At 39.5% G+C, this 144,179-nt stretch overlaps 1 protein-coding gene across 1 annotated transcript; it reads left to right on the top strand.

Annotated features, from left to right (window-relative positions):
• Window positions 1–24,995: 24,995 nt before the first annotated feature.
• CPS1 (carbamoyl-phosphate synthase 1) lies at window positions 24,996–136,653 on the top strand. Its single transcript, XM_084778981.1, has 38 exons — window positions 24,996–25,239; window positions 40,924–41,033; window positions 44,155–44,299; window positions 45,211–45,300; window positions 47,201–47,257; window positions 50,170–50,262; window positions 53,505–53,594; window positions 56,845–56,973; window positions 57,509–57,615; window positions 58,442–58,580; window positions 59,516–59,593; window positions 61,387–61,485; window positions 63,026–63,121; window positions 63,482–63,671; window positions 64,294–64,451; window positions 66,116–66,244; window positions 68,768–68,912; window positions 70,708–70,918; window positions 72,354–72,552; window positions 74,477–74,653; window positions 77,656–77,774; window positions 96,029–96,170; window positions 97,428–97,493; window positions 97,906–97,969; window positions 99,558–99,739; window positions 107,873–108,067; window positions 108,697–108,764; window positions 110,429–110,504; window positions 113,972–114,049; window positions 117,122–117,229; window positions 118,765–118,854; window positions 120,101–120,271; window positions 122,476–122,550; window positions 125,128–125,226; window positions 131,548–131,607; window positions 132,883–132,995; window positions 134,477–134,606; window positions 135,322–136,653. Exons 1-38 carry the CDS (start codon window positions 25,114–25,116, stop codon window positions 135,418–135,420), a joined length of 4,503 nt encoding a protein of 1,500 aa, XP_084635107.1. The 5' UTR covers window positions 24,996–25,113; the 3' UTR covers window positions 135,421–136,653.
• The last annotated feature ends 7,526 nt before the right edge of the window (window positions 136,654–144,179 follow it).

The raw sequence follows: 144,179 nt of genomic DNA, 5'->3' as shown, positions 1-144,179 counted from the left end.
CGCGTGCGTGCATGTGGAGTCCGGATATTAATGTCAAATATCTTTGTCAATGCCTTAGCTAGGGTTATTATTGCTGTGATGAAACATGATGAGCAAAGCTACTTGGGGAGGAAACAGTTTACTTGGCTTATGCATCCACACTAGTGTTCATCATGGAAGGCATTCAGGACAGGAACTCAAGAAGGGAAGGAGCAGCCGGGCGCACGCTTTTAATCCCGGCACTTGGGAGGCAGGGGCAGGCGGACTGAGTTCTAGGCCAGCCTGAGCTACAAAGCGAGTCAGGACAGCCAAGGCTTCATGGAGAAACCCTGTCTTGAAAAGCCAAAAAAAAAAAAAAAAAAAAAAAAAAAAAAGCAGGAGCCTAGGGGTAGCAGCTGACACAGAGGCCACACATGAGTGGGTGCTGCTTACTGGCTTGCTCACCATGGCTTGCTTAGTCTGCTTTCTTATAGAACCCAGGACCATCCACTCCGCAGTGGCCCTACCCTCGACGGCCCGAGTCCTCTTGCATCGATCACTAATTAAGAAAGTGTCTTATAGGCTTGCATACAGCCCAATCCAATGAAGGCCATTTCTCAATTGAGGATCACTCTTTCCCGATGACTCTAGCTTGTGTCAAGTTAACATAAAACTGGCCAGCACACTCCAATACCCTTCCCCAACACTTCCCTTTTTAGTGTTTCTCACTGACCCTGGAGCTTGCTGATTTAGCTAGACTGGCTAGCCAGCAATCCTCAGGGGTCCTCCTGTTTCTACCTCCTCAGCACTGAGATTACAGGCTTGTGCCCAGTTTTTGTATGGCGATTCAAATTTCGGGACCAGCTCCTGCTCCTACCGCAAACACTTTCCTGACCATCACCTCCCCAGATCAAGTTTCTTAAGAAGTGTATGGATCAATTAAATTTTAGCATGTCTACATTCATAGTAGTGACATGGTAGAACAGATTTAGGGCTAATTCCCGATAAATTAAGTGCTGATTTTTTTTTTTTTGTAAATGAATGACTTTATTTTCTAGCTTTCAACGTGGGGGGCTTCTTAGTTGTGCTCTACACATCCGCTTCTAGAAGAAAGCCCACCTTGCAACAGATAAAGGCTTGGTAAGAGAGCTTCATAGAATATATGTTAATAAACACAGGGAACTATCTCATTTCTGGAAGCAACCATCCAACCTTCTTGTTCTTTGAGGAGAGCTATTGAAGAACAGGTAACCCGCCTTTAGCACTTGCTCCCCCTTGGTTTGATCAGATGGTGAACTGTTCAATTAAGTCTGTGCCCTTTGCTGTCTTTTCCTAGCTGCTCCTTGATTAGTCACAGCGTAATTTGAGTGGTAGAGCCGTGTAGGATGTTCCTGCCACATGTTCTGATGAGTTAGCATGCTGCTGTTGTCATACTGCCTCTTAAAAGGAGCATCATGGTATCCTGTGGGGAAATAAGCCATGTTTTGATTGCAAATAGACTGCTCATGGAGGGGCTGCCTGTGGTTACACATGTTGTGTAGGCACGCAGCCAGCCTGGGGGTGATTGATGGGTACTCTGCTCCCTCCAGGTGTACTTTCCCTCGTGCTGGGAAAGGAATGAAGGGCACCTTTGGAAGAGGTGGGAATGTGGTAATCATTTCATTTCTCTTCTGAAGCATCATGGAAGCCCACTCTTACAGCAGCTATCAAAGACTGTCATTCCATATGGCAGACTGAACTTGTACATTTTTAGTACTGTTTAACAGTGACAATTATTGATTCTGTATATGGTTTGGTTGCATGCTTTTTTAAAAAATGTAACTTGGCAGTACTTAAGAAGGATCAGATAGTAAGATTTTTGTGGGTGGTTTACCTGGAAATACTGAGAGGACATCATACTGGCTTTTGAGCTTAAGTTGTAACTCATGGGTATGGAAAAGAAAGTGTACTTTTTTTTTTTTTGTAATCATTGAAATTCTCTCATTTCCTTCTTTGTTTGGTTGCCTAAAAATAGTCACTCTTGCCACTGTGACTTGATTTACTGATTTTCAATTTGTCCAGTCACATGCTAAGGTCTCTTTTTTTGTCTCCTGACAACCTTTAGAGTAGACACACATTGCCAGGTAGCTTGCTGGCCACACTGGCATTAGGGAAAGTGTGCTGTTCTTTTGACTTCCTCTGCATTTTTCTGACTTTATTGACTTATAGAACTTCTCTTGCATCCTCCGAGCTTCATAGGCAGCATCCGGTGGTGGGATTTTTTTTTTTTTTTTTTTTTGTGCCAGTAAACTTGGCTAGGTCTCTGGGCTAGAGATCACACTTCATGCCCAAACTCTGTCTTTTGTGGACACATCCTGTGCATTCTCTCTTGTTTTTTCTTAAGGAGATTTGGGAATATGTGGTTGCTTTTGGTGGAGAAAGTGAACTCTGGACCTCCAAGAAGCGTTCCCCAGCTCATGTGTTCGGGGCCTTCTTAACTCTTGCGGTGGCTTTCATGCTACAGTGCTCTGAAGCCACGCTGAATGGGCAGTTTCCCCAGGAGCCTGCAGTACCCTCTGCCTGCACTTTGAGAAACAAAGCACTAGAGCCCTTTTCTAAGTGTTTGACATGTCTTCAAATCTGGGAGGGGCAAATGTGTGCACAGTAGCCAATATCTGCCACATTAGCATGCTCCAATATACCCAACCTCTTTAGCAGAGCCCAGGTCCTTAGTGCCTCTCTCTGTAAAGGCTTTTATGCAATTGTTTAGTGTGTTGGACCAAACTCCCTTTTCTTTTTGCTTCAAGTTTAATGCTAAAAATACCATACTGAGTCATTTGAATTCTGGCCAATTGGAATTTCCAAGCCCATTTCTTGTAAAAATACTTGAAAGCCTTGCTTTCTATACTTTTAAAATCTTAGTTAAAGAGTGAGATTTTAATGTCAAAGCTATGACAGGACACAGCTTTATTTACTGCTTTAGTTACTCTCTTCAGGAAAAGAGTATTGTTGCTACTTCACTCATTGGGTAGATTAGGAAAGATGACACTTGCTGGGGCTAAAGCACATTTGTTACTATGTCAAAAATAGCACTGGAGCTAGTGCGATGGCTCAGCAGTTAAGAGCATTGTCTGCTCTTCCAGAGGTCCTGAGTTCAATTCCCAGCAACCACATGGTGGCTCACAACTATCTGTAATGTTATCTGATGCTCTCTTCTGGCATGCAGGTGTGCATGCAGATAGAGCACCATACAAAATAATAAATGAATGAATCTAAAAAAAAATAGCATCCAGCTATAAAGAACATTTTTTAAAACTGCATACAGTTAATAAAAAGAGTTGAGTCTCTTTTCCCTTTTCCGTGTGTGTGTGTGTGTGTGTGTGTGTGTGTGTGTGTGTGTGTGTGTGTCCAGAGGAGATCATGGCTATCTTCTTCTATAACTTTCATCTTATTCCCTTGAGACAGAGTTCCTCCATGAATCTGGAGCCCACAGGTTTTTGATTAGATTGGCAGTCAGGAAGTCCTAGCAACTCTCCTTCCCTTGCACCCCAAGCACTGGGGTTACAGGCATGCCCACAGACTCTCCCAAGTTTTGTTTTTAACATGGAGACTGAGGACAAAATTCATCTCTTCATGCTTGAGCTAGCTCTTGCCCACTGAACCCCAGGCCTGTCTTTTATTTCTTGATCACACTGGAACTTCTTCATTATTGGCTTAACTCTTTCCTAAGTCAGATCTCTACCCCGCTGTAGACTATCCAGGGTGGGCTGTTATGATCTTTATTTTTTTCAACTGAGAAACTGATTCAGCTGAGTTTCACTTACCTAGGGCCAACCTGTGTCTGCTGAAGCGACATTGCCACCTCCAGTGTAAATCTGTGCCCATCCTGAATGAAGTTACCCAGACACATCTTGAATGTATCCCATGAAAGGCAGTTCGCACAAAGAGTTTTGTGTGCACATAACTTTCATATTTGAAAGAAAATTTATTCTTTAGTGCTACGAACCTCAATTAAAAAGACAAAGTAAATGAACACAAGAAGAGAAGTGTTTACAAGGCAAGCTCTCTGCGTCATCATTTCATGGTAGAAAAGGTGGTAGTTGAAAGTCTGTGATAAATCTAAGGCATATTGATGAGCACACCAGAAACCCAGAAAACCCAGCATTCACTGCTCTCACTAGTGATACCAGGAGCATTTTGGTGGGAATTTCTTCAGCTTCTGACCTTTGAAACGCTGATAAGGTGCCAAGGTGTATTATCTGTTATCTAAAGGTGAATTATCAGTTTTGGATTTTTATTTCCTCAAGTCACCAAAAGGTTCAATTATAGTACTTTGCTAAGGGGTTAATTTTCAAACCAATGAGCGGTAAAAAGGGCTAGTGTTAAAAGAGAGAGAGAGAGAAAAAAAGAAACAATTATAACTAGTAAAAATCTTTCTATGTGAGTGCTTTTCTTTTATATTTTCTATGTATTCTGGAGGAATGGAAATTTCCTAGTTCAGTCTGGGTGGAATGATAGGCAAAGCCTGGATGTCCAGGCTGGTGAGCCTCTTGTAATAGGATTTGCCTGTCATATCCCACCATGCTGTCTGCCACACATAAACAGCACAAATAACACCTGCCGAAGCAGCACTCTGAAGCCCTGAGTGTTGGCACATCCCAATATTCTCTGTGTCACAGCATCATCGCTGTTCAATTGCAATCTTAATCACATATGATACCTTGATTCAAAGGTGGTGTCTATGTCACCAATTTGTGGTAAGCTGCCACGCTTCCATAAACACTGTGACATTTTATATGGAAATTATTAAACAGCTGTGATTGTTTTCGAATCAGAAGTGATATGATTCACCAGCTACTGTTTGCTGATGAGTCTGGCCTTGCATGGAGACTAAAGCAACTCACCTGTCTATCAAACATCTGCTGTTTTTCTTCCACATTTCTCTACAGAACAACTCATCTTTTCTGGCTGGAAGAAAAATACTCATCTATCTATCTGTCTATCTATCTATCTATCTATCTATCTATCTATCTATTCATCTATATAATCTACCATCAATCTATTCACCATTTATCTACCTTATCTATCTTCTACCTATCTTATCTTATCTTTCTGTCTATCTTCATCATCAATTTATATAACATCACTTATCTATTCCATCTCTCATCTATCTATGATCTACCTATCTATCATCTATCTATCTATCTATCTATCTATCTATCTATCTATCTATCTATCTATGTATCTATCTGTCTATCTATCTATCAATCTATCTATCATCTCTCTTCTGTATCTCCTTGCAATACAGACCAGGCACACTGTTAAAATGTAAATATATAACCCTTAAGAGATCTTTTTTTCCACAATGAAAAATGTATTTTTTTCCCATTTGCTACGAATTCTTTGGTCTTTCTGGTCTGAGAGATGGTGCTGTTATTCATTATCTTTCATCCATTAGCATTTTTCTTTGTTTGTGGTAGGACTTAAAACAGAAATAAAGTTGATATAATTATGCAATAAAACTAGTTTTGCAATTAGTAAGGTGACATTTTTAAATTTTCTTTCTTGTTCTAATATATCATTCATATTTTAAAAGACATGAATTTAGTAAGAAATTTAATTTTATAGTAAAGATTTATCTTTATTTCCTTCCATTTTGTGAATAAATTCACAATTGTATCATAGAGCCCATATAGAATGAGGGCTCAATTTCTCTCTATGAGAAATCAGAACTTCCGTTTTGAGACACAGTCGCTGTGAAGTTCAGGCTAGCTTCAAACTCATGATCCTCTTGATGTAACTTCCCAAGCACTGAGATTGCATACATGTACCATTCTTCCTCATGAGAAATTAGGAAAATGTAATTTTATAAGAACAAAATGTATTCGATACACTACAGTGAGTTATATTTCTGAATTATTTATAATAATTGACTTTCTATTATTTTATTTTTCAATAGAAATTATTGTGTCTGTAATAACTACGTTGTGTTAGTGTTCTTGAGACTGACAGTGGTTCCTATTTAGATATTATTCTATAATTAGACATCAGTTCTTTGACAACCACTGGGAATGTTAGGGCAATTAGTGTGGCACTATTTTTCAATAGCATCCAATATACTTCCCCTTGTTTACTTATATTGCTGTAATATAAACATATTCCAAATAAAGTAGAAAATAGTACTAAGATCACCATACTCTTGGGTGTCATTATTTTAGCATCATTTATTTTTTTTCCAATTTTAGTCAAATGATTAGTACATTGCTATATTCTCAATGTGGAATAATTATCAGGGCTAAGGTTACCAAAAAATCTGCCTATGAAACAATGATATTTCCAAGTACAGAGGAAAGCATCATGATTAACCCTATAACATCTTTTTAGATTTTTGTCCTAGTCATTTATAGATGAACATAAAATGCGGGCATGTGTCTGCATGTCTTACTAACGTTATACTACACACATTGCTCTGTATAATTGATGTTTTTTTTTTCTTTAATTCATCAATGTGCTTTAGAGCTTGTTCCATTCAAGCCCCATGATAAACACTTAGGAAAACCTCAAGAAGACAACTTAACTCAGTCTTTGCTTCAGTTCCCTCACGTATATGTTATGAGAATAAGAACAGTTAATGTCTGAGAAACCCTCAGAACAGAGATGTCATTCAGTAATGCTGTGCCAGTGTTTAAGCCCACTCTGATTTTGTGAGATGCTGCAGCGGGGGTCTCTCTCTCTCTATGTATATTGCCTAGAAATATCTCTATTGATTACTTCGAAGCAAGGTTTGGAATTCCCAGCAGTCAGCTCAGACGTGCAAAGAAGTTGGAGGTCTTTTCAATAATTAATCTGGTCTATTCCATCGACTAGACACACATCTTTTATTTACTGTGCTAAATCGCCTTCTTAGATGCAGCGCTGCAGTCAAGTGCTCCTCTTAGGTGAGTGGCTCCCGACTCCCGCTCAACAGAGCTGTTAGCTCATGAGACTGGGTGGCAGAGAAGGGAAAGGTGCTGGGGACCATGGCCATCCATGATTCCCATAGAGAGATGAGCTGTTGAGGGCCCTGTGTTGGTCCTCAACGTGTTGTCTGTTGTTCAGCCTGTTCTTTGGGGGACAGTACTGGGACCTGGTTTGGCCGTGTGTTACTCGTGTGTGTTTGAAGTGATCTGCTCCAGGAGCCCAGCTTTTTATATCTGGATTCCAGGCCTCTTATTTCTTCTTATTCTTTCAGAAGCTCTTTGCTGTGACACCGAGGATGGTGTCCGGCTGTTGTTATGGTAATCCTGCACTTCACTGAAGAGGGGTCCCTGTTTGGGGGCCTGGGCTCAGGAGTGTATATAAAGGAACTGATCTGACACTTGTGTTTCCATCTTCATCTCCCCTCACTGCCTACACGCGGTGAATTTGCACCATTGGTTCCTTTATGTCACATCTCCTCCTATCTTCTAGTCTATTGCTTTGCAATGGTGATGGGACAAAAGTAGCTGAGAGTCTTAGTGATATGAGAGAATGCGATATCATCTGAATTTTCTAGGCTGCATCATAAGAAGTTAATAACATTTTAAAGTACAAAAAGTCCTCTCTCCTTGGATGTGTCTGATTATTTAGAACTATTGTCTTCTTGGTGAAATGCCATTGGTAAACTAGAAGAGAAACACAAACAGTTTTAATCTTGTTTTTCAATGATAACTATTCTTAGTTGGTTCAAATAAATGAGCATGTAGGTTGATGGGCCAGTTAGACTAATTTCAAAACAGAGAAGAACAGCAATACATTTAAACATTATCTTCATAGTTTCATTGACAGCACAGTGCATATATATTTATACTCCATATACATCTATAATTTTGTGTACACATTTTTGTATCTCTTTAAGTTACATATTGGGAAGTATAATTACCATAGGATATGCATATTTGACATTTTACTATATAATGAAAAATTACACTAGGCCATTTTTATTACATTTTATTTTATTTTATTTTATTTTATTTTATTTTTTGTGTGTGTGTTACACATATGGAGGTTAGATGACAACTGTGACCTTTGTGGGTCCTGGGGATCAAATCCAGGTCTTAAGCCTTGGTGACAGGAGCTCACCCCACTGAGCCAGCTCACTGGCTATGCTAGACAACTTTGGTACTCTTACTACAGGTCACAGGGCTCCTTGCTGGTTTTGGACATTTCATACAGTTGCTCCACCGGAAGTCTCTGGGCAACCCTCCCTGGCTGTGGCCATCATTCCAATTCTACATGTAAAGAGAGGTCTGAAGAGTTAAGGCAGCTAAAGCAGCTTGCTGAAGGTGGCCAGTTTGGGGACCTTTTTAAGCCAAGCATAAGAATTATATTAATTCGTGTACGAGCTCGAAACACATTTTCATCTTGAGCAAATCCCTATAATGTTGACTCACATCTTAATGATTTAGGATAGAAGTAGAAGAGTATATTGTAAATAATGGACAAATGATGCTATGTCCTCCATCAGCTCGGTTTAAATAGCTATTTAATGGTCAAGGGCAAACTGTTGGCTGCGTGTGTTTTTGGCCCACAGCCATTAAGTACACAGGGAAGCGGCACAAAACTCAGTGGAGCTGGGTGTGAGATCAGTTTCAGCACTAGGGACTGTGCCGCCTCAGGCATTGCCCTGAGACTTGAGTCATCAGGGTTACACTCGGTCCAGAGGGGCCCATGTTGTTCGAAGCCAGCCTCATGTGCTACTGTAGACATTTTCATTGAGACTGACATGAGTCAATTCTTCAAGTCAGAAACAGAGGAAAAACTCTTTGAGCTGGGCCGAGATATTTAAAAAAAAAAAAAATCTCTCTTTTGGAATCTGTTGCCTGGCCAATCAAGCTTCTCCTGGAGAAAACTGTCGACTAATGAGATGCATGTACTGCAGCCCAGAGTGTGTCCCATTTGCAGCGCTGGCTCCAGCCCCAGGCACATCTCTGGCTGCTCTGTTCTATCTATAAGTTACAGCCGTGGCCTCTGCAGGCGGTACACCCTGTTCAGCAGCTGTAGCTCGTTATCGGCTTTATCCAGAATAACAAACAGAGCAAACACGTTTTGCAAGGGTTTCTCCCCTCTTATGTGGAGAAGCAGGGGTGGAGCAATCAGTGAAATGCTGATTGATCAGTTGTGCTGGCTTAGAGAAGTCCAAGGCCACATTCGTACTATTAACCCTGTAAAACAAGCCAAAAAAAAAAAAAATCCAAAATTGCTCTTAGAGTTTTACTGAAACTAATATTTCTATGAAGTTCAAGAAAAAAACCCTGCCTTATTTATTATAAATTACTCATGTAGATTGCCTTGTAATATCATAGTGGTTCTTTTTTATAAATAGAATTCATAGTATTTGGCTAGTTATTTGTTGACCACAGACAGGTGAGAGAAACTATACATTGAAAAGAGATTGTCAGCAAACCAGCTTAATTAAGTGTCAGAAACTTCCACAGCTACACTCAAATGTATCCTTACCAGGAACTGAGCCATCTTTAAATTCCAAACATCTTTATTTTCTTATCCCTTTCCCTATTTTTTTTATTTTTAAAAATATTTTATTCATATTACATCTCAATGGAAAAGTATTATTTTGTTTTGTTATTTTTGTTTGTTTGTTTTGAATCAGGATTTCTCTGTGTAATAGCCCTGACTGTCCTGGACTTACTTGCCTTGTAGACCAGGCTGGCCTCGAACCCTGACTGTCCTGGACTTACTTGCCTTGTAGACCAGGCTGGCCTCGAACCCACAGAGATCCGCCTGCCTCTACCTCCCATGTGTTGGGATTAAAGGAGTGCGCCACCACCGCCTGGCCCCCTTTCCCTATTTTTTGAACTCATGTACTCACTGTATGAATCTTTCAGAATCTGCCTCAATAGTTCTTTGACCATCTTTTTGTGTGTTGGGGTTATGTGTGTGTGTGTGTGTGTGTATGTGTGGTGGGTGGTGTATTTGTGCATGTGTTTGTATGTGTGTGTGCCAATGTGTATGGTATGGTATATGATATGGTGTGTGGTGTTTGTGTATGCATTTACTCTTCTGTCTACTTGCATATGACTTCTACATCCCTCACTTAACCTAGGCATGTGACTGGTCACAAGGTTAAGCCTGGGTACTGACACAGAGATGGATCTTGAGTACAGACCGCAGGGAACAGCTGCCATATGATGGAGGCGCTCAGCCTTTCTTGCCTTTGGGACGGAAGAAGGAAACAGTTTTCTAGGGAAAAGGTGCCATGGGTTCAGCAGCCACTATTCACAGCGGCTTGGAGAGGAGCTCACTGGCAAAGTAAGGAGACCTGTGTAGGGCGCCCAGACAGCTCTACCACAGCTGTCCTTTTACAGGAACTCACCTTGTGGCAGGCACTGTGCCACTACACAGCCATCATTACTTTCTTCTAAAATGTTATAATATAAATAAAACAATTTTACATTCCAAGTTAAAACCCTTTAGTACCTTCTTACCAACTCTGAATGATGTGTCAAAGTCCTAATTGTATCCCATCAGCCCCTCTAGGATCTGGGGCCTGACTCCTCTCAGATATGTCCTGATAATATCCCCCGCCTTGTTTGACATCTCTCTGTCCTACCAAACAGTTCCTGGACGGTGCCATCAATTTTCAGTTCAAACCCTTCACACAGGAGTCTCCTTTCCTCTCCATAGTTAATATGTTAATGTCTCTAGCCCATTTCAGCTGCCTCCAGCTGTTCATACGACGTTTGTTCCCACTACCATTTTTCTACCAAAACACCCCACTTTTCCCAGCAGTGTTTATAATCACATATGATATAGGGTGTAATTTACTACTAAACTCCCTTGATACACTAAAATCCCATATGATACTGTTTTCTGTTACTGTAACAAAATATCAGAGGTAAGCCGGGCGTGGTGGCCCACACTTGCAATCCCAGCACTCGGGAGGCAGAGGCAGGTGGATCTCTGTGAGTTCGAGGCCATCCTGGTCTACAAAGCAAGTCCAGGACAGCCAAGGCAACACAGAGAGACCCTGTCTCAAAACCAAAACCAAAACCAAAACCAAAACCAAAACCAAAACCAAAACCAAAACCAAAATATCAGAAGTAGTTTATAACGAGAAGAAATCATTTCCCCGATGGTTAAGGAGGTTCAAGAGCATGGCCTCAATGTTTATTCTGTTGAGGAGCCCATGTCAGACATCATAGTGGGCATGCAGATGAAAGGACCACACATGGTGAGTCAAGAATCAGGGATGAGGGGAGGGGGTAGCAACAACACTCTTAGCCTCTTAAAGGCTAAGCTAAGACTGAAACATTGCACACCAAGTTTCTAAATTATGAAATGGAGAAACTTAAATAGTATCATTTTCTGATTCCGGCCCCCAGAACTTATGTTCTTACAGAGTAAAATGCGTTTTTTTTTTCATCTCCCATAGTCATTAAAGTCTTAGTATATCTGCACATCACTCAGACCCACAAGTTTAATGTCTCATGTGAGGCTCAAGGAAAACGATGTTAGCCACAACCCTTTGTAAAATGCAAACTCAAGTTACATACTTCCAAGAGGTAATAATGTGACGGGGACAGGAACAGCAACAGGAATTCCTGTCCCAAAAGTGAGATGCAGGCAAAGGGAAAGGGATAAAATTGCCAAAAATGTAAGAGTGAAACCCAACAGAGCAGACATTAAATCCTGAAGGTTCAAGTCTGTAACTGCGAGCACTCTGGTGAAGGGAGTGCCACCAGGGCCTTGGGAAACTCTGCCTCTTATGGCTTTGCTGGTTGCAGTGTTCATGACTGGAGCCTGTAGTAGGCTGCAGATGGTTCTCTCACTCTAGGGTCCCCACAGCCATGGCTCACTGGGGATCCTCTGCAGGGCATTTGGCCCCATGGTAAACCTTCTACCTGGCCACCCAGACTGTCCTCTGAAGTTAAAATGCGAACTGTCCGGTCCTCATGGTTCTTGCTTTCATCATCCTGTAAAGTCAGCACTATGTGGACTGCACCCTGAGTGCCTGGTACTGTTGGAAGTGTGGATACGCGGAACAGTTTGTTGAAAAACCAGGAGATGTATCTTGACATAGCTCTGGGGCTATGAGCCTATAGAGGATGCTTAAAGGCTTTTTCTAGACACAACTATGCCCTGGGCCTAGGATTTGAGTGGAACCCTTGAACATTTTTGAGATGCAGTTGATGCCTTTTACAGTGATCCTGAAGGTTAAAGATCCCCTTTTATTCTGTGCTAATTTCTTTATCACACAGGTTGCTCAGATGACCAAGGTTTCATTCTCCAGATAATGTCACCCCCCCCCTTCCCTAGTTAGGCTGTGACATTGTCAAATGTTTCTCCTGTTTTCTCTCACTCGTGGAGCTTACTACCAGTCTACCAAAGCATGGTCAACAATACCCAGGTTGATATCCAAGAGATTTGTTGCCCACTCTGTTGGAAAAAGTACTCGACTGCTTTTAAGTTTGGCCTTCCACAGAGTCTTTGGGCATGGGTACGATGCAGACAAGTTATTTTACAGTGGGGCTAATAAGCGTAGCCTTATTCTCAATTTTCAATAGGATACTCATTTTATGCGTTGTCCCAGATCTCTAGCTTCTGAGTGGTCCACTGAGAATCTCTGTATTGCCTTTTCTAGTCCTCTCTTCTAGACCCTTCCATCTACTGCCCAGCATATAGCTCCACAGCTGATTCCAGAGTTTTCAGGTGTAGTAAGAGCCATGACTTTACCGCTCGAGCACCCATTTTCCACAGAACTTGGTTTTGTTACTACAATGAAATGCCCAAGATTGAATACTTTATTATAAAAGAGGTTTTTATTTTGTTTTTTGTTTTGTTTAGCTCATGGTTTTAGTGGTTGATGGACATGGCACTGGCATTGGCTCTGGTGATATTCCCACATTGATAGATATTATGGAGGGATCCAGAGTGGGAATGTGTGATAAGACAGGAAACCTGAGCTGAGATGGGCCTGAAGTGCCTCTTGTCAGTGTCACTTGTTACAGGCCTCAATGCCTCCTAGCATTGCCCTGTCAGGGACAAGCTTAGAGCACGTGAACCTTTGGGGGATGTACTCGAGCCATGTCCAAGCTTAGCATCCTCATTTACTTATACTTGTTAATTCTCATGAGGTGAGAGGCGAGAGAGTGTGCCAATGTGTTTCCCCTTTGAATAATGGAATATCTGGTCTATGCTAAAGGCTACTCAAATTCCTGAGTGAATAAGTCAACGAGCGAGTGGGAGACGAGAATGAGTGAGTTAGACAAACAAAATAAAGGATCAAAAATGTTAATCTTCACTGATAATTCCTTAGCAAGTCTATGAAGGAATTCAATATAGATTGTACCAGTTGAGGTCTGATCGAATTGGTTTTTCTTGGGATGGGGACACAGCTTAGTGGTTAGGCACTGGCCTAGAATGTACGAGGTACAGGGTTCAATTCCTAGCAACTCAGAAAGTTGGTGTTTCTTTGGTATTTTCTCTGGAGGCCACGGGCTGTGATGGCCGTTGTCTCTGCAGTCTATGTTCCTCTGCTGTTTTTGTGTCATTGGCTTGTTCAGATTTTAGGGAAGCTCAGCTCTATGCTGACGAGCTGGCTTGGCTAAGAGTAGGATGATGTTAGGAGACACCAGGGTTAGAGCTGATCTCTATGTTTGGACCAGCATAGTATGCACGCTTCCTAAGTATTAGTCAAAGAAAGCATCTAGGGACTGACTTTATATTAGATTTGTGACACTGCCAGCTCCATTCTGAAATGTGCAACTATAGTCATTCCTTCTCTGCACACCCAGATGTGCTGAGATCACTGTTAGGTCACAGCCTCTCCTCCATAATCATTGATCTTTCTCAGTTTTCTTAGAAGGTAATATCTATCTATCTATCTATCTATCTATCTATCTATCTATCACCTATTTATCATTTATTTATCTATAATCTGTCTATCTATCATCTATCTATATATAAAATACCCCTACCACACAAAAACACATATATATGTTACATAACACATGCACAGACATATATATGTTAAATAACTCAGCCACTGTAAGGGAATGAAAGCTCAGGTTTAGGATGTATGGTTGATCTGTATAAGTACATGGTTGTGCTTTTATCCCTCATTTTAAACATTTACTATTAAAACCTCATAACTACTGATCACTAAGATTTAAAGATAGCAAAGAGAGATTAATAGAAACCAGGATTCTTTGCTTCCTAGAAGAGAAACTTTTATGCAACATTTTACTTAACTATATAGCACATATACATGTAAATATTACTTAAAACGGTTTTAGGACCATAAATTATTTTCAACTACAGTTAACTAGAATTCTTATATTAGTATGAGACTGTAGACAGTCCTTAGGTGAAAAATTTTTATCAGGTTTGAGATAAAATTGCAAGTTGTAGCATACTTCTGCTAGCTAAATCATACTTAATGTGGAAGCATACTTAGTGTGGAAGCAATAGTTGCCATTTAACAGTGACATTCTGTGAGACATTTGTGACCATTTTTACTAAAGAAATATGCTAATTTTGAATTTTTAGTTGAATTTAAGTGTTCAGCATATTCCTTCCTATAGTAATTCTAAGTCAGGTGATCCATCAAGGCCTCTGATCCTATTGGCACTGCAATGTGGCTTGTCTCCTGGACTTTGAAGCCATTTATTTTCCTCAGAGGAGATAAGGAAAGGTGTCTTATCTTAGGTCTGGAAGAACCACGGAGTCCAGTACCAAGGTAGTGGAGTAGTTATTTTCCCAGACATTGCACAGAATTTTCAAGCCTGAAGAAACTGATTAATCTGCTATTTGAAAGGACGGTCCTGACTTGGGCCTGGACATGGCAGTCTTGTTTCCAGCCATCCTGAGCCTAAGCTTTAACGATCAAAAATTTGCTTGCTTTGATTTTGATGTGGCTCATCTTTTCTTAGCTGCTCACAGTCAAGATTTGGAAAAGAAGGAACAGTGCTGAACTGAGTAATTCGTTGGATTCTGATGACGAGTTCTGGAGAAAACTGATTATTCCTGAACTCATACATCCTTACAAATTGAATATAATTTTGGTATGAACCTTTGCTTTTCTCTCTGCCATTTAGTAATTACACTGTAGTGTGTCTGTTGGGTGTGATAGGAGCTGATGATTTGTTGTTTCATGAGCATTTGGGGTTTCATTTAAAGATTTGTTGTTGTTGTTGTTGTTGTTGTTGTTGTTATTTTTAGTGTTTTGACTCATATGTTTTTAGCATTGACTCTTAACCTAAATTCTTGCTGAAATACATTTTTCATAGACTTATCTTTCAAATATCTTTAGAAAACACCTGTTCTTTAAAATTACTCATATGAGATTTCATTTTGTACATTATCTTTTAGTCCTGCATGTGATAAAAGTTTAAATTGCTCAGTAATAATAATCAAAGCTTTCAGCTACAGTTGTCTGCTTTAAGAAAATCTGATTCTTTGTTGTCTGAGAAGTTGAGGGATCTGAGGGGCTTCCTAGGGTGTGGGTCATGAAAGATGACATGGGGGCTTTTTATTTTGTGTGAAGTGTGCACACATGTGCTCACACTTCATTGTCGCAGGGCCGCCGGAGAGAAACATTGATTTGGTCCGTTGTACTTGGGTCTTGGGGGTCTTGAGCTTCTTAGGTTTACACTTTCCTTTGTCTTTCTTTAGTGTTCAGTCTTGAGACTCGAAAAGATGCGTCTGTTTCTAAGAATAAACTGTCAGGGTTCTGTGAGAGTGAGCTTTTGCAGTGGCAAGCCTGTCCTCCATTCTGATTTTTCTTTTCAGGATTTTTAGCACCACGGTTGGCATGTAAAAGACTTCTAGCCAACACTGAAGGTGGGAGGGATTAAAGATCCCCCCCCCCCCCCCCGTTGGCTTGTAAGAAGTAGTGCTTGCTACTATTTCCTATCTGTTGATACTAAACAGAGGCAAGGAAGAGATTAATTTAGGATCATACAAGCAAACTGTGGGAGAAATGAGACTAAAGCTTCGGAAAGCTGAACATACTACATTTCTAAGCCTTGCACTGCAGTTAAAAAGCAGCATGGAGATGCTTATTGATTTCATTCAGGATGGGGACAGTTATTGATTTGATTCAGGGTGGTAGTGTTAGTGTAGGAAACAATGTGACAATGTGGTGACTGACAGAAGCAAGATGTTCACAAAGAAAGCATCTCAGAAACAGAGAAGAGAGCGTTGCAGGAATGGGAAGATTTGATGGGACACAGGCAAACAAGTTTATCATCGTTTAGCTTCGGATTTCCTCACAGGGCAAAGCATTGCATTCATTTATGTTGGCCAAGGGAACTATGCTCCGCTTTATTTATTTTCCCTCTGTCAACTCCATTTTGTACAGAGGAAACTTTAGTAAACACAAGTTGGATGGTTTTTTGACACAGCTAGTGTCAAGCCACTGTGAAGAAGAGTCAGTTATATATTTTAGCCATAGTAGTTTATAATCATGTGCATTTCCTTGGGCTTTTTTGTTTCTTCTTTGCCCCTGCTCTTCCACACCCTAAGTATTTTCTCTGGTGAAATTTGTATGGCAAGAGGAGAAAAATACCATCCTGGATCTTGAGCCCTCAGGCAGGTTGGAGTCCAGCCATTTGCCCTAGTGAGGTGGGTGAAAGAATTTACAGAACTGGACTCTCCCCTGCCCTAGTCTCTGCCAGGAATCTGTCTTAACAGCTATGCTCAAGAGTCGTTTTGGTCTGTCACCATCCCTGCCCATACCTAGAGTATGAGCCCAAATGCTACTCACAAACTCTGAGGGCTGGAACATAAACATAGAAACGATGCTAAATTAATTTATTTGCTACTTTAAAAATATCATATTATATTAGCATTTATTTCAATGTAAACATTATTTAGGAAAATTCTTCCTCTTTAAATTATAGACGTTCATGGTACTTATTCTGGCCTCAAAGTGAAGCAGCCACAAAGGCAGTTTGTACAGGTAGACAATTCACAACTTAATTTTGAGATATTAAATGTTCTTATTTCCGTATCTGCACCCTTATTTCTCAGATCACCATAACATTTTAGTTTTCTCTTATCAAGACAAGTTGGGCTGCAGCTTCCCAATAAGCCAATGTATTTCCCTTACTTTGGATACTACAAAGGAAATGAAAATGGACTTAAAAAAAAATAAAAACAACCTAAGAAACAACAAATCTTTTGTGTTATATTCAAAGAGCACTTGGGGTGTTTAGATTCACTTGTGAATCAAAATCCCAGTCCTGGAAACTGCCTGGGCAGTGTTCTAGCCTTACCCTCTGGAGAGGAAAACCAGAAAACGATTAAGTGTCAACAAAAGACTTTATTTAAAGTATTTTTGTTTCCTATAAAGGTTTGTCTGGGTCAATCTGTCTGCAGGATGTACAGTTGTATGTGTTGAGGATTTGGAGATGAACTGGATTCATTTCTTACAGAGTCCTCCGTTTCTCTGAGAGTGACAACATTGTAACCCTGGGCCTCTGCATTCTTGTATAACAAGTCCATTCCCCTAAAGGCCCTTCACTCACCTTTAAATGTATATGGATTGTAACAAGAGAAATGTTGCCGAGTCAATCAACTAAAAGTAAGTTGATTAGGCAGCAGCAGAAAACCAGACATAGGCAAGTGACTTGTTGAGCCAGAATATTTAATGATTTGGAGAATGCACTCACCATCGTTAGTACAATTGTCACTCACATTTGAAAAGCTTTTCTTTTTCCAAGTGACACATTAATGTGCCTTCTAGACTAACACAATACTAGTTAGACTTTGACCATATCATGTCTCCTGCTCTTTAAGACATGTCTAACCAATCCTAGAATAGTCGTTCAACCTCAGCATCTCACCACAATGAATTAAATTTATTTTTCTTTTTTGAGAAAAAGTCCAATACAGCCCAGGCTAGCCTTAAACTTCTTAGGTAGCAGAGACTGGCCTTGAAGCCGTGGCCTTCCCATCTCCCAAGTGTTGAGAGTTTATAGGCATATCCCCAAATGCTTAGTTAGTCAGTTAACTTTCAAACACAATGTTTTCAAATCTTTTCATAGTTTTTAACTTTTAAAAAATGATTCATTTGCTTTTGAATTTCCTGAAATTCAAACATTCTTTATTTTCTAATTCATGAGCAATTGAAGGGAATATATATTTCCTTCTTGAGATGTGAATGAGCTTAATGAAGACAAGCACAGGTTAAGGTTGAACGACATTGAAAAGACAACGCCAGAAAAGCACACTGAATCTTCCAACCCTCGAAGCCATATCAGGAATTTGAGACCCAAGGGGGTTGGTTCTTTGACCAATTGTTAGCAGTTAGAATTCAAAAATCAGCATGTTGGCTTCTCTTTCCGTTTCCTTTTGCTGTCCTTCCTCTCTGTCTTGTTTTCTTTTTCCTTTCGGAGAATCTATTTCCTCAAAAAAGAAAAGTTAGTCCTTATAAACAGCAGTAGCACCACTACCACCACCGCCACCACCGCCACCACCGCCACCACCACCACCATCACCTCTACCACAGCCACAACCACCACCACCTCCACAACAGCAATAGCAACACTCATGCCTTATAATAATGCCATCCACAACCTACAAGACTGGAGGGAGAAATAATTGTGCGTTCCTTTGCTGGTGAGTTGCAATAACATTTTAGAACAGTGGAACTTAAAGTTTGTGTGAAAGCATTCATCCAGTTTCCGAGAAGCTGAAACACATCTTCCTAGAGCAAATTCCCCTGAAAGTAGGAGGCCACAGATGGTGTCAGATTTAATTTATCAAATGTCCCGTTGAAGGGAGTGGATTAGAAATCTGCGTAGATGACCTGTTTTAAAAAAAAGTCCTCAACGTCATTCTAAAGTAAATGTCCCTCTCTTGCTTCACTGGGTCGGCGCCTTCAAGGCCATTACACAACAAACTTCTAAACTGTGATCATCACACATGTTTAATTTAAAAGGGTCCAGTACTGTCCTGGCACATGACCCGAGTTACCACCTCTTCTCCTGGTGAAGGTTGCTCTTTCGAGTCTTGCAAAATCATTTGTGTTTACTCTTGACAAGTTGAAAAAACAAGTTCATCAGAGCAGTTTGTTCTGTTCAGCACATTATAAGATGGGAGGTTTTTGGCAATAATAATCTTTGTGCAAAGAAGGCTGCTGATGAATTCGTTTTTCTTTTTTTCTTTTTTTTACATTTTCGTAGAAATATTTTACTAGTTAGAATGAGCACATACCCAGTGATTTAGTCATTGTACTCTGTGAAATTTACACTGTAAGCATGTTTAGGTCAAGTTTTAAAAAAATGCTTTGACCAAGCTTAACTTGACTGACGTAGTTATTAGCATTTAGTCTAATTGCTTTATCATTCACAAAATTATTTTTGTTTAAAATGTGGCAATTATTTGGAACTCTTAAAAACTAAACTAAATGCTTTTACTAAAGCCTTATTCAGTACTAAGTAACTCACGAATAATGAGATGACTATATATTTACCTAGATGCCAGTTTTTTTATATACATAAACCAACAAAAAATCAGAGAAATGATTTTAAAGTTTTTTTTAATAGCTATTTAAAACTATATAATTTAGACTTTTTGCCTTCTAAGAATGTAGCTGAAGCCCTTATATATTTTCACCTTCCTTGGAATCATTTATAGATAAAACTAATCCTGTTTTCTCATATATGTTGTTTGATATACTGGCCTTTCTTTTTTTTAAAAAAATCTAAGTAATTTATTTTTATTAAATTTCATTTGTTGATATACTGGCATTTCTTAATAAATACTTTCTGAGTTATTCTAGATCTTATTTCCAAACAATTATGAAGAGCCAATGACGTCAAGCTACTCTGATTGAGTGGCTCTGGAATGAGGAATCACAAGCAGTAATGCATATGATAGAAACTGTGAAAACATGATTTGCTATTTCAGATAAGTCTGGCCAAGTCTCAGTCTGACTTACCTGATCTGAATTAAAAAAAAGAAGATTGCTAGGATAATTCTACTACTATTTTCATATCTTTTTAAAATTTAAATTTAAATGTACTACCAGAAGTAAAGTCACAATTCCTTCACTCCCTCACTGGTGTGAATGCCTCCGAGCTCTGAAATCTGTTCTCTGCACCTCCACTCTCAGGCATGCCTCTGTCACTGGATCTTGCCCAGCCCACTCATTCTCTCTAACTCACTCTACCCTGTCACACCTGCTGTTCCCAAGTATGACCAACATGCAGGAAGAGGATGGACGCTGGCTAGGAGCTGAGTTCTGGTCCTAGCTTCCTCATTTGTCAGGGTGCTGTTAGACAAACCCCTTACAATGCCAAGACACACTGTTAGCCAGGAGACAGGAACAGCAGTTGATAACCAGGAACTGCTTCTAAGCTGGACGGAGAAGTCATGCAGGTGCCTAACGAGGAGAATAAATGGCAAATTGCTCAACATTATTCACGACTGGAAGTATTAAAATGAGTTTACTTGAATATGTATTTATACATATATATATCTTTATATGAATGTATGTAATCTGCTAAAATATTGTAATCATAAACCAGTGCCTTAGCTTCTTATGTGAGATCTTTTAAATTTGTTACTGAATACTTTCCTTTTGTATTTGATCATCAATACTACATGTCATGATTTAAAATTTTAATAGTCACTATCAAAGTAGTACTTTTTACATTTTTATTCAAAATTTAATTTTCTAATATAGGTTCAGTTTCTTTTCTGTTTCTATGCTAGCTTCTGTTCTCTAAGGATGCTTTATGTAAGCATAGTCAGCTATGACTAACTTAGGACCTCTTGCTATTCAGTATTAACAGTATATATGCCTTCTTTCAAAAAAAAAAAAATCAATCCTCCACAGCTTTTCTTTGCAGAATTTTTCTCCAGCTTTTGGACTGACTTACATCTGACCCCACTTGGGTTTTCACTTCACTGTGTTTATGTTTGACTGTGTCTTCATTTTTCCAAGGTCACTTGGATTCTGAATCAACTTTCTAAGCAATTGTCTACTCTCTTTTCAATTCACTTGTCCTCGACATACTTGGCTAACTCACTGGCAACAGCCTACTTCTGTACGTTCTCTGCAAATTGTATGTGCGCCCAACGTCAGCCTAGAATATATGTGATACGCTTGTATTAAGGTAGATTGCAGCTGATCTTTTTATTTCAACTAGCAACAATGTTTGAACACAACTCACTGTTGTTGATTAAAAATATATGCTGTGCATACTCGTGAACTTATTCTCTTTAAAGGTGTTTTCCAATAGTTGGGGGTTTATAAGTGACTGCTTTTTTTTTTTTATTATCATAGGCTATAAATCACATGTACCTTGGGATTTTATTGAGTGAAACCAGTTTTACAAGGTCTCTTCTCCTGGTTCATTTTTCAACTTCTTTTATATAACTTCAACATTTAAGTTATCAAATGTTAAATTGATGAACACATTAATCATAATCGGTTCCTTACTTTCTAGCCCTCAAAATGTCAATGGGATCTTAATGGACATGTCTTACTTGATTGAGTTTCCAAAGACACTGGTTATCATAAAAAATCTTTCCTCAAATCACTTAATATCTGTCCATTGTCATTACCAACATCTGACATGTTAGTAAGCTATCAAGACAGTTGAAACCTTCCTATTCAAACTTGAGGAAAGCTTCTATCAGTGTGCTCTCACTTTGGAGCATAGGAAATATGTGCTGCTATGTGGGGATATGCCTCATCTTCTTTCAAAGTGTAGCCTGCCTTGTCCACATCCTCAGCGTGACAGTGTTCCTGTTATGTTCTTTGGCTAATAAAACCCCGGACTTGAACTTCATCACGTCACACTTGCATACATCCCCCCTTAGCACAGAATGGGGCTTTCTTCAGGGAGTTTTTGCACTTCCTTTACTCTGAGTTCTTTTTGCCTTCTGGCCATGTCTTGCTTCTAACTTAAATTGTTTTCTTTTCTAAAGATAGTACTTCCCCCCCCCCCCCCCCCCCGATTCCTAGGCATCTTTATTTCCTCCTGGATTTGTTGACAAAACTTAGTTGGCTACGGCTTAAATAATCATCACAGATCACCCAGGAACTCAGTATATATAACTTCATTCATTCATTCATTCATTCATTCATTTCCCCCAAGCTTCTATTGCATGCTTGCTGTGTAGGTTGGTTGTTCACTTTCTTAGAATTGTTTCTGATCCTTACCTGGCCAGCCATGCTTCAAGAATTCACATTTGGTAGTTTCTGCACCCTTGAAGAGGGACTGCAATACCATTATTTATTCTAAACCTTTGGCCTTTGTTTTCCACAATGAATAGTTCTCAACTTTTCCAGTTGGTAGGAGCCCTCCTCTTTTGACAGACAAAGAAACTACACACTCAATGTATATACAGTGGCAGTCAGGGTTGTTCTATGTGGCCTCGTTTTGAAATGTTTACCATGACTGGATTAATGGAAATAAAGGTTGTGTGAAGAGCTGTGCTCAGTCTCAGTGATAACCTACATGTTAAGTGATACCAAGTCCTCTTTACTACATTGAAGGAAAGATGGGGACGATTGCAGTGAGGGTAGTGGTCACGTGCATTGGGACACTTCAGTTGTAATTGGTAGGTAGATGGACACATTCTTTTGGAATGAAACTTAGCAATGTTGATCAAAATGGCAATGTTAATATGCAGTGCAACAGTAATAAGAAACAATAAAAGTGGAAGCATTGCAGCCTTTTCAAGTTAAGGCTTATAAAGGATTTTATAACAATAATAAACATGGTTTTGATATGATTTTACTTCAGAAAACACTATTCAAGTTCACTGAGGTTTTTACAGTTTGAAGCTATGAAATTTACATAGACAGAAAGAGATATAAGAAGAAAATATACAAAACCATTGGCTGCGGTTATATTTTGGGGTAAAACATTTATTTTTCAAATTTTTTAAAATATAAAAATTAAACAAAATTTATCATAGTATTCATTATAATACTATTACAATAACAGATACCTCAATTGCAAATTTCTAAACTGAAATACTTTGGAAGACTGAATGCTGCTATTTTTTTTTTAAAGAAAGAGATGATAAGTTTTTGTATTAGTCAATGTATATATTACACATATACTCTTATTTGTTTGTATGTGTGTGTTCCTGTGTATGAGTACAGGTATGTGTATGCCACAGTGCATTAACAGAGGTCAGAAGATGATCTCACGCACTCACCTCCACCTAATCTGAGACAGGCTTTCTTGCTGTTTTCACCATGTATGCCAACGTAGCTGATCCATGAGCTTCCTAGGACTCTCACGGCTCTGCCTTCCATCTCACCTTCGGAACAGTGGGATTGCAGATGGAAGCTGTCCTGCCCTGCTTTAGATGTGTTTTGGGGATCTGAACCTAGGTGTGCACAGCAAACACTTTATCCATTGAGCCATCCCCCCCAGTCAGGAAGGTCAAGACTTTCCATTTCAATTTATGGGAAAGAATAAAATGCCTTTTAAACATTTAATTCAGAGATACTAGAATGTTTCTAATGATTACCCCAAACGTGAGAAGTGTCTTGATTTTATTTCTCTGCGTGGGATTATATGAAGAAAATAGCGAAGCTGTAGACAGCTATGGTAAGTGATGAATAAAGGAGGGCAAGTCTGTATAAAAATAGTTTTACTTTTCCAGACAAATGGCCCCACTCATAAGGAACAACTTTCCTAAGACAATTCCCATAATCTGTGTCCATGATGGATTCTGCACACCCCTTCAGCAGAATGTAGGCAGCTGAGGTGAGGAAAGGATCACAGCAATGCAATAAAAATATTCAAAATATCTTGAAGACTGTCTTTGATGAGCGTGTACTATTCTTTTAAAATCTTGTTGCCCGACTTTCCTGTTCCCTACCTATCATGTCCTAAGCCCCACCCCTTTGACCTGCCCAAATGTAAGTTCCCTCCCTCATGCCATGATGTTTGGTAGTTCTAGTCTACTTAAGCACTACATCCCAAAGGCACTCAGCATTTTATCCATTTTTTCAATCTTGAAGGTAGTTATGGAGTCCTAATGTATGGATTTTTCCACCTTGAGTTTAGAATATGTAATCATTTCCCCCCCAAAATTTGACCCCAGAGGATGTTTACACATAAAGACAGGATTTAAACTCTGTTTTGATACTTATTTATTTACGGACTCACATTCCCCATTCCAGCATTGATACCATGTCGGTGAAATTACCATGTCATTGTGTCATCACCTTCATTGTGGAAATCCCAATGAATAAGTCTTGACTGCTTTCGTTTCTTGGCCTTCAAGGCTGTCTGAGCATGATGCTGTGGCCCTTTCTGCTCTTTGTAGACCTCGGCTTAAGTGAGGCACCCTGCCAGCCAAAGGGACCCTGTGACTCCCTGTTTTTACTTGTGGCTAAAGGATGAACTGAGTGATTTTTACTTAGGTCAAAACATGACTGCCCAAGTCTTGGATGATCTTAGGTGAATACTTAAGATTAATGTTTATAATGGATTGTCTCCCAGTGTTCCATCCACATTTTACAGGCTTGAGAGAATTAGAGGCACTTAGCAGGGCACTTCGCTCCAGTTGTGTTTCGATTAGTGTCGTTGACAGCTTTAAGATCTGGAAGGTGGAATGATGTTACAATAAGTAGGGCAATCATGGCACATGACTTCATTAGTGACCCTCTTCCCAAGTAATTCCATCATCTTTTTCCAAGCAGAAAGCTTCCAGGTTTCTGCTTTCTTGAAATCCAAATATCTTCTGAGTCGAATCTAGCATCACTCACAACACAGGAAAGGGTTTGATCTTTTTTTGCATTATTAGAAAGGTACTGGGCTTTGAGGAAGGAGTACACCTAAGGCTGTTTACCACGCCTTGGTCATCTTATCCAGCTGTATAAGCAGCTCCTTTGATGCCTGGCTTGCTACAGCAGTAACATTATTTCCACAGGAGAAGGCGGCGTTTGTGGTGTTGCAATTTGTACTACTTGTCCATTGGAACATCTCAGGACATCAGCTTGGGAGGAGGGGCTAAGAAGGGGAGGGGCTAGAATGGGGAGGGGCTGCAGAGAGGACATTTAATGGCAGAATGAATGGGAAGTCAAAGATCGCTGTGCAGTCAGCCTTCAGCCTGTCTCCCACGCAGCTTTCTTCCACATTAATTACAAACCAACAGGATAACAAAAATCTCATGAGATATTTGTGATTTAATTTTAGTCACAAAGCATCTTCAAAAATGACGAGGATTTTGACAGCTTGCAAAGTGGTGAAGACACTGAAGAGTGGCTTTGGTTTTGCCAATGTGACTGCGAAGCGACAATGGGACTTTTCCAGACCTGGCATAAGGCTCCTTTCTGTGAAGGTAACACCCCTGTTTCTTGTTTCTGATGACAACGTACAGGGCACAGGTTAGCAGTGAAGCCAAGGGTCACTGACAGAACATACACCACTTCACAGACAGTTCCAGAGTGTTGTTTACTAAAAATTGCTTTACCACAGAATCCACTAGTTTTCTCTGAGTAAAATGACAGTGATCTTTACCCAATATAAAGAATAACCTCAGTGCCTATAAGCAAATAAAATTTCAGTGTGCTATTAGAAAAAAAAAAACACTTTAAAGAGTTATCATAGTCCAGTTTGTGCCTTGATTTTATTGCTAATAGTGTGAGTCAAAAGAATGGGGCAGGATCTATGTACGTAAGGTATGCCCCACACATAGCGTGCTAAGCCTTTGTTATATAATCGCCTAATTGAAAAAGATTTCTCTTTTGAAATAATAAGATTTTAAAAGCTTAGAAGGAAAAGGTCTATGAATTTAAAAAAAATTGGAAGTCATTGTACAGAAAGAAATGTACCATGTTCATGCTCTCTCTTAACCTTATCAGAGGAAAAATTTATGATCTTCATTTTTGCAGAATCAGATTTTGAGGCAAGCTGCAGCTGACAATCTGTCTGTCCAGGCATATCTATAGCTGAGGGGACAAGTCCAGAGTGGAACAGTAAATAGTTTCTCTTCTACCCCAACCTCTGGTTATGAAATCTCTGTAGGAGCCTCTACCCTTTCCTATCACGTACAAGATATTTATTCCTGGAGAAGTCTGCATTACATCATGGGAACTTGGCCAGTGAAGCTCTTCTTTACTGAATACAAAGCTTAAGGACTCACAGTAGCCTCAATATACTGCTTCTTTAGAGTAAAGAGCTATAAAAAAAAAAATAAAAGAAGAGGAAAAATCTCCTCATTAACTGTTGTGTATAAAGAGGTCAGCGCAGCATTGGGCATTCTGTTTGCACTGTGTAGGCACAGTGGGCTGATTAAAGAGTGTCCTGGTGCTTCTTAGATTCTCTTGCTTATGTTGTTTTGGTCAGGATCCCAGGGGCTTTGGTTCTGGCACCTCCCTGTGGCGACAAGCAATTTCCATAGCTTCTTATAGTTTCCAAGGGTAGGAGATGGGTAGGAAAAGAAGGAAAATTAAAGAGAAGGGGGAGATAAAAAGATAGGTGGGAGAGAAGGAAGGAAGGAAGGAAGGAAGGAGAAAGAAAAAGGAGAGAGAGAGAGAGAGAGAGAGAGAGAGAGAGAGAGAGAGAGAGACCTGTAGTTAAATCAATGCTATGTTAACAACTTGAGCCTGCCACACTGACAAATTTTTACAAAGCCTAAGAAATTAGCATTTTGGATTCACTTTGATTACAACATGGAAGCTAGCAAGGAGAGTGGATACTCTAAGCAGTCAACAAAGACACAGTAACTATTTCAAGGATGTATAGACTGGAAGTGATGATTTGGTTTTAGTTAAGTGTTTTCAGTGCCTCGAAGACAGCCACATGTCATCTTGAAGAGAAGAAACTGTAGTGACAACATTATTATCTATAGTTTAATTGCTTTATCATGTCTTAATATTGGGTCAACTGGAGCATTTTTTTTTCTTCTCACAGAAGTGCACATCTAAGGATGAGCACGTCCCTGCTAAATTCCAGAAACAGCAGTGAAGTGACTAGTTAAAACAGTGGACACAACAATGATTAGTAATCAGTTCCCCAGACCCAGAAAGCACTCCTTACAGCAAACCCCACACAACAACAGGAGCTAATTATGTAGACAGACCCTTGGGAAAGCAGTTCTAGCTCATGGCCGTAGATCTGTTTCAAGGGTCTCCCATAGTTCATAACTAAGAATGACAAATTTTCAGGAGGAATAAGCCATCATTTCAAGGTGTACAAGCCATTACTCACATATAGTCATTACTGGTCAGAATTTTGGAGGAATGCCAGGCATGAAAAATGGAAGTTCTTAAGCTTCACGGTAGTGAATTAAAATCCCACAGAGTCCAAGGAGGATATGTGTTATTATTCACTTATTTTGAAATAGTCCTCTATATATGTTTTTTGTCTTCTCTTAAAAACTTAGTTCTCTTAGATATACATCTCCAAATTAATTCTTTTAAGGTGGGCACAATACTTTAAAGCTAGTTAAAAATCATTAGAACATATTTACATAATTGTCACTGAAGGGCATGGGAGCAGTTTTTAAAGGTTAGTAACACTACAGCCAGTTACAGACAGTAAATGGATTGTGAAAGACACTCATATCTGAAAGCATTGCTTTGTAAGCCAGGTTGCTTTTCCAATGTCAGTGGAGGTCACTTTTTTCCTCTCTGTGGTGAGAGAGGGAGGTGGGTAAGCAGTGACACACTGTGCTTTTCAGTGACACTTCCTTGCCTATTTGCTTGTGGCTAATATTTACAGAGAGTGTGTTGCCACTGGACATGATTTCATTTCAGTCACAGAAAAGAAGAAAGAACTTCAAGGTGTTCCTTGTTTTAAAAGAAGTCAGTATCAAGGGTATAAATGATCAACAACCATAACATATGAAAGTTTCAGAGACCATAATCTTTTTTTCTATTAGTATTGAAAATGCCCAGTGCGCATTATTATAGGCAGCCAGTTGTAACAGTATTGTAGAAGACACTGAGACTGGGAAATAAAATAAAATATGGATTCTAGCTCTAGTTATACATTCCGTATACTTCTGACCTTGGCAATTCACACACTCTCTGAACTTAGATTTTGTCATGGGTAGTGCATAGAGAGAATGCATAATCACCATACAACACTAAGCTTATAAGACACTTTAAAATGAAAGATGGATATCTAAAAAATTATGCTCCATTATTCGTAGTAGAAAGACTTCATACAGGGTTAGATTGTGCCCTCATGTTTTCACAAGCTACAATGGCAAGATACCTGATAAGAACTCTTACACATTTATGATGATTATTTCACTTTTGCTTAAATATTAAACATACCTCTAAGAAAATGTTTCTTTTTTTAACAAATATGACCCAAGGACAAAAGGAGAGTTATGTAGTTGTTCATTATTGGACAGATCAGCACATTGTGGAAGAATATAAAAGAGGAACAGGCAAAATCAGGTGGTAATGAGTGTATGGTCTCTGACTTCAATAAGCTTGAAGGTTTTCCCCCCTGAGACAGGGTTTCTCTGTGTAGCCTTGGTTATCCCACACTTGCTTTCTAGACCAGGCTGGCCTCAGACTCACAGAGACCTGCCTGTCTGCCTCCCAAAGAGCTGGGATTAAAGGTGTGCACCACTGTGCCTGGGTGCTTGAAGATTTAAGAATTCCAAATTTACAAGTCTTAAAGATACCAAGACTGAATGGTTTTCCTTGTACTTATAAATCAGTTTGAAAATTGATTTCAATTGAGGTGTTCAATTGAAGAGGCTGAGTCCCTTGTGAATGGGAAAAGGTCCACTATCTATCACTTCTAGCATGATCCATCTACCCTTAGAAACAGGGACCTGTGCTCAATTAAGCCAGGCACTTAACATCCAACTATCCTTTCTGGTGATCTTGAGGTGACAGAGCCCTATGAAGAGTTTTGTTTTCTAAGCTCATTCTGATTCCTTCAGAGAAGCATCTTTAGCTCAGTCTGGAGGAGCTACTGCCTTTTCAGTAGGAACTGATAACCACTAAAGTCCTACAAACAGAATCATTCATTTTAGCTATAGTGTAGTTGCCTTAAGAATCATTCACGAAAAATAAAATTCATCAGTATATTGGAGTCTTTTTGTACAATATTTGGGGTTAGGATTAAGATAGGGGTAAGCTTCTCATACGTATTCAAGGTTTGCTGTTTTATTAGACCTTTACTGCATACCTGTTGGGGACGGATTTCATTCACGGTAATGCAAATTTTTCAATAAAAAGTTATGCCAGTTACTGTCTAATTACTTCAGAAGACAGGTAACTTTCTGTGTTTTTGATGCACAGTTTTTCTGCAGTTGGGAGGTGGCTTCTCTTTTACAATCCTGTGTATGTTAGTCACACGTTGTTTCTCTTTTCTCGGAGCACAGACCCTTTTGCCGTCCACTGACAGTGCTTTGACCATTTGAGCATCTTTGCATACAACCTTTGTAAAAGGTACAAGAGAGTGTAGTGAGTGAGACTCCAGGAAGCAGAATTTCTGGAATCAGGGGCCTCTCTGCTAGGATCATGGTGTGCTGTCCCCACTGCTGAGCCCTAGGTATCTCCTTCTCTTACCATAGTTCAGGTCTAGATCAGAAACTCTTAATTCTGATTAAGAAGAGTCTGAGTGTCTAGCCTGGTCTTGAGCTATGTTTCCTTAGATTCCCCCTCAAGGCTTCCTTTGCCCATGCTCCAGAAGGCCTTTTAATGGTTTATAGGTGAAACGAGGTTTAGCTGCTGTGGGATTGGGGATTGCTCCTTTGCCCTTTCGTCTCTATGAGAGTGTCTCTATATTTCTGCCTTGTGAATGCGGAGAGCTGCAGTAGGGCTGTCAGTGTCCCTTTTGCAATGAGATGAAGCTGGAACCCTCTGTCATCCTCCAGGAGGAGATGAACAGATCCCGATGTGACTAGTATTTCCTAATGTCTTTACAATGACTCGGTCTCAAAGAAGGCAACATGGGCGCCCCGTCTAACCTGCTGTGACTTTGCAGGACAGAAATCCCTAGCCTATGCTTGCTTGTTTTCATGTGCACAGACAAGTTCAAAACATGGACATACTTTTGAGTATTCTCCTTTCTTTACTGTTTTCAACTTATTAAATAGCACCTGGGAAGTTCTTAAATTTCTTAAGGAAGTTGTGGATGGTGAAACTGTCATTAGCTTATCTATAGGGTTCGTAATGGGTACAGAATTTTACTATGTTTCACCTATGCCATAGAACTAAATACCAGGCCATACAATTTATAAACATATTTTAGATCTTCCCAAATTCAGAACTATTTGTCCTCCAGCATATGCTTAGCCAGAGCATGTTAAAAACATATACTTATGAAGATTTGTAATGGAATCTTCATAAATATTATACTTTATTCATGAGAAATATAAATAGAGCAAGATTATTCATGAATCTGGCTTTTGTTCATCAATGCCCAGAACATGGGGCTGTTCTAAATTAACCTTGTGAATTTTTATTTTATCTCCGACATTAGCTTATGTTTAACCCAAACCAGAGGACTTGATGATGTAAGGCTTAATTGTCTGCTACAGTTACATTGTTTAGACATCCTGAAATGTTAAGCACTCATAAATACAGAGAAGGACATCAAATATTTGAAAGGTGGCAAATTGTGCTGTAACTATGAATTTAAATATCCATATTTTGAAAGCATAGCTCCCCAAATGAAAAGATAAGATTCATTTACCCAACACAAAACTTTGGGTTTTTCAGTTTTTACTGTACTATTTACATAATAATTATCTGAAAAAATCTGGCTTGAGGCTTCCTACTTTCCATAGTTTAGTTCAAATATGTGTTCTTAGAGGCAGATTTCTGAACTAGTAGCTATGAAACATCAGGTAAGCCAGAAATCAAATGTATTATATAGCTTGAGGCTGTGATGAAAATGAAAATAAACACGTAGGGCCTCTACTTTCTCTGATATGCAAATAGCCTACTTAGATAAATGGCTCAACAATATAGTCAGATTCCCAGAGTAAATCATTTTTATTTCTCCTACTGGCTTAAGGGGATTATTATCTTTACAATGCTTTATATCCAAATCTTTTGTGAACTGTATTGCTCAGTTAGCTTAAAGCTTTACATAGAAAACGTTTTATTTGCAAATACTAATATGTAGAGGCAAAAGCTTCATTTCTCCTCCCATTTCACAGATGTGTAAGTATCAGAATTAACAGGAACATTTTTGTTCACAGACTGAACAGAGAATGTGGTTAGAACTTTAAGCAGACCCCAATTATCAGATTTTTCTTTTTTTTTTATTAGTCCTTTTATTTTTTTATTATAATATAATTACCCAACTCTCTCTCCCATTCAGAAATGGGCCGGCCTCTCAGGGATATCAACCAAACACGGCATGTCAAGTTGCAATAAGACTAGGCATCTCCTCTTATATTAAGTCTGGATGGAAAAACCTGTAGGAAGAAAAGGGTCCCCCAAAGCAGGCAATAGCGTCTGAGACAGCCTTTGCTCTCACTGTTAGGAGTCCGACAGGAAGACCAAGGTACCTAAACAAAACATACATGTGAAGGGTCTAGGTCAGACGCCTGCGGGCACCCTAATCGTTGGTGCAGTCGCTGTGAGCCCCTATGAGTCCAGGTTAGTGGATTCTGTGGGCAGGTTCTCCTGGTGTCCTTGACCCCTCTGGCTCCTACAGTTCTTCCTCCTCCTCTTCCATAGGATCCCTTGAGCTCCGTCTAATGTCTGGCTGTGGGTGTCTGCACGAGATAGATATTTTTAACCTGACATTTGGTTATGTCCTGGAGCTGCAGCTGTTGAAGGCATCACTAGACTCTGCCGAATCAGTTTCATCACTGAGATTGTATTGTTTATGTCAGAGCCCATATCTATCTGAGTTTTATCCCATTGAAGTTTCCTTTCTTGTATTTTGTTGCACTTTCAGAAGGGGCTTAGATCCAAGAGTCGATAAAGATACCCGCTCTACACGGTGTCACAAAGTATACAAATAGGATGTTTCAGGACAATGCTGGTTAGATATTTCTCTTCCCCTTCAATGAAATCATTGCTGTGTGGCTTTAACAGTAAGTGCTGCTTTTCAGTTTTTCCTCATCTGATGTGCTCTCATATACAAAAATCCAAGGCTATTTTCGAATACAAGATTCATTCCACTCGTTTCCTGAGTCTTGAAATAAAGGATTCAAAACACCAACAAACACACAAAATACCTGATTCAAAGTAATCAAATCATCCAAGTCAATAGAATGGGACTGGGATGTAGGACCTTGAATGAGCATCAATGGATGATTACAAACAACATTATAGTGAATGCAAAGAAATTCCCAGCAGTAATAAACATGAGGCTGATATGAAATTTTATAGGCTAATTATAAATTCTGTTTCAATTTCGAATACACTTCCTAGGTCTAAACTCTCTAAGGTAGCTTAGTATAGCCCCAGGGACACCCTTGAAGAGCTTCTTGAAGGGGAATTTAGCTGTGTGACTTCCATTATTAGTTGCCACATTGTTCTTACTCTGGAAAATTATTTGAAGCATTGACTCTTTTAAGTGTGATCTCAAACTGAGAGTCTTAAACAGGAAAGAACTCTGGCCATTTGTAGCGCTCTAAAGGCAATCAGTCACCTCACGCAAAAAATGAAAATTACACCTGTAAATGCAGCTTTAAAATTAATTTTAATTTTGATAGCAAATTAAAAGACTTAAAGAGAGGTGTGGTTTGGGAGTAGGGTGATAATATTTCCATAATCGTGTTTTAGAAAATGTCATAATGAAGTTAAAATATTTTATGATGTGGTAGAACCACAATCCTGAGATTCATATAGGCAAACCAAAAAATCACACCAAAATTTTATTGGAGTTACCTGCTACAGATAAATCATTTGTACAAACTTGTGTTTTTGCAAAACTTACTTCTAATTGGTGAAAGGTTTCCAAATTTCACAATATTAAAGGACACATTATTAGGCTTAGTTGAGAATGTTTATCCTAAAGGTAATGTAAGAATAACATTACATAGATATTGAAATAATACAGTTTAATAGAGAGGGGTATTACATAAAGCAGAGGATTAAAATGATGTAAAGTTTTAAATGTTGTGTGTAGAAAAACATCTATAACTTCCTGGACAGTCCTATAAAAGGTTGTAGTTAAACCTAGTGTTTAGAATTACTAGGTCATAGAGAATTCTGTATTTTTTTTCTTTAGCCTTTAAATTCACATCAAGTAACAACAGAATCATGAAAATTATCTCTGTGTGTGGCATATAAATTTTAAGGAGTGGCACACTCCACTTGTGCTTAGTGATATAAACAAAACAGATGCCTGCATATTACCTCCACTCTTTTTATTATTATTATTATTATTATTATTATTATTATTATTATTATTATTACTACTACTATTACTTTTCTTCTCCTTTTTGTATTGGAAGATCAAATCTCTCTCTATTGTCCAGGCTGGTCTTAAACTCATCATCCTCTGGCATCTGTCTCTCAGAATCTATGATTTTATGTGTGCATCACCACATACGGCTGCATGCTGATTGTGCCCAGCTGTGTGTCCACACTTAACTATAGGGCAACTTGGGAGTTAAATGAGCTTGGATGGGTCAATGATAAAATGCCTCTTGGGAGTTAGGATCACTTGGGAAGGCACTGGGGTAATACAGGAAGGCTGATGTTGACTTGGAATTGCTTCAAGTTTCCAGTACTAGCATTGTCAGAGACGTACTGGTAGACAGTTTAGACCAGACCGTAGTCAACTCAACTGGAAGTGGAGACCTGTCAGTTTCCCTCACCGAGCCTGCTCCTTGGTCCCCTGCCTGGCTCAGTCCCCAGATATAAAAATCTTCAGGAAGGTTATGAGTTTCTGACAGCCAGATGTGATCTCCTTGCATGGTTTCTCACAGCAGGGCAACAAATCCTTACTGGAAGAAAGGAGGAATGGAAACAAATCTGATGTAGCTTGGTATCTGTGGGCCTAGCTGTCCTCAGAACTTGAAAACTCAGTGTCTGCAGTCAGTGTGACCTGATCTCAAAACCTGCTAGATCTTCTGAGACTACAGAATGAAATCAAAGACTGGACACTGCACTCTGGCAGTTTATGATTCATAAGCAGGCAATTCTTAATTAATTCTGGTCTCCTGGGTTGGCTTATTCACAGGAATTTTGAACTAAAGTTTCTTATAAATAGATTAGACTTTATGATACAATTGCTTTTAATCTCTTCTTAAAAAACTTTGAAGTCTAAGTAAGACTGACTGGACTTAAAAAAAAATAATAAAAAATTCCCACTGCTCCTCCAATTACCTGTGTGATGATCTCTGTTCCTATAAAGTTCTGTCAACTCAAGTGTAAAATGGAAATTTTAATGTTACTGACCACATTGTTTTTCTGTGTGGAAAAGATGAGGAAATCTATCAGTAGCTGTAGACACGCTGCCTTGCACATTCGTGTTAACCTCCACTATGCCACACACTGCCTTGCACATTTGTGTTAATCTCCACTATGTGACACACTGCCTTGCACATTCGTGTTAACCTCCACTATGTGACACACTGCCTTGCACATTCGTGTTAATCTCCACTATGCGACACACTGCCTTGCATATTCATGTTAACCTCCACTATGTAACACACTGCCTTGCATATTCATGTTAACCTCCACTATGTGACACACTGCCTTGCATATTCGTGTTAACCTCCACTATGTAACACACTGCCTTGCACATTCGTGTTAACCTCCACTATGCCACACACTGCCTTGCACATTCGTGTTAACTACCACTATGCCACACACTGCCTTGCACATTCGTGTTAATCTCCACTATGTGACACACTGCCTTGCACATTCGTGTTAACCTCCACTATGTGACACACTGCCTTGCATATTCGTGTTAACCTCCACTATGTAACACACTGCCTTGCACATTCGTGTTAACCTCCACTATGTGACACACTGCCTTGCACATTCGTGTTAACCTCCACTATGCCACACACTGCCTTGCACATTCGTGTTAACCTCCACTATGTGACACACTGCCTTGCACATTCGTGTTAACCTCCACTATGCCACACACTGCCTTGCACATTTGTGTTAACCTCCACTATGCCACACACTGCCTTGCACATTCGTGTTAACCTCCACTATGCCACACACTGCCTTGCACATTCGTGTTAACTACCACTATGCCACACACTGCCTTGCACATTCGTGTTAACTACTACTATGCAGAGGCTGCCTTAGGAGGGATCAGGGTGGAGCTCTGAGTGACACAAAATGCTCTCCTACACTATTGTTCCAACAGGGCTTCATGACTCTGTGAATTTAGGTATTGTTTCCTGAACAGAAGACACTTCTTTTTAATTCTAAATAGTCAATTTGTTTGTGCAACTGCACTTAGACTCCAGTTAACATAGGCATTCAGCAGGTTTATGTCATACTAGTTTCTCATTTAAGGCAGTGTGAAAGGCACCTTTAAAAGACACACTTAAGAAATGGTAATCCCTCACTTTCCCAACTGATAAGAGGCACCTTACTAAATGGAATCACACTAGAGTTACAGTGTTGGGTTAGGCTTGAGTTTTTGTGTTCTAAAAGTCACTAGGAAGTGGAAAGCATACCTTTAACAACTATAACACACAGACACAGATAAATACACATGTACCTCTACACACTATATCCACATACACACCATGTACCTATACATACTATATACATGTAGACACACACACATGTATCCCTATACAGTATATACACATAGACAAATACACATGTACCCCTACTATATGCATATAGGTGCACACACACACACACACACACACACGTAGGCTTTACTCTTTTACAAACCTACAGTCTGTTTCACATCCCACACTTGGGACCAAAATGAAAACATGTTTATAACCACTACACAGTATACCCCATAGACACATACACATGAAGGCAATAGATGTTAATTCTGACTCATGCAATCACTGAAGGCACAGCCTATACACTAGGAAAGACAGCCAGGATGTAAGTAGGAAACAAGCAAGGCATTTACCCATGAAGGACTGAAAGAGTAGGAACTGAGGTATTCCATGTGGAAAATGATCTAAGGAATGGAACTTATATGCTAACTGATTAACTTGAGCACTAGTGCCACTTGATCAATATTTAAGAAAGCCTTGACTGTACTGCATAGGGTAGGTAGGAGAAGTGAGATGGTGGAGGGAGACTGAGCAATGGGACAAAACAGAAAATGAAAGGCTTTTCTTTTGGGTAGCAGTACAATTTTATGCAATATAAAGTTAAATAAAGAAGCAAGTGGGTGACTTTTGTTAGTTTTTGTTGTTGTTGTTGTTATTAATTTTAGATACAGCAATAGAGCTACTATTAATTGGTGTGCTATGTAAGTAACTTTATTATTGCGCCGTAGGACCAGATGGCTCCTCCTGAGATGTTATGAAAAGATGATGAAGTCAGAGACTGTAACTCTAAGATGTTTAATATCTTTGAGTTTGAAAGGCATTGGGTCTTTACCTTTCAAAGGATAGTTCAGTCAACAATTAGACAAAGGAAGTAAGAATATAAAATGCTAGCATCAGACAAGGTATCCCATGAAAAATTACAAGATTTTCAGTACTAAAATAGATGAGCTAGACTGGGCGGTGGTGGCGCATGCCTTTAATCCCAGAACTTGGGAGGCAGAGGCAGGCAAGATCGCTGTGAGTTCGAGGCCAGCCTGGTCTACAAAGTGAGTCCAGGACAGCCAAGGCTACACAGAGAAACCCTGTCTCGAAAAAAAAAAAAAAAGATGAGCTGGGGGAACATTGGTAAATGAATCAGATGTCACATTTTGGTCAAACCAAGCTTACTTCCTAGCAAGATAAGACAAGACAGCAAACAAATCATTATATGGGCTTTTGGAAAGCAAAGAAAATTAAAACTACTGGCCAAGGACATGAAGTACTAAGAGGCAGGTTGTAGTTTTTAAAGACAGGGATCAAGGAAGACCTGCTACAGAAAGGTGACATTTGGACAAAGACTTGAAGAACTTTTCAAATTGGAGACTTGAAATGCCAAATTGGTTAAACATTTCCTTATTGAAAGTTTTATCCATTTTAGTCTCAAGCATGTGGAAGAAAACATGAATTCTTTTATTAAAGAAAAATTCCCCATAGAAAAGGATGCTGTTTTATGTATCTTTGTATTTCCAGGCACTTCAGTCACAGTCCTGATCCTGTGTTTCTCAAGGTTGTCTCTGTTTTACAATTCAGGAAGGTGTCTAGCTCTTTCACTATATGGAGAGTCTGGGGATACACACTATGGATCTCCAGAGCACAAATACTTAGCGTGTGGGAAAGGCTCAGTGATGTTTGTGACTAGACTGTCTTAATCATCTTATCGGCATGTATATTTTTATTAAGCACAAAGGGACCATGTAATTAAAAAGGTCCTTGATTTCTCCTAACCTTTCATGACATTCTACAAGTATATACACACATCCCTTAATTAAGACTTTCTCCACATTTCCAGCTTTCAGGGGACTCCCGTGCTCTGTCAATAGGCATTTAAATTATAATGTAATAAATAGAAATCTAATTACTAGGCCATGCATCTGTTTGGCTGGAGGGAGGCATCAAAAAATATCTTAACGATGGCAAAAGGTGAATTCTTATGGAGTCTCTGGAAGGAAACTGCATGCAGGGGACTGTTAGCCAGGCGAGAGGCCTCTAAATAACAGCTCCTCGCTCAGAGTTCTTCCATCAATTCATAGATAAGTCAATTGGCACTCCCCATTTCAGTCATTGGAGGCTAGTATAGTTAAGAGGAATATAAAGTGTGCTACAGGCAATAAACAGAAGTCTTGTAACAATGTAATGTGTAGTGGGAAAGAGAATTGGATGATCCATAAAAACTGCCAAAAAGAACAAAAAAATATAATTAAGGGAGCAAAAGACATATTGGACACATTCTCAGGGACTATTTCAGACAGCAGTAAATGCCTCTTCAAATCTATCTTAGAAAAAAGGAAAGCAGAGCAGGAAACCAGTTCTGTGGAAAAAAAAAAAAGAAAAAGCAAATAGAATTGTAGGAGAAGGCAATAGGAATTGGATTTGCTAATGTGGAATTTTGCCTTTTAAAAATGTTTAAGTGACAGCCAGGCGTGGTGGCACACGCCTTTAATCCCAGCACTCGGGAGGCAGAGGCAGGCGGATCGCTGTGAGTTTGAGGCCAGCCTGGTCTACAAAGTGAGTCCTGGACAGCCAAGGCTACACAGAGAAACCCTGTCTCGAAAAAACCAAAAAAAAAAAAAAAAAAAAAAAAAAAAAAAAAAAGTTTAAGTGTCACCTAAGCCAAAGATCAGACAATAATCGGAAACCCTTAGTTAGGAAAGAGTAGGCCAGAGGATGGAAGAAGAAAACCTCAACAAAGGTGACAGTTTAGCAAGACAGACAAGCTCAGAATAAGGCTGATAAATTGGTACGGATAATACCCGAATTTGGAGCTCACAGCCACGCTTGCTTAAGCACAATTATTTTAAGCTACATACTATTTACGAACACACCCCCTTTCTCCCGTTTTGTGAAGGCATGCCAGTTACACATGACTTCCTTGACAACAGAAAATAACATTTCTAGTGGAAAACGTTTCGTGACAGTGAATTTCATTACTTGGACCAAAGAGTTTCATTTAGCGACACACGTCCGTTATCTGGGGGAGTTTTGCCGATAAACACACCCCTGTTGAGACCCATCTCTGTGAGATGTTTTCTACCAATCTTTGGAAATACACTAAGCGCGATCGCTCCTTACTTCCTAAAACCATCCCGCTCTGTCTTGAATTATAATTACACAAAAGTAACTGAGAAATCAAAACAAATTATAGGACAATGATACTGCGGTCTCAGATGTGACAGGCAGAGCAGAATTTCCAGGTACAGAGTGCAATGCAGATGTGCACTGAGCTTAATCCGTGACAGAGACATCTCATCACCATTGATATTGGATGATGCCAATCATTGCCATGGCTCTGTGATGGGAAATTCCCAAACTTTGCTTAACGCAGTGCCTGGAAAGACAAAGTATAACTAATTGAAGGCGCCATCAAGTTCGTGACCCCCACCCCTCGCTTTCACAAACATTTCCACACACAAACATCTTTCCAATGAGAGGTAACACAGCTTCTCCCATCTTTCTCAGGAAAGCAAACTTGAAACCCACTTGTATTTCTAATTTTAAACAAGATAAATATATTACCCATTTAAAAGAATGTAATTTTTAATAGGAAACACTCAAATAGTTCAGTGTATAAGTATACTGTATATACACATTCATACATAATTGAGATTTAGGAACATAGTATTTGATGAAAGGCAATCAAAACACCATTTTACACGCAAGAAAAATCATTCTAGTGGTAAGAGATTTGATTATTTTGGATCTAAAGGAAGCGTCCTATCTCTTCAAACATTCTTATTGAAAAACAATAGGCTTCTGGATTTTAACACTTGAAAAGCTGAGTGTGCCACCAAGCTAGAGGAAGATAGAGACAAAGCCTTTTAATATCATTTATTAAATTGGAATTAAAATGGTATATAATAGTGTCTGTGTGTATGTGAGTGTGTGTGTATGTATATATGTGTGTATATATGTATGTATATGTGTGTGTGAGTGTGTGTATGTATATATGTATGCATGTGAGTGTGTGTATGTATGTATGTGTGTGTATATGTATGTATGTGTATGTATGTATCTGTGTTTATGTATGAATGTATGTATGTGTGTGTGTGTAGTGGGACAGCGAGGGACAGAGGGATTAGACACCATGGCCCCAGCCCTAAAATTGAGAAGGGACAGAAAGTAGAGAATTGGTGCATTTCTCCCTCTAAAGACTTCACTTAACTTTACAGAAAGGCTAGTCTTTCTTCAACAAGCTCAGTCATGGCCAAACTGGTTTAATGTATCCTCATGTCTATTTCTCTGACTTATAATTATTTGAGGCAAAATTCAGATATATTATGACTTAGTGTCTCAGTATGTAGTTGTTAAGATACAGAACCTTAAAAATTAACCTAATGTAATCATTACTTTTAACAGATTATATCTAGTATCATCAAGTACCAATTTGTCATTCTGATTTCCTTAGTTTTATGGAGTTTTTTTTTATGACCACATAATACAATGAGCTACGGTGTCTCCTAGATTCTGCCCCCTGAGCTATGGTTTCATGCATTTCCCCCCCTCTCTCTCTTGACCTGTATGGAAATTGAGATTTAAATTGTTTCAACAATAGAATTATAGTATTTATGAAGAGTGGATGATGTTTGCTTGTTTCTTAGATATGCTTGTTCCTTCTTTTAGCCAAGAATTTTATAGAAGCTAGTTCAAAGATTAAGACAGCAAAGTAATAGAATTCAGAGTCGCCATAGCCAAAAGCAAGAATCAGACATGGATATAATTAACTCCAATAAAAAGCAAAATAAAATAGTGCTTTTAAAGCGTTCCACAGTGCTTGCTGTTGTATTAATATTAGCAGCCCCAGCTTCTCCACAACCATGACATGGTATGGAGAGGGCAGCCCTGGGGACAACTCCATCAGCCTCCAGAACTCTGTGGAACCACAATTTAATAGGTAATCTTGAGGATCCCTTCTAGCGCTAACCCTCTGAGTGCACACGAGCTGTGCAGTATAATTCATGATGCCCTTGTGAGCTCACGGATATTCCTTAAAGGTATACTTGGGCAAAGCTAGAGAATATTGAGGAGGGAAAACTCCCCACGGTAGCTTTTCAGCTAACTCGAAGTACTTCTGGCTTGTCAACAACTCTCCAAGTAGACGTAGACTAGGCAACGCGTTGACAAGCTTCATTCCTCTCCCAAGCAAAACAACCCCCAAAATACCACACAACTGGAGAAAAAAACTGCAGGTGACTCAGAAACAACTCCATGCCTGGGTGGGACGGTCTCCGTAAATCTGCTGTAGGTTTATTTGTGCTTGGATATTTTATCTTCAGATTTTTTTTCTCTGTGAGTCTGGTGTTTTGTGGTTTGCTCCTAAGACTCATACAACTACTTCTCTAGGCACGGACAGCGCACATTGTCCTGGAAGATGGAACTAAGATGAAAGGCTACTCCTTTGGCCACCCGTCCTCGGTTGCTGGCGAAGTGGTTTTTAATACTGGCTTAGGAGGGTAAGTACGCTTCTGTCAAGATGCTTCCCCCCCCCCCCTTGTGTAGAACAATACTTGGGTAATGTAACTCACAGCAAAAGGCTGAAATCACCACATCACCTGATTTCATGTTGTAGTTACATGGGGGCTTTGTGCATGGCCTTCTGCAGCCATCTTGGACAGTTGGGTATAGATATATACTTTCTGTCTCTGCCAGAGGACCCTTAAACAAAACAAAGGAAAGCCAATCCTAGAAATGTGTGTTGCGGAAACATCAATTAGGGGAGAAAATGTTGATCTGGTGAAGGTGAAACTTGGAGTAGAGGAAAGGAGAAGCATCACAATACAGAACCACAAAGTCAATGAAGTTCAGCCCCAACCCTGCACACTTAACAAGAAACACTTGAACACTTTGTATAATTATGCTTTGTATGAAAGAGATGAACTAATAATATAAACTCAAGACAAACAAGTAGCTTAAAAGGCACACAATCTAATATTCCCTTAAAGATGTATGCTTATTATTTAATCGTGTGTGTGTGTGTGTGTGTGTGTGTGTGTGTGTGTGTGCGCACGCGTGTGTGCATGTGTGCATGAAAGTGCACATGGTAAAAAGAGGCAACGGATCTTTCTGGAGATGGAGCTCCAGGCAATTTTGAGTCGCTTAACATGGGTGCTGGGAACTTAGGTTTTCTAAGTGGAAAACTTAGGTTTTTCTACCAGAGCAATAAGAAGAGCTCCTGACCCAGAGCCATTATTTGAGCCTCATACCTGATATTCTTAATAGTTATCAGTTTTGACACAAGTTAGCATGTAAGATTTTCTGACTACCGGGTGACAATGAATGTGAGAAATGTTGTATAACCCGGATGGTTGCTCTTACCTAGACAACAAACATTTGTCTATCTGGGGACCAGGAAGCTAGATTTCTGGTCTCAGGAGACAATAGAGATAAAATAATAGGATATTGAGACATTACCTAAACTTTGGGAGTTTCAGTGGTCCTATTTAAAAAGTAAGGGGGCTAGATTACATAGTAATCGATGGGTGGAGGCTTAAACCACATGTATCTTAGGAAAAATATGACTTGATTATTTTAAGAGGTTTCTGTTAGAGACTCAGGCAGCTAACCTTCTAGGAAGTGTTTGATGAACACTTCAGGGAAGTTCACATTAGCCTTGAAAGGAGGAAGGAGCATTGGGTTAACTGATACGGAGTGTATTGATAGATCGAGCCTGTCCTTATGTTATTGATGCGCATCCTCCCTGGATCCTCACCTCTCCGTGTAACATGAAGAATATTAGGTGGTTTTTAAATCAGCCCCAGTGGTGAGAACATTAAATTACAGTGTATAAAACCTGTTTGCAAAGTTTTGCTTCGCCAGGCAATTATTTAAGCTTTTCGACAGCACTAATTACTAGCTGTGTTAATATACCTGCCAACAAACAACTGTTTAATATAGATCAGAATGATGGAGGGCACTAGAGTTTTCTTCTCGGTGATAGATTATGGGTAATAAATCTTGTCACATCACAAAAGTCAAACAGGACCTGATGGATTAATTTGTTTCCAACACTGCAGCTCACACCACATTTATGAACTCCCTGGAGAGTACCATAAGCCCGTGTTTAAGGGGAAGGCCAGGTTCTTTAAAGAAAGAAAGAAACCAAGGGAGATAAAAATAATTTAGAGCCTCTTTTGATGTTGAAAGGCATTCGTACTTTGGGGTAGTCCGCAGACCTTATGTTTTATTGAGATATGTAGGTTTCACCCGATGTCTGGCTCACTCAGTAAGGTGGTTGATAGTTAATTTTTTTTTCCGTCTGCAAGAAAACACATTTGTATTGTGTGGAAGCCTTGGTTAAAAAACTATCAGTTGTTGACAGGTGAGAGGCATCTGAGAAATAAGCTGATGGAGGCTGTGAGCACTTGCACACCCTGAGGATGGTGGAACCGGAAGACAAAGTGTTCTGTTGACAAAGTTAGTTCTGCTAGGGCTTAGTTTGGATGGGGTTGAGGAATTTATGTTGACTGCTCTCCGAGCTGTATTGGATTGGTTTCAAGGTTGTCGATTCTGTCCGGCTCAGCAGCTAAATTCACTTTCAGTAGTAATCCAGAAGAAAGATTTGGTTTAATTCTGTCTGCAGGAAGACAGAATGCAAGGGGGCAGAAAAAGAGAAAGCAGTTATAGTGTCTTCAAGTGCGTGGAGTTAAGTGTTGCTAGTTCCTAGTGTTTATGGGGAAATGTTCCCCTCCCCACAGAATGTTTTACACATACACACACACACACACACACACACACACACACACACACACACGCATGCACGCACGTGCGCATGCAAGCACAAACACATGCATATGCACACACACATGCACAAATGCATATACACACATGCACGCACACATACCTCTCCAACTTTAAAATTCTGCATTCCTTTCCAATTCCATTTCTAGCACTTTAAAGTAGTTATTTGGAATTTTAATTTTGAAGTGCAGTAATGGTGCCAGTAAGCAGTATTTTTCTGGGTTTACAATAGCTATCAGGACATATGCTTCATTTTGTATGCTCAAACTAAATAATTTTAAAAATCAATGTTCTTGGGTTATTCTTTCATGTACATTGACAGTTTAATTCATTACTGAATGTGTATATTCACTCATGATGTTATTACCGAGTTATCCTTTGGTGTCCTAATGTATACTGAAAAAGTATTTTCAACTTTTTGATGGTTATTATGTTTGTGAAACTTTCAGCCCTCGACAATAAGTATAACTTTTCCTCAGTATCGAGTAGGCTATAGAAGCCTTTAAAAATATTTGCAAGTGTTAAATTGGCAGAAATGTATGAAAGTTTACATACTATTAGAGAAATTCAAGCTCTTTTAAATCAAAGGGTAAAAATATGAAAATTATCATTGCATTAGTGTCAGCTGTTCTGTTCATATTAGTTGTATCATGGATAAAATTGGACATTCTAATGAAAATTCTTTAGGTTTGCTGAAGCCCAGAGACATTATTTTTAGGAGTTCAACCTCGTAGTCATTTTTATTCAAGGGCTCTGTGAATCAGAATACATACACAGATAGTAATTTTGTACTTACATACATGCTTTGTTGATAATATCCTGGCACGTCTTACCCAGGTACCCGGAAGCACTTACCGATCCTGCCTACAAGGGGCAGATCCTTACCATGGCGAATCCAATCATTGGGAATGGTGGCGCCCCTGACACCACTGCACGAGATGAACTGGGACTTAACAAATACATGGAGTCCGATGGAATCAAGGTAGCACCCACGATGATGTGTTAAGAGCCCCAGTTTGAAAATTTGTGATTGATTGATTTTTAAGGATATAAGAAAGGCAACATTTCTCTCACAAAACTATGTATTAAATCCACGTTTTCAATCTTATTCCTAAGTGCCTTGGGGTAATCTTTAACTTGACAAATTAAAGTTTTAATTCATGAAGATAGTTTAGTTTTTAATGCCTTGGAGGGAACTTATTTTAATACATAAAATATTGTTATAAGTTCAAGCAATGAGGCAATAAAAATGAAGAATCATCATTTGAGATAGGTCTGATAGTCAACTATATATTATTTATTGCTTTTTAAGTATTAATAAAAGATAATTTATATGATGTATAGAAAGTTAACACCTTCAGATTACCCAGTCAAGGATATTTGGATATTATCTTGAAATATGGAGCATATAAACAATTTCAAATTTACATTCCCACCTCACTCCCTTTCCATTGAGCTGTTCTGAAGTGACTTAGGTCTCATATTTAGTTTAATTCTCACAAGTAAATTATTTCTCACAATTTTCTAAGTCATTTTTGCATGGATATTAAGAAAATCATTTTATGTTATCTACATTAAATAAGTAATTGTGAACTACATTATTGATAAATTAAATAGTCAAAAAGCACAGTGTGCCTGGAAGAGACTGTCTCTTCATTTGGGGATTTGCTTGCAAGGCAAAGTTGCTTTCCAAAAGGACCATTAAAGAAACAATGATATACTTTAAAAGTGTTGACAACCTTTTTCTTCTATCATCTCTTCAACAATTTAAGACTGTTTTCAGTGCTAAAACTGCATTTAAAAAAAAAAAGTAAACCTAACTTTCAAGATGAGTCACGAGAATTGCACAATGCTTGGTGCGTCCTCCGTCAAAATGGCTGCCTGTCTTCCTAGGTAGCGGGTCTGCTGGTGCTAAACTACAGCAATGACTACAACCACTGGCTGGCGACCAAGAGTCTGGGGCAGTGGCTGCAGGAGGAGAAGGTGAGAAGTAGCATAGCTTACCTGTGCGGTATGACTAGGTCCATGGGAAACTGGGAGCTTGTGCACCACTGGACATCTGTACTGTAGACAGAGATTTGTTAAGACAACAATACCAGCACCACCAGCACCACCACCACCGCCACCACCGCCGCCACCACCACCACCACCACCACCACCAGCACCACCAGCACCTGCATGCTTTCCAATCTTTTCCAGAACACAGTCTCTGAATACAAAGAACTACATGTTTTCAGTTTATCCACTAGGTGGTGCCCACACACATTTCTCGTTTCGGAAGGGCAATAGAAAACATTTTAGAAATTTCTATTCTCCTCGTGAGCAATATCGGTCACCTCCACCATTTCACCTACAATTTAGCTCCCCATGCCTAGGGTCTAGTACAGGGTCTACTCTAAGCTGAATGTTAAGGGCCTGTAATCATTCCACACAATTTTTTTTTTTTTTTTTTTTTTTTGCCATCTTTAGTTCTCATGAGTTTAAATGGATTTTCAAGTATTTTGGCTCTTTAAACATTATGACAAATTATGTGGATTTAATTTTACTTGAAGTAATATGGAAAAAGGGTAAACCTTGCATTCTTTCCATAGTTTAAGTGTCAATTCCTTATCAGAATATCTACCTAAAGTGTTAGGAATTCTTAGTGTTAACAGTCCTGCCCTATTTAGCTTGGTTCATCTTCACTGTTACTGTAGCTGGTTTTGTTCAACTGCTGCTGATCCTGTAATTGATAGGATGCTATCAATTGCAATACTATCAACCACCCAGAAAGTTCTGCCTCTCCAGTGAGTGTCCACCTATCTTGGTCCTGGATTCCTGGGTCTCAGTCTTCCTAAAATGTAGAAGAGGCAAGAAGGCACTTCTTTCACTGCTCGGGTCACCACTGATTTCTTTCTTACCATTAAATCAAATTATCTTTATTCGGAAGATACCTAGTTTCTGTAATGGCTATTTATCCCTCAACCTAACTCTTTCTGTCCCTCTGTAGTTCTTGTGTGTCTTGTATTTGTTTCTGTCTCTGTCCTTTTTTTTCCTCCGTATCTCTTTTTCCTCCTCTTTCTTTATCTGTTTGTCTGTCTCTGTCTCTTTCTGTTTCTTCTTCACTGACGCACATATGCACATGTATTTGTGTTATTCAGTGCATCTAGTTTTTATGCTAGAATTAATAATTTTATTTTCAACCTGTTTCATGGCTTGTTAGAGTGATATAGAGTCATATATATATGTATATATATTCTTTATACAACCTAGCTTATAAAAAGAAAACCAATGGATGTATTGCCACATAATGAATAGGATGGGCAAACATTAGGAAAACACAATACAACACAAGCTTGAAGGAAAAAATGTGTGGAGTACCTACTGTGTGCCAGGAATTTTTGACTCATATTATTTCTTATGATTCCACGTGTTTAAAATACAGATTAAAATATATGTTGTACATATAACACCGAATCATACACACACTTCAAACAATATATATATATATATATGCATGCACACATATCTCATTATTTCAAGATGAACATTTGTATAGAATGTGACTTATTTAATATCTGAGGTGAATCAGCAAAGCTGTTGTAAGGGATTGGTATGCAGAATTTCTTGTGTTTTATTCTGAGGACACTCTTAGGCAGTAGGAGTTTTGTGCTTAAGCAGAGCAGCAATTTCCTGGAACTGACAACACCATCGCCCTGGGTCAGGGGAAAGAAGGAGTGTGTGTGTGGGGGGTGTTGAGGGGTGGGGGGGGTGGCGGAGGGAGGGAAGGGAAATTATTTACTGCTCAAGAAGACAGATGAGGCTAAGTGTATGACTTGAAAACAATATGCTGCCTCTAATCTCATCTCCTTTCACTGCCACTGTGATTTTTTTTTTCTTTCAGGTCCCTGCGATTTATGGAGTGGATACAAGAATGCTGACTAAAATAATTCGGGATAAGGTATGACCATCATCTTTAGCTGAATCTGTGTCTCTCCTCATTCCCACCCCCCCGCCCCCACCAGGGCATGAAGGACTCGCTAACATGCAAATTAGAAAATCTGGCCGGCTCCCTCTGCTCAGTTCTACGTCCCTTTCCTTTCCACTTCTGATGTGATTTCCAGGACTGGATACGTGGTAGCTGCGCTTGCAGCCGGGTGGACCTGAGATCAGCTTAGCTGGCAGGAACCTACTGAGTGCCTGCTGTGTGCTGAGTAGGACAAGGCCAGGCATTGCAGTGTTGCTCACTGATGAGCCTCTAGTGGAACAAGTACAAGTGCTTACAGAGCCCGTAGCCATTTGACCTAACCAGACTCCCCCGTGCTGAAGAATGCAGATCTGAAACTACACAGCCCTGGTGCTGTTCTTTACTTAGGTCTCCTGGAGTGATTTATCAAATTAGTGGGTTTTTACATCATGAGTATGGGCTACCTCATTTACAGAGTCTTTCCTAAGGCTGGATTAATAACCAAAAAGACCCAAGGCAAAATTATCTTTGCTCTCTTGTTGGATGGTTATAGCATCCGATGCCCCTTTTGGCAACATCACCACCACCTGCCTTCTGCTTTGTGCTACTGTTCTCTGCTGCACGTATCTTCATAATGCAGATGCCAAACATTCCCTCATTAGTGTCCACCAAAGTTCCTCAAATGCAGCTAAGTGTTCTCAGCAAAGGTTGATACGTCACGAAGAAAACAATGCAGTTGGTATATGCCAACACAGATCATTCCAGCAAATTGGTTGTGGATTCCCTGTTAGAATATAGTTCAGTCCATGCCTCTCTAAGCTTGCACAAATTCTTAAAAAAGGGGGATTTAAAAAATTTTAATACGCACTTTATCACTTCCCCCAAAGTTAGTGCAATAGGTCTTCACATGGTACTTGCACTGTGTTAACTACTGTGAGTGACCTACATGTGATTTAAAGCCATGGACACATGTAGGCTTGATGGACATGTGATGATGCCATCTTATATGAGGGTTTTGAGTATTCTAGGGGGTTCCTGGAACAAGCACCCCAAGGCTATCAAAGACAAGTGTGCTGACACAGGCTGTTTGTAAACAGAGAGGAGGAATGACACTCATCTCAGAGCAGGACTGCACCTGTGACTAGAAGGAAGGCAGATGGGATTCATGCTGCCATCCTGCCCTGCTTCCGGTTACACTATCTCTTCTATCACTTCCCTGGGAAGAGACTTTGTGAGATTATGTATTCGCAGCGCATTCTTGTGTTTCCTTTGCCAAACAGTGTGTGGGAGTGGTAAACAGTGAGGTAGCACTCAGGACCAGAAGGGACTACAACTGGAGAATGCACTCCAGGCTGGGCTCTGATGGACTTTCCTCTTACCATTAGGACTTCGGATCCGAAAAATCCAGCTGAATATCACAGGGCACATAGCAGCATGGCTTGTTGTATCTGTTTATGGCTGATTGTGGTTCATAATAATAATTTAAAAAAGTGTATTATAGCTTTCACTTCTGTAACTCCAAGTTTGAAAACTCAAATGCATCCCACTTAGCATGTATTAAAGAAAAGGAAAAAAAAAACAGTTTCAGAATTTGGGAGCTTAACTATAGAACCTTGTAACTCATATTTAAAAAGGAGGTGGAAATGACCACATACTCCAGTGGGAAGGTGATAGGTAGTTTTGGTTCATTTTCCCAGGCTTTGGTTCAGAACACTGGCTTTACCAATCGCATTGAAACCCACCCACGGGCCTTCCATGGTGGGCTGGCATTGTCAACCTTCATTCACACAGTGACTTTGCCATGGAATCATTTTAAAAAGAGAATAAGTCTTTTGCTTCCTTCAGTGAATATATAATATTGTGGGGGAAAACCCTCAATAACTAGGTACAGCATGCCGCTTTCCTATACATTTCTAAGCAGACTTCCTGACAAGTAAGCACATTTCCATACACAGCTAAGGAAAACATTGCCACGTTCAGTCTAGCAAGGCTGATTGTCAAAATGGTGCAGGGGGTTAAACATTCCTCAAGGATCAGGCACTTTGGCACACCTGCATTTAATGTGTCTAAACATCGTGAAATACTTTTATTGTGACTTCCAGAGATATTAAATTTCATTTTCCAACTTTTTTGATGCTCAAACTTACTATCAAGCTATGTAAGTTATTTTTTAATTTTGTTGTAGCTTTTAGATTTCATATTTCAGATTGTTTTGTCCGCTTCTCATGTGTAATAGTTTTAGTCCGATGAATTAAGGATCTAGGTCTCTGGGTCTCTTATTAATCTACACTAGTTTGGAACCTGGTGACCTGAATCCTGGTGCCCCTTAACTTTGCTTACAAAACACAACAGCCTTAGCTCTAAAATATCCCCCCTGTGGGTAACATGCTTTCCTTGCAACTTTGAGGAACTGAGTTTGGTTCCCAGCATCCATGTAAACAGTCCCAGACATGGTGATGCATGCTTGCAGTCATAATGCAGATCACAGTGATGTGCAGAGAGCCAGATCCTTAAGGCTGAATAACAAGCTAGCCTAGGTTAATGGTCACCCTTCAGGTCAATGAAAGACCTGTTTCCAAGGTAGATGGCACCTGAGGAGTGATGGTGGGGGTTGACATCTAGACTCCATTTGCACATGCATAAATGCACATACTTATGTGAACACATTTGTATCTGTATACCTTCCCCCACTCATGAGAAAAAGAGCCAACTGCATTTCCTGTGTTGTTTTCTGAAATGTAGCTGCCAGCTACTTTGTATTCTCATTTGAGAAGATGAAGACCCAATGATGGTTATGAGTTGTGAAGATATCTAAATGACAGAACAGCTGCACATAGTCTCCGTGGGTTTATCCTGTCAACACAGCATTGTTAATTCCCATTGTCAACATATTTTTAATTCAATAGGGTACCATGCTGGGGAAGATTGAATTTGAAGGCCAGTCCGTGGATTTTGTGGATCCCAATAAGCAGAATTTGATTGCTGAAGTTTCAACCAAGGTGAGAAATTTTCCTTCTTAGTTTTTTTTTTTAATTCACTTCAAGGCTACTGTTTTTTTTAATATTAAAATCGTTATCTTGGCAGAGGTCATCTTCCATAAGCACCAGAGGAAAACAGGGAAAAGAGGTCCCACAGAAGCTAATATATATGTTATTAAATCTTTGGATATAAAGTCAGTAGCTCTTTCTTATAGACATTCTTAGAGATCTCATGCCATCTCTTAGAGGGTTTTCCTATAATTTGAGCTCTTCTCTTCCCTTTTACTTGTTTAAGGTTCTAGGCCACATCAAATAAAGGAAGCACAGAACTGTCAGAGGTAGATATGACACTGAGCAGGATTCAGAGCTAAAACCCCTAAGGAAGCTGGGAGAACATTACAGGAAATAGACAAAACAATAAAAGTCTAGGGTCATTTTGTTCAGGGAAAACATACCTTTACATAAAAGATTTGTTTTATTGCATTTGAGCTAAAGAATTAATGTTTACAATGATGTCTAAGTAACTCCGAAGTGAAGCATGCTTAGCACTTATTTATAAGAAGGTAGAGAACACATTTTAGACCCATGCCTCTTGGCCTTGATTAACTGTCTTTTAAATGAAGGTTTGAATGAATCTTGTGAGCTACTCTCTCTCTGACCTTAGAGACCATAGGAGTCTGGTGGGAGAAGCAAACAAATCAGCCAGTATGTACAGAATCCTGTGACAAAGGAATGCTCACAGGCCACTGCAAGACCATCTATGGTACAGCATCACAATGAGACAGGTGCATTACTGAAGGCTTGGTGGAGGTGCTAAGGTTGCCAGCAGATACAAAGAACCTGCTGTTACAGAAGATAAACAGAAATAAAGCTGTTTCATACAGAAAGAATAGCACATGTTGAGAGGCAGAGACTTGGGGCAGCTAGGTATGTTGGATGAGTTATACATAGTTTGATATATAGAAACAAAGGACTCACTTATATTAATAATGCATTTGGCCAATGATGAATGGGTGCCTATGAGATCTAGAGCTGTTCATCTATTAAGGTGTCGTTGGCTGAAGAGCAGTACTGGGAACTATGGGAAATTCATTCAGCGTGCTTTCAGAGCAAATTGTAGGTGGATAAAGGATCAAGTAACTTGAAAATAAAATCATGTAATTTCTCCAAAGGTGAGGAACACTGGCTTAGAGAAATTCACCTTAAAAATTCTGTGGTCAGTTGAAAACACTATATGATACATTAATATTCAGAATCCCATTTGATATGGAAAGAATAGACAATTGGCTCTCTCTATATATGCAGGCTCCATATCTAGGTTTCTAAGCAAATATGAGTCAAAACTAATGAAAATGTTGTCATGTTCTAAATGTTTACCTTTTTTCTCTTTGCCATTTTCCTACGAATATAGTGTAGTGCAATAGCTATTTACATGAAATGTATCTTTTATTAGTTACTGTAAGTAAGCCAGAGATCACTTAAAGTGTGCAAGTTCCATGAAAGCACCACATGATTTTAGAAAGGTGGTTTCGGCATCTGTAGGTTTTGATACTCAGAGTGTCTTTATACCAATTCCAATGATGATGGAAAACATGTTTAGGTGGAGAAGAATATAAATGAGTCTGTCTGTCTGTCTATCTATCTATCTATCTATCTATCTATCTATCCGTCTATCTACCTATCATCTATCATCTTTTTAAGCTTAAATCTTATTATTTTTGCTATTTGTTATTATTGCATGCATATGTGTGTGTGATGCTTGTGTGTGTGGAGGTCAGAAGACAACTTTGTAGAGCTCGTTCGCTCCTTTCACTTTTACTTAGGGGTCCAGATAGCGAACCCAGTTCTTCAGGTGTTTACAGCAGCAGCTACTTTGTTTACTGAGTTGTCTCTCCAGCTCTATATTTGTATCCATGTCAAATCAAGGGGAAAACCACAGTGACAACAGCTGGTTCTGTTAATGCCTTTGTAATTGAATAATGTCATTTCAGCTGTGATAAAAATGTGTGTTCATATCAGGAAGTTATATAAATTTTGTGAGCTTTGTTTGGTCATATGCCTTGGAAATGCTGATCATTTAATTTATTGTCATCTTCTTGCAATTTGACGTAGCAACAACTAGATGGTAACATCGTTGTGCTTTATAACAGAAGCCCAAGATTGAGAATAAACACGTACTTTTACAAATTATCCAACAAGAGACTTTACCTGTGGCATTAACGGTTCAGGTCAGCAGCAATTCCCCAGACTCAGGTGTTTCCTCTCCAGCATGCCACAGAAGGGGAAAGGAGATGGCCAGCGCCCTTTTTACGTCCTTTCCTCAAGCACACTTTGAGGATTATGAATGCAAGTTACATATAGACTTTGTGGAGGGCTAGACATCTCAGTTAAAGCAAACGTTCTTTCAAATATTCAGGTTGCGTCTTTCATCTGATCCCTCTGGCAAGCCACAGAGTCATTCTAAATTCAGAGGATTCTGGTTGACTCTTGAAGCCAGGACCAGTGTGGCCACCAAATGCTCTAGGCTTCTTCCTGCTCTCTCTTTTGTTCTTTTTTTTTTTTTTTTCTTTTATGACTGGAGAACTGCTTCCTGGGTAAATGCCTGTGAAAATCGATCTGCCTCCAAGCAGTACTTAAGATGTAGATAATGATTATAATATGCTCTGGGATCTTTCTTATGAAACCTACCATTTAAATGCAAACGGCTATATGGTAATCAGAAAGGACCAGGTGGTCTATGCTAGCTGGGAATCCTTATGACTTATTGATTTTTACCCGTTCAGGCTCCCTCCGTAATCCTAACACACAGTGACTCCGTGCCACACAATCTGATGTGCACCGCAATTCGACGACTGAGTGGCATTTAAGGCATGGACGTATCTATTACCTCGTTCTGCCTCCTGCTGAATCAGGCCACAATATTCGAAACTTTCATTGCTAACGAGGCAAAACATAGGGAAGGTGGTTAACTACGAAAGCAGCCAACTTCTTAAAGATCTCTCTTATCATTGTAATGAACAGCTTTCATAGAACAGCCAAGTACTATTTTTTTTCTCATAAAAAAGATACAGTCTGTGGTATCTGCTGTGCTTTTCTTACAAATTGATTTTTAACTGCCAGTCACTCCCTACTACTTAACAATCAATCTGTTACCCATCTAAGCACAAAACACCTTCAGTGAATTTACTGTCCAGGCCTGGTGCTTAGCATTGGGAATCACCTCTCAATGTCTGCCTTTTTTTTTTTTTTTTTTTTAATGTCAGGATGTCAAGGTGTTTGGCAAAGGAAACCCCACAAAAGTGGTAGCTGTGGACTGCGGGATAAAAAACAATGTCATCCGTCTGCTAGTTAAGGTAAGTGATTCCTTCCCTTTAGATGCTGGGGCTTGTAGTGCTGGGGTATTGTTGGATTCCCTTTGTTTAGGAGAAAGAAGGCTTGTGTGGGAATATGCCAAGGGTCTCCTGTCTTCATGCTGCCTTTGGTCCACCAGGCAACACACATATCCCTGTTCAAATTAAGGATACAGGCAACCATGTCTTCAAAAAAAAAATCCCCAAGAACCAAAACCCATGGAAAACCATAACCCTTCTTATCATTTGCTATTGTTTTTAACATATTTATTTTGTCTTTTTAGTTAGCAATCAGTTACTTTTCGCTGCCCCCTTCCTCCCTGTGCCCTTTTCACTTTTAAACCACACATATCCTAGCTCCGTCCAGCTCCCTCTCTTCAAAGCCTCCTGTTTTCTCCTCATTGGACTCTTTCTAGCTTTCCAACCTCTACTCACACTTATTCCAGCACACACACACACAAACACACACACACTCACGATAGCGAGCATATGCTATGCTGTTCTTCTGAGCCTGATTGACTGTTCTCATCACTTGCTCTGAGATAGTCCACATTCACTTCCATTCAAGTTCAGAAATGGGAGAAAGCCAGAGTCGGTCCGATAGTGTCTCTGTTGGACGATATTCATTATGAACCATATCTTTGCAAGGATTATGTCCTGATATTATAAGACTTCTATGGAGGTTTATGTGAACTTTTAGAAAACTAATTAAAATTGAACCTTGAAATCCTTAAGGAGAGTTTAACTACATTAGAGCAGTGTTTTATTAAGTATTATTTTGCTAGAGCTTCTCTTTGTAAGTCTCCCACTTCCAGTTTCCCTGTCTCTCTATCGCTCTGTCTCTGTCTCTTTCTCGCATGCGCACACATATTCACTCCAAACCTCTACAGACATACATCCACACAATTGCACATACTTGCATAACATCAAATTAGTGTGAAGACAGGGGGAATTCTTCAGTTCATCTTCCCATGATCAGAGACTATCATCAGTTTTCCAATTATGACTTTAGGGTATCAATTTTATTAGCAAAAGTCATCATGCGCCTCTAGTAGCGGACGCACAGAGGGCCTTTCCCCATTCCGCTCCCGTATTTGCCATCTTAATTCACATTGTTCAGTTTTTAAGTTGCAGGAATTATAGCTCTCTATGAGTGGGGGCTGCTCTAGTTGGGCAGAGCCTGTTTGCTGCGAGAAAGTTCATAGAACTTTCTTTCCCTAGAACGCTCTACAGCCACTGACCACAGAGTCAGCACGAAGGTCCCTGGCCCCAGGCGTGGGTCACATCTGAGTACTCAGTGCTAGCTCCAGGTCCCTTAAGGATCTTACACTCTAGTTGTCTACTGAGGTAACTGTTGTACACTGTACTGGGGTGTCTTGTGGTGTCATTTCTCCATCCCATCTATGGTTTTTTTGAGAAAACCTTCCAAATAAATCTTCAAACCCTCACCTCAAGGAACACTAGGAGGAACTTTCAAAGGTACCAAATAATTAAATACTTTTTTTTTTGCTGGAATTTTCTTTATACTCCATCTACTCTCCATTTCTCTTTGTCTATGATTTTTCTTTTTAAGTAATATTTTTGCTCTTGGAACATTCTACATATTCATACAGTGTCCGCTGGTCTGATTCGCCCTCCACTAACCCCTTTTTCAACTGCCTCTTGTTTCCCTCTCCTTCTTCTGCTTCATGTCCTTTTTTCATTTTATTGCATTTTTGCTTTTAATAACTACTTCCATCCAATTTGTAGTGCGTATGTGCACGCAAGTGCCTTTCTGTCCTTTGGGGGCGTGGCTACCTGCTGCTAGACCAGAGGAGAGCTCCTCTTCCTCCCTCAGTTCTGCCCATTCTCTAATGGAGGTGGGGCTTCAGAGGCCCTCCCTCAGCCATTCTGGAATTCTGACTAGCTTGACCTTGTGCTAGTCTTACGTAGGTAATTACAGCCACTGTGGATTGATGGGTGCAATGGCTGAACCATGTCCGGAAGTCAGCATTTCACAACTCTCCTTGCAACCACTGGCTCTTACATTCTTTCCTGGCCCCGTTATACACATGTCCACGGGCCTCAGATGGTTGTGTCGATGTCCATGACCCATCTGGAGCTGAACACTGAGTTTTACTCATATGTGGCATTTTGACAAGTTCTGAGTCTTTGCATTAACTGCTACCCACTGCTAAAAGAAGTTTCTCTGACCAAAGTCTGAGAGTAGCAAATTTATGGATATATACATACATATTTGAAATTGTGATTATTTGAGAAAAACAACAACAATAAGCCAGGAGCAGTGGCACATAACTGTAATCCCAGCACACAGGGAGGCAGAGGCAGGCGGATCTCTGTGAGTTTGAGGCCAGCCTGGTCTACAAAGTGAGTCCAGGCAAGCCAAGGCTACACAGAGAAACCCTGTCTCGTAAAACCAGCCAATCAAACAAAATAAAATTTAGAAGAAAAGAAAAGAACAGCAGTAAGTTCCTGGCTAGGGGCTATGATCACTCAAGTCATGAGATTTTGACAAGGTTTATAGCAGCAGTCATGAAATCCCTCCTGTGCAACAGGCCTCATATGCAATCAGAAACCAGTTGGTTATCTCTATAATCTTAATGCCACTATTACAGTAGTGGGCACATCATGCCAGCCAATCAGCATTGTAGCTGGGGAAGGCTACTAATGACTTTCTTCCCCAGGAGTGTGCACAGCAACCTTTGGCACTATGTAAACTAGCTATGACTATTGGAGTTTTCTTCTTTAAGGTCCCTGACACCCTTTACTGCTTACTTTTATGAAAATCATTTTGATTTTCTCCCCACAGAATACAAATAGATGAGAAAATTCTAGTAAGGAAAGTTAACTTAAAACATGTGTAACAAAAAGGAAACAATGAAAGTCTGAGATGTGGCCGCACATTTGCAGAGATGAGTCTTGCTTGCCACTCTGTGCTGCAGCTACTGAGGTGGTATACAGCCTCGCTGTCGCTGTCCTGTTGTGGGAGTTTAGGCACAGAACTCACTGCTTTTTCAGGATAAAAAACTTCAATGCCTTTCTTCTTCCCCTTCTTATTGATCATTTGGCAGACCCATGCCTTATAAAGATCAACGAGACACTCAAATAATGTTTTTATTCAGGATTAGTAGTTTGAATACCATATATATTTTTAAAATTTTCTTTTAGGGTCTTGTTCCTCAAAAGAAGAAACCACGCATTAGCAAAACAAACGCTCAGTTCATTTTTCTTGTGTTTCTTGTTTCTTTTCCAGCGAGGGGCTGAAGTGCATTTGGTACCCTGGAATCACGATTTCACCCAGATGGAATTTGATGGACTTTTGATTGCTGGGGGCCCTGGGAACCCAGCTCTTGCACAGCCACTGATTCAGAATGTGAAAAAGGTGCGGTGAGCCTTGGCCTTGTGTGTAACTGCCGTGTGTGTGTGTGTGTGTGTGTGTGTGTGTGTGTGTGTGTGTGTGTGAAGGGCATCTACCCTGTACTCCAAAGAGGCTGTGTTTTACTTATTCAGGTATTTTTAGAACTTATATTAGGACTATGGAGGTAATTTTAGCATAGGTATTTTAGGAAGAAACAAGTGAGAACTTTTAGAAGAGGCGCGTAGCCTTGCTTTGGGACAGAGCAACCTTGCCATGGCTTCCTCCACTAGAAGTGGCTGGCTACAGTCTAATCTTCACCCACAACGCCCCTCATAACTGCAGAATGCTAGATGCAGAACTCATCAGACCTTTACGCCTTTAAAGCGTTAAATTATATTTAGTTTTATCTGAATGGCAAGGCCATCTTCCGGGGTTCTGACGATAGAGGCCCATCTCCTGTGTCTTTACATTCTTGGGAAATGCTTTAGCTTCTGATCTTTCAGAGACGATGTTTTCCGATATTTGTCTTACGGGTTTTTGACGATCTTCCCTGATACAGATTTTGGAGAGTGACCGCAAAGAGCCATTGTTTGGAATCAGCACCGGAAACATAATAACAGGCCTGGCTGCTGGTGCCAAATCCTACAAGATGCCCATGGCCAACAGGTAAGGCATTACGGGACTGTTTGCAGTCAGACTAGCTCTGAAATACCACCGGTAACCAAACACAAAAGGCTTAGGGAATTTACATAGCAGTTCTGCAGAGTAAAGGACAGCCGTCCTATTACATAGCTCACAGTTGTCTGACCACCTGATACCACTTTTATTACATTTCCTGAGAGGCAGCCCTCTCTAAGGATAACTTTGCTATAGTTTAAAGTTCTTTTCTGTCTCTTGACATGAAGAAGTTATAACATTCAATCTGATGGTATTCCAAGGGAAACTGGTCCAGTTTTAAGCTTAATTTAAGAACATTGATAACACTTTAAGGGGCTAGAATGACTCAAGATCTGAGGGAACATCCGCTCCTTGGGTTCACTTCTTTGTCCCCAACAATGCTACTCTACTCAATGCCAGCTGCCCTCCCTCCTTCCCTCTACACAAAGTGCAACCACATGGATTCTGATCTGAGCAGTCATCTATTGGTTCACTCTGAGACTTGTCTTCAGGCTTTAAAATATGGTAGCTCCTTTAAAATAAATGGCTTGTTTGTGTTTCTGTTAAACCAGTATGTAATTCTTTTTGTTATGAGTGCCTCTCTAAAACTGATTATAGAAGTTTAATAGAGCTGATACTTAAGACTCAACAAAGCTTCCTGAATTGGTTTTTTTTTTTTTTGAGGCTGAAATTATTGGGATTAACAATCTGTGACTCTCTTCACAAAGTGATTTTCACTAAAGCACTTGAAAGTTCTGAATTTGATTTTTATGAGTAACGTTAACACTCTCTTCACTTTTCCTTTTCCCCATTCTTTCACTCCATCTCTCTCCAGAGGACAGAATCAACCTGTTTTGAATGTCACAAACAGACAGGCTTTCATTACTGCCCAGAATCATGGCTATGCTCTGGAAAACACCCTTCCTGCTGGCTGGAAACCACTGTTTGTAAATGTCAATGATCAAACAAATGAGGTAAGTGCTCTCAACATACCTTTTCCATTGGTCATGAGAAGTTAAGGGCTTCTTACAGTCTGTTTTGTACTTATTTTCCATGTTTGTGATGTGTTGTGCATGTGTGTTTAATGCAACTGTGTACTTGTGTGCACATGGAGAGCCCAGAGCAAGACATCCAGGTCTTTCCTGTATTGTTCTTTATATTATTGTTTTATGACAGGGCAACTCATTCAACTTTGGCTTGGCTACTGGCCAGTAAGCTCTCAGGAACCACCTAGCTCCATCCCTTAATGCTGAGGTTTTAAACAGATGCAATGATATGCCGAGCCTCTTACATAGGTGATAGGAATTTGAACTCAGGCCTTCTCGATTGTTGAGGAAATGATCCCATCCATGACATGATCTCCCCAGCCATCCTATTACTTTTAAAAAGTGATTGCTCTCTTCCTTTATTCGTTTGTGTGTTAAGACCCGGCACGTGTGTCCTCCTTCAGCGTCTACTTCATACATTCATCATAACTAGGGGTCAGTTGAGACAAGGCTGCTTGCACCCAGTCCTTGGTGTGTTCCTGAGTCTCACTCTGCCCTGGAAGACCCTCTAAAAAGAGCTATGGGAAAGCAATTTAAGAGTTGGACACAGGAATTATGTTTTATTTTGAAGAGATCCCAGAGAAGTCCCAGAGGTTATAGACCAAATTTCTCGGCTTTTATTATATTATGGAACCCTCATCCAGCTGCCTCTTTGTTGAGGTGTTTCCTGTTCTTTCTTAAACATCCAGGTGAATCCTTAACATCTCCAACCATGTTATTTAATAGTACTGGGAATTTTCCAAACTTTATTAAGCACTTAACTTGGTTTCCTATTTGAACTTTATTATCTCCTGAATAATACATTGCCATACTTGACATTTGTTGTCATAGAAGAAATTTCTCCCTGTTTCTTATTCCTTTAGGGGATAATGCATGAGAGCAAACCCTTTTTCGCTGTGCAGTTCCACCCAGAGGTCAGCCCGGGGCCAACAGACACTGAGGTATGCCAGCCACATGATGTCTGCTATATATTTGGGGGGGGAAATCAGAGATTCTCATGTGGGAAGACTCAAGAAACCAAAATAATTGGTGCATAATATTCTCAAGGAGTGTGTTTTGTTACCGTGCATTTTGTGTTAAATTCCCCCATGAATACCATGGAGCAAATTTTAATCTTTTCTTAGATTTAAAGTGGGAAAGCCCTTAAAGAATTCAAAGCAGTGTTATGATGCTATTTTTGCTTAAACGCATTATCATTCTAATATATTTAGTTCTGAAATTTACAATTGTTGTGCTATGCAAATGAATTCCCTCCTGCTCTTTCCATCTCATAACTGAAATGAAATTTTAATCCCCCATCTGTGAGTTTAAAAAAATCCCTATGGCAACTGGTTGTGTAGCCACAGAGAAAGAGTAAACAGCAGCAGGGGCAAGAAAAGGGGTGGGGTGGGGGGAGGGAAAAGGCAAGGCTGCTTGGTCACATGATTCACATGACTTTTAATAAAAGAACCCAAAGGAATGCTTAGAGCAGAGTGTTTTCCAGCCTGGATATTTTTCTTTTACTTTAAATGTGAGCTCTTGGTTCAGTATTCAAGTACATCTTTCCAAGGAAAGCTTGCAAGGACTCCTAGAAAAGCCTGGCAGGTCTGGAGTGACTCCTCCTGCCTCCAGGGGCCTCAGGAGCAGTGCTGCTCATCACTGTCAGCAGATGCTCCCAGACAAGGCACCCACCCAGGCAGAAGGAGGAGGAGAGCGCGAGGTCCCTCCTGCAGCCCGTGCTCTGTCATATTGGAGTGGCTTCTTAGACACTTGCATGGCATTTTTGTTTGTCTGTTTCTCTTACTATTACTTAGAAGTATCAGTTCACAATAGTCGAAACCAGTATGGTTTTTACTCACAATAAATCTGAAGCAAAGCAAAGCAAAGCAGAGCAGAACAGAGCAAAGCAAAGCAAAGCAAAGCAAAGCAAAACAGAAGAACAGTTGCTGTCTGCATGTAATTCATGCCAACTATAGTTTTTAACTTAAAATTTAATTGTAAGACTGTTTAGTGCCTCAGATTAGGAAAGATGGTGTTATGATGTATAATCCAAGCACTGTGACTGACTGTTTTATTTTTTGGTCCTGGCAAATAATTGCAAAGTGAATACTTTTGTTGACATATGTCATGCCTAGTGAAGCAACAGAAATAAGCTCACTGGTAAAGTTTAAGAATAATCTTTCAGGGTCATGTTTTAGAGCCAACAGAAATTAGAAATATCAGTATTTTCAACTTTGAGGTGCATGTGCTGTAGCTTCAAGTTTTGTTCATAGGATTTGATTTATATGAAAGATATATGATTAAACTAAAAACTTGATACTTCCAGAAGGCAGGATGCGAGGTGCTTATTTACTGTAGAAAATGTCTCATCTTATTGAGGTGAACAGAACCCAGAAGACTCCCAAAAGTTACAGGCGAGATCTGTTTGTTTGTTTTTTTAACTGTTTAATTGACCGTCATCTAGTTGACTCTTTTTTCAACTAGTTGACTCTAATACCCTTGAATTATTCATGTGGCCTAATTTGATAAGAGCAGACAATCAGTTATTGGTCAAAACTCAAATCTCAAACTGAAACAATTAAGTAAGGAGATATTCAATATTCATAGAAGAATTTAGAGTAAAACAACCAAATGAACAAAACCCCACAAAGGTCTCTTTCTGAAGCTCCCACTCAACTGAGCATCAACAGTATGCAAGCGTGGGAGACGTTATGAGTTCAGAAATGTCTAACTAGTTGCTTCTATTTTTTTCCAGTACCTATTTGATTCCTTTTTCTCACTAATAAAGAAGGGGAAAGGCACCACCATTACCTCAGTTCTACCAAAGCCAGCACTGGTGGCATCTCGAGTTGAGGTCAGTAGATGCCACATATTTTCCCTAATATGTGATGACTTTTTTTTAAAGAAAATGATGTAAATTACATTAATGTCTATGAACAATGAATTCCAACAGTTTATGTTTCTATTATCTATTCTTGGTAAGTCATTGGAGTTTTTATTATAAAATTTAAAGTATTTTTATAAATTTCTTGAGAATTTCATAGTGTATTTTAACCAGAGAGGCACTCTTTCCCCAACGTCTCTCACATCCATTTTCCTTCTCTACCTATTCAACTTTGTGTCCTCTTTTTTTTTTTTTAAAGCCTACCGTATACAATTTATGGTGCTCATATATCCTTAGCTGTGTGGTTACACACTTTGGAAAGTGATGGCCCCCTTAAAGAAAATTGGCTCTCCTCCCAGCAATTAGTTCCCAATAGCTCCTCAACTAAAGGTGGGACTTCATACCCACTTCCTCCCTCTATTTTGGAATTTTGTCTCTCCTGAGCTTGCACAGGCCTTGTGTATGCTGTTACCACCATCTTGAGTTCATATAGGCAACTTCCCAGATGTGTGTGTGTGAAACTATGTTTTGCTGCAGTTATTCACTGCCTCTGGCTTCTACAGGCTTTTTGTCTCTCTTGCACAATGATCCCTGAACATCCCATTTAGGGCTGAGTGTTCCTAGTCTCCTATTTCCTGCACAGAACATTTGTCTAAATAAATCACAGGGCCTAGGGGAGAGCCTACCATTATTATTTTGCTAAATGGACATAGTATTAAACCTTTTCCCAAAGACCTATTTTTATAACTGTAGATTAGTGCATCAGAGAAACTTCTTTTTTCAACAGATGGTAATTAGCACACAGAGAGACTCATACCTGGTCAAGTTGCAGAGACTAAGGAATTTTCATTTAAAATGCTGTCTTATAAAATTTCCCTCTCCTAGACTATTAAGAACAACTTAATACAGAGTAGTGTTACCTTTAGTTTATAGTTTGGTATTCTTACAATACCTATCCCAAACCGTGGTTCTTTGTAAACCTGATATATACATTAGGTTACTGAATCAGTGTAGTTGATAGAATTCTTTTATTTTAATTATATGATTTACCATTCAATATAGTAAACAAAATTTTATTATTTTATCTCTAAAGGCAAGTGAGTAAAGATTAAGACTAAATCATTATGTATTCAAATTTATATGTTAATATGACAAAGCTTTTCTACATTTCTTTTATATAACTTTTAGAAAAATGTATTTGTATTTTAAAAAATATGTGTAGATATATATATGCACATGTATTTACATACAAATATTTTTGTGTAGAGCAGATGCATTTGCTATTTGCATATTCTTAAGTCAAATATTAGCTTTCTTTCTTTCTTTCTTTCTTTTTCTTAAATGAAAAAAAATGCTCATGAACTTCAGAAAGGGCATTGAATTGTTAGTCTTTTTTCTTGGACATCACTGTATAAACTCAGACAGCATAGCTTGGCTCTTTGTCCTATTGCAAATGCCTTATTTTTATTTCTTAGAGTCGACAGTAATGTCTCATTCTTATTGTTTATAGGTTTCCAAAGTCCTTATCCTGGGATCAGGAGGTCTGTCCATTGGTCAGGCAGGTGAATTTGATTACTCGGGATCTCAAGCTGTGAAAGCCATGAAGGTGAGAGGGCACGAGCTTTCTGGGGATTAATATACTCTCCATAATGAGTCTAATTAGTATTTTGTAACTTAGATTTATGATACTTCTCTTCAAAGTCACTATAATTGTCTTCCTTAGCTATCATTAGAACATTGTAGTAAAAGTTTGGGCAAAACCAAAACTTTTAACTGTTTCAAACGTGCACATCTGCAGAGCAAAGAGGCTGGAATTATTCACATTCTTGTCTCTTTACACTGAAAACGCAGACATGTTTTTATCATTACTGCAGTTAGTTGTTAAGTATACTTGTGTTTAAGTGTCATGGCCATTGTATTCTCCAGACTGTAAGTTCAGACACGCAATGTGTTTGTTTTCTACCAGGAAGAAAATGTCAAAACAGTCCTGATGAACCCAAACATTGCATCAGTGCAGACCAACGAGGTGGGACTGAAGCAGGCAGATGCAGTCTACTTCCTCCCCATCACTCCCCAGTTTGTCACAGAAGTTATCAAGGCCGAACGGCCTGATGGGTTAATTCTGGGCATGGGTGGCCAGACAGCTCTGAACTGCGGTGAGTTCTTTTCTGATCGTGTGTGGATTGCTTAACTTATGCATCAACGTGAGGCACATGTTGCTTGTAGTCAACTAGCAGTTGTGTTCTATGTGTTCACAAAGTCTTTAACCAAGTGCATAAGGAAACAGCAAAAGAAAGCCACAATACCATGTAGTAAATTGTACTGTGGTGACTTCTTGGATGCAGTTTTTAAATGTTATTTTCAAAGTGCTTCTAGATGTATTTATTTTCTGTGTATGGGTATTTTGCCTGCATGGATGTATCTGGACACTTGTACTTGGTACTCTAGAAGGTCAGAGGTGGCACGGGATAACCTTGGCACTATGGTTGTGGGTTGTTGTTATCTACCAGGTGGGTGCTGGGACTGAACCCTGGTCCTCGGGCAAGAGCAGCCAGTGCTCTTAATTGCTGAGCCAGTTTTTTCTATCCCTAGCCTATCATCTATCTATCTATCTATCTATCTATTTATCTATCTATCTATCTATCTATCTATCTATCTATCTATCCATCCAGTGATCTCTTCAGTGTTTGTTAAAAAGACAGAGTTTGACATTATAGTTTGTTAAAAAGACATAGAGTTTGAGATTATAAAAATCCATTATATTTGATTATTCTATAGGAGTGGAGCTATTCAAGAGAGGCGTGCTCAAGGAATATGGTGTGAAGGTCCTGGGGACATCGGTTGAGTCCATTATGGCCACAGAAGACAGGCAGATTTTCTCAGATAAACTGAATGAAATCAACGAGAAGATCGCTCCCAGTTTTGCAGTGGAATCAGTAAGGCATTTTGTTCCTGGGAGACAGGCGTACTACTAGTCAGACAGGCACAGTACTAATCAGACAGGCACAGTACTAGTCAGACAGGCCCAGTACTAGTTATGGCCTGCCTGGAGAATGGTTTATCTTTCCTGACAATTATATCTAAAAATCTTTATATGCACATAGTTTTTCCTCAGAAATGTTTCGGTACGACAGAGACATTATTCATGGCAGCAGTCAGAGCTAAAGTTTTAGAAACTGATGCTGATAGTTTACTCCGCACAAAGGAAAATAGTAACCCAGAGGTGAATGTCTTTGCTTGAGGCTGAAGCACCCATGATCTCTTAAATGGAAAATAATAACGATACTGACTGTGGATAGCATACACATTTTTTCCTTCTGTTCTTTTTATGATAAGCCATACATAATGAGTATAAGCCTTAATACTCTGAAAATTGAGCTTATGGAATGAAATAAAGATTTAAGAATGAAATAAATTTAGTCAAAAAGACTCATCCTGGGTGAGAGTATATTTTTGGTTTAGATCTGGGTTTGCTTTTTTCTATAGTCATTTTCCATTATACATTATACCTATTTTTTAGGTATTACCAGACACACACACACACACACACACACACACACACACACACACACACATGAGCGCGCGCGCGCGCGCGCGCACACACACACACACACTGATGCACACATCAACCAGTGGTATGTCTATTTTTTTCTCTGATTTTATTTTTGATTTCAGACATATATTTGGTGAGGTGAGGTTGTTTAAACACAACAACTCTGTTGTAGAAATAGGCAAAGGTTTAGCAAGTAATTTTGGGATGACTAAAACTGGGTATCTCTGTCTCGGAAAAGAATGCTACCAAGTATGCGGCATACTACAAAGCTGTCAATCAAGAACAATCTAATGAGAGCTCTTCTTAATGCTTTGGGAAGCTCTCGCTATGCATTCATACTTTCATTGCCGGATACAATTATGTCCTTGCTGCCCCATGATAAGAAACAGGCATATGGCAAAGGTGTGATTACATTCCCCTTGGTGGTGTACTAATACTCCATGGCAGGGAAATATAGCCACCATATGTTTTATTTGGTAAGTTAAAAAAATTTCCAAGCTGCAGACACTGTTCTGAGAATAAATTTGAAAAATGAAGTATCTTCTTTTATATAATATTCCTAATGGCACACTGTTTTATTGCCACGTTAGCTTCAGGAATAGAAAACATCTTTTTTTTCTTTAAATGATAGACTTTCAAACCGAACTGAAAATTATCATTGTTCAGTACATCATTCATTCTAAAATAAATGATAATTATTTTTGCTTTGATCATGGTATAGTGTTTAAAAAAAACAACTGGACGTTTACCTGATAACAAGTGAAAAAAATTACACCCACTAGAATTTTACTTAACTTTCTATAGTGATGTTTTTTTCAAAAGGAGACGAGGGAATAAGACACATTCCCCTTTCTGCAAATCAACTAATTAACCTCGGTTTCTGGGATCTCATGGTGTGTGTGTGTGTGTGTGTGTGTGTGTGTGTGTGTGTGTGTGAGTGTGTGTGTGTGTGAGAGAGAGAGAGAGAGAGAGAGAGAGAGAGAGAGAGAGAGAGAGAGAGAGAGAGAGACTGGTTTTTCTGCTTTAATATCCTTGCTTTGTTTACAGATGGAGGATGCCTTGAAGGCAGCAGACACCATTGGCTACCCTGTGATGATCAGGTCTGCATATGCACTGGGTGGGTTAGGCTCTGGCATCTGTCCCAATAAGGAGACCTTAGTGGACCTTGGCACAAAGGTAAGTATTTTCCTCAGCAATATTCTATTCTTAAATGGCCCTGCTGTTGTGAGGGAGCTAAAGCACAAATCCTCAACCCATATGACTTTAGGGAACCCAGTGGTCACTCTACCTATCTGTCCTTTCTCATTAGGCTCCTGACTTGACTGAGGTATACTTAATTCACCTCTATCTTCCTCTATTTCACAATCTACTCCAAAATATTCAGACTGCTCAAATGTGTTTTATTGTCTAAGAGAAGAACAAATAAAATGTCTTGTTTTTCACACTCTGATTTTGAGAAAATCTGATAAGGATACACTCTCTCCCTAAAGTGCAGCTGTCAAGCTACAAATGGTATAATCCTCCCAGTTTAATAAAACGAATGAAATTTGCCAACGACTGCACACATATAAAAATGCAAGTCAGGGTTGGATTCTTATAGTTTGTTCTCTAGCAAAAACATATTAATGAAGCACTAAATACAATTCTGCAACTATCTTGACTAAGGAAGATGTTCTACATAAACAGAGATAAACACACACAACCTTGCCCCAGAGATGTTTGTCCGTACTCTGCTTCTAGAGAGCCATATCTGGTAATACTGGGGCTCAGAATAATGAAATACAGTTGTAGTTAGGACATCTGCACAGTATGGGGATGACATCATTATTGTGCAGTCATTTGGAGAGGTTCTTAATTTCACACAACCTACAGCTTCTCATATCTTGTTTTTGAACTAAAACAAAGTAAGATTTTAAAATTATTGACATTGAAATTTGAAAGCGGGTAAATACAATTAAATATATACAAATACTTGTAGTGACAGACTTAGAAGCCAACAACTTAGATTTAGGTTTTATAAAGTTACCCAAATTATATACACGAAAGGCAATACATTTAGTATGAATGGTACCTTTTCCCATTCTGAACTTTGGAGCTTTTTATTTAAAGCAAAATATGTTTATGTAGTTATAAAATAAATTTACTATAGCATATTACCTGTTATGAATATTCTTAATATTAGCAATATACTTAGAGACAGTAAATATATATTTCTCAGTGTAAAATGTTTTTTGCATAAAATGAAGCATTCTGAATTGCCATTTTTATATAGACCATTTACAATATAAAGACAGTTTGGCATGGAATATTTAAAAATTTTTATTCTGTTAAAATAGTCAATGGTTGTTGAATACTTTTCCTTGTTGAAAACCTTTATTTTTTTTTCTCCTTGAGATTAATTATCATATCATTACCTCCTAATTTATCTCTTTATTCACTTGAAGTTATAATTAGAGCCACTAGATGCTGTGCTAAGTCATTTAGGTACTTAACTTTGGAGTAAAATTGGAGACTTGGAAGAATTTAAAAACGAGGCTAAGAAGTTGATAGAAGTGGGGCCAATTTTACTTGTATCTAAATATCTTTCCTAGTTCACTAGAATGCAACATTTATTCCCTTCGTCTCAGAATTGTCTTCTTCTTTTTTGCAAAAAACCCGAATGACAAACTAAATCATTACTCATTTGTAGCTCCAGAACGTCCTAACACCATTGAGAGCCTCATTATGGGCAGATGTGGTGACAAAGGAGTCACATTTTCAGAGGCATGTGCTGAAGCCTATAGTGATAGCTAACGTTTTGAAAGACCTTGTGTTCAAGATACACTCTGGAAAATTTAAATTGAGTTGTCACTTCATCATACAGCCTACCAATAATTTGGAATAAAATGAAAATTCTTTCTATTTTACTATCATTCAAAATCAAATATATTACTAGATGAAGGGATATTTTTGTCTTCAACTGTCAGTCACTACATATCCTAAGGTCAGAGATTGCCTCTTTCATATTTGAGTTCAGCATTCTACCATACTGTGGGGATGCAGCGAATATGAAATGGTAATTACACTAATTCATATCTGTCTAATCAGCCATGTATGATATACGACTCAGAGTATTTAAGCACTTAGGCAGTGATTAACCATAATAATAGCTGCATATGATTCTTCTAATTCCCAAGTTGCACATGCCATCTTGGCTAACTGTTCACAAGCATCATCATTTCCTTTCTCTTCCTCATCAACACTGGCACACTTTTATTGTGTGTGTCACTGTACCAAGCACCCTCAGCTATTTTAGAGAAAGCTCAAGTCTTTAGGCTTATTTTTTCACATTTATTTGTACTTATCACATTTTTGGGTTTCACAGAAGCCTGGCTACGGAAATAATTTCATTTCCTTCTGCCTGATTGCTCAATTATTTTCTCTTTTTCCTAAATTAGTTTGATTTAATGTCATATCAGCACTTTGAATGGCAAGCCTCAATAACCCAAATCAAGCATATTCACTGCAGGATGCTATTCCTGGTCTCACTGATTTTCTGACACCCTATGCCTTCTATACAGTGGGGGTGGGGGTTAGAATGGAGAGGGGGTTTAAGACTTTAGTGATGACCAGGATGTAGGTCAGAGTACATTACTTAGTGTCCTTGCTTAAACCAGAGCATTTCCTTAAATCTTTGGTATCTCTGTCATCAATCTCCAGGCATTTGCTATGACCAACCAGATTCTGGTGGAGAGGTCAGTGACAGGTTGGAAAGAAATAGAATATGAAGTTGTCCGAGATGCAGATGATAACTGTGTCACTGTCTGTAACATGGAAAATGTTGATGCCATGGGTGTTCACACAGGTAGGCAAAGACTTTTCTAGAATCACAGTTATGCCTTTGGCTTCACACTCTGATCATCATAACAGCCTGTATAAGTCCTAGCTGATGGACTGATTATAACACTTAACATTTCTACTAATATTTTATAGCATTGACAATAGACTCACCTTTACTTTGGAATTCACAGAAGGCCTCTGCAGTATTCTGATTTCAATGGGGGGAAAGTCAGATGAACAGCGAATTTGAGTAGAAGCCGTGACAGTGTTGGAAAGTAAAGATAGGGCTTGAAGAGCTTTAAAGCACACTGATGTGTTAGTCACAAAGTAATTTACAAAATACTCTCCACTGTGATGAAAATAGGTTTTTAGTAAGTTGAACTAGTTAGCTCTATGGGACAAAGAGGATGATTTACATTCTAGAAATGCTAAGTTGAAGATGTGGGTGGAATGTGGAGAAGGGAGTTGGTGCTCTGAAATTGGATACAAGAGAATACGGAAACTGAAAAGTCAACACAAAGTCATTGGGAATCATTTAGCATAGAAGAAATAATTGGAACTAGAGACACATACCTTTAAAAGGACATGGACATAGAAACAGGTAGATAATGGAAAACAATTCAACAGTAAAGAGAATTACCATTGAAGCAAAAAGATAAATATACGGTTATGAGGAAAATTAGGTGGTATAGTATCAAGCAGGTCAATGCAAGAACATATTTTACAAGAGCTTTCTTTGTAGAAGTATTAGTTCCTATACTAGGTCAAGAGGAACTAATACTTTACAAAGAAAGTTCTTGTAAAAATATGTTCTTGCATTGACCTACTTGATACTATTCTATCTAATTTCCCTCATAAAACTAACATTTAAAGGGAGAGATGATGCTAGCTACTTGTGGGTGGGTGGCAACTCTGAATGATGCAAATACATATTTAGTTCTGTACTGTCTTGCACTGCAGAGCTTGGTACCTTTAGTGATCTATGTTAAGCAATTGTGAGTGAATGTACGTTTAGGACATTTAAGTGCATTTCATGAGCACGGCATTCTGAAGTCATTGTCGTCTTTGAACTTTACAGCTTGGGATAATTTGTCATATGTGTTTACTGTAATAAAGCCATATTCATTCATACGGACATGAAAAAAAAAAAAGAATGAAGGTTTAATTTGGGTTTTGATCTGTTGACACAAGAAAAATTAGACAACCCGACTTAGTTATGAAACCTGTGTGGGATGGGATTATGTGGCAAGGAGGGATAAGAACGTTGAAAAACTTTCAAGATGTTAACTGATGAAGAGAATGCGAGGTTTGTGTGTCTGACAAAGGTGGGGATGGGTTTCTTGAGGAAAGAGGAGCTGAACGTGGTTTTAAGCAAAAGGTAGGGGAATAAGGACCCTGGGCTTGGGAATTCAAAGGCCTCATGTGGGAGAAGAATGAGGATGAGAAGGGAGAGAAAAGAGAGTTGAACCAGCCTAGGTAAGGAGGAGTGAATACTCTATGAAGGAAAATCTTGAGACACAATTTGAGATGAAGGAAGAGTAGCTGAAAGGACCGATGGGAGTCTAGTCAGCTGTTCAGTATGCTTATCAGCTAGATGAATGTGGCTGAAGCTGGGGGAGTGTGTTCTATAAGCAAAGTGTCACAGTCATGCTGGCCAAGCAATGGTTATGGAGAATACCCGCTACCTCGCCCGTATGAATGTGAATTATAAACCATTCCTCAACTCTTCAGCCTACTCTAAAATGCCTTATGCCGTTTTAGTCAGTCAAACTGGCTGTCGAAATATGCCAGCAAATAAGGAGTGCTGCTTGTGTCGACAGGTGACTCAGTCGTTGTGGCCCCCGCCCAGACGCTCTCCAATGCGGAGTTCCAGATGCTGAGACGCACTTCAATCAATGTTGTTCGCCACTTGGGTATTGTGGGCGAGTGCAACATTCAGTTTGCTCTTCACCCTACTTCGATGGAATACTGTATCATCGAGGTGAACGCCAGGCTGTCCCGGAGCTCTGCCCTGGCCTCCAAGGCCACTGGGTAAGACCAGAGTGGTTGAGCACCCTTGTGATGTCTTTGCAGGTAGAAATGAGTAATTGACTGCTGGTGGAAGACCATTCTTTTTTTATAAAATCTAACCCCGCCCTTTCCTGTATGTTAGTTTCAGAACATTTAGAGAACCCCAAACACACTGTTATTAATGAGTTTGCTGCCAGGCTGAGACTAATGGTATTTCTACTGACTTTGTTTGCTAGCTAATCATAAACCAATCAAAATCTGGGTGGTCAAACAGGCTGTAAAAATATGCTTCTTTATTGCACTTTGCAGATGTTGTTAAAGAGTATTAATCTTTAACATTGATCTTTAATTTTAGTTTTCAACTGCATATACAAGCGGTTGATAAAATATACTTTATTTAACTCAACACTTCAGCATACATTTTTTAAAAATTTTGGAAATGTATGTGATAAGTCATACATAATTGTCTATAAGGTTGTAATTAACAAATGATTTAAAAAATCTTCCACAAGAATAAACAATATAGGATCTTTCCATGAGTAAATGTTAGAACCAAATAAGTAAATTCACTGTCCCCTTACCAGCTGCTAGCAAGCACAATTAGAAGGAAAGTAAATAAAACCTCTCATTTCTAGTGATATTTTTAGCATCTGGCATTTAAGTTATATGGCACTTAAATGAGGAACATACTTATTTCTTTAGTACTTTTATCTAGCTACCCAGCCATGCAAGGTTGTAGTGGTGTACACGGGAGTCAGAAGACCTGATTTCTTGGTTCATCCACTGACTTGGTGGATTTGGGCATGGCACTTATTTCCTTCAGTTTCCTTGTCTGTTAGACGGAGACTTGTACTAAACAACTCACATCCAATTCTATAGCTCTATGAGTTAGTTTGTCAACTAAAATTATTTGAACTGGCATTCCAGAGGATAGCCACACTTCCAGAGTGCTAGTTCTTACAAGATCCCCAAGTTCAAATATTTAGGGATAGAACCAGGGCTCCAACTTGCGAAGTTCATGTCTTTGACACCTTTATGACACACCCTAGCTCCGGCTGCCTCCTTAGATACAGATTTGAACGCGTCCTCTCAGGGAATATTTTGTAGATTCTAATCTGAGTGGACGTTAAACGCAGGTAGTGGAAGGAAAATCTAATTTATCGAGAAACCTATTGATTTCTTGTTGAAGGAAGGCGGGCTGGAGGTTGTAGCAATACAGATAGGGCTTAAGAGTGGATTCTCCACCGCTGTGTGTTTTACCATGAATCACGGTATTTCATAAGTGGCTCGTAAATATTTATGTGAAGCAGGCATCAGACGTGTCTTATACCTTGAAGTAGACCAATGCCAGAATTTTAGAGAAAGATTCATTTGTGTTTGGAGTTGTTTTCACTTCTTATTGCTCGAATAAAAACAACAATGAAAGGGCAAACTAATGCTGCCTCCCACATTACAGCTACCCACTGGCATTCATCGCTGCCAAGATTGCTCTAGGAATCCCACTTCCAGAAATAAAAAATGTTGTATCTGGGAAGACGTCAGCCTGCTTCGAACCCAGCCTGGATTACATGGTGACCAAGATTCCTCGCTGGGATCTTGACCGTTTTCATGGAACATCCAGCCGAATTGGCAGCTCAATGAAAAGTGTAGGCGAGGTGAGTCTGGGATCTGGTACCCTGTTCACTTTATATTGGCTTTCAGTACTCTTGCCAACTCCTTAATACCACTGAAAGTCAAAAGGTTGCCTGGATACTGGGCTCCTGGCTGGAGAACATCCAGAAATTTCATTTCGTCCTTAATGTTTTAACATTACTTCTTTTGAGGTTTAGTACACGTTGTTCATTACATGATAGTCTATGGGTGCAAAATTCTATATAAAGGTATTATATATGTATATATGTTATAAAATCTCCCAGGCATATATAAATATAGCTGAGATGAAATATGTTTTTAATCAAATCTAGAACATAAAACAGTACAAAAGAAAACAGAAGGGCTGGGAAGGCAGTGGGCAAAGTGTTTCTTGCATAAGCATGAGGACTGGATTTGGGTCCCCAGTAACCACATAATGTCAGGTGTGATGGTGTGGACCTGCCATCCCAGCACTAGGTGGGGATTGGGTTGGGAAGGTGGGAACGTGGAGACCATTAGTTTGGCTGTTCCTTGGCAGAGGATCCCTGGCCACCTGATTTAGCTAAATGGCAAGATTCAGGTTCAGTAAGAGATCCTGTCTCACAAAATAATGCAGAGCAGCAGTTTAGGAAGTCATCTCGAAGTCACACTTTGGTCTCCACAGCACATAAATCATCAATAGGTGCATACTACACACCTACATATCTACTCATGGACATACCACACACATACAAATGCCACACACACACAAAAATAGTGTAATGTACAAAAACAGACAACTGGCGTGAAGTTAAACACTTGATTTCTGTGCATTTGTGTGAACTGTAGCTTCCTTTTTCTTACACGTCACATTTTCACACTTCTATAGTAGACAGGCAGACTACATGAGCTGCCACGGGCCTTCGAGTGCAACAAATTCCAAGCTGAGAAAGCACAGGGGAATATTAATCTCCCTTTCGCTGAACTGAAAGGCCCGGATATTTTGTTTATCCTTGCTCCCAGGAAGCTCCCCTTACTTCTAATTACATTTAGGGCAGCTTAAAAAGGTTATCTGCTTGGAATTAGTGATATTTCAACACGTATCTTGTCACATAGTTGACACGAAAGTTTCATTATTTGTCATTATTAGTGTGAGCCTCAGTTTACTTGGGGAGTCATGCAAGTTTATTGAAGGTAGTATTGTAACAATTGATATTTTCAGCCAGAGCCAAAACCTGCAGAGCAATTTACTGTTCCATGGAGAGATTTGAAGGCAGTGCTCATCCACTAAACTAAATGGGTAGGCTACAAGGCCAGATTAAATTTAGTTTTGTGTATTGACTTGTTCAGACTGATTTCTTTCTTTCTTTCTCTTTGATAAGATACAGTTAGCTGTAAATATTTTAAAAAGACATATAAAATTTGCCGCGGTGGAATTTAACCCCCACCTACATTCAAAATCATAACCTATCTGTATTCATTATGCATCTCAGGGGTCTAATACTTAGCTACAGAAAGGCCAAGCTGTCATGGATCCTCACTGGTACTCTTCAAGGAGTCTGTTTTTGTGTTAATATATTTCTTTTCTCCTTATTTGCTTTGGACTCTAAAGGCCATTGGCATAACAGGTCTTTTACAGGGAGGGTCTCTATTCCTAGCCATTTTGTTCCTCATTTTAATACTATTATGCTTCAGAACAGGCGCGGGCAATGTCTTCCTTAGTGTCGCGGGGAATCACAGCTACATTCACTAGCTGGTAAAGACCTAACAAAATGTTAAAGACCCATTGCACTGAAGAGCTCGGGGAAGGGGAAGAGGAACTCGGAAGCAGCAGCCCCGAACCTACTGATGCTCTACCTTCTTTTTGCAATTGTCAAGTTTGGGAAAACGTTACACACCTAATCTTGTCAGAAGCTAAGCACACGTGAGGTTGTTCTTTCAGTATGAGCACTTATGTGTCTGTTCCAGGTCATGGCCATCGGTCGCACCTTTGAAGAAAGTTTCCAGAAGGCACTGAGGATGTGCCATCCATCTGTGGATGGCTTCACTCCCCGGCTCCCAATGAACAAGGAGTGGCCAGCAAACCTGGATCTGAAGAAAGAGCTGTCTGAACCCTCCAGCACCCGTATCTATGCCATTGCCAAGGTAACCCCAGGCAAGGTATCTGGGATGGCCTGGGTTTTTAGTCAGCTTGGCAAACAGCCAAGTGCTTGTGATGTGCCTTCTGACCTCTCTTGTGTGCGACATCCATCGTGTGCACTTGCACTCTCTGTCTCTCTTATGCACATATCAACGCATCTCTCTCTCACCTCTGTCTCTCACACACTTTCTGAATTTCATCAGACTGTTCTTCAGGTTGAGTAAGAAATTAACCTGAAGCTTAGGCTTAAGGACATGTTGATCTTTTAAAAGATAACCACACAGGCAAAATGAGCCTTCCTTTTAGTATACACAGCATATCTTGAGATTTTTATGGCACTGACTTGTCCTTTCTTGTCACCTCTATCAAATGTTCCTTGAAAATGTATGAAATTATATCTAGAGAGGAAATTCATACATTGGTATCATATAGTATATACTACCAGAGACCTTGGCATATGCTTTATGCCTTTTTCTGTGTTTAAACATTAGGCTAGCTCGAAGGCTTTTCCGTGTAATTATCTCATTGGTGGTGTGACTTGTAGAACAAAAAGGTGCTCCTTTTCCACTTCCACCCCTTAGTTCCTTTTCAGGCAAACGAAGCGCTGTTTTAATCTCCCTTCATATTTACTGTGCTTAGGGGTTTGAAGTTTCAGCTCATCTGATTTTATGAAAAGTGACTTGGGCAGCTGGAATCTGTCTGGTCAGAAATCCCTACATGGCTTTTTGACATTTAAGGAAGCAGAGGCATTAATCCTCCAACAGTGTCAAACCACACTGGGTTCACAAAGCTCCCTTGGCCATTTTGTGTGTGTGCGCATGTGGGATGAGCTAGTGAAAATATGAATTTTCTCTAAAGGAGAAACTGGACCTATAGAAAGCCTTGGTGGCCACAGAAATATGCAGTTTATGACTTGAACTCACTGCAACTCTTATGAGCCTATTTAGTGACAGTCCTGCAGAGAGCTGACAAAAAGCAAGGGATATTTCTTTCATAGCATCTGACACACATCCTTCTCATTCTCATGGTTCCTGTGTCTAAAACAGTTAAGTCCTGTCGTCATTCTGGGAGAGACTATTTGATGAATACTTTCTAATCTTTGAGTTTCAAAACTGATGTTTTCCAGGAGTGGTAGGGTACATTAACAAAGTGGTATTTTTTTCTAGGAGGCCATTTCATTGTATTTATCCTTCCTCTCTTGGTCTTTGATTTAAAAAGCGATCCATGACATTCATACATGTGGGAGTAGATGTGCGAATACATAAATACATATATAGATATATTTTTCCCCTCAGGGGAAGGGAAGTAAATGGATTTTTTTCCCCTTGAGTCCAACAATCATGTTCCTGCCCCTTCAAGCAGATGAGAAAGGACAGCACTTCCTAGTGCCCAGCCAGGCTGTGAAACCCAGGCAAACCTCTCATTCTGTTCTAACAGGACTTACTTACAAAGGGCGGGGGTGCAGGGCAAATGCGTGGAGGTTCCTCCTGCACAGAGCACGCTGTGTACAAGCAAAAACCGCGGGCTCGGGGATATAAATTACTGTCTGCCAGAGTGCTGGGGCAAGGAACTGATTTCTGTTTGTTCGAGGTCATCATTACTGTTCATTTCCACAGCAACCAAGAAGGTGGTGATTTTTTGACAAAGAACGTAAGGACAGTGCAGGTCTGAAAGGGAAAAAGAATGAAGGGAAAGCGTACATCTCCACCTGCGTTCACGCTTCTCAGAAGAGGGCAGCATACTCTGAGGTCTTGCTTTTGTGGCAGCCTTATTTCTGGGCGACTGGATCGTCTCTTCTTTAGATTTGGGGAGAGTGCAGGGCATTAGTTTTGATCTGGAGAACATTAGAGCAACCTCAAATGTGTTTGGGGGTCAAGATGGACTTCATGGCACTTGGGTAAGAGGGCACGATTGCAGGGCAGGGAGATGAAGTCTCAAGACTTATAAGCTTGCTTCACTTCAGAGGCAGGTCTGAACTGTGGGTTCTCCATCCTCAGAGCGAAATGGATACCGGATTCTAGGCCTTTCTTCATTTTGCATCACCAGGTGTAATATTTATTTGATCTGTAAAACATATGAGTAACTTACTTTCTATGCACCTTCTGTTGTTAATGCCTGGCCGTTTTTAATCTCTTAGGGAGTAAGACCAATGTAGAGCTTAGGGGAGTCATCATGATTCAGTGAAGAATTACATAAGAGCCATAGAAACAAAGTCAGAAAGTGAGGTGACTTTGAGCGTTTTCACTGAATGTTATTCTAGTCAAGTGAACTGAGAACCATGGTGGGGCTCAGAACTTACAACCATGGACATTTTCATAGTCGGAAAAAAGTTTAAGAAAACTAAACCTTACTTGTGTGAATGTAACAGCAGAGTTACAAGTCAGGAGCATGATTCTTCTGAGTTTAAAAATATGAAGTATATATGAGTATAAAAATATGAAATAGCTTTGAAATAGGTAATGTGTGTTTATTATTATCAATGGGTATATGTACATTTGTGTAAATATAAATGATAACAATGGCAAGTTTTGAGTTGGGGAGATTTGGCTTTGAGAGTTAATGGATTTTTGCTAGCTCATTCAACTCAATGACTAGTGAGCATTCGGCTTTCGAGAAATCGTTAATGTAAGGTTAAGAAAATGGAGGGAGCTGCCTATAGCGCAGGGTTATAATATCATTAGATCCTTATTAATTCCAAATAGATATTAAGAAGTAGTAACCTGGTCAAATAAAGAGGAGCAGATGGCACCTACTGAGACTGTACTGAGCACACACTACTCTGGTGATTCAAGGAACTTCTTCTGTATGACGTTTGTGGGTGTTGGTAACAAAAGCATCCTGCTTATTTCAAGGGATGTCAGTGATCCGGTTTCCCATCTCAGGTGGTAGTCTGGTCCCAGACGTTCATAATAACACCTAAAGAAATGGCTCTTATGTTTTCAATTAAATAAGACTCAGACATTTAGAAAATGGTTGCCAAGGAAAGTGTTTGTTCTTCTTCTGGCAGGCCTTGGAAAACAACATGTCCCTTGATGAGATTGTGAAGCTCACTTCCATTGACAAGTGGTTTTTGTATAAGATGCGTGACATCTTAACCATGGACAAGACGCTGAAAGGGCTCAACAGGTAAGAGGATTGCCTTGAACCACTCTATAAGTTTTCAATGTGGTTTTTTAGTGGTGCTCTTATACAGCTCGCCAGAAGTCGGCTTCAGTCAGCTAAATGATGCCTACATTATGAAAAAGGAGGCATAGTCCATGAATGATGGCCAGTTTCTCAGATATACTTTGAAAGGCATCTACTAATACTTTGAATCATTTTCTACTTTCCTTGTCGGCATCAAACATTGTGATTTTTAAAACCTAAGTCTTTTGAGCTCAGAGCAATTACAGTATGTTCATAAGTATGTGTTGATTTACATATTGTTAATAAGAAACTCAACAAATGATATTCTGATTTTATTTGTATTTTCTTTTCAGTTTTGAAACCTAGTTCTGCTTTTTTCTTTTTGATATATGCATTTATATTATTACACATATATACAATAAACTGCCTACAGCAAGAAGAACCCTGAAATAATCAGGAATTATATAAATGTTACAGTCATAGTGTTTTGACTATTTGTATTTGGCAGCCTTGAAGAAAATATCTTTCCTATCTTGGTGCATCCAAAATTCTGAATGTAGATCAATATCTATCATATCTCTTCATCATCAACTTAAAATACCCATCTAGATGTAAAAACATCTTAGCCTCGGAACAATTAAGCTTAATTGTAAAACTAAACTATCTGCTCTTCAGTCCCATCAGAGACCTGAGAAGGAATAAAATTAAGTATCTGAGTGTACAAAGAGTGCAGGTTAGCTGGATCCACCTAGTTCTGCTTTTAACATTAACCTACAAATCGCTCTGTATTGATAGGAAAGTTATTTCTCTTGAATTCTACTGATATTATTAACATGGAGACTTTCAGTTCAGCATATAAATAAGTCATGCTCATGTGTCTCCCAATAGCCTCTTTCCCTCTGACTAATTTACATTTTTATGTCTTTATTTCTTCATGGCCATTTAAAAAAAACTTTCATTTCATGTTGAGAATATTTTGATAATGTCAGATTTAAAATTTATCGTTTTTAATTTTTATTTGAAGGCTGTCTATTGGGTTGTCTCTGGCTTAGACAGGGTTTATGCATACATCTTTGAAAAGAGGAGCATCTATTACCAAATTAAGATGTGAGGTCCTCTTTAGCTTCTCTCCCTAATGCACAGAAACAGACTAATGTTGGACCAAACTCTCATCTCTCAGCCTAGGAATATACTTAGAGAAAGAAAGATTTGGTAGTATAAGTTATTTTCAAATGACTTGAGGGAAATGCAGACAATTTAATTACATAAACCGTTGAGGACAATGGAAGTTCAGGAACGGGGGTTGCTCATGGGATAGCAACTACAAGAGATAATGGAGCTGTTACATTGCCTAATTGAGCTGTGGACATAACTGGCAGTGAAACACCTGCTTTTCTTTTGAAATAAGATTAGTCTTTTAATTATACTCATGTTAAATTCTTGATTTTGTACATAGGGGTTTTGGCAAACAAAGATGAGCCTGGACACCATTGCCCGCAGCCATCTTTTTAAGAGCTTGTGCAAGATGAAACAGTAGTCAGCAAATAAGACAAGGATGGAGCCTATACATCTGTCTAAGGGTTTCGCTGACTTAGGGTTTCTGTTCTTGGTTTATGACGCCAGCAAAACCTCCATGTTGAAGTATAGCCTGTTCCATGGTTCAGTTTAAGGCAACAGATTTCAAAAGCCTATGAAAGCACTACAGTGAAACCACACGAGGGCGCCAGAAACTCACAGTGCGCCAAATAGACCTCGAGTGGAGACTAGCAGATGCTATTGTGATTGAAGTGTGCATTTGATATTCATTCTGGGGTTTGTGTGTGTGTGTGTGTGTGTGTGTGTGTGTGTGTGTGTGTGTGTGTGTGTGTGTGTGTGTATGAGAAGGGGGGGAGTTAATGTTCTAATTAAATAGTTTTTGTTACATCCAGAAGTCAGGTTAAGATTCCAACTAAGCAGAAATAAGTGTATTATAAAAGAAAAAGTCTTTGGAGGATAAAAACAAAACAAAACAAAACCCCTCATTGCTGTAGGCTACTTAAAACATCATCTTGACTTAAGATTCTGTTCCAAGCATTTGCTGGGATTTTGACATTTTTAGCTTCTATTTTTTCTGATATAAGTGCATTCATAACAAATATTCTTTCCTTTGTTATAATGATCTGCATAAAGCTACCTTAGAGCATGTAATAATTTTAAAGGTTCTAAAGCATTATATCTTCTTGTATATATATATGTTTTGTTGCTTATTATAGCATGAAATCTAAAGACCTGTAGTGAGACCCGAAAGACACTAAACCTAAAATCTCTGTTATTATCTGAGAGATACTGTTTGTACTGTTCACTCTCTTTTGAGTTACATTGATTGAAACAAATCCCAATGTGATAAAGTTATAAATATTAGATAAACAAGAAGAGTGGATGGCCACCGAAGCTAGCTGTCTCAACCCTTCTATGTTATACAAGGCTCTGAGGTCAAAAGGATATGAAAGCTGACTGAGTCTAAGTATTTGACACTCAAGTTTCCTGGCCTAATTTTCATTGTTCTTACTGGTATCCTGGGCCATGAGATCTTTTATTTCCCTAAAAGCTTCTCAATGTCCAAGAAGATTTAGTTTTCATATTATGCATAATTTTCAAAATAATAGGAACCCCTATCACCCAGCTGACACCAGGAAGTAGTAGGCTTTGTTACTAGCTTGGATAAGGGCTGAAAAGACTGGTTCCTCTTTTTGCCTTTGCATACATTTGTGGTTTACATGGTTTTAAAATCTTAATTGTTCCCATGTTCAAAAATCAGACTCTGGATGTCGGCCCAGGAGGTATTTATTTATTTGATGTATGTTGAGAGGATTCCAACATTTTCCTGCTTCTGCATATCTCTGGTGCCCATGCACTCAAATCCTTCTGCAACCTTCATGTAGATTTCTGGGGAAACAGACAGCGAGGGTCTCACATGGGAGAGGAGGAGAAACGTGAAACGGGGATAAATATGGAATACTTGATATGGGTTGTTTCCTCTTGTCCTTTCCTTATGTATTGAAGATATACAGGCTGTGGGGTTATATATTTTAATTTACCACACTAACCCATGTGGAATTATAGATTTGCTACCTACTATGGCTTCATACACTACCAGCTAATTTATGCATAATAGTTTCGATTGTGAAGCTCAAATAATAAAAGAATCAAAGCCAGGTGCCCAAGGAGAGTTTTACCTTCTCTCCCTGAAATTAAAACTGTAAATAGCTTTAGACATATGCATTGAAAGGGCCATTTAAAAAAAAGATATTCTTTGAATTTGCTGATAGAGCTTGCCATATATCATTCCTTTACTTTATTTGTGATATATTGTTTTAATACTGAACTTGTCTTTTAAGGAAGCAATGTTGGTGATGTAAACACTCTCATCACCAAAGGTCAATAGCACGCCATTGTGACAATGAACCTAAATTTTTTCTTTACAGTTAGTTGTGCTGTAAAGTTCTAAAATCCAATAGACATATTCCCCATAGAGCATACTGTCACCCAAACTGGTGGGCAGCCTGTTCCTTCTCATTTCACATAGTCCTACTGGTGTCTTTTTATAATCTATTTTATTTTGGTTTCTTATATCTCTACCTACTTTCACCAAACCCCCAATACTAGGTAGGAGAGAAAGAAGGTTAGAGGAGAAAGGGGGCAACATTCTCTAGCTATTTCCAGTTGTTTAGGGTCACTAGGTTTTTTTTGGAGGAGGCAATACCAATCTCAGTCATCAGGATATCTAGCAATCCAGCAAGCCAGAAATAGCAAACACAACCAGCATCAGCCTTCTTCCTTCTCAGAGAGCCCCTCGAAGTGTTCTCTTCCTCTCTCTGGGATCTGGGATTTATACCCTCTTAGAGTACTCAGTTTTAAATTATATGCATCTGGCAAAGACCATGCCCCTCACCAAGCTGCAAGAGGCAATTGTTAGCTGTGCACAAATTAAAAGCAGCCCCATATCCCACACTCGGGAGTAAAACAAAAACATAGTTACACAACTGAGTTTTTAAAGAAACTCAAACTTCCATTACATGGAATTCTGAAATGGAATTTAGAATTTAACTCAACTCTCCAATGCAATGTACTCATGTATTTAGAGTATGTGTGAATGACCACTGAGAAGGATGGGGCAAAGTAATTGAAGCAAGGTGCTAGTTATGGAAATAAGTGATGTGTGAGTTATGGCAAGGGGCCCCCTTCCATGAAAGGTGGCGGGAAACATGTAACATGAAATCCAAGCCTTCATTAGTGTGATTATTTGAGGTAAAATGTGTTGATCATCAGATCATTGTCTTTTAATGCTGCATACTTATCTTACCAGAACCCAGTTCTGATCATTGGTTCATCAACCCATGAGCACAGTAATGACACTTTGGGAACAATATCCATTTTTTTTCTAATTTAGATGATAGACATTATTTAGACAGCTTCAGAGAAATTTTCCCCCTTCCTACTTGTAATCACTGACTTTTATTTTGTCTTTATTAATTGCTGATGAAGAATACAAACACACACACACACACACACACACACACACACACACACACAGAGAGAGAGAGAGAGAGAGAGAGAGAGAGAGAGAGAGAGAGAGAGAAATTGAAATATAGAGGTCTAGTACTTTATCAATCCCTATTAACTGCACATCAACAGATCACTACACATTGGTAGATTGTCTTCAAGGAGTTTGAGAAGTTAAGACTATTTGAAATTCTAGTAGAATTAAACATGTACACATATGCATATATAGACATGCGTGTTTATCGTTTGCAGATATGTTAGATACCATCTGGAAGATTACATGTAATAAATGCTTCCACCAGAGTTACATTTGCCACTAGAGGCATGGTAGGCCAAGCACCATACAGCTAGCACCTATGATAAATTTTAATTATATTAGCAATGACTAGACAAACCCAGGCTCAGAGATCCCTTAGCTGGGATGGCATTGCTATAATGAAATATAAGAAGGATTATTTGTGAGCAGGAAATATTTTAGGACTGTATGCCCCAAACATTTTATTTATAGCATCAAAATGGATTGAACAATTTTCAGTTGAAAGGCAACCATAATATTTAAGGAAATATGAACAGGTCAGAGAAATGATGAGTTCCTTTTTTATCCTGTTTCTGCTGCTCTGAAATTGTGTGTTTTCAAACACTATTCGTCTTTTGGAGTCATTAGATATTTCTAATATACCACTCCAAGGATATTATTCCACCTACCTAATTTAGAGAATTTATTTTAAAAACTGAGACATTTAAATTAGAGAAATTTAAAAACATTAAAAAAAAAAAAGATCCTGGCTCCAGCAAAGCTGCATTAGGCTTCTCAGTTTTCCTTCAGGTGAATGTTTTCAAGAAGAAACAGCCTGTCCATGTTAAGATAGCAGATGGAAGGCTTCCCACCATTTATGGCAATTGCAATTTTCCTGGAATTTTTGCCCTCTGGCTTTTATGCCCAGTGATGCCATTTATGTTAGTCATGTTGGAGATAATTGTTTAAAGGAATTTGTTTCCCACCATTTTAGATGCTCATGTATACCTAGTGATATGGAATTTAGACTGTGTAAACATTAGACGCTAAGGCTTGGATTTATTTCTCTATGAATGATTGACATGCATCTGCTAGTGGCTTACGGAAAACACAGAAATTACTTTTATTCAACGTTCTATGGGCTTCTATGACTTTTATGCTACACAAATTCTGATAGTATTAAGATTTCTTCCCTTTTCATCTCCCCTTACTGTTATAGTCAATGAACTAAGCAAGGGGAAAGTACAGTTTTCAAGGGTCCGGTTTTTACCTGAACTTTACTATGTTTGTGTGATAAACTATGCCCATTGGTGGGTGCTGAAAAAAACCACAGGCATGCCTATTGCTTAGGGAAACAATCTCAGGCAAGCCTAGTGAGTTCTGCTTGGGCATTCAAGTGGTAAATTGAGCTCAGTAAAGTCAGCCATTTCCCTGCAGCCACAAACTTCTGGCTGATGTAATAGTGCAGGTGTCACCTTAGCCGGAACAGTCCCATTGAATGCCCTCTCCTGCACATGCTGGCTTCTATTGACTTTTTATTTAACTTGCTCACAAGGCATGGAAAAAAAAATCAGACAAGAACACTTTGTGCTTACGTTTGATTGAAGCTTCCAAGGGAAAGTGTCGTCCTAGTCGTTAGAACTTACACGTAAGGATGAGATTGTCAGTACTTTAGTTCCTGGTGTTAATTTGTAGTTTCTGGTTTAAAATATTAAACGTAGTAGTAATTCAGGGAAATTCCTATGAACATAACATAGTTGCCTGTCATGATTTGTTTATTTTGGAATGACAGATGTTTATGATAACTTATTCTTTTGGATGTGGAAACAGGATGGGGGCAGTAGGACACTTTAGTGCAATTCTGATTTGATTCCCAGAAAATGGTTTTATGTCACTTTACAGCAATACCAATTTACTGTATTTCTTAGGGTTTTTTTGTTTGTTTGTTTTTTGTTTTTGTTTTCAAGACAGGGTTTCTCTGTGTAGCCTTGGCTGTCCTGGACTCGCTTTGTAGACCAGGGTGGTCTAGAAGTCACAGAGATGCCCCTGCCTCTGCCTCCTGAGTACTGACTGGGATTGAAGGCATGCACCCCCACTGCCTGCCTGAATTTCTTAGTTTAACCCCAATTATAACAAATGCCTCTATCTTATTTTACTAGGCTGATGTATAAGTTGCTGAATGTGACATTTGAAGTGTTACACATGACAGGAAATCCACTGCTCCAGTCATGACATATTACTATTCTGTGTCTTTAGACTTCATATCCCTAGCTACCTATATAATGAATCTCTTAAAATTTTTTTCTCTTGTTCTTTTGACTTTCTGAGAGAGTATTTCAGGAAGGCTCAGCATACCTTGAACTCACTATGTAGCTGAAGGTGGCCTTGAATTCCTGATACTCCTGTCCCTGCCTCTTAGGTGCTGAGATTAGAGGTGTGTGCCATCTTGCCTGGCTATGGTGAAGTTCTTTGAGAGTAATAGAATTGAATCATACTTAAACGAGAATATTTTTTCTTTAAAACAGGATTATTGCTATGGGAAATTTTATGTTTCTGAGCTAATACAAAAATGCAATATATTTTTAACTAACCTTTATGTTTTTAGTGATGAGATAGGATATTTTAAATAATCTCATGGATGTAATATGACTATTATTTTAATTAATATTCTACTTAGTTATACATGATACAAAACTTTACACAATACATTTAATGTCCTAGAACACCTCATTTCTTAGTTAAATAAGAGTTTCACAGGTTGACAATAATTGGGAAGTTTTCAAGTGTAGAAGCATTCTTATGATTCTGGCACAAGCAAGTTGTTTTATTCAAAAGCTTGTCAGAATGATATTCAGATAATTCATAGAATGTATTGTATTATTTACATTTATGAAAATTAAAATCCTCAAGTTGATTAAAAAGCACTTATACTCAAAATGTATAAGTATGAATTTATTAATATCAGCAATTATTAGTTATCTATACTGTAGTGTGTCTAATTGCAGTATGATGAGCTAGGCATTTACTTGATATCATTTTCCTTTATTAGTAACCATGTTTACTTATTAGCATTTATTAATGAATATTTATTTGCTACCCATTTTATGCACGATCTTTCATTAGGTCTGGTATCACTTATTGTTGAATAAATTTTAGTTACTGACCTGGGCTTATAATCTATATTAAGAGCTACACATAGATAGGCTTCATTGGTGGACATATTAAAAGTGAAAATGCTAATTTAGGGAAACTTAATGAAGACTAAAACTTCAAGACCTAATGCTCTCACCCACATACCTCCTATCTCTGTATGAGCGGTCTGTGAAGAGCTTCATCCTTATTTTACTCTGTGAATGAGGCCCCTCGAATGCTTAAGGTACTTCCCCAAGGTTTCACAAGTGGTTCGTGCTGGAGTCCTGTCTGAGTCCAAGGGAAGTATGCTTTCCTTTAAAATATTCCACGGCCACAGCAGCGGCGTGAAGAGAGAATTTCCTACCAAACACATCCACAGGCGCTCATTTTCAACAGTCTGATACCATGTAGAGAGGGGGTGGGGAGGAGAGAGTGGAAGACAATGGCGAAATGTCCACTGGTTACAGAGAGATAGGAGGGAAGACGTAGGTACAGTGTGAGGACCGTGTAGTGGGAGAGGAGAAGAATTCTACTTAGGAAGTGCAAAAGTATGACTGCTGCTGTATTTTATGCTAAGCTTAAAGAAAATGAGAGTCTTCACCATTCAGTGAAGACCGTGTAAAAGCAGAGGCTAAACTGAATGTTTAACTATTTGACCATCAGTTGTAATAGTTAAAGCTACCCAGTACTATTGTTCTGTAATTATTCAATGCATTGCATCATTCTCCAAAATTACAAATTCCACTAGTGGTAATAGTAAATATGCAACTATATTAATATACATTTTAAGTTAAAAATGTACTACTTTGTGTGTGTGTATGTGTGCTTGTGTGCATGATGTGTATATGCGAGTAAAGGCACATGCTGTGGTGTGTGTAGTTAGAGGGCATCTTTCAGGAGTCAGGTTTTCTCTTTCCATGGTGGATTCTGGGATTGAACTCAGGTCTTCAGGCTTGTGTGGCAAGCCCCTTCATGTGCTGAGCGATTCTACTCACTTAACGTACTTCTGCACTAGTCCTGTCATAATAAGAATGCCTCTCCATTTGTAAGAGTATAAAATAGTGTTCATCATTCTAAGGAAGAACATAAGTCCAGTCAAAGGAGTTTGAGTTATCTATTTGGCTTATATTTTTGTGGGAATCAGCATAAAGAAAGAAATTAGTAAAATTTATATGATAATATATCAATTAAAAAATATTAGTGATGTTAATGAAAACCAGAATTTCTCAGCTGTGGCAAAGAAAGGAGAAAGAAATAAAACACATGATTCCTGACCGCCTGAAAGAACCAACCAAATTACTAATTGCAAGATGGATAGTCCAAGAATCAAACTGACTGTGGTGGGAGACGCCATAAATCAGCATCGTTAGGTTCTAATTTTTTTCTAATTATCTAGGAAGGCTCTAAATGAGCTGTTTACTAATAAAAGAAGCATTGTTGAGTTGTTTTGATTTCCTAAATAGAGATTATATACATGTCAGCATTTGGTACTAGAGTACTTACAGGATAAAGCTTTTCTAGAGAACAGGCAACATTTTTATAATTTTCCTGAAAAAAAATCTACATCTTCAAGCATGTACATTTTTAGAGTTTTTGTTTGTTTGTTTGTTTTGTTTTTATGACAGGGATTCTTCTCTGCATAATCCTGGCTGTCCAGGACCTTGAACTGTAGCTCAAGCTAGCCTCAAAATCAGAGATGCACCTGTCGCTACCTCCCAAGTGCTGGGATTAAAGTGCTACCACACCTGGCCCCATTTTTGAAGTTTTTAATGAGGCATTTTCATAAGAAAATTTCCAATTTTACTAAAGGATCTGGTTTACTTGGTAAAGAAGCTTAAGGCAAAACCCAGATATTGTTTGTAATGGAGACACCTGCATTTCTCTTGAGACCTTAAACACGTGTGCTTTACATACGATGCCGCTGCGAAATAGCACGGCCCCATTTTTTATGGATGGTGAAACTGAGTCACAGCAGGGTGTGTGTGGCATCCTTTATGTCCTGCCACCCCGACTCAGTGCCCCGCCTTCATTTCTAGTCACCAACCCTTTCCGTAAGCATTTCAGAGACACGGCTTTTAAACAGACAGTTTGGCGATCAGGTCTCTTCAGCTGTCATGTTGTGACTGCTCGGTTTTCCTGCTGGAATAGTTGACCTCACTTGGAGTAGAAGTACTGTAGTAAATATGCCCTTTTCTATAGCTCTTCTGGGGAGCATACAGGGAGCTTGACGGGGAACAAGCTCCAAAGGCCATCTTGAGAAGACGTAAACAGAGTTTTTAAAGGCATGGAGATCTCAGAGGATATCCTTTAAAACGTTTGCTTTATTAATAGTAACTTTTGACATATTCACTTATCTGTATATACGGAGAATAGTGCATGAGCCTATTGAGTAAAACAATAAAAGGAGAATGGTAATCAAACTGGTAAAATGACGGAGAATGTTGAGTGCGAGGGTGTTCTGACCTGGTCAATAATACCCGAGACGCCATAACAGCGCATAAAACCACAGAGGTGGAGTATGCCTCATGTTGGTACCCAAAATGCCCAGGGACATTCCCTTCACAATTCCAATGTCCATTTCCAAAGAGTGAAAACTATAACGTTCCTCACTGCCTGAAGGGCTGGATGCAGGAGTGAGACCTAGGATAGCTACGTAGGTGGCGGGTGTGGCTCTAGGAGACTTTCTGGTTAGCGCTGATGAGCCCTTCCCACTTTCCTTTTCCTCATCTTGTTTCATTGTTTTCCACTCTTTTTGTTCTTGCAATTGCCTCGGTGAACCACCTATGACCTTGCTGGTGGTGTGCTGAGACTGCACCTGTGCGTCGTTCTATCTCTTAGGCTTCCCTCCCTCCCCTGTCCCCTCCCTTCTTTTTCTTTTCCTTAGCAGAGATGGAGATTGGCAGTATATTGCAAGTTTCCAGAAGTCAGTCAAAGTCATGTATGCTTTGAAGTTGGATGCTTGTTGCTCAGTAGGACATGTGTGATGTTAAAAAAAAAAAAAGCACTCGGTTGAAGCATTACCTGGTTTTAACATAAAGGATCTTCAAACACACTTTTTATTGAAACAACAGATTATAAATAACATCAAAGAATACCAAGTCTTGGTTTTCTGCCAGGGCTTTGGATGATCCTTTTTATTTTTTTTTAATCTGTGAGATATAAATTTGAAACCTATATTCATGGAGAACAGGATTTTATTTACTTAATCTATTTTTGTGTGTGGCGGTAGTTTGAATTTAAAGTAAAAGTTAATTGTGTTAATTGAAACTAAGGCAGAACTCCATGGTATGGACTTTGCCTTTGGCTCCACTGACTCAGGTGAAGGCCATTGGAAGTTGGCTCCACTGACTCAATAAGAACCTTTTAGATATACTTAGATATATGATGTTCTTTTTTGTTAGTTTTTACTTAATTTTCATCTTTATTGAATCATAGGCAGAGACATAAAGAGCTCAAGTATTTTCAGTGAATTATCACTGATAAATAAAATGTGGTATATAAAGGATTGTAATTATAATAACTGTACTAGTATATTTGCCATAATTAGTAACACACACACACACACATACACACACACACACACACACACACACACACACACACACACACACACATATATATATATATATATATATATATATATATATATATATATATAAAATCTCTCAATTATGTAATTATGTAGCTCTGGCTTTTCTGGAAGCCATTGTGTAGACCAGGTTAGCCTCAGACTCACAGATCTGCCTGCTTCTACCTCCCTAGAGGTATAAAGGCTTATGTCACATCACACTTGGCCATAATTAGTACTTTGGTATTAATATTCCAAGGAAAATTACATTATTAAAGTTGATAGAATATGCGTGGCCTTAACAGGTTGGAGCTGATATAGTATTTCTGAATAACCAGGGAATCTAAATTTTAGTTAAAAATGAATATAGGACTGAGGATGTTTAAAAAAAAGTGGTAATATATTTATGTAGCTACCCAAGGCATTGCATTCAATCCCCAGCATCACAAAATAAGCAGAAAATTGTAAAAAGGAAGACAGGTAATAACATAGGATAAAGAAACTAGAAATAGAGTATTTAAAACTACAGTATCATAAGGAGCTGTTAGTGTAGTTTTTATCTTTTAAGCTAAAGCACAGTTTCACAGGATGCTGTCTGTTGAGAACCAGTACTTCTGACACGATTGCCTCAGTAATGCCAGCTTGACTCAGATCCCACTAGATCAGTTCCAAGATGCTGTGCTTTCCTGTGGACACTGGATGAAGGTTTTACATTCCTTCAAAGACCCCATTGCTACAGAGGAACACACCATGGTACTATTAGAGAGGAAGACAGCTTAATAACACTCACCTTGCGGTATCCTCTTTTAATCTTTTGCTTTTCTGAACAGCATTCATGATTTTGCAAAATATCTTCTGTAGTTCTGTTAAGGACTCTTTGCCCAAAGGAAGGAAATGAGATGAGAAGTAATCTTTCCACCAGTGGTATTAATATGATTGGAGCATGGTATTAATATTTCCAGATGCCAAAAATTACTAGCAATGTTGTGCAAACCCGAGGGAGAAGTAGACAAGGGTTTGGAGGATGAGGACCTGCCAATCAATTCTTTTTTCTTATTAAAACTGGGGTCCCTTACTGAGCAGCATGACTATTGAGCTCCCAGCTTCCGCCTTTTGTTTTTCATAAGAGAAAGGACAACAATTGAATTGCAGGTCCATCCCATAATTGTAGGTTGAGCAGGGCACTCATTCTCATATGAGAGCCTGTGTAATATGGAAGGAAATTTGTTTAGTATGACTTGTGAGTTGGTGGATCAGAGACAAGCAGTCAAGTGGCAGAGAGGACCCCTCAAGTGCACTGCTCCCCTGGCAATTGCCATGCTGCAGTCGCTCCTCCAGTCTGTTAATAGATTTCCCCAGCTGCTCTGAGCCAGGTGAAAATTTCCTCATTAAGGAGAACTTATTCCATTTCCTTTCATCATTTATTATTGAAGACCAAGTGTGAGTGGAGGAAGTTTCTGAGATTACAGGGTAGAATTTTAAACAACAACAATAACAACAGAATCCACACTGGGAGTCTGGGAAAGAGAGAGAAAAGCTTGTATTGTTTATAACCCAGAGAACACACAAGAGGATTCCTGCCAGAGAGGCTGACCCATAGTGTCTAACGAGTAAAAGATTACAGCAGAGTGTGTAAAAACTCCCACTGTCCCGGTTTAAGATGTTTTACCTCTAATTCTGCGCTGCCAAGTAGAGAGAAGTTAGGAATTTCAAGAGAGCTGTGCCTCAGCCACCAGGTGGGTCTCTGTTTTATCAGGTAGATTTTACTATGAGATGATAAAAGACTGCTCTTTGTACACTCTACCCTTGAACTGTGGGTGGGGCGGGGGAGAAGCAGGTTGGGGAAATAAAAGTTGTATCTGTTGAAGACTTCCTTACCCTGTCTTGGCAAATATGTCTGTCAGATATATTGGGCCATAAGGCTGAAGATTATGCTTCATTGTTACAGAGAGAGTTTGGGTGACTGATCAGGCATCAAACTGTGCCTGTCAATGTCTCGTGGTTCTTTTTGCTGTAGGCAGTTTATTGCATATATGTATATTAATATAAATGTACATGTAAAAAAGAGGAAAAAGTTGTATCTATAACATATTTTAGAAGATATACCTCTGTAATATAGATTTAGTATATATATGTTTAAAAATATGAAAACAAACCAGATCCAGCTCACACACAAGTCAGTAACAGAAGGGTCATTTATCGCACACATTTAAGAGCCCTGCACCTCAATGCTCTGAGCTCACTGGTCACCAGATAGCTGGGTACAATGCTCCTTTGATTTATAACAGAACAGAAATGGAGCATCCCTCAGTGAAGGTGTCAGAATACAGCTTTGAATGCAAATTAAGCAGTTATATTTCCTTTAGTAATTACTGTGCTTTGTGTATGTTCCAAATGAAGATTTTTAAATCATCTTTTGGAAAAATAAAATTGCTACATTCCTTTTCCATAAATAGTTTGACAGGAGGGAGGGAGAAAGGGAGTGAGGGAGGGAGAGAGAGAGAGAGAGAGAGAGAGAGAGAGAGAGAGAGAGAGAGAGAGAGAGAGAGAGAAAGTGAGCATAAACTTCTTGAGATGATGATGAAAGTTTTGTTCAGCAGACAAAACATAGGTGTGGGCAGAAAAGCACCTGGTTCCTCTAAGGCTGTTCTAGGGAGATGGTGCCTCTGAAGTTGTTATAGGGAGGTACATGTTTAGGACAGTGGTTCTCAGCCTTCCTAACACTGCAACCCCTTAATACAGTTTCTCATGTGGTGGTGACACCCCTACCACAAAATTAGTTTCATTGGTACGTCATAACTATAACATGGCTACTCATATGAATCATAATGTAAACACCCGTGTTTTCCAATGGTCTTAGGTGACCCCTGTGAAAGAGTCCTTGACTCAGAGGGGTCTAAGTAAGGAGTAACCCTACCTCAATATTAGCAGGATTACTCATCCTGACTCCAACTCTGAGGAAGTTTAACTTTATTTGATTCACTGGCCTGAAGCTAATGATTCATGTCTTAAATTGTCTCCTCTCTTACATTATTGTAATGAGGCACAAAATAAAAATTTGCACCAGAACCGGTTGGAAATAAAGTTAGTTTTCTTCTGTGTGCAATGACATGCCAGCCCACCATTTTTTCCCCACAGAATCAAAGATGGTGGGAGACAGAGCTATCCTGTTATCTGTCTTAGAGGTTAGATTACTTGTAATCAATCAGGCAGCTTCCAACTTGGGAAGGGCAAAGCTAACTTTGCCTGTCGTTTTAATTGCTATGGTGGGTTTAGGATTAGCCTCGGTTTCTCAGTGGAGAGGACTGAAAATTGCTTTATGATGTTTCATGTTTAAAAGTAGAAATTAATAGCCGAGTGTCCATGAGTGAAATCCTATAAAAATCCTTCATGGACTTCACATGAACATAGCTACCTATTATTTGCATGCATTTATGGTATAGACACTGATGTAGTAATAGTCAGTCTTCTTTGAAGAGCTTTAATTTTCAAGACATGCCAAAATATCATGTCCACTGTTGACCTAGTTACTGAATAGTCAGTGTTAAAAAGTTCACTTGTTTACTATGAATCAGCTCATGAGCCTAAAATATGCACTGTGCAGTTCTAGCTTGATGCATTTGCTTCAAAATTGTCACCTGGTAAGAACTGCACAGAGCTTACTTTAGGCAGGGGTGCCTTTCAGAACAGCTCCTGTATAGTACAGGCACACTAATGGCTGTTTGTCTATCTCCAAGACACTGTGACCACTTAGAATGTAAACATTTTGGATTTTATCTCCTGTCATTCATTCCAGAAACATGCCCAGGCTCATCAAGCATGAAAGCACCGGTGACAGGACAACAGTGGACATGCTCTGCTGCTCCCTGTTCAGTTTCCTATGCACGTTCTAGCTCTAGATTATCAGGAGATTGCCACACTTGCCACGATCCTGGCTGCTCTAGGTTAATTCACATACGGTTGCCCTTGCCTGTCGAGTGTCTGTCACCGTCTTCACCTATAGAGAGCTGAGCTTTCTTTGCATTTATCTTCTCAGCCCTCTGCTGCCATCAGACTTCTCACACGCAGCCCCCTACCCACTATCTTTTCCCTTTCACCTCACGTTGTCCCATGTAGCTTATCCCTACATGAGTCAGTTTGAATCTCCATCATCCCTTGGCATCAACTATTCTTTTGTATTTCCTTGGGCGTCCAGCATAGATTTCTAGGAAGAATATTCTATGTATTGGATAGTTGGGTAGAGTGGCTAATAGCATTGGGTGGCTATTAAGCAAATTGAAATGTGAGTGGCTACAGATGTAAATTTTAAGTTTATGAAAAAGCCAGTTGACTAGAGGATTGCATACCATACAGCACAGCTCTTGAGCATGTAGCAAAGGGCTTACCGTACCTCAGTGTCTAACAACAGAAGTATAAGTAGTTCAAAATTTTTCTCAGAGAATGTGTTTCTGTAACAAAATACATGTTGAAACCTGTGTATGTTAAAACTCTAAGCAGCAATTAAACAGCAAATTCAAGGCACTGGGAGCAATGTCCTGATTAGAGACAGAAGGATGTTTAGGTCCAACAAGAAAAAGAATAGACTTGGGCAAGTCCAAGACAAGATAACCTACACCAAAATTGATATTAAAACCTATGAAAATAGTGTGTGAATATTAATGAATTAATATTCATTAATTAAAAGGTAAAGATTAAAACAGGTAAAAGTGCAAATGATTTAATTCAGATATATTCTTTCTTAGTTGAGGGAAAAGGTTTATTTCTAATACAGTTATAATTGATTTCTTCTTGTAGATACTCCCTAGTCTGTTCAGAGGCGGGGGGGTGTCCAGGATATAAGGAAGCAAACTTTCACAAGACAAAGTGTTTAGCTATGGCTCTCTTTTGGACTTAATCCACTCACAATGGGAGAGGATGAAATACATATTGACAAATACCTACTTTCTGTGAACACTGTCTGGCACTGAAGACAGTACACATATGAGAGATGAATGCAGTAGCCTCAAATGCTCACATGTGTTTTGGGGACATAGAGCATATGTTTCATGTTAAAATGCACAGTGTAGATAGGAAATGCACACAATGTTCACAATATTCACTGTGTCTATTTTAACACACTGCATTTGTGGCATGTATTAAAGTTGTCTAATAATAGCACTTTTACAGTGCGCAGAGTTTTAAATGATGTCTTTAAGTTTTTATACTGCTCCCTTGCCACTTGAAATAATTTACTTTAAAACTATTTTATTCTTTGATCTTTGATAATTTCAAACATGTCTTTATTTTGATGACTTTTACCAGTCACTCATGGCCCTCTCTTATCCTCTCCCGTTCCTGTTGACTGCTTATTCACAAAGTTCCTCATTTTATGTCTATTTTAAAATTATTTGCTTTGATTCTATACATATGAGTATTTTAGCTGCATGTATATATGTGTACATGCGCATCATGCGTGTGCTTGCCTGGCACGCGCAGCAGTTAGAAGATGGCTCCTGATGCCCTGTAACAGCAGTTACACACTGTGTGAGCTTATGTGTGTGTGTGCTGGAACTGAGCTCAGGTCCTCTGCAAGGGCAGCAAGTGCTCTTAATGCTCTTAGCCCCTGAGCCTTCTCTCCAACTCCATGTAGGTTTAATTATGGTCGCTTGCCTGAATTAGAACTGGGCTATTTACTGGAACACAGGAAATTTACCAACAGCTATCCTCTTTCTCAGCTACATTCTGTTAGATTTTTTGCAAAAAATGTTTTATTTAGTAAGAGCAAGATCTTCTGCTACCACTTTATGTTTCAGTTTCATTGTATTGAATATCTAACTGCTGTAATTCAATTTTATTGTGTCAGCTACTGCTGGCAGCAGCCCTCAGGTATTGGGTAATAGATGGTTTACAGTAGCATTTTATTTTTATGCACCTTAGCTCTTTATCAATTATTTTTCTATTGGTTTTGAAATTTAGTTAAAAGGTGGATTTAATCACGTTGTGTCTTTTCTGTTACACCAAAACCTACACTAATAATTTTATTTATTTAATAAACATTTGTTAAGTGCCATCCATGGGCCAGATAATGTGCTATATTAGAAATAATCTGAGACAGGAGTGCTTTATGGAGAGAGTGTGCAGCGCCGTGTAATGTTGGAACACCCAAGTCAAGGAGATTCTCGTTCCACACACATGAAGACCTAGAGTAAAATTCAGACACTGGGAAGAAAAGCCACAGATTTAGGAATCATCATGTAGCTAGATTACTAGACCCCATGACCAGTGGATAAATATGCAGAAGGATGAAATATGGTCTGGCTGGAGTAGGTGTCAAAAAGCAGAGCCTTGACAAAAAGGGACACCAGTTGCAATGGATATAAAACAAGGTAGGGCGTGGTGGCACACTTAATCCCAGCACTCAGGAGGCAGAGGCAGGCAGATCACTATGAGTTCAAGGTCAAGTCTGCAGAGTGAGTCCATGTCAGCCAAGGCTGCACAGAGAAACTCTGTCTTGAGAAACCAAACCAAATCAACCAACCAACCAACCAACCAACCAACCAACCATTTAAGTAAATAAATGGAAGTCTCTAGTTCCAAACATGAAAGTTCATTAGAACCATTAACAGAAGATTGTAAAGAGATCTAGGGCGGGGGAGACAGAGGGAGGGAAGGAGGGAAGGAGGGAGGGAGGGAGAGAGAGAGAGGGAGAGAGAGAGAGAGAGAGAGAGAGAGAGAGAGAGAGAGAGAGAGAGAGAGAGAGAGAGAGAGAGAGAGAGAATAGGCTGTGAAACCTGGGGTTTATAGAGATGCCAGCATTGCCCATGTCAGAGGCCTCAGAAGGGCTGGGAGATTTATGGGTTATATATTTAAGTATTTTTGTAACATAAAGAGACATGAATATGCTAGGATATGGAATATACAAGGATATTTAGTACATTTGAAATGAAACAGTTCACTATTTCTTATGCTCCTTGTGTTTGGTCTAAGCTTCAATATTTTTCCCCCATTAAATCCCAGTGAGTCTGTTACAGAAGAAACCCTGAGAAAGGCCAAGGAGATCGGGTTCTCAGACAAGCAGATTTCAAAATGTTTAGGACTGACTGAAGCCCAGACAAGAGAGCTGAGATTAAAGAAAAACATCCACCCCTGGGTTAAACAGGTAATGCGACATCTCTTTCTACTAAGGACTTCTGTTTTGAAATGTAGGCATCATTTCAGAATAATCATTAACGAAGCGTGCTTAGAAAATGAGCCCACTTTTATTTGACTGATGTCCACGACATTCTTAGGTTTACTCAGCACAGTGGTGAATCCCGCATAAAGTGAAAAGGACGGAGGGGCAGTGAGATGTAAAGAAAGTATGAATCCTATGCTTTAAATAAAGAAACCAAAATTATCTCTGCTTTTGACCTATGTCCAAACATATATGTAGCGACAGAAACCTTGGTGTAATAATATATGGATCCGTATAGGGGCTGAGCCCCTGGGGAGAAAAAAAAATCATTATCTCTTTAGGCTCTAACTTCTTAAAAGGGCAACGCTTTATTTTAAATGCGCTATCATTATGGCTCATTCAGTATTCATTGTGATGGGGCTGGATGTAAGGACCTCATCTATTCATGACTACCACAGGTGAACATTCATAGGTATGCCACTTGGTTGGCCTTTTTTTCCTCACCTCCTTTTAATGGAAGGAGTTCCTTGGCTTAAAGTACCACCAGCTGCTCTTTGTCCTGTGGAATCATTGACTTTTCTCTGCGGGCTCAGGGCACACTTGGAAGTCCTTAGGTCACAAGCTGGATTCTAAATATTTTTCTGCTCAGCGATTATTACCTTTCTTCTTTCTTGCCAGCTTTGCACCAGCTTGCCCTGTCAGCCCCGTATTCTTGCTCACTAAGCTGAGCTAGTGGCCCTTGAGAGTAGAATTGATTCATTTTCTCCAATTATGTCCAATGAGTCCAGATTCCCCACTGCCTCTTTGTGCTTTATGGCATTTGTGTTACCCATTGATGCTACCACTAACTTAAATCCTATACATTGATTTGCAAACACCCCTCCATATAGGTCACTTTGGTCTGACTTAGATTTCATATGTAGCTGCTTTAGGTACCTGGCCCGGTAAGCGGCCCTCATGACTTATGACTATTTTATGTGGGCGGTGCTACTGCAGCATTCCAGGAAGCACTGAGAGATGTCTAGTTATTAACTGTTCACGTGACCACTAGATTATATTGTTGTTTCCTTTGCCGCTTTAGTTTTCAGAATTAGTGACTTGATTGTATTTAGCTTTTTATGTTCTTTTATTTGAAAGTACTAGACATTAAAGAAACATGAAAGTGGCACAAAACTTACAGTCTTTAAAAAACTGCAATGGAAAGCATAAAATCCTTATCACGTAATTCCTTTTCTCTTGCAGATTGATACATTGGCTGCAGAATACCCTTCAGTAACAAACTACTTGTATGTTACCTACAATGGCCAGGTAGGAACCACACAGACGCCACACTCAGAGCCCTCTGGGTTTAGGGGTATCCCGTGTCAGGGAATGCATGTTTTTACCTCTGGTTATCTGCTGACCTTGGTAATACAAGTGGCATCATGAGGGGCGGATGCCACGAGGAGTTTCTGTGCCTATTCAGTTAGGAATTGCCTTAGCGACAAAGTCACGCAAGTGAGAGAACATTTGACTGTGCTGTATTCTAATGACTAATTTGCAAATATTTAGCTACATCAATTTAAAAGTACATAGAGCTTCTGTGAATTCTGTAACTTAGGGATTTCCGAAGACAAATAGAGGTCCGTATGAGCGAGTCATACTTAGAGATGGGGCAAGTAGTTTAATAAGATGGAATAATAACATTATAATTTCAATATTTTCTATTTTCCCCCCTCAGGAGCACGATATCAAATTTGATGAACATGGAATAATGGTGCTGGGCTGTGGTCCATATCACATCGGTAATGTGATAACATGTTTACTGAGATGTTACAGTTTCCCTAATGCCCTCTATAAATATTGATTCCATTATTCTAAGAGTTCTCCAACCATATGCTATTATATAAATGTTTTACAGTTAGCAAACTGAGATACAGAGAAATAATATTTAAGCTTATGAAGCACAATTAGTGGCAAAAAACATGGGATTCAAGCACAAATCTCAACTACAAGTTCGACCTCATTTTCTTTTCTTTCTTTTTTTTTAAAAACTTATATATTCACTTTATATCCCGATGGTAGCCCCTACCCCCTCTTCCCAGGTCCCTCCCCCCTCTTCCCCACCCCCTTCCCTTCTCCTCAGAAAAGGGAGCCCCCCACCCTCCGCCACACCAATTCACCCCAGCACATCATGCCTCATCAGGACTGAGCTCCTCCTCACCTGCTGAGGCTAGGCAAGGCAGCCCCGTTAGGGTGAAGCTCGATCCCCTTTTCTATCTATCACTCTTGCTCAGAAAGAAGGGCATAAAGAAATCAAACTCCCTGCCAAAGGCTGATCCTAAAGCAGGAATATAATCATACAGGGGACACTTTTCAAAGGCCCCTCCTCCAAACACTGTTGTGTTAGGGATCATGTTCCCAACAGATCCATGTGAGCTTTTGTATCATGGTACTTGGCTTATGGCTGCACAAGCTAAAAACTTTCATGGCTACCTAAGGTCTTCTCCTTGGAACATTTCTTCTCTCTCTCTTCCTCCCTCCCTCCCTCTCTCTCTCTCTCTCTCTCTCTCTCTCTCTCTCTTTTCTATTTTTTTTTCTTTTTGGTTTTTGGAGACAGGGAGCATTTCTTTTCAACTTTGACATTTTTTGTGACTCATATATTTCTGGGACATTGCATTGTGGTTCAGAGAAGACTAGGCAAACTGATGACCAAGTGTGTACTTACTTGACAGTGAGGTGCACGCTTCTTCTGCAAGTGGATCGACATATTTTGATAGGACTTTTTAGAGGAGAATGTCCTAGTGCCGAGAGCTACTACACCTACACTGGGTCCCATGGCATCCCGGCAGAGGGATAATTTTGAGTCATTTAGACTTTTGTTATGCTTCATATCAGTTCATAGAAGGCTACTCAGTCTTGGAAAAGAGAGGACTCTTCAATCAATGGAGATGTGTCAGAGGTGCACGTCACCCTAGGGACTGCTGGCTAGCTCTCTCAGAGTGATGGAGTGGAAGGACCAAGGCAAGGCCTCAAGTGTTCTCATTGCTGGCCTAGCTCTTGAGCACCTTGAGGTCAGAATATCTGCTCTGAGTTTCCTTCATTAAAGGAAGTTTATTATTTTTCTTTACAGTTAATTATTTCCCATTGACATTGAGGCCCCAAATTCTTCAAACATGGAGATAGCTATTACTTAGTTTAAGTATAAATCAAACCAACATTTTATTATTGTCAAATTAGTCCCCATTCTCTTAAGAGTAATAAAGCTTATAAACAGGTCTGAGGTTTTATTTTAAAAGCCTTGTTGAAAGGCATTGGCTTCCTTAGTCTGGACTGGCTGGACAAACATTTCCTTTCCTCTCACGCCTTTTCCTACAATCCTTGTCTCTGCAGGCAGCAGTGTGGAATTTGATTGGTGTGCTGTCTCCAGCATCCGTACACTGCGCCAACTTGGCAAGAAGACAGTGGTGGTGAATTGTAACCCAGAGACTGTGAGCACCGATTTTGATGAGTGTGACAAACTCTACTTTGAAGAGCTGTCTTTGGAGAGAATCCTAGACATCTACCACCAGGAGGTAAAAAACAGAAAAAGCGAAAAACAAAACAGAGAGAGAGAGATTCAGTATATACCTTATGTGTAACCATATTCTGTGTGCAGATTTATATTGCAACTCTTCTTAGGAAATATCATCATTTTCCATTGCCTAATTTTGTAGTGAAACTCAGAAAAATGACTGCCCTGGCTTTTTATTTTGGGGGTCTTGGCACTGAATGGTCATTTTCGTGCTATAGTCCCCATTTTTTGTATGCATTCCAAGTAGAGTGAAAAGTCCACTAGGTAACACATATCAGTCACATATTAACTAGCATCACAGGGTCTCTGTACATATTATCTGAAATGATTTAAGAGCCCTTCTCTCCATACAACAAGTGATGTGGTTTAATGAAAAACAGTCCCCAGCGGAGGCAGGGCAGGTTGTTGCCAATGACCAGTTCATTTCAATCAGACAAAACCATTATCCTCAGTCTTCAGTTTGAGATAAGTGAGTCAGCTCCAAACGGTTCTGGTTGCTGGGAGGCTTTCTCATATACTTGAAATTGACCTAGCCTCATGCCAATGTTATTGAATGTATATCCTCCGTGTCTTAGAGATTTTGGGTTATTCTAAGTCTGTAGAACGGGTTATCTTATCATTATATAAACAACTATTAAAAATTTTCACAGTGATGTCTAGCAGGTAGTTAGTCCCTCACCACAAAGAGGCAGCCTTATATACGAAAAACAAAACAAAACAACCCACCGAGTCAGGGCCACAGTGTTGACCTCTATGCTTGACTGAGAAGCTCACTGCCTTGTGTGAGCTGCATCAGCCCCTCTGAGATTCATCTTTTTGCTACTGACTAATATGACGGCACAGCACAGGCAGGCGCTGTGAAGGTAAGGTGGAGCTATGAATGATACGGCACGTAGAGCTGAAGCCATGTGGTGGCTTTATGTTTACAAAGAACAACAGATAAATGTAGGACCTGTGTCCAATCCTAGGTGTCTGCTTAGGTCTGACCCACCCATCCAAACACAATGTAATGGAGCTCATCCATGATACAGAGGAGGTTTTAGTTCTCTCACTGATACAAGTTTTCTGCATGATCCCTGATAGTCTCAGATAGACAGGTAGACATCAAACGAACCGCATCCTGCAAATATTTCTTTAGCATTTTGTAAATGCCAGGTTTGGCAGAAAGGATGTCTTAGGGTTCTGTTGCTCTTTTAAAACACCAGAGCTAAAGGCAACAAGGGGATGAAAGGGTTTATTTCATCTTATACTTAGAGGTAACAGTTTTCAGTGAGGGAAGCAAAAGCAGAAACTCAAGGCAGGAACCTGGACACAGGAACTGACACAGGGGCCTTGGAGGTGGCTTACTCTTTGTGGCTCGCTCAGTCTGCTTTCTTATATCACCCAAGACCACCTACTGTGGGGTGGCACTACTGTGAGACAGGCCGACCGCATCAATCATCAATCAAGAAAATACATCACAGGTTTGCCCATGGACCAGTCTGTTGTTTTAGTTTAATGGTATGACCTACTAATGATTATTATTAGCCTTATAATTATTATGGTGGTATTATCTAATTGGATAGCACAATCAATAAATACACAGACATCTGGTAGATTTTAGGATAGCCTGACGTCACTTGGAGCATGGCAGATAATGACTCTTAAGCTATCTTTACCTCCGAAGACACCATATCATATATCTGTTTTAATAATTTCTATCTGGGATACCTCCCATCTATAATTCATAGACTTGCTTATACTGGGCTGTTTTCCTCCAACCATGCCGATGTGCTCCTCTCCAGATGAACCCATCTCAGCTTTCTGCCTCCTTCCTCTTCTGATACATGTCTGCTTCCTCTCCGCCAATCCTTCTCTTCCCAAAGCCCTGGAACTTTTGCCACACTTCCCGTCATCTGGCCCTGGCCAGGTACTGGCTTTTTATTGGTCAAAGTGGAAGGTTTATACAACAAGGACAGGTATACATGAGATTGAGCTCTTCTGGGCAGCAGCTACATCTTGGGAAACAGCAATTGGCGTCAGAATACATAGCACCAGACCAACCTCCAATAGCAGTCTGTTGTGGAATTTCATCAATTGTGGTTTCCTCTTTCAAAATGACTCTAGCCTGTGTCAGGTTGATGTAAAAACTAGCCAGCACAGACATTCTACCTTCAAGGCATTAATAATAAAACTTGGATCTATGATGCAGCATGAAAAATTAAACATTTCTTTAAAAAATATTTAAAAACCATCATGGTCAATAGCATCATGTAATTTCTACACTGTTTCTTTGTGCAATGATTTAAGGAATATTTAGAAGCTTCTGCACTGCTTTTAGCACAGAACATTAAACTCTGATTATAATTGAAGAGTTTTACAAATGCATGTATTGGCCCTTCCTTAAAACCTATTGATATCAAAATAAACAGCACCACACCAGAATATAATATTATGTTGGAGAATTAATCAGCAACATTCCGTCTGTGTGTTCTTTAGGTTATAGAGTATGACATGTAACATATAGAAGGCTCCACAATGCTGCTTTATCATATGTGATGATGGCAATACCTATACCACAGGAGGTTGCCCTTCACCCACCTTGAGAATCTGAATGCCCTAGCACATTTTTTTTTGTTCTTTTTTCAGAAACTTGAAAACATCTCTAATGTTTTCAGAAATACATTTAAGTCTTTTAGAAAGGAAATGGCCCTCTCAGGAATGCGTAATTACATGGGGTTGTAGCAAGTGTGATGGGTATCTTAGCCTGGTTTTGGACTATGACTGAGCCTTTAAAATAAAACATTAAGAAATGACCTACCTGCCCAGTGAGTAAAGCAGGCTGCCACTGAGGAGATTTTGCCATGGGTTCTGGAGGAAGTGCTGATACCCACTTCCCACTAGTCTGTCTGTTTGTTTATTTATTATTATAGAATCATTTCTCTTTGTATAGTCCTCTTTGGACATCACTCGTGGGTGCATCACCCATTTTCAGGAAAAGAACCCTTATTCTACAGAGTAATGAAGAGTACCAGCCATTTATTTCTTCTGAATTTGTGTCAAGGTTATGCCGAAGGAGAGATCTGAATTTTGATAATGTACTTGTTTGCCTGCTAATAACAGTGTGAGTGCCAAGGGTCAAGGAAAGAAAATGCTGGTGCCCACAACTGACACAGCTTTCCTGGACCATATCTTGCCTAGCATACAACTTTGCTTAGGACAGTCCCTGTAAGGGGAAAATTGTTCTCAAAGTCATTTGAAGTAAATGACTTCAAGTTGTTTCATTGTGTCTCATTATTATATGTATTTTGATTATAGATTACAGATTATTATTTGAAATATTTACAGGCTACCATGAGTAGGACTCATAGAGGTCTGGGTTTAAATTCACACATCTCTTTATTCTATACTAGATTAGTAATTGAAAAGCTGTAAAAATGAAAAACATTAATGGAGTTTATATCTCAACCCCACTTAAGACTCCCAATTCTTTTTATTCTTATTCATTTGATATCATTTTATTTTTGGTGCCAGACATGATAGTATGCACCTGTGCTCCCAGAAACATGGAGAAATGAAGTAGAAAAGACAATTTGAGTCCATGAGGTTAAGATCAACCTAGGCAACATGTAAAGACTCAATCTCAACACACAAACACACAGACACACATAGACACATACATAGACACATAGACACAGACATGTGCATGAACATTTCATTCTCTCTCTCTCTCTCTCTCTCTCTCTCTCTCTCTCTCTCACACACACACACACACACACACACACATGCACGCAACATAGATTCCATCTGAAAATATAAGACAATAACTTTGTTGTCTCTTTGAGTCTTGGATAATTTCCCCCACTTTCTCAATGCATACTTTGCTGAACTATACTTTGTAAAATGTACTCTGGCTAAATCATATTAGTTTTAACACTATAGATCCAGTTAGACAATGGGACTTCTGTAAAATAGAGTTAAATGAAAACTTACAAACATTAATTGGTAACGGACAATACTCATTAGGAAATAAAAGACTTCAGTCTGAATTCATTTTTAGCATGTGGTTTAGTTGTAATTAAACATGATGCCAAGGTTCTGATTTAAGTGTGATGTGTTATCTAAAATGAAAACTATCAAGATATTAAAACATAATATCTCTCATTGGTAAACACAGTGTAATTTCATAAATTGGAGATAACTCATGAAAGTATAGAAATCAAGGCCATTTTTAATTGGACAAAAGCTATTTCTATTAGTAAGATAAGTTACATTTCCTTATGTTGCATTATGCCTCAATTGCAGCATTTAATCAGTATCAGTACTGACCAAAATGATTAATGGCTAGAAGAAGTTAAAATGTTCTCAAATAAATTTAAAGCATTTTCTTTTAATTCATTAGGCTTGTAAAATAAATTTCTGGTGTGATTGTAGCTTGGATAATGTTTAGAAATGTCCTCATGTCCTTATCTTAAGGATATCAGAGTTTTTTTTCCACATCAATTAACTCATTCACTGTACATCCTGATCACAGCCTCCCTCCTTCCTCTACTCCTGGTTCCACCCTCACACCCTTCTCCCCTCACTCCTCCTCTTCTTCTCCTCAGAGAAGTGGTGCCCTCCCCCACTACCACTCCTCCTCATGGGTACCAACCTGCCTTGGCACAGAAAGTCACAGCAGAACTTTCCTGCTTAGGCCAGACAAGGCAGCCCAGCTAGGGGAAAGGGATACAAAGGCAGACTTCATAGTCAGAGACAACTTCTACTTCCATATTTAGGGGACACATATGATGACCAAGCTGCCTATCTACCACACATATGTAGGGTGCCTAGGTCCTGCCCATGCATGCTCTTTGTTTGGTGGTTCAGTCTCTATGAGCTACCATGGCCCAGGTTAGTTTACTCTGTAGGTCTTCTTGTGGTATCCTTGACCCTTCCGGCTCCCTCAATCCTCACCGCCCCAACTCTTCCACTAGACTCCCTGAGCTCATTCTATTGTTGGGAAGTAGTTCTCTGCATTTATCTCCATCACCTGCTGGCTGAAGCCTCTCAGAAGACAGTTATGCTAGGCTCCTGTCTGAAAGCATAGCAGAGTATCAGTAGTAGTGTCAAGGGTTGACTCTTTCAGATGGGGTGGGTCTCAAACTGGGCCAGGTGGCAAATGGCAAAATGGTTTGCCATTTCCTCAATCTCTAGTTCATCTTTATCTCTGTACATCTTGCAGGCAGGGAAAATTTTGGGTTGAAGGTTTTGTGGGTGGGTTGGTGTCCCCTTCCCTCCATTGGGAGTCCTGCCTGGTTACAGGAGGTGGAAACTTTGAGCTCCATATCTCCCAATGCTAGGAGCCTCAGCAGGGATATCAGGGTTTAAAGTAGGAAATGAAGCTGAAAATAAAGTTTAGGGGCTAGTGATGTAGCTCAGTGTAACATTGCCTCACATGCTTCATGCTCTCAGTTCAGTCTTTAGTATAGCGGCACTTGGAGATCTGTTGAACTTTTTTTTTTTGGACTAAATAATTTAGAAATATGTGTACTATCTTGACTTTAGAGTATTATATCCTAGACTACTACTTGTGGGTATTTAGTGTAAGTTACCATGATAATGATGATGATTGACCTGTGTAGAATGCCAGGGTTCTGTATATACACAAACAATTCCCGTATTTAGAGCCAAGAAGAATCTAAGACAGTGGTTCTCAACCTTCCTAATGCTGACACCTTTTAACATAGCTCCTCATGTTGTGGTGATCCCCAAGCATAAAATTATTTTCGTTGCTACTCCATAACTATAATTTTGCTACTGTTAGGAATCGTAATGTAAACATCTGATAAGTGACCCCCGTGAAAAGGTCTTTCGACCTCCAAAGGGGTGTCAGCCCACAGGTTAAATATCTAAGATTAGAGTCTTCTGTGAAATGGTTCTTTATCAGCTTTACCCAACAACCATGCTCTCACACTGAATTCCTCTTGTTGCACAGACAAGCCCTGCACAAGTATCACATCTTCCCTCTGTGGCTCTCCTGTGGACACTGGTCAACTTCCCAGTGACAAATAATGAGAATTTGGTTTGGAAAGGAAAGACTTTTGTTTTATCTACCATCTTCCAAAAGAATGTTCTACAAATAGTTTTCTTATCTTCTAACGTCAACCACTTCTGAAAACACCTAGCAGAGTTGGTTTAGCATCCAAATATTTGGTGTATTACACAAGTGCAGCATCTACAGAGTTGAATTCACATGTCAACCCTGAGTTGCCTGCATTAGAGGCTATGGCCTTCGGCGAGTCTTGGTCTCTTTAGCTACACAATGGTGTTAGTAATAACTGCCCCACAAGGATAGTGTAAAGATCAAAGAAACCTTTCAGAATACAGTTAAGGGCTATGTAAAGAATAGTTGTGACTATCTTATTTTTGCTTTAAAGATTGCTGCTAATTTCTTAGAAGAAGAGAAGTAAATTTAATGGAAAAAATTTAAAATATTGATATATTTATTCAGGCCATTTTTTGTCAACTTCAAGCTCTATTTTAGTAAAAATAGATTCTACTTTTAATTTGTTAGAGGTATTTCACATGGAAGCTTTTTGTATATGCTTAATGGAAAATTTGATTTTTAACTCTCAAAATCTTAACAGCACTTATAGTAAACCTAAAATAGTGAGAAACAAGGATTATCACAGTGAAGAGAATACTTGTCTTTTAAAGGCTTTGAAAAGATGTTCATTGAGCATTTTAAAAGGCCGTAAAGAAAGATGTGAACACTTATAAACACACAGAATTGTTAGTTATTATTTTCAATACCATTTAAAATGCCTTTAAGAATTCACTTGCAGTGTGTTTGTTCAGGCAGTTCCCTAATTGTTGTCAATGAAGAGATATTAGCTTCATTCTTATAGGAGTAATTCAAAAGTAATTTCAAATCATAATAAAATAATTTGGCATGTATCAATCACTTCAATAATTCCATCAATATTCATTAGTAGGTCATTAGGGCAGATGTTAATTATACTAAGCCCAATGCCTACTGGCTGTCATAGTTTTATATTAATATCTTATTTATCTATAAATACACTCATATAGAGTATGGATGGTATCTTATTTAGTCCACATTTCAGCTGTGTGAATCGGGGTGCTGTTGTTATACAGTGTTATAGAATGACTGAACCTCAGGGTAAGTGGTCAATATATAGTAATGATATTGATATTGAAAGGGACTGATAACTGCATGTCTAGTTGCCTGTTATCACTCCTCAGTGATCCCTCAGTGGTCCAACAGCAGTGTTAGGAAGCCCTGAGAATTAATCATATATAGCTATACACACATATGCTTGCATATATATACATATACATATATATATATATGTATATATATATATATGCTTGCCTATAAAGCATGTAGCAAAGAAATGGGCACTCAAATACTTTATTGAGTGCAGGGAACAGATGCCAAGGTGTCATCCGAGGAAAACAGATGGTGTTTAGGATGTCAGAATGGAGGTGAGAAGTAGATGGACTTCAACTTAGAGTCAGTCAGAGGCTAAGTAAGCGAGGGCGTATACAGAGCAGAGCACAGCACTGTCCGACGTCTTTGGGTGCTGTAAAGCACTGGTTAGCGGTGGCATACACAGTTGTATCAGATGAATGAGGTTGTCTCACTGGCCTGACGGGAGCAAAGATGGATAAGATCGGCCAGGCTTAGGTGGTAGGGGTGTGTATTTTATCATCTAGGCACTGGGAGCTTTTGGGGAACGCTGAGTAAAGGAGCCACTTGGAAAATAGGCATTTACTTAGCGAATGGCCAGAGTGCCCCAGGAAGCCATGGGATATAGTGGATTATAGTGGCCCATGGATTATAGTTATGAGCATATGGTACAACGCATCCATTTTATTAAAAATGACCATGTAACGGTCTCGGATGATACTTATATGTTTTTTTTTTTTTGGAGCTTTTGCATGGATTTTAGGTTGCGATTATCTGCAAAGTCAAAAGAACTTCATGTCCTTCGTGCTAAAATCTAATATTCTTCCTCTTTGGTAAACACAATGAAAATCTCACACCATGACATATATTTCAGTGAGGAAATGCTGTCCATCTTACTGGCACAGCCATCCATCCCTGCTCTGGGTACTGCGGTGGCTGATGCTGTGGTTTCTCTTCCAGGCATGTAATGGCTGCATCATCTCAGTTGGGGGCCAGATTCCAAACAACTTGGCGGTCCCTCTATACAAGAACGGTGTTAAGATCATGGGCACGAGCCCTCTGCAGATAGATAGGGCTGAGGATCGCTCCATCTTCTCAGCTGTCTTGGATGAGCTGAAGGTGGCCCAGGCTCCGTGGAAAGCTGTTAACACTTTGGTAAGGAGGGGGACAGTGCTTCATTTTAATAAGAGAACTTTTTAAAAAATATATCTTATTAATTTATTCCTATAACATCTCATGGTTATCCCATCCCTTGTATCCTCCCATTCCTCCCTCCCTCCCATTTCTCCTTTACTCCCCTCCCCTATGACTGTGACTGAGGGGGACCTCTTCCCCTTGTATGTGCGCATAGGGTATCAAGTCTCTTCTTGGTAGCCTGCTATCCTTCCTCTGAGTGCTGGCCTAACCTGAATGTTAACTACCAGGGAAGCTAACTAGAGGGCAGGTGGAACGCGCAACACGCTTAGTGAATTGGCTGTAAAGTAGCCGTGTTTGATGATTGCACTTAAATGCTGATTATAAATAGACAGCAGTCTTCTCATTGAGATTCAGACAATGAGAAGAAGTTCAAACTATTTTTGAACTAGATTTGATATTTAGAATGAGAACCTAGGAATTTTATGTATCTCGGTGTCCAATTTACATTTTAATGGAGTCTTTTGAGAGGAGGAATAAAAAAGTTAGGTTATCCCTTGATCTAATGATACCAGTCTGCATTTTTATTGCTTATTTTAAACTATTCATACCCTTTGTGTTGTTTTTTTCCCCCCCTCCCTATTAATTAGAATGAAGCACTGGAATTTGCAAACTCTGTGGGCTATCCCTGCTTGCTGAGACCTTCCTATGTTTTGAGGTAATATATTGTTTTCCAGAACAATGATTCAAAAACCGGGAGATACAGAACACGGGCTCTCATGCTGAGAGGATAGGGTTCAGTGTGCGGGATTTTGTTAGTCCAGCCACAGTATCTAAAGGAGCACAGAAAGTTTGAGGACCAATGCTCACTCTTCCAGTTCACCATTTCTTTGGGGGAATGGTACCATCCTCATCTAGAAGCATGGCAGCTAAAGGCATTTCCTGGGCAAAGGCAAGAGGGATGGTTTTACATAGACAACATTAAAACGCAACCCAGGGCATCTCTTGGCATCAGCTATTTTTTTTTTTTTTTTTTTTTGCTAGTCAGAAATGACAGCTTCTTCCTGACTATCATCAGCACCTTTTTGATAGTGTCTTTGTTTTGAATTTTGGAGTTTTTGAGATCAGATTTTTGTAATAGATGAAGTATGGTCATGAGGAACATGGGCGGCAGGGAGCTTTTATATCAAACGTTGAAACTAAGTTCTAGCATCAAAGGAAAACTTGTGAATTATCGCGCAGTCTCTTCAGATGTTGCCACATGTAAGGGACCACTTCACTGAACAGGGGATAATAAGAGAAACACAATTTGCTGTGCACAATTTGGAAGTGTGAATGGGATTTGAGATGGGATCCTTTAAAATAATGAAAAATTTCAAAAGAAGAGGAAATGTGCCCTTTCATTGAAGTGACATTCTGTGTAAACCAGTCTAATAATACTACTTTGAAGAATTAATGTAAATCAATTTAAGCAACAGGCACATGCTTAAAGAGAGTTGGAAGAAAAAGTCTTTGAATATTGCAAGTTATGGCTGTCTTCCATTTTCCTCTGCCCCAAGTCCTCAATGTCATTGCTTTGGCCACCTTCTCACCAGCCAATAAAGTAATTGCTTCATGCACAACTTTATAGTAATTAGAAAAGGTAAAGAAAAGGTTACTTTTCAAAAGGAGAGGGAAATAATTTTTTCCGCTTACTCTAATGCTTCTCCTCTGCAACTTTCCTATCTCATTTTCAAAGTGTCAAAATTCAAAGTATGTCTATTTAAGATATCATTATTTCTTAGGTAGTTAGAACGAAGGACACAGTTGAATACATTTCAGTCATGCACTGCATATTATATTTGCAAATATTACCAAAGAATCAGTTCTCTTCTTTTAGAGGCTGAGAAATGATAACCTGCTTCGCAGAGTGCCAATGGGTTAAGATTAGCTTTTGCTAATGAACACCGAAGAAACAGGGTGAGAGAAATTGTGTCCTTGGTTGACTCCTGTTAACCATTAAGATCTACCTGGAACCAGCAGAGCACTGATGCTGTAAATCAGACAGTATAGTCCTGGGGCTATCCAATTGCTGGGAGCAGCAGAGATTTTGTGAGGCCCACCGCTAGGTTCTTTGACGTTTTAACTTTGATTTATTGACCTTATGATTATGTGGAACAAAAGCTCAGTCTAGACAGAAAGATACTTTTCTTGCTTTTGCTTTGGAACTGGAGATTGCCCGGAGATGTTCAATCTAGTGTAGTTTACCTTACTTCTGAACTGGTAAAAAAAAAAAAAAAAACAAAAACAAACCAAAAACCAAAAACCAAACAAACAAAAAAACCCAAAAAACAAAAAACAAAACCAAAAGAACTCACCTGTCTTTCCATCTGTCCTTCCCAGCGGTTCTGCCATGAACGTGGTATTCTCTGAAGACGAGATGAAAAGATTCCTTGAGGAGGCCACTCGAGTCTCTCAGGTAGTGTCCTATTTCCTCTCACTGACTCTGAACAATTGGTCTCTTGTTTACTATGCAGTTTTTGCTCTCACACAAAGTTGTTAGGATGACTTTCCATTCCCCTCCTTTCTACGTGCTAGTTTAAAAAGGGGTCTTAAGTGATGTCTCAGTTCTCAGTGTTAGTGGGATAAGAGGAAGACCCGTGCATCTTTGATCATCCAGATCAATTTGTTTTGAGACTGGGAGTGTGAATGGATGTATACTTATGCTGGATGCTTAATAAGTATCTTGTCCCTTCTGTGTGCACCATGCTGGCCAAGTTATTCCTAGGACTATCAATCTCCAGGACGATCCAGCCATCTTTATCATTATCTGGTGAAAGCTTTCTTGGCTTTTAATTCTCACACCTGGGGATTGGCCTTAATCAACTATACACCGTTATTAGTAAAGCCCCCTTGCTCACCTATTGATTTCCTCTTCCGTTCTTTCACATTGCATTTGTGAGTTAATAAAAATGTTTATAATTTTGTAGTGACTTAGACACCTCTCTTAACTGCCCCAAGCTTCTACTTCCTCCTTTGGTGTTACCTTGGTGTGATCCATTTAAGATTTACCCAGCAGGGTTATTGATTAGCAGACCTCGCACTGTGGAGGATGAAAGCAATGCTTTCCTTTAAAAAGCTTTCAAAGGCTGTTTGGGTGTTTTTTTTTTTTTTTTTAAAGAACAATTCAGAGAAGAGTTTGATGTTAGGCAAGTGGAATTTGCAGGGAGCTGAAGAATGGAGTCAGAGGCATTTCAAAGTGGGAAAAGGAGCCTGGATTGTTCTGCACACGTGGACCTGGGTCCTTTTCCACTATGATAACTGTTAATCAAGGATGCTTGGTCATGGAGCATGTGGAGAAGGAAAATGAGTGAGAAGAGGCAGAGTCTAAAGAAAGGAAATCAGTGGGGTTAGAACTCACTTTTGCATGCAGGTTAGTTACTGAAGGACATCTCTTGAATGGGCCAGTTAACTAACTTTTATATTTTAATCTCTGCCTGAGACCTTGTTCTGTCTCTCTTCTGAGATGCCAACAACTATATCCCACATTTGAGAGGTAGGATAAGGTGGATAAGGTTCTCTCTTTTTTTTTTTTCCTTTCTAAGGAACATTTCAGCCTCAGAGGCCTTCCACTCAGTAGAAGACTTAATTTTATTATTTTTATGTCAGCATGCCAACTGAACCCACACAGCACCACAGCTTTATAACAGAGATGTCCTGCTTGAGTGTCTCCTAGTTCAAGTCTCTCCGCTGTGCTAAAACATAACCCATGATACTCAGTTCAACATATTTAAAGAAAAATTAATGCTACGAATTGCTCCTTTATTTGTTCATTCATATATATTAGCTAACAATATTGGTTTGTTCCCACTACCAAAAGATATAGCCCTAGAAAGATAATCTATATAATTATCTGTACACACACACACACACACACACACACACACACACACACACACTGACAGTTCAGAGTGGAGATGCTTTGGAATAATATAGTGAAGAGTATTGAAGTTATTCACTGAAGGAAATTGATGAATGGGAAGAGGGTGAAACTGAAAGGCGCCGAAAATGACTACAGAATTTCTGATTTAGGCAACAGGGATCCAAAGTAATGACATGACTGAGATAGTGAACGCGAGAGAAGGAGAGAATTTAGTGGAAGAAATGCATTTCACGTTAGGCCATTTGGATGAGGCAGCCTATAAGGAATCCCAGTGGTGATGATGTGAAGGCAGTCGACTCTGCGTGTTGAGAACTGAGGACCATGAGAAGGATTAGCGGGGCTAGAGAGATGGCTCAGTGATTAAGAATATACAGTCCTTCACGGCAGCTTCAGTTTGGTTTCCAGCACCCGTGTTGGGAAGCTGCAGAGGGACCCCCACTGGCCTCCACCAGCATGACCATTATATGCACACATCCACACACAGACCCACATAGACACACACATAATTAAACTAAAGTAAAATGTAAAGGGAAGAGGTTGAGTAGAGACAGAGATATAAGTACTGATTTTGAAATCAATAGCTTACCCTTTAAAGTAAAAGCCTTGGACATGGAGGCAGTCACTGACAGGGTAAGTACAGAAGCCAGGAGGAGCTAAGATGGATGCCCAGTGGGTACCACCATCTTAGGACTCAGTGGAAAAATAAGGAATGATGAAGAGCCTTAGAAAAGAAGCACGAAAATGTACCTTAAAATTTAAATTCTATTGACAGTGTTCAGGGATATGTGTTAAATTATCACACACATAAGATGATGAATTTTAGCATAGAGGCCAGAAGGGCTTAGAGACACCTTAAAGAAGGTGTAACCTAGCCTAGGCTTTGAAGGTGATCTGTAATATAAGATTACATTGAGGAGAAAAATTGAAGGGCACACAGGAAGGTAGTTATGGAGACAGGTAAATGCAACAAAAGTGGTCCAGAATGCAGAATCCCACAGCATCAGGGAGGAGACACATTAGACTAGCAAGATCATCAGAGATCCTCTTCTCTTAGTGCAGAGGAAGCAACACCAGTCTGGGTATTGAGAGGCACCTCAACATTGTCTTAGGACAGCTGAGTACAGAAAGCAATTCAAGATTCATAAGCAGTTCAGAATACAGCCCAAAGAAGCCCATGTCAAGGTTAATAAACAAGTAGATTTGAAGCTGGGCATGGTGGCGCTCGCCTTTAATCCCAGAACTCAGGGAGGCAGAGGCAGGTGGATCTCTGTGAGTTCGAGGTCAGGCTGGTCTACAGAGTGAGTCCAGGAAAACCGAGGCTACACAGAGAAACCCTGACACAGAAAACAACAACAACAACAACAACAACAACAACAACAACAACAACAACATCAATAGATTTGATTTCCAGTTGCCAGCATCATATTCTTAAAACAGGATAAGATTTGTCAACTTCAGACAAAGGATTTCATCTTCAAACTGAAACAAACAAACAAACAAACAAGCAAACAAGCTGGAGGCTGTTGTCCTTCTTTAAGCTTACTCACATTTCTTACACATCTCCTTCACATTTCTGACTAGGAAGTTAGGGCATCTGCAAAAACAAGCAAGAATAGAAAGAAGCTGGCTTAATAACCATCTCCAGGCACAGAGTAAGCAGAGGTGTGGTGGTGACTCTGATAGAAGGCACAGGAATTGCGTTTGTTCCGTCTTCAGCCTCCTCACCCTGGCTCAGAAGCCAATATTTGGGGTTTCAGAACTCATTTTTGGTTTGTTGGGCCTCCAGAGTTGCAGAAAGACACTTGCTCTTACGGTAAGCAGAACATGACCTTAGTCTTATAAAAACAGACTGGCTAATGAGCTCCTGTTGTATGTTTGGCCTTAAGATTTCTACAAGTACCGCCTTGTTAGTTACTCAAACTATGCAGCTACCTGGTATTATAGACTGAATTTCTGCTCAAGGTTTTCCTTTACTTACTTATTTGTTTCTTCATTGTTGGCAGGAGCACCCGGTGGTTCTGACTAAATTTGTTGAGGGGGCCCGGGAAGTGGAGATGGATGCAGTTGGCAAGGAAGGACGGGTATGTGCTAGCCCTTTCTCTCACTTATCTGGGCCTTCCCACCAGTTTTTGTATCTGTGGTAATTTTGAAATATTCATAGGTTAGAACCTATAATTTTTAAAAAAGTATATGTCTGACCATACTGGGGGAGGCTGTTCAATGAAAACTACCACCATTATCACAAAACCCTCCAGCTCCACCCACTTCACTTCCTTAATAATAATAATAATAATAACAACAACAACAACAACAACAACAACAACAACAACAACAAATCCAATGCCCTGCTCCCCACCAAACCAAAGCCCAACTCTCAAAGGTTGAGTTGAAATGTCCAGGGTGTATCATCCCTGGCCTTTCAAACTGTTGGCATTTCTCTTTGATGATATTCAGTATCAGTTACCATCCCACACTCATCATGCTTTCTGAATAGGTCTTTTCTTTTGTCTGTGGCTTTCCTTTTATGTTTCAACGTGTGTTAAAAACAAACAAACAAACACCCAAACACTACGCTTTCTAAAATTTCTAATTGAATCTCTGATTTTTCTCCTCCTGATTTCCCACTCACTCCTCTCCTTCCCATTGGATTAATAAAGGAAACCCAACAGAATTGCGTAGGCAGAATAATAACATCAAATCAGCTGACCACACCACATCTGGAATGGCTGCAGCCCTGAAGGCCTCTCACTTCAAGGAGAACGGGAAATGGAAGTGTGTTTCCCTTAAATCCGCTGGTTGTCCTCATAAGGCGTTTGTGATTTATCTTGCAATGTAGGGCTTTGTGCTTTAGACAGGGCACGTTATCTTATTTGCCTCAAGGATAAAGTAAAAAAAAATTGGCCTTCATCTTTTGTTTTGCAAATTATCCAAAATACTACCAAATATGTCAGATCTATTTTTTTCCCTAACAGATTAGCAGTTCAGAGTAGAGCTTTCCTATTTTCCTTTAAAATCACAATAGTTTCTCTGAACCACAGAAGCTCATGACCCAAATCTGAAATATTCAGAGATGATCTTTCCAGTCTCCTGTCTTCAAGGACAGGGATTTTTGCTGAAACATCTTCAGAGGATGTTCATCTCCTTTTTTAAACTTGTTGACAAAGAGTACAGATCACTTTAAGATTATATACATTTTTTACCTGCATTTTTTTATTCAGCACTAGGTGGACCTCAGGACCCTGAAAATGCTAGGGAGATGCTCTACCACGGAGCTACATGCTCAGAACTATTAGGTTATGTAACTGAGTCTTCTTTCTGGTGGAGAAAGAATATCTCACATATTATCTATCTTGAGATAATCTTTTCCTTCCTAGAACTCTCCCTCCTAATCTCCTGTTTTAGATCATAAAGTAAAATTTCCTCTATTTCCACCTTTAATATTTGAAGCCAGAGATGGAAGGCAGGAGGGGTGTGATTGTACATCTGTGGGCGTGGACAGTGGGGCTGCCGTGGAAACATGTGCTTGTTTGCATGCTGTGCTCCTAATGGACCCCTGATGGCTTCTTGGTTCGGTTTTGCTCTGGGTTTCTGGGATGTGTTCTTTTCTTTGTTTTTCCCACAATTCATTGCACATTGTTTTTTTTTTGTAAATGTTTCATGTTATTTACATAATTTTTAAATTCATTCCCAGAAATTGACATATCACTCAACTTTATCATAATGATTCTGAGTTCAGTGGTATGATTGCTCCTGTTTCCTAGATAACACACACACACACACACACACACACACACACACACACACACCCATGCATTCACAAATCTACACCCATATGCATAAGCACATATACTCTCACACATGGAATTACACACACAAACATGCACACATTTGCGATCACTTCATGTGCATTCTTTGTTTTATAACTCTTCTGTGAAGATAAGCACTGTTATTAGTCCCACCCTTCATTAGAAGCCGATGCCATGCAGCCTTGTCTAGACCCCCAGAGCTCAAAAATGACATCTGAAGAATGGAAACTGAGTACCACTCTGATTTAAGTCATTTATAAATGTGATGAATAAATAAATCTCTGTGTCTTACATTAGTCTTATACAGCCATGAAATTATTCTTCCCATACTAAGCCTCATAAGTTCCTGGGCAACATATCTTATTGACATAGGAACTAAAGTGACTGAGGTTATAGGCTTCAGGATCTGACAGTTCATGTTTCCCCCAGTCTCACTAACTCGACACCAACTTGGTTATTCATTCTCACGTGGCCTTTGTTTCCTTATCGTTGAGCAGGGCAAGAGTATTTTCGCGTTTTTCAAATTTCACTTTAAAGATCTCTGCACCAAACTCTTCAGTCTTTCTCTCTAATACAACAGCGTTGGTGCAGTGTGTGATGTGTGGTGTGGGATGTGTGATGCCATTCACATGGCTAGATACTTCCTTCTCTTGTCTTCTTTGCCAGGGACTGACAGATAAAGCCTTTTCTACTGCAGCTTCCTGTCCTATCTTGATTAGTTAGTACGACTTGACTTATTCTACTATTTTCACCCTTGGCACTCAGTGGAAATGGAAAAAGAAGCAGCCTCTTTGTCCCCCTCTGCTCCCTGTGGAGGCTACTTGTCACTGGACACTGAGGCCTAGACAGTGGTGCGGCTTGTTCTCCTCATCTTAACAGGAGTTCAGCAGAGTTACTCGCTAATGGTGCCAGAATTGGTTAATCATCAAAGGGAGCAGGTGATCGAGTAGTAGCCTGGAAGTAGCTGTCTGACAACTTTTTAAAAAATCTCATAAACTTCAAACCCCTACCCAGATCTAGCCAATGGACAGGGCATTCTCCACAGTTGAGTGGAGAGTGGGGTCTAACTTTCCCCCATACTCTGGTGCCCCATATTTTACCACGTCCCCTGGATGGGGAGACCTGGTGGCACTCAGAGGAAGGATAGCAGGCTACCAAGAAGAGACTTGATACCCTATGAGCATATACAGGGGGAGGAGTTCCCCCTCATTCACAGTCATAGGGGAGGGGAGTAAGGGGAAAATGGGAGGGAGGGAAGAATGGGAGGATACAAGGGATGGGATAACCATTGAGATGTAATATGAATAAATTAATAAAATAAAATTAAAAAAAATATTCTTTTGGCAGGTCATCTCCCATGCCATCTCGGAACATGTTGAAGATGCAGGTGTCCACTCAGGCGATGCCACGCTGATGCTCCCTACACAAAGTATCAGCCAAGGAGCCATTGAAAAGGTCATCATCTAGAAACAGAACCAGAAAGGAAACATCAAAGGATAAAAACCACAGCACCAAAGACAATATCAGAATCCCTTAGTTTGTGAAAACAGGAAGTAGTGATGCAGGGCATGCTCCAGGTTAAATTTAATAAGGAACTTCCCTGCCCTTCGCTAGCTGAGTGTTTTAGAGATGATCTCCTTCCGTGGTGGTCACAGCTAGCTTGGCTATGTGCTAGTACAACCTTTAGAGTACATCTAGATCACCCACGTGACTTGCTAAAGTACCTGCTTCCACCCCAAGTTTCTGATTCCATAAATATGGAAACCTCTCTACATTTTCTTTTTTATCAAGTCTCCTAAAGTTACTATTTCCTCTGATCTGTGGTCCAGATCTGTAGACGGGTGAGTCTGATAGCCGAGAGCCACAACAACAAAACGTGATGCTTTTGAGGAATGGCGAAGCAGGTGTGCAGCAGCCACTTGGGAACCTCTGCAAAGTGTTCACTCTTTGCTCTGAGCCCCACTTTAAGCCAGCACTTTGTGATAGGTCTCTTGACCACTCCTTGAGAGCAATTCCTTTAAAGAGTCCTCCAGTATGACTGCCTCAGCGTCCATTATGTGTGGCAAGGCATATACGTGTAGGCTCGGTCATCTTGAGCCATTCTTGCCACTAAAGGGAGTTCAAATGGACTCAACCTTTGTAAAGAGCTGTTTTTGTTATCCTGTGGTAAGAATTTGTGCTGGCCTATACATTTGCTTTGGGTGTATCCTGAAGATCTCTGCTTCAGAATATGGAGGTGATAAAATGCTTTGCAATAGCAACAGCATGTGAGTTTTAGAAGTCCCCAGAGTTAAACTATGATTCGATTTTCATTCTAGAATAAATAAACACAAACCTCAGACTTTCCCAACTCCTTCAGAGAGGACATGCTATAGACCGAGCTTCATTCCATACCCAGTCAAGTTGCTGACCCACTCCTGCATCTGTGATGAGTGAGGCTTCCTGTCACCACTGTCCCTCTTGACATGAGAACCTTCTATTTCTTGACAGATATAGGGGCTCCTACCTATCACACACACACACACACACACACACACACACACACACACACACACACACACACACGCACGCACAAATGCTCCCACGCGCAAGTCCTCCTTGCAGGCAAACACTATTTCTTTCTGAACATAATATCTACCCTTGTAAAGTTTAGGGCAACAGAAAAGAAATCTCCCAAGATACCTTGCAGGACCATGTATTTTGGAGCCTGCCCTTCTCCTCAGGTAGATTAGTAGACTGATATATAGTATGAACTGCAGTTTCTGGTGTAAGAACAGATTATATAATTGTAAGAGATAGCTCTATGGAGGATAAGTACTCTTGTAAAATATTTGTTTCTTGACATTTACCATTACCTATTTTTTTGCTATTAACTATTATTATTATATGGAGATAGACATTTTTACAAAGAAGGCCATCTAGACAGAATCCTGCATCTCTTTAAAGCTCCACCATCGTCTTCATCACTGTGTCATTGTCTTTTGCTCTAGGTGAAGGATGCTACCCGGAAGATTGCGAAGGCTTTTGCCATCTCTGGACCATTCAATGTCCAGTTCCTTGTCAAAGGAAATGATGTCCTGGTAAGAAATAGTAATGTCCTCAGAGGACCCTGGTACCTTGTTAGGTTATGTTGGTCATGTTGGATTGTGCCCCACCCTGTTGATCTCTGTGACCCTGCCATCTACTCCTCTCTGAGAGGGATGTTGCATGGTGTGTAATGTCTCTCCTGTTTGAAGGCAAGGGCTCTTGGAGGCACTGACATGTCACTCACAGCTTTGTGACATACTCAGTGTACTGAAACAGCACCATATTCCACCCACAGTGAAACATGGAGAACAACATGTGTATTCATAAGTTTCCTCATTGAAGTTTGACTTGCTCCTTATCCAGAGAACAAAGTTGTTTTGTAAAACATCTTGAAAGAAAAAAAATTATTCACACCAATTAGGTTGTTTCTAATTATTTTATTTCATTCAAGTTATTAGTAACCAAAATCTGTTCACTAGTGCTATGGAGTAAAGTGGTGGTTACAATGATGCAGGCAGCATATTCTCCACGTTCAGATGCTTTGTAACTTAGTGAGGCCTGGGAGGAAGATGAGCCCAGAGAGAAGTAGCACTGTACTAACAGCTTTAGTAGCTGCTGGAGGAGTGTGCAAATGTCTTTGGAGTTGACTAGGAAGATCATATTTTCCATATATGCATATATGTGTGCACATATGAATATCAAGCACATATCTGAATATCATGTCTTACCTGGAGAAAATCATGAAAGGCTTCAAGAAAGATTTAATATTGTGAATGAAGGTTTACAGAATAGCTGGGATTTTGGTAAATTGAAATGATCATCTACAATAGCACATTTTGGGAAATAGCAACTCATCAGTTTTTATGTTTAGAGAAAGTATTTTCCTACATGAGGACTGGAAAAGAATCTTGGAGAGTAAGCCTTGGTCCAGTAAAGTGGTGTAAGATAAGAGAGATGAATGTTGAGGCAAGAAGATGGAAGGCTCTCGCCAGCAAGGCTTTACTATGAAGCCATAAGGATTCCAGTGGGGGGACTTTTCAGTTAGGGGTGTGGCATTGTCCAAACTCCCCATTGAATGAAATTAGAACGCAGGGGTTGAACTGGGGAAATGGAACGAAAAAGAGTCACAGTTCCCATAGTGATCTCAAAGAAACCAAATGGTCAAAAATGTGAGCAGTGGAGATAAAGGGGATGGAATTAGAGAAGTGAGTTGGAAAGAGAGAGAAGAAACCAAGGAACAGAAAGAATATTAAGACTGTGGTTACTGGCTTTCATCCACTCTTCCCTCTTGAACCGTAGGTGATTGAGTGCAACCTGAGAGCGTCTCGATCCTTCCCCTTTGTCTCCAAGACTCTTGGGGTGGACTTCATTGATGTGGCTACAAAGGTGATGATCGGAGAGAGTATTGATGAGCAGCGTCTCCCTACACTGGAGCAGCCCATCATCCCTGCTGACTATGTTGCCATTAAGGTAACATTTTATGACATGCATCATTTTTATGAGCAGAAGTGTATTGAAATGGGACATTTGACACAAAATGTTTATGTCTTCGTGGACCTTTTACTTAAAGTGCTGGATGATCAGCTTCCTTTCAGACCTGGAGAGGTTACACTGCAAGCAACTACATGTGAACTATTTGCATCTATGGAAACATTGGCCGTGATCAAGGATAATATAAACTCAGAATCAGCTAGCCTAGTGGATTATGACCCATGTTTTTGCCACTGGCACATGCTGCTGCTGGTTTAGTTAGCAAATCAAAATTTCTAGGTAATCTCGTTTAGGATAAGGTTGAACTGTGAAAAGTCTCCAGGAATTCGTGGATCTCATAAAAGTGGTGACCCTGAGGGCCTGGTTAAATTCTTACCGTGTTGGCTGCCTTTTCTTTGTTTCTATGGCACCGTTTTTTTTTTCCTTTCATAAAATTGAAATAATAGTTTGTAGTGGAGCTGTGGGGGCGATGGAATTGAAATTATGTTTGAATAGTACTTTAATCATAAAGCCACTATATGCCTCTAGATGCCTCAGTACACATTATTATGACCACTACTTTGATGGGCAGATATGAGCATTCATAAAATAAACAAATACATTCGAATCCCTTAGATGAAGCACACAGTGAAATTGATTTATATTGTGAAATGCAGTTACCTTATGTGACACTAATATATCTTGGATGGCTTTAAAACAGTGGTTCTCAATATGTGGGTCGTGACGCTTTTGGGGGTTAAATGATCTTTTCACAAGGGTCTCATATCAGATACCCTGCAAATCAGCATTTAAATTATGATTCATAACCACAGCAAATTACAGTCATGAAGTAGTGATAAAAATAACTTTATAGTTGGGGTCACCACAACATGAGGAACTGTATTAGGCAGGTTGAGAACCACTACTTTAAAAGGATTCCCTGTTCTTGTATGTACTGGTGGCTCCACCCATAAGTCAGCTTTTGCTGAGACTCCAACTTCCGACTTTAGTTGTAGGTATTTAAGCTGTTTCTAGGAATCAAAACTATAAAGTTAATGGCTTACGATTTCTTGGATAGTTTGGTGTGTTGAAATAGAATATTATTTTTCATTGTTAAGTGTTTTGGTGGTTATAGACATATAACACACATGAATTTTAAGTTTAATATCAGAAAGTAGTAGTTAAAAAGATTTTTCCACTATAGGCAATACTTATATATTTCAAATTCTCTTTATTAAAAAACATAGCAAATAAGTTCTTAATAAAACGATACACAAGTAAATAAATACATGTTATAATTCCAACTAAGAGTAACATTTCAAAATGCATTGATTTTATACCTCTTCATAATTGTCACTATACATGAATATTAATTTTTTCAAGTTACTTATTTGTTGTCAATTTTAGAAGACCTAATGTGGCTGATGGGAAGGAGACAATAGCAGAACAGAAAAGCTGGAGGATAGGATCATATAATAGCTTCATTAAGATCATCCAGTAAAATGACCCCAAGCTCATTTTCTCACAATTTAGTGTGCTGCTATCAGTGGAAGGACAGCCCAGCCCAGATAAATAGGCATATGTTGAGAAATAAACACTTGGTTCTTATGAGTCAGACTGATAAAATAATTGAAAAGGAAGCACTTCAGTGTTCCTGCTTGTATGAAAAGAGATAAAAAAAAATGTTTCCAAGCAGAACTTTTATTTTCAAAGCTTTTAAGAGGTGTCAACAGCACTTTAATGTCTCAGAAGTCAGCTTACAGACAGCCATATCTGGCAAGGTGGCTTGCTGCAAGTTCAAATGCGCAGAACAACCAGAGGAATGGGCCAAGAGCCTATCAAGGGGAAAATGTGTTTGAACTCTGTATTTGGGAGACGAATGTGCAGTAGATGTTTGAAATAGCTCCAATAAGAATATGCGCAGGCCAGATTAGAAGGAAAAGTGTAGACTGGCCACAGGGGATCTATTTACAGAAATCATTTGTGGTTATTTCACCCAAACTTTGGTTGGGCAAGGAGTACAAACATATTCTTGGAACAGAACTTTACAGCTGTCTTTCAAGTCATTTTTGGGCCAAAGAGAAATTTTCTGTCCACCATGGCCTAATGAATCCCATGGGAGGTGGTTCACCAAGTGTGTTTAATGTTTCCTCTCCGTTTATCCCTTTGTCTCACATGTTTTCCTTCCCTGTTATGTCTGACAGGCTCCAATGTTTTCCTGGCCCCGACTAAGGGATGCTGATCCTATCCTGAGATGCGAAATGGCTTCCACTGGAGAGGCAAGTAGTTAATGAGCCCTTTTGTTGGATTTCTGGGGACGTCTATATGGTTCTATGGTCTGGATATGGTCATGTAAGTAAAGTAGTGAGTGGCGAGACAGGAGCAAACTTCGTAAGACTTTATTTTCCCAGGGGAGCTCAAAGGTTAGGAAGTGTGAATTAAAGAAAAGTCTTCTTCTGCTTTTTTTTTTCATTGTAGCAGAGTTGACAGTTTTACATGCGATCCTGGGAACTGAATACATGTGTACTTAATTCATTTCCACATGACCCACTGTGAACAGCAGTCGTATATTCCTCTAGACATCTGAGGGTGCCCTGTGTCAATCTTTGGGAGGTTCTCACATCCTCCTGCAATAACTGTCCAACCTTCCCTCTGCTATGATTGAAGCAGGTCAGCTCATCTTTCTAGAAATGTGCAGAATGACATCATTAAAAAGGTGACAGGTGTGGGCGGTGGAAACTGCAACTAGATTAAAAAAAAATTCCCAGGATCATCTTTCAGATGAATTCCACCTTCAACCTCTTGAGGCTGGTCTAAACATTATAATGGAACTGGCCACTGGATGTCTCTCTCCTCTTGTGTTGCAACTGTGTCAAGGGAAGGTTTCTTTAAGAATGCGATATGTGTTTTCTCCCAGAGAGCTGTCAGATTCTGGAAAGTTCTCTACATGTCAGTGTCAGGACATTTTATGAATCACCTAGCCCTTGACAGACATACTCACTACAGCCTTCAGATCCTCATCAGTGCACACTGGAGTGGCAATGCCAGGCTGTGAGGAAGTAGTGTGTCTCACGGTATTAAGGGAAAAAAAAAAAACCAATCTAAGTGGGAGAGTATTTAATTGCAAAGAATATGAGATGCTTTTTCTGGTTGCTTGGTTACAAGCATGTGCATTGATGAGAAGCCAAGTGAGACTGGGAGACAGGCAGCGAGGAATAAATGACTGGTGTTACAGCTGTGTTCTTAGAAAGGGGCTCTTGATCCTTTTGCTGTTTCTTTTAATACAGTTGGAAAGGGAGCCTCGCTGTGAACTATGGGTACTACACTATTCCCAGATAAAGGATGCTGTTGTCAGGTCCATTTTGATCCCATGGCTCTGTATTCAGTTAGCCCAGAGACAGATGAGGGAGAGCCCCCTTACCCTTCCACGGCTTCTCTAGTGTGGCAAGCTTGTTCTCAGGGTTTGCGTCCTCCTGCTTCCACAACGATGATACTACAAACAATTTAGCGGTTGTTCGCATCTGTCGTTTCTTTTTCTAAGCTAGAAAAAGACCTTTTTCTAATATTAAAGCCATATTTCCAAGTGTCATCAAGTACGATGTTTTAGATTCTGTTTCATAACTGAAATCAGAATAACAAATCCAGTTTAGAAATCTCAGCCATGGCTCAAAGACACTTACAGTGTTTAAGTGGATTGCTGTGGAGTTGCATAAGCACCCGGCTCCTTATCTTATTAAGGGACATTTTATTTTCTAGAGGTAAAGTGAAGATGTAATCCTCATATTCACAGGGCTGTTTGACTTTTTGTTTTGTGTTCTGAATGGCTAGACAGAACATTGTTGGGACACCTCTTTCGGGTACCTGCGCTTCTGATCGGGCCACAGGGTTCCTTTCAGCGGAAGTGATTAACTTCCGTTGACATTGCTCAAGTTGATTGGCCAGTATTTGACTGATTAAAATGTTCACTGTGGGGTGGAAAGCAGACATGCACTCATGGCCAGCTGAAGGTTATCATGAGAACTTTCCTTGCCCAGCAAGAGAGAGTCATTTGCTTAAAGAATGAATTCAGCCGTCAGCATTATTTACTATAATGGTGACTCTGAACGCGTGCCAGATGATATGTGCAGAACTGACTCCCATCATGTTAAAATACACCTCTTGTCCTCTAGTTATGGCGGTTGTTTGACTTGTAATTACAGTGCACAGCAGTTACCTCAGGGAAATCTCTATAGACCCCACCAATTGGTGTTAGCTTGGCATCTTTTCTTTTCCCATTTGTACACGTGGCTTGAGTACTCAGGATGTGTCACAGGATATTTTGGTTCTGTTTATAAAAGTGATGAGAGAAAAAGAATAAGCTTTTTAAAGATTTCCATGTGCTTATTGCATTTCTCAGGCACCCTTTCCTGAGGGTGTCTGAGATGATTTTAAAGCAGTTGCTCATTTCTGTCATTCCCCACCCTGAATCCAACATGCGCTGGGGCGTGGGAACATGATGTACACAGTTATTTAAACAGGAACTCATATTGATACTTGGAAATTCACCACGTTACACACCAGAAGCTGTGATTTGTATCCAAATAACTTGCAGTGCAATCCGGTATGTTGTTCCACTGAGTGTTGTTGAATAGAGAAGGAATTGCTTATTCATTCATTATGCTTAATTAAAAACATAAGATAACAGCTGTCCTGGCCGGTCATTTAATTCTTGCATTTGGATTGCTTGATCTTTGGGAAATACTGGTAAATTCAAGGGAAAGGGTTTCTCAGTATATTGTTCTCCATTCGTTTTTAATTTTCTTTTTTTCCTTTCTGCTCTCCTTCCTTTATTTTAATTTTTACTTAATCCTAAACAGGTGGCGTGCTTTGGCGAGGGCATTCACACAGCCTTCCTAAAGGCAATGCTGTCCACAGGGTTTAAGATACCTCAGAAAGGCATTCTGATTGGAATCCAGGTGAGTGGCATGTGGCTGAGCGTACTCCCAGGGCTGCGATGCGGTCATTTATGGCTTCTGGTTCTTCTATTTGCCCCCTTGGCCCCTCTCCTGCTACTGCAGCAGATACAAAAGTAAACTAAGGAACAGAAAGCAAGAAGTCTCTAGTGAGTGGCTATTTATTTTGAAAGGGGCTACATTAGAAAAGCAATGGCCCACTATTCTTTGTGTATACCTTTTCTTTCCATATTTTTCATTTTTATTCATTTATTTAGAATTCTCTACCATGTGCTTTGATCAATCTTATCCTTTATCCCCCTCCCAGATCCATCCCTCCTTTTCTACCCACCCAACTTTGCGTCTTGTATCTTTTAAAACCCATTAAGTTTGTGCTGTCCATATGCTCTTAGATGTCCGGCCTTCCCTTGAGGGTGGTCAACCCAGCAGGGACTACATTACTCAAGCAAATTAATGCTCTCCCAGCTAACAGCTACCAATAATTCCTTAGGTAGGGATGGGACTTCATCAGGAACGAACACTTACTTCATGCTGGAATTTTGTCTGGCTTGGACTTTCACAGGCCTTGTTGTACATTGCACATTCTTATTATAAGTTCCTGAGAAATAACTGTATATGCTTTTCAACTGGTCATTCATTTTGACTTGAGATTAGGACATCTTATATCCTTTAAAAACAATGAGTGGTCATGTACACCTCCCCTGCTGTGACTTTAATAAGCTCAAACCCTGCACGGCTTCACAAAAATCAATAAAAACATAATTAGAACAGAATCAGGTATTCTCAAGCCAGTGGGTGATTATTATAAATGCTGCCTCATTAGGACATCTTAATATTAGCAAATTAGACTCTGGAGACTGGACAGGTAGTCACTTTGGAGAAGTTTCTAGAAAGAGTAACTTGGGATTTTGCGCTATGAAGGTGGCAGAAGGGCGACGATGAGGACTCAGAGCGAGGCTAACAAGATGACTTGTCACATGAGGCTTAATGGCGGTTTGGAGACAGATCACATCACATGAGTGACTCATCACGTTATAAATGGGCACTAAGTATTATTAAGTCCCAACTAGGAGACTATTGGCCCAACTTCTAGTGATGGCTTAAAGTTTAATGTGAGACTTGGGGACACCCAGAGGAGACCATGCCCTTAGCTCTCATCTTCCCAACTAATCAAAACTCTGCTAACATTTTCAAATAGCAGTTTAAGGAGGCAGTGATGTATAAAATTGTGGCTTGTTTGGTTCCGGTGCTGCGGTGAAATGTGCCGCAAAATTAATTTGTTCCTATGAAATATTTGTGGGATATGGGCATCAGCCAACAGACATTTGCTTTGCAGGAAAAAAAAGGGGACTTTACAGAGGTGGGGAAGAATATTTTCAAAGCAATGAGATTTTATTAATTAAAATTCTATTTTTGAATGCATTGTCTTAAAGACAGTCTTTCATCAGCTATGTTAGTTATTACAAAGAGCATTCTGTTTGTATATGAGTGACGATCATTAGGGCTTTAAAATACTTTCAGTACAATGTTAAATGTAGTTTGAAATTATTTAATAAAATTATACTCATTGAAATATCTACACCTGGGGGAAACTGATGAGTAGAACTGTAAGCCTCTAGAAACAGAGTATAATTTTATGAATTATTTTATACGAGAGGCAAGGAGCAGTCCCAACATTTAATGTTTATATGGTCCCCGCAATCCATTCATACTGCCTTTAAAAGGTGCTTAGCCTGATACTTAGGCTGAAAACATGACAGAATAGGCAGAGAGTCAGTAGCTTCAAGTCGTAGGAAAGAATCCACACCCATCCCTCTTACCTGAGCTTTTCACGGACGCAGTCACCTGTGCCGTGTGTCTCAGGGTAGACTGAAAAGGAGCACTTTACTTTGTTATCACCGGGTCAGAAGGAGTCATTGTGATGTTTTCAAACACATACTCAGAATTGAAAAGGACTTAACAGAGAACTAGTATGGAAATAGAGGCCAGGGCTAGACAGTATGCCTGAGAGCATCTGGTTGGGGAAGTTATTTAATCAAGTTATGAGAGAGGAGTCCACATCTGCGTCGTGGCTTCCTAGGGTGGTCATCTGCACACATGGTATGATGCTGTCATGGGCCTCACAGAACACCGAGAGCCATATGGTTGCTGAGAATTTCCTTTATTTTTCCTTCCTCGAGCAATGGGGAGGCTGCTCAGCATCCATCCCACTTGTAGTGAGTGCCTTCTTTTCCCTTTTCACACCCCTTAAGTACATGCTCTGAGTAGAAAGATCTAATGAAGACACTTAGAATCATTCATTTGGTATACAGCTGGTTCCACGAGAAACCTGGGAGAACAGAGAGACTAGGAATACTGAGGGTCAGGTGGTTCTGAGCTGGAAAACTTCTTCGCTTAGTCTCACAGGTGGAACACATTCTAAAATAAGCATTTATTACTAGAAGGTTTTTTTTTTTTAACATGTAGAAAGTTGTGTGTGTGCACACACACCCTTACCTGTATGTGGCATTCTTCTTAATTCTGTATTTCTCTTTCCCATTGTAATCTTTTTCTCATGCACTGTTTTTCTGCCCTTCTTATGCCAGAACCCAGGGTCAAATCACCCAGGAAGTTTGAAATATTTATACCCTCCATCTTATGTACCTAAGATTTAGGAGAAAGTAAGAGTCTGGATGCAGATTTTAACAAAGCATCTTTGTCAGCTTAATTGCCATGTGCTCTGGGGGACTTCACCGAGAAGCCTTTGACATTCCAGGGTATTTGTAATGTGAGAAGCATAGTATGGGTTCAGGAGGCAACAGAATCGCCCTTGATTTCCCTGCAGTCATTCTAGCCACCTTTCATCCTGTCACAATGTATTTTTAGTTGCGACAAGGAGGCAATCTGCCTTGTTTTGAGTTTTTTTTTCTAGAGCACCCCTTAACAATGAGTGATTTCCTCTGGAGGACATGGAGAGCACCCTCTGTGTTCCCCCCTCTGATTGGGCTATTCAGCGATGCTGGTGAAGTGGCAAGCACCAGCCTGACATCTGGGCTTCAGTGCTGCTCAGAAACACAAAGCTAGCTTTTATTCTAAAAGACGACTCCGAGTGACATGAATAACCTTTTATCTCCAAAGAGGCATCATTAGGAACAAGTACACAGTTGTCAGTCCTGGCAACCCAGTAGCATCCACAGACATCACTTGGTTGCTCACTTGGCTTTTTCTTCTGCAGCCGGAAGTTGGATCAGTGTAAAAATGGTCCCTGGAGGAAATAGATGTTTATTCCACTCTTAAAAGAACTTTTTCCTTATAAACATTTCTAAGACCATAAACTGCCTTGTACTTCTCACCTCTACCAAGGAAGGGAATCTTATGTAGGTATTTTCAATCAGCTTTTAAATCTGAGGCTCCTCAGATGCAAGCTGACAGTGGTAATTTCTTTTTGTAGAGAGGCTGTTTTATGTGTCACAAGTGTTCAATACCTGTTTGATAGAAGTTTATAATGTGTCTATGAAAGCCAACACCCCACACCAGAAGGCAGAGTGGTTTCCTGGCTGGGAACTGCCAATACTGTCATGTTGGATATTTATCTTTTTCACTTGGGGGACAGCAGTGAAACCGCTCCATAATGAGGTTCTGCCTGGAACCTGCGGGTCTTAGAGGACTTGCTGACTTATTTTATTTTAAGATGGCAAAGGGAAAAAAAATTGCATTATGGTACTCCTCCCGCAATGGTTTTTTTTTTCATTGTGACTTTGGTCAAAGTTAATGCATCTTGACCTCAAATTGCAAAATGAGTGAAGGATAACTCTTCTAGCTTACTCGTTTCTATCTCTAAAATGAAGTGTACAGAGGGCTTGAAAACTGTATATGACTGGAGTCCCCACCTGACACAGACTATATGGGCGGAGCCTAAAGTTTCCTACTTTTGATAAGTTCAGATGATGCTAATGCTTTTGCTTTGGGGTACCACCCGGGAACCACCTTACTTGTGGTGGCTCATTTTAGAAACCTGAAGACAAATCGGTTATCACATTATTATTATTGCCATGTCCTCGGTGACTTTTTGCTAAGGGAATGTTCAAGAGATTGAGAGTCACTAGTTAAATGCGTGACTAATGCACCAGTTATCCAGACATTAATGGAGACCTCATGCCACTTAGCACAAAAGAAGTCTTCTGTGTTTATCAGAAAGCCCAAGTTTAATGTTACATATTAAGGGGGATTTAATAAAATGCAGCGATTCATTTTGTATGTTTCATGTATGTTTCTTATCAAGGAATCTTAAACTATGAGGCTAATCTAATAAATCATCTCAGTTAGACCCTTGTTTTCCAAGCAAGATCACACTGAGCATTTTAGTGTCCTGTTCTGCCTAGAACATAGGTTAAGGCATTGCTGCGTATGGCATTAAATTGTCCTAATGTCAGTCAGTAAGAACAATTTTCTGTTATCTCTATCATATTTTATAATTTTATTTTATTTTTATGTAGAGCCATGAACTAATACTGTCTAAACACATTTATTCCCTGGGTGGAAATAGAAAGCTACTATCTGGGGCACGCCTACACTTCATGTTCTAGCAGGCTGTCATGAATAAACCCTGTGCCTGCCTTGGCTCAGATCCATCCCATTGCATTTATCTTTTCTATTTGCCAATGGTTTCTTCTCATAAAACTGCAGTTCTTGGATTGAGAGGGCCAGAAACTAAAAAGATTTTATATTTGAACATAGTCTTTGGAGTCATTCCTAGGATTTAGATCTGTTCTCGGACATGCTTTGCATGTAAATATAAGGAGATTTTATGGGTAAAGCATCATGAAAATTGTACAAGAATCTGGATATGTTTTTGATTACAATTCATAGTTTGGGGGACTAGATATAGGATCATATCCACATTTTCTCAAACATCACAATGTGATTTCTAAACTGATCACAAGAAATTTACAGAAACAACAGTATATCAACACACAAAACCTTTTCAAGAAAATCAGTGAAATAATCTCATCGAAAGAACAGATAAGCATATGTGATTTTAAAAACACATATAATAAGGCAAATGTCAGAATTTAATCGTTGGGTAGGTCATTTATTTTTGTTCTTTGTCACCCTGCACATTGCCTCGAAAACACAAACTCTTAAGTACAGGATATTTTTAGAAGTGGGGAATGCCTGATGGCAACATGTGGGAATCCAGGGAAATCAGGTACAGCTGGAGTCCTAGAAAGGATACAAAACTAGACTGACAGAAACGGTCTGAAAAAAATGAGTTGGACCATTAGGAAAACCCAAGTAGAAATGGGTGTACATAGTGGGAGAGTTGGTTTGGACTATAATAAATCATAGTTTTGGGCTAGAGAGATGGTTCAGAGGTTAAGAGCACTGGCTGCTCTTCCAGGGGTCGTGAGTTCAATTCTCAGCAACCACATGGTGGTTCACAACCATCTATAATGTGATCTAATGCCCTCTTCTGGCATGCAGGCATACATGCAGATAGGACACTGTATACACAATAAATAAATAAAAATAAATGGTAGAAGAACCCAGGATTGAATACTAGGTTATAGGGAAAGGAATCTAGTCTCTGGGAAGCTGGAAAAAAAAAAGCAACTATCTTAATATCAATGTTAATATTATTAATCAGCCTTTTATGAGAACTAGTATTAGCCCTGGATGTGCTGATCTGGAGCACTAACACTCCGTAGTGACACTGGTACATTTTCTTACTTGTCAATCACAGTGACCCAATACCACAAGTACTGATACCGATATACTGAAGGGATGAGGAGACAGAGAAAAGTTAAATCACCCAGGGGAACCACAAATTAGTGGGTAGTGCATCCTTAAGAGTTAGGATCATTATCATCAGCCTTTCAGAAGTGAAGAAGTGAGACCTCGGACACTAGCTTCTCTGAGCATCTACTTCTAGTGAAAGGTGAAGCCAGGACTTGAAAAGGAACTTAAAACTCCAGGGATTTTCAGTACATGAGCTTCTAGGACAATGACTGAGTTATTAAAAAGCAGTGCAAAATTAGACCTCACCAACGAACAGGTTGTTTGGAATAGCAAAAGAGCCAGTCAGGTGCCAGCAGGGCTGACTTGCTGTTCAGATCTCAGCCCAGTGTGTCTCTAATCAGGAAAAGAAACCAGGCAAGAGGAAACTGTGGCTCTAAACAAAGATGACAGGACACTGAATGTGAATTTCACTTACACTGGAGAATACATGACTTATACCAAGGAAAAAGCAACATATGGGGCTTTCTTTTATAATGGCGGGAGGGATGTTTTATTGAATGTGTCTAACAACATCTTGAAAGTGAATCCTGTTCATCTCTGTTCCAGCAATCATTCCGTCCAAGATTCCTTGGTGTGGCTGAGCAGTTACACAATGAAGGTTTCAAGGTATACCCTTCTGGTTCTTTTTTTAAAAAGTGGTTTTCTTTCAACATTGAAATTTGTCCAGGCAAGAAAATACTGTACAAACAGGAAACCTGATTTTTCAATTTGGACGTTTAACTAAACTTGATTATTTTAAAACGTCCACAGAGGATTATTGGTAGCTAATGATTGTTGGTGTAGGAGAGTCTCATTTTCTTCAGTGTTGTCACCACTTGGAAGGTGTCCTGTGTATAGTAAATAACCTTCCTCTCACCCTGAAGCAAGTAACTCGAATTAAATCCAGTGGGTTTCACAAAAGAAACCATGAAAATAGGAGAGATACCATTGAGAAGAAAGGCTCTAGTGGGAGAGAGGAGGATCAGAGATTGGAACAGGGTTGGTGGGTGAAAATTAAAATTGGTTATATAAACAAATGAAACCATCAAACAATAAAAGTTAAAAAACTACTTTACATAGACTAAAATAGTTAGAAAAACTAGGTTTAACAAAATGACTACACACTCAATAGTAGTTGTCAGCTTAAAATCTTGGAAACTTGAGATGAAGTGTAATTAGGACATTCACCAGTGTATTTCTGTATCTCTTTCTTTTCTTGATTCTGTGTGAGGTCATAGTTTCCAGCTGTTACAGTTACAGGCAAAGTGCCTTTGTAGCAAATTGCTCTGTGCACAGTCTTGTTCAGTAAAACAAAGTTATTCCCACAGCTCAGATTGGGCCTGTGGTCATGGATTTTGTTGACCTCATAAAAATATTTTCTAAGCTATGACTAACTCATTTACACACGCAGTTACAACCAAGACTCTTAAATGCTTCCTCGTTGAAAAGATTTAAAAATATTTAAAGTATGTGAAGAGCGGGGACTGACTCTGACATGAACTCTGGTGCCCCATATTTGACCACTTCCCCGTGGTGGGGAGGCCTGGTGGCACTCAGAGGAAGGGTAAGCAGGCTACCAAGATGAGACTTGATAGCCCATGACCATCTGGTGGGGGAGGAGGTCCCCCTTGGTCACAGACCTAGGGGCGGGGATAGGGTGAAAGCGGGATGGAGGGAGGAACGGGTGGATACAAGTGAGGGGAAAACAATTGAGATGTAAATATGAATAAATTAATTAAAAATATTTAAAGTATCTGTGCCCCGTATCCTGGGTTGAAGTGACTACACTTGGCACCATTCTTCATGTTTCTTTCTCTTCTTTCCATTGCAAGCGATCCCTCTGTCCCCCCATTAACAATGGCTTCTTCTTTATAGTAACCAGGTTTTCTCTTTTAAATGCAGCTGTTTGCCACAGAAGCCACATCAGACTGGCTCAATGCCAACAATGTCCCTGCCACTCCGGTAGCATGGCCATCTCAGGAAGGACAGAACCCCAGCCTTTCTTCAATCAGGAAGTAAGAATGGAATAGTCTGTTTTCTGAGTTGGGAAAACAAAAGCCAAAAACTAGAACTAAAAGAAAAACAAAAGATAGACGACAGGAGATAGTACAGTGTGGAAGTCTCACCTCACTTGCTTTCAAATCCTCTCCAAAGTGTGTTTGGCTAACAAATTTACAACTGAGTAATTTTATGGGTGATAGTGTTATTCTTGTAAAAAGTGTTATTACCATATGTGGAACCTGGGCATATGTTAGAGAACATCTCTCAGATCCTTCTGGTAAGAGTGCTTGACAGGTACAAGTAAAACTATGAAGAATTCATTGCAGTTCTTTTTATATTATGTCACATATGTTTACACACAATATATACACATATATACACACATATATATGTGATTGAACATCTACATTTCACTGAGGTTGTGCACTGGTGAATCAGTCATTTTTTTTTTTTTTTGAGTGCTTGCTGCATGGGGAAACCTGGACTAAGCAGTTTAATGATGTCATCAACTAAATGATTGTCCCTTAGGCCACATTGTCACCTGATTTTGTAAGAGACACTGAGTGAGGCTTCAGGAAAAGCAGGACATCTGTTTTTACAAAGCCACATGGTGGGGTGAGGGCATAGTAGATCCTTCCATGTTGTCCCAGTTTACCTAATAACGACAACATACCAAATTCTATGCAATGTGGCATTTATTAAAGGTTGTTAAGAAATCATTATACAATGAATGGAAGAATAAAATCCTGTGCAGACCCTAAAAGCCTTCCAGTGATGCTGAGTCCCTGGCTTGGAGTTTTGTAATGAAAACCAGCTCTGCTTCATGCTTTTGGCACTTGAATGTCTCTTAGTGTATGTTCAGTCAGTCCATTAACAGAACGTGATACAGGTTAACTCACAACCATGTATTCTCGCACTTTCTCCTGCCAGGGAGTGGGAAGCTGGCCCAAGAGGTAGATGTGGTATGTGGGTAGGAGCCTGAGGGTAGCAGGGCTTTCAATGCTGAAGGGATCGCCTCTTTGTATATCAAATGCCAAATAGATCAGAATGTCAATTCTTGTTATATTGGGTGGTATTTTCAAGAGAAAACAAGGTTCTCATCCTGTTAGATGTTTACCAGAGTTCAAAAACAAAATAAAAATTGTAATTTCCCGGTGAGATTGAACATCTACATAGAGGTAGAAAAGAGTAGAAAAGAGCAGGCAGTTATTGGCTCAGTGCAGCACTGGTTTAAGTGGCAGAGAGAGAGAGGGAGGGAGGGAAGGGGGAGAGAGAGAGAGAGACAGAGAGAGAGAGACAGAGAGAGAGAGAGAGAGAGAGAGAGAGAGAGAGAGAGAGAGACAGAGAGAGAGAGAGAGAGAGAGACAGAGAGAGAGAGAGACAGAGAGAGAGAGAGAGAGAGAGAGAGAGAGAGAGAGAGAGAGAGAGAGAGAGAGAGAGAGAAATTTATGTTGGTAATTTAACTGTACGCTTCTATTTTATTTTCTTCTTTTAGGTTGATAAAAGATGGAAGCATTGACCTAGTGATTAATCTCCCCAATAACAACACCAAATTTGTCCATGATAATTACGTGATTCGGAGGACAGCTGTGGACAGTGGAATTGCTCTCCTCACCAACTTCCAGGTATGTTCCCTTCTTTACATACAAGCCATGAGTAGGTTTTACCTTCAAGAGTGTTAGTCACTCTCTACATCTACCTCTGACCCCACCCTGCTGTGCAGCATTCAGCGCAGAGTGGGACTTTTAGTAGAATATGAAACAATGATGTTAACATGGTAGATCATGGCCTGACTTTAAGAGTTGGACATTAAGCAACTGTGGTCATCAAAAGCCAGGAAAAGGAATGGTTCTTTTATGGTCCATTCAATTATCCTGTGAGTGCAAAGATATACCACAGTACGGAATGAAGATGTGGAGTGCTCTCTCTTTGTGTCCAAGTGAAAGCTAACGCACAAAAGCAATATGCATAGATGTAATAATTCACATGTCTGTCCACATGCCTTGCTCATACACACACAGATTGAATAAAGCATGAAGTACATTCAATTTTATTTGGGTACTAGCCACCAGCGTTATCACAGACAGAACCACATATCTGAGAGTCACCAATGATGTGTGTATTATATTTTTTTTCCTGAGTTACTTTTAATCCTTATTGTGGGAAGGGTAAGTTTATTCAAGGTGAAGTCTGAACTCTGTGGGAGAAAATGGCATCACATCTTTTATTCCATACTCCTTTGAAAATCGGGAGCAGAACTTGTGACTTTACACTCCTGATTCATCCCGCATTCACTTTTATCTCTTGTAGGCTGCTAACATTCTTGACATTTTCTTCCAGGTGACCAAACTTTTTGCTGAAGCTGTGCAGAAATCTCGCACTGTGGACTCTAAGAGTCTGTTCCACTACAGGCAGTACAGTGCTGGGAAGGCAGCATAGAGCAGCCAGCGCCCAGGAAATTCATCCTTGAGTCAGCACGAGCCACACTGCACCGAAGTGACCCTTCCCAACTCCTGAAGTGGATGTTGTTGCCAAACCTTATTTTGTGTTCCTCTGTTCTTAATAGTCTGTATCTTTAGCCATTAAATTGTTGTAAGTCACTGTCTCAAAACCAACGAGTCCTCCCCGAGTTACTTAAGGGATTTAGATGCTTGTGCGTTCTTTTTTGTAGACTGACTTTTAACATTTACTTCATGGTGCTTGTTATTAATGATCAAAGTAGAAAAAGTTGCTCTTCTATCTTCTGAACTCTACACTTTAAACATAGTCTCATTTCCAAAGCAATATCAGCCACACCCAGAGCCCACTAACAGGACAGATTGCCATGAAATTTTGCTCAAATGAAATATGGATTTAATGTATGAACAGCATCATGATATATATGTAGTGTTCCTTTTTGGACAATGATTCTCACTTATTTAGCCAATCTAGAAATATCATTTTTTCTTCCCATGATGCACAATGTGAGGTTGGCTTTCTTTGATGGATGCTTGCTTGAGGTGTTGGAGGATGCCAGGAGATGCCAGAGAGCACAGAGGTGGTTAGAGTCTTGATATTTGTGTTGGATTTTAATATAAGCCAAGTGAAATGTCCAGACACCTTCTGCTCAAATTTTGCAACACTTTAAAAGTCACTGTTCCTCTTGTATGATGGTGATCATCCGAGTCTCACCTGCAATCTACATTCCACACATGTTAAACACAGGGCCCCCATTCCTTTACATACAAGAATTTTTTTTTCTTTTCAGGTAGTCTTTGTTGCTTTTAAGTGTTTTGGTTATTACAGTGCTTTAATTGTGAACTTTTAAATAAAATACTATTAAGTGAAGATGCAGTTGATATTTTATTTAACAAAATAAAATATAATAAGATAAAACAAAAAGCACTACATTGACATTGGTCAGGGCAAAGCAACAGAAAGAAAAGAGCCCCAAGAGAGGGCACTCCTTTGATCACACATCCAGGAGTCCAGGAAAAATTCTAAGCTAAAAGCCATGGTATATGCAGAGGACCTGTTGGTCCTGTGCCTGCTGCTTTAGTCTTTGTGAGTTTGTATGAGTTTTGCTCAGTTGATTTAGAGGACCTTGTTCTCCTGGTGTCCTCCATCTCCTCTTTTTCCACCTCCTCTTCTGTGGGGATCCCTGAGCTCTGGGGGAGAGATTTGATGGAGATAGCTCATTTATAACTGTGTATTACAAGCCCCCCTCTTTGCATAATGTCTGGCTGTGAGTCTTTATATTGGTTTCCACCTGTTGCAGGAGAAAGCTTCTCTGATAATGGCTGAGAAAGGCACTTACCGAATTCTTTTGGCCATAAGACACACCTGACCATATAACACATCCAGTTTTTAGAACTGTAAAACAAGGAAAACAGTAAAAATAGGAATTGGGCCATAATGTACACCCTAATTCTCCCCACTTTTTTTGGGGAAAAGTGCATCTTATGGTCCAAAAAATATGGTATATATGAGTATAGCAGAATATCATTAAGAGGCATTTTATTGTCACTTTTTAAAAGGCCAGTAGTATTTGGGTTTACCCTAGATAGGTCGCTGGGCTATGCAGTTTCTGATGCTTTGTCACCCAAGCAATAGTGGATGGATATGGGTTCCATCTCATGGAGTGGGCCTCATATTAAATTAGACATTGGTTGGCTACTCCCACAAGCTGTCTGCCACCATTGCCCTGGATGTCCACAGTGGTTGCACAAGTTTGTACGCCCACCAGCAATGTATGAGCATTTCCCTTATTCCACATCCTCTTCAGCATGATCTGTCCCTTGTGCTATTGATCTTTGCTATTCTGACACATGTAAGGTGAAATCTCAAAGTAGTTTTGATTTGCATTTCCCTGATAGCTAAAGATTTTGAACATTTAAAAGTGTTTCTTGGCCATTTGAGTTTTCTCTATTGAGATTTCTCTGTTTAGATGTATACTCCTTTTAAAAATTGGATTAATTGGATTTTTATATAGTTTATTGAGTGCTTTATACACTATGGATATTAGTCTTATATCAGATGTAGACAAGCAATTTAAACAGACCTATAGTCCTTAGATAAATAGAAGCAGTTATTCAAAGTCTCCTAACTAAAAAAGTCCAGGGCTAGATGGTTTTAACCACAGAATTCTATCAGACTTTTAAAGGAGTGGAAATGCCAAGACTCCTCAAATTATTTCACAAAATGGACACACAAGAACATTCCCCAATTAATTTTATGAGAACACAGTTATCATGATACCCAAAACACACAAAGATTCAACAAAGAGAATTACAGATCAATTTCCTTGTGGGCACAGATGCAAAGATATTCAATAAAATATTTACAAACAAAATCGAAGAACATATAAAAAAATCCTATTATCAAGTAGGATTCATTCCAGAGATGCAGGAATGGTTAAATATATAAAAATTAATAAATGCAATCCACAATATAAGTTAACTGAAATAAAAAACCAAACAATCATCTCATTACATGAAGAAAAGGCCTTTGACAAACTCCAACACCCCTTCATGGCAAAATTCCTGGAGAGATTAGGGATTCAAGGGACATTCCTCAATGTAACAAAGGTAGTTCAGAAAAAGCAGTTGGATTCTTAGAGTTATTTATTAACCCTGACACAGAAAAATCAATTCTTTCTATGATAAAGAGGGTATGGGGCCAGATACATTTGCTTACTTGTGACATGACTTCATAAAGGTTACTACGAATATATTAAGGCTAAAATTGTCTGCAGTTATAATCATCACCCCTTTTTACTATCCATGTCTTGCACAAAGTATCTGTGCAAATGCAGCTATGTGTACACTTGATTTGGTCCTTTGCAAGTGTAGGGCTACATAATGAATCCCTGTAGTGTTTGTTGGAACACAGTGCCTCATGGTAAGTGATGCTCTACCACTAAACCACATCCCAAGCCCTATGAAATGCTTTGAAAATGTTTTGACTAACACAGAGAGCAGTAACATAATACAGAGGCTGATCACCATCTGATGAAAACATTACCAATGGGCACAGTGATGTTCAAACACAGCCTTACAACCTAAAATACAGCATTGTGAAGGCCCTGAGATGATGATGCCATGACCAATTCATATCTTTTCTTTCATTCTAGAGTCAGTTGATTACTGTTTTGTACAGATCTACATAAACGTGTTTGAGATTTATCTTTCTCTTGTCCATGTAACTGTGGATGAGGCCTTCATATTTTACTTCTGTGATCTTGTTACTCTGAAACTCAAACCATTCATTCATTTGCCTGAAGATATTTACAGATGTTCCAGAATGTTTTGTGTAGGATGCTTACTATACTGTACCCACATGTTTTGGCACTTTCTTAATTAATGAACTATTTGGTACCAGTTTCAAGCCCACCAACATGAAGTTGATAGACCAACATGAAGTTGATAAAGTTCCTACTATTTCTAAGGTAGTTCTAAGTACTTCACATGAGTTAACTCATCACTCCTCACAATATCCCTGTGAGTAAGCCTTATAGGCACTAGACATACAGAAGGCAAGGGACATGCTCAGGTCACCTAAATAATCATATCATGATAAGAAATATAAATATGTTGCTACAGCAAATCAAATATTTGCCTGTAGTGATCAGGGCTGGATATGTAGGGGATGTAGCTTCAGGTATTGTCTTGAACAGTAAGAGTTCTCCATTTTATATTAATTTGAAGTCATTTGTAAAATACAGTAAAATGAGAAAAATAATGACGATCAGCCAAATTGCGAATACGGTCTCTTTTTGGGTATGGACCATACATACCCTCTCCATGGTGCTGAAAATGAAATTGCATTATTATTTTTGCCGTCTTTCTGTTTTCCAACATCTTTATTTTTTTTATATAAGACTTAAATGCAAATAACTATTGCATCTACAATATTTAGTTGTAAAGGAGAAATTCAAGGAAATGGAGATGCTTGTGTTCAGACTTAGCAAGGGTTTGTCTTCTTGTATAGATTGATTCTTTCATCTAAACAAGTTAACACATTTTAAAGTCTCTCGGTTTGCTATATATCATAAGTGCAGTCAGCACACTGACAAGGTTTATAGTGCTGAGCAGTAAGCTGAGGTGCTTTTTTCATATTAAGAATGCGATAGCTTTCAACGTGGACAGATGCTACTGTGTGGGGAGAAAGGGAGTATAGGCGGCTTGTGGGGAGAAAGGGAGTGAGGAAAGAATGGTCCGTTTATAGATCTGGAATTTTAAAGCTTTGGAAGAGGAGGAAGAATATTTTTTAAAGTACTTCTGTTAAACTTTCTTGGTAGGCAGAATTCCTGATGGAAACTTTTAAAAACAGCTCCAACAGTCATTTGTCTCACCAGCTGCAGGTACTTGAACCCCGGCTTCTACAGTGTCCACGGCCCCTCAAACAATGAAAGTGGAAATTATCAGAGAAACAAACCATGTCTGAATGCAGTTAAGTGCTCTGTAATTACACAGCAGCGTTACCATTTGGCTGCTGGTGCGGCCCCCTGCAGGCACACGTGCCGTACATGCGCTCACACACCCAATCAAATCCACAAAGACCATTCAGTACACGTTCCATTCAGTACACACTGCTCGAGACACCCTTAACTTAAAAAAAGACCAGCTAAACTTTATTCCTCTCTTCTTTCTGTCACTGTTTCTTTCCCCTTTGTTCTTACATAAAATTTTTCTATTTTTTTTCCTAATAAATATCACCATGCTGTTCTAGCAGACACGTGGCTATGGTGGATGTAAAGTTAATGTACCAGGGTGAGAATGCCTGTGCCCTTCTAAGTGGCTCCCTGGGTTCCAGGAAAAGTTGGTAATAATTGTGTCTCAGTCTTCTCTTGTGCATAATGAAGGGTGCAAAGGCTGCAGAAAGAACTTAAGTACCTACAGCTGTTGAGATCAAGACAGCAATAAGAAGAAGAAAAAATCCCAAGGAAGTCAAAATTAGTACCGTTTGTGCTTGCTTTTTATTGCTTAAAGACCATATTTAAAGCTCTTGTTTTGTATAAGATTCATGTCCACATTGAAAATGATCAATCCCTCACTAAAACAGACAACACAGGCTTTTCCAGCAATAGTAAAGGTCTATTTTTCTAGAAACTTTCAGCTTTCCAAATTATCTCCTTTGAATGTTTTTCTTACATCAGACCCACAAGCTACCAGGAGGAGCTTTTGCTCATGTATGTATCATCTTGAAGAGCAGTCAAAGACACTTCTGTTCCTCAAAGACACTTTTCCACACCAAGGTTACTGATGCTTAGCAGCTGCAAAGAAGATGGGATGTTCTTAACTTGCTGGGAAGGGAAGGGAGAAGCTAAGCATAAGTCATGCTGTTGAAGGGGAGAATAACTTGAACTTTTTATTTGGTTTTGTTATTAAAGAATATATTATAATATCTCATACACAGTAAATGTTTTCCTTTTTGACATTTAAAGACTTATAGAAATCTATTTTCGTGTTCTTAAAGACTGTGTGTGTGTGTGTGTGTGTGTGTGTGTGTGTGTGAGAGAGAGAGAGAGAGAGAGAGAGAGAGAGAGAGAGAGAGAGAGAGAGAGAGAGAGATGAGTGTAGTTTCCCAGAAGGGGTTGGAACCTCTGGAGTTGCAGTTACAGGAGGCTGTGAGCCAGTTCATGTAGGTGCTGGAAGCTGACACTGGTCCTATGAAAAAGCAACAAGTGTTATTAAACCACGGAGCTGTCTGTCTCTCTAGCTTCCTCGCTCCTAGAAATCTTACTAGTTTTTATATAGAATCTTGAAATCTAAAAGATGGGGCAGAATTTTGATGCCTTAAGTTTAACAGGAAAATCATACATAGTTAAGGATTGTCCAGGTCTTTGCAATATTTCATAGAATACTGAAAAAGAATTTTATATGAAATAATTTGAGCTGTACGATTTACTTAATCTTTCTTCCGGAGGATTTGCATATGGATCCTTTCAAATACTGTTCTCTAACTATGGAGGTGTGGTGCCCTGTTGTTACATTGGTCTCTTGTTTGGTACACTTTCTTTTCTATACCCAAATCAAAATCCCAAAGGAGCTTCAGAACAAAGCATTTCTCTGGGTAAAACATCAGTGTATAGAACTTAACAGAGAATTAAAAAAAAAAACCATGAGGTTTAAGTGTTTCACATAAAGAAAGATCAAATTTTATTTACTGGATCAGAATGAAATAAACAGCAATAACTGAGTCTCTCAGCATCCTGCTCTCTTCCAGACCAAGCAATCACCTTGTGCTCAATCTTTGCTCAATCTTTTATTATCTGCCTTGGGCTCTCTGCAAAGTACTGTGACTTTCATAGGTCCCTCACTAATCCTTATGGCCGAATCTATTGAAAGCTGGATCTGCAGGGCCCCAGGGACTTAATGAAAACAGACTGCCTTCTCTGGAATGGTCCCTGGCTTACCATATTATGTTCTGCTGTATTAAGCTCTGGAAAGCTGACGTCAATATGATATTCTCAGACATACATGAGAACTAAAGTCCTTTGGTTACTAATCTTGACACTAGTGTTAATGTTACAAGTTTAGTTGTATTCAGTGGTAATTATCTTTGGACTAATAAGGTGAGTCTCTTAAGTGATTTTTAGATCACTTTAACAACACTTTTCTTCAACCGTTAGCAGAGACAACAATTATGAGGCTCTGGTAATTGTTGAAGTCTATGAAGGGTAGGGGCACATTTATTTTATTCACTGCAACACTTGCAGATTTTACAATTGATAGTCAAAGTTATTGACCCACAAAATTTTGATGATAAAAGCTATTTGTGTTGAGATGTGTTTGATCATCAAAATTAAATTTATCTTCTCTCCTTTAGTTACTAGATCTTGGCATCTCTTTGGGGATAGGAGCATGAGCCATTGTTTCTTCCGGGACTGAGGTCTCAGCTTTGTTCTTCATGCATTCAAGAAGTTAGAACTGTTTGTGAGCTCTTGTAAAGAAAACATGAATATGCTTGTTACATATCTTCAACCTCTTGTTGTTCAAACATATGTGGATCAACATGACATCTTAGATCCTAGTTAATTTTCCTGTGACTTAATGGCTGCTATTGTCTGACCAATCTCTGAAAATGCATCCGTGCTAAACACTTAACCTTTCTCCACTGTCATACACCCACAGCCACTTTCTAATCCGTTTAGTTTTTAAAGCTCTCCATTACATATATTTTTAAAAACAACATTTCTGTTTTTGTACTGGACTATCCTCTGACTAAAATACCACCATTTTCAGGAATCCAGCTAGACCTCTTTTTTTTTTTTTGCCAAAGATCATCACAGCTGGGCTTGCTGGCTGCTGCTGCTTCCTCTGGGAAGGAGGAGAAGAGAGGCCATGGTCTTTGCTGAGCATCCTGCCTATTCTCCCAGCCACCTGTACCTAATTCTTCCCTAATTGCACATGGCCTTAGGGTCTGTTGGAAAAGCTAGAGGATAGAGTTTGATAAGTATGGGGGGGGGAGCGTGTGGAGGGGAGAGAGTCAATTTACACAGCAATGTGGGAGTGTATTACTTTCTATTGCTGTGATAAAACACCATGACCAAGGCAACTTACAGAGAAAGGCATTTAATTTGAGCTTATGGTTTCGCTTAGTTAGAATTCATGATGTCAGAGCAAAGGAACAGCTGAGAGCTCACATATTAATCTATAAACATAGACACACAAATACACACACACACACACACACACACACACACACAGAGAGAGAGAGAGAGAGAGAGAGAGAGAGGTCATGAGGTGAATCTGTGCTGTTGACATGATGAAGACCATGTCAAGGACTCAATAGCCTCAGATCCATGGAAAAATGTGGAACCCATCTTTTCTGGTCCTTGTGTGTGCAGCCTATAGCTTTCTCCCCCAGCTATTTACAGGCCTTGCTCCTACCAAGATTAGTTTAAGCTGTCTCCTTGACCCAGCTACATACTATAAGCCCTGCCTCCTTGTTTATCTGTATATAACAATCCTGACCCTTTTTGTTCAGCTGTATGCAATAATCCTGCCTCTCTGTTCAGCAATTTATAACAAACCCACCAAGCTTCTGGAATGCTGAAGTTTTTTTAGAACGGAGGCCCAGTTTGCCTAAATGCAGCATGCCTGCGTGTCTGTGTGATTTTTTTGTTTGTTTGTTTGTCTTTTCTTCGGTCCACCGTTGCCCCATTCAGGTCCACATCCCTGAAGCCAAGCGAGGAGTTAGCAGAGAACAATGTGCACGGGGACCCCGAGAAGGGGAGAACGCGCTCCGTTTGAAGACGGTAACGAGAGCTGAGGATGACTGGGGTGTTGAGCTGAGAGGGTGGATGGAGAGACCAGGGAAGTAGTGCCAACTCACAAAAGCCCTGTAAACCATCCTGAGGATCGAAGAGTTTGCTAAGAGCAGCAAGAAGCTGCTGAAGTATTTACACTAAAAGGCAACATAATGACTTTTGAAGTTTTGGAAAACTCACTTTCATTATGGAAAAGAAAAATCAATCAGAATTGGGGGCAGAGAGATAAGGTGGGAGATGTGTGTGTGTGTGTGTGTGTGTGTGTGTGTAGGATCTCAATAAGAATGAGAAACAAACCTTAAAATGTTTGGGAGAGACAAATGCCCTGCAGTGTTTGGATGAGTAAGTGGTTGCTTGAGAGGCCACAGTTATTTTCTGACCCCTATAGTCTGGGGAGCTAGAGCTAGCTGAATGTGATGTCCATTTTAGGTGTGTAGGTAATTAA

The sequence above is a fragment of the Acomys minous genome (genome assembly GCF_964271855.1).
Source record: "Acomys minous genome assembly, chromosome: 4".
Lineage (NCBI taxonomy): Eukaryota > Metazoa > Chordata > Mammalia > Rodentia > Muridae > Acomys > Acomys minous.
Note: the sequence above shows the minus strand (reverse complement) of the source record. Positions and strands in the feature narration are given on the sequence as shown.

Coding starts and splice junctions, on each gene's coding strand:
- CPS1 (XM_084778981.1), top strand. CDS start 25,114: ATGACGAGGATTTTGACAGCTTGCAAAGTGGTGAAGACACTGAAGAGT. Junction 114,050..117,121: donor CAGTTGGCAAGGAAGGACGG/GTATGTGCTAGC, acceptor TTCTTTTGGCAG/GTCATCTCCCATGCCATCTC. Junction 132,996..134,476: donor AGCCTTTCTTCAATCAGGAA/GTAAGAATGGAA, acceptor TTCTTCTTTTAG/GTTGATAAAAGATGGAAGCA.